Source organism: Thunnus thynnus, chromosome 19, assembly GCF_963924715.1.
Source record: "Thunnus thynnus chromosome 19, fThuThy2.1, whole genome shotgun sequence".
In the NCBI taxonomy this organism is placed as follows: domain Eukaryota; kingdom Metazoa; phylum Chordata; class Actinopteri; order Scombriformes; family Scombridae; genus Thunnus; species Thunnus thynnus.
Window position 1 is genome coordinate 23,422,344 of NC_089535.1, and position 123,231 is coordinate 23,545,574.

The 123,231-nt window shown below is 39.6% G+C and overlaps 5 protein-coding genes across 9 annotated transcripts; 1 reads left to right on the plus strand and 4 right to left on the minus strand.

Moving 5' to 3' along the window:
• Positions 1–422: 422 nt before the first annotated feature.
• On the minus strand, positions 423–32,596 carry dpysl2b (dihydropyrimidinase like 2b). 2 transcript variants are annotated; one of them, XM_067573654.1, is made up of 14 exons: positions 32,177–32,596; positions 18,953–19,041; positions 17,804–17,988; positions 16,409–16,573; positions 15,920–15,981; positions 13,579–13,659; positions 13,070–13,138; positions 11,839–11,959; positions 11,320–11,476; positions 11,033–11,174; positions 10,081–10,251; positions 5,125–5,304; positions 4,511–4,676; positions 423–3,705 (listed from the first exon to the last, which is right to left on the minus strand). In XM_067573654.1, exons 1-14 carry the CDS (start codon positions 32,441–32,443, stop codon positions 3,614–3,616), a joined length of 1,947 nt encoding a protein of 648 aa, XP_067429755.1. In that variant the 5' UTR covers positions 32,444–32,596; the 3' UTR covers positions 423–3,613. The 2 variants fall into 2 exon arrangements, with proteins under 2 accessions (XP_067429755.1, XP_067429756.1); XM_067573655.1 differs by lacking the exon at positions 32,177–32,596 and adding an exon at positions 29,322–29,644.
• Positions 32,597–41,696: 9,100 nt separating this feature from the next.
• On the minus strand, positions 41,697–55,781 carry bnip3lb (BCL2 interacting protein 3 like b). The gene is made up of 6 exons (XM_067574940.1): positions 55,317–55,781; positions 51,679–51,910; positions 48,866–48,944; positions 48,379–48,482; positions 46,207–46,356; positions 41,697–44,238 (listed from the first exon to the last, which is right to left on the minus strand). The coding sequence occupies exons 1-6, from the start codon at positions 55,372–55,374 to the stop codon at positions 44,190–44,192; spliced, it is 672 nt and encodes a 223-aa protein (XP_067431041.1). The 5' UTR covers positions 55,375–55,781; the 3' UTR covers positions 41,697–44,189.
• A 445-nt stretch (positions 55,782–56,226) lies between these two features.
• On the minus strand, positions 56,227–72,588 carry ppp2r2ab (protein phosphatase 2, regulatory subunit B, alpha b). Of its 2 annotated transcripts, none has more exons than XM_067574938.1 (10): positions 72,309–72,588; positions 70,127–70,195; positions 64,524–64,621; positions 64,023–64,188; positions 63,453–63,565; positions 61,745–61,922; positions 60,693–60,857; positions 59,289–59,458; positions 58,405–58,496; positions 56,227–57,891 (listed from the first exon to the last, which is right to left on the minus strand). In XM_067574938.1, the coding sequence occupies exons 1-10, from the start codon at positions 72,313–72,315 to the stop codon at positions 57,612–57,614; spliced, it is 1,338 nt and encodes a 445-aa protein (XP_067431039.1). In that variant the 5' UTR covers positions 72,316–72,588; the 3' UTR covers positions 56,227–57,611. The 2 variants fall into 2 exon arrangements, with proteins under 2 accessions (XP_067431039.1, XP_067431040.1); XM_067574939.1 differs by lacking the exon at positions 72,309–72,588 and adding an exon at positions 72,173–72,193.
• Positions 72,589–80,256: 7,668 nt separating this feature from the next.
• gsna (gelsolin a) lies at positions 80,257–104,358 on the plus strand. 2 transcript variants are annotated; one of them, XM_067574673.1, is made up of 17 exons: positions 80,257–80,416; positions 90,224–90,424; positions 92,355–92,509; positions 93,047–93,208; positions 93,383–93,532; positions 93,632–93,721; positions 94,392–94,524; positions 95,692–95,996; positions 96,096–96,229; positions 96,767–96,857; positions 97,076–97,102; positions 99,352–99,522; positions 100,757–100,931; positions 102,299–102,420; positions 102,561–102,638; positions 102,743–102,803; positions 103,427–104,358. In XM_067574673.1, the coding sequence occupies exons 2-17, from the start codon at positions 90,229–90,231 to the stop codon at positions 103,594–103,596; spliced, it is 2,220 nt and encodes a 739-aa protein (XP_067430774.1). In that variant the 5' UTR covers positions 80,257–80,416; positions 90,224–90,228; the 3' UTR covers positions 103,597–104,358. The 2 variants fall into 2 exon arrangements, with proteins under 2 accessions (XP_067430774.1, XP_067430775.1); XM_067574674.1 differs by lacking the exon at positions 97,076–97,102.
• Positions 104,359–104,426: 68 nt separating this feature from the next.
• Positions 104,427–118,355, minus strand: stom (stomatin). 2 transcript variants are annotated; one of them, XM_067574675.1, is made up of 8 exons: positions 118,180–118,355; positions 116,684–116,716; positions 115,804–115,913; positions 115,389–115,461; positions 112,650–112,732; positions 112,278–112,481; positions 108,505–108,639; positions 104,427–108,112 (listed from the first exon to the last, which is right to left on the minus strand). In XM_067574675.1, the coding sequence occupies exons 1-8, from the start codon at positions 118,238–118,240 to the stop codon at positions 107,924–107,926; spliced, it is 888 nt and encodes a 295-aa protein (XP_067430776.1). In that variant the 5' UTR covers positions 118,241–118,355; the 3' UTR covers positions 104,427–107,923. The 2 variants fall into 2 exon arrangements, with proteins under 2 accessions (XP_067430776.1, XP_067430777.1); XM_067574676.1 differs by lacking the exon at positions 116,684–116,716 and having other exon boundaries at positions 118,180–118,353.
• Between the last annotated feature and the right edge of the window lie 4,876 nt (positions 118,356–123,231).

Sequence of the window (123,231 nt, forward strand, 5' to 3'; positions counted from 1 at the left end):
GCGTACATACATATCACTCATATATCATTAGCATAATATGGCATAGAATAAGCATCCAAGCTGACAGAGCGTTAAAGGAGTATAAGTGTGTGTTTTTAATGTGTGTAAGTGTGTAAATCGAGGAGGCATGGGACACGGTGAGGATGCCAGCATTGACAGCTGGTTTTTAATATCCACGTCAATTCTTCAGGCATGGGTGTTGCATCACAGCAACGGCTGTTTGGTGGGTGTGTGTGTGTGTGTGTGTGTGTGTGTGTATGTGTGTGTGTGTGTGTGTGTGCGCACGCTACCACTACAGCCTGTAGTGTGCTTTCAATTCTAATAGATTCTTTTTAAGTAGCAGCGGATTCTGGATTCCACGCAACTCAGCAACGTATTTTGAAGAAATGGTGCCGCGCTGTCACAGAATAATTATAAAAATATGTGTGCATGTGTGTGTGTGTGTGTACGCAAAGCTGTACTAATAGCACCAGGTCAGGACAGGTTGCTAACGGCAACCTCCAATCTGACAAGCGTTGCCATGACAAACAAAAAGCAGAACCCTATAAGAGTGGAAGGGTCTGTCGCCAAGGCAACAGCCAAAAACAACGAAAGGGCCAGAGAGGGAGTGAAAGAAAGAACAAAGAAAGGAAGAAAGACACACACAAAGACAAGCTGAAAGGAAGGAATGACATGGAAAATACGAAAATACAAGAAGCACACTATTTCTCACAGTTACTCTCTCTGCCAAACTGTATTCATGTTTGAGGACTTCACCCCCCCACCTCATTACCCACTCGCCCACGGTAACAGTGCAGTAATAGTGTAATAGTGAGTAATACGGTGCAGATTGTGTCTATAAGAAGAAAAGTAAAATCCCCCACTTCTGACTTACAGAAACCTTGTTGTGTGATGTGTAAGTTGCCGTGGAGATTGAGTTTCCATTTCCCATTCCTATCTTGTCTCATCTTTGAATGCTTCAGAGACATGCATTTGTTACATTCCCCCTGCTTTGGATTCTTTAAATACATATACCATTCGTAACAGTGACAGACTTTGCCTTCTATAGGCTTCTAGTTAGATCAGAGTAAAGGAAGCCTGGAAAACTGGGGTTGAAAGCACAGACACAGAGCTTGTGTAAGTTTGTATATCTACATCATGTATGTGTTCATGTATGTATGTGAGTGCGTCAGGGGCCAGTAACATAAAGACAGACTTTAGACTTAAATCTAATTTTAAGCCAGACTTGAAAGGTAAGACTGATATACAGTGCTCAATGCATTGTGGACAGGGCTGTAACTAGCACTGAGTATGCCATGGTCAAAATTTGAGGGTTTTAGTACCCTAAAGTGTAGTTTACCTTCTATAACAGACAGTTACACTTCATGCATTGTTAAAAGGTCTTTAAATCTAACCATTTTTACCTTTTATTAGCTTTTCATACTATTCACAAACAGCTGTGGCACTGTTTGATGATTAGTTAACTGAAGCTAACAAAGCTCTCAGTTACCGACTGGCATCTCATTAGACATGTTGCTATAGCAACAAGTAGGTCTTATCCAGTTTCAACCAGATGGCTAACTTTGGTGACTCAAATTAGGGTGGTGTAAACACTTAGTCTAAAGCTGAGTCTGGTCTCAATCTACATTTATGTAACTGGCCTCTGGCTATGTCCATGTCAGAGTGAGCTTGTTGCTCCATGTTGACTCACGGAGAAGAGAAGGCTGCAGAAAGATGGTGACTGGTGGCCAAGACCTCGTTGACATAAGAGTGAACACAGGAAATCAGTTGCTTAGCTTAATGAGAACCAGATCATGCACAAAAAGGAACAAGAACGTATGAGCGCTCAGCAAGGCCCGGGAGCGACGTCACGTCCACAACAGTAAGGAGTGCTGTACAGGTACTTGCTGTGCGTGTCCCATCCCTCACACATCAACACTGCACACTAGTCAGAAGTACATTAGCTCATGTCTACTTTCAAGCGTAAATCAATAGTGCTCAGCCCTTAGGCACCTAGTTACAGAATGACACTAAAAAGCAGTTTGACAACAAGTTAAAAACTCTAAAACATTAGAACATTTCAAGATATCGAGCATTTTTCGTCTTTACAGGGGCTCTACCGGCAGAATAGGCCCAATGAAAGCGCAAAATCTGGCACCTTTGAATCGGTTAATCCTGGCTATTTTACATCTTTTTATCTTACATCCTTCACTTACCTCAATAAGAATAACAAAACAAAAACATAATCTAACTATCAATACAACTTCTGTGGGTTCAGGCACATAAAGAGTAGAAAGGAAAGAGGGATTTTGATGAGTATAAAATAGTCACATTTGGAGGAGGAGCAACATTCTGTACGTAAATGCACTGGTTGGTGACGGACGGTTATGATGCTTCAACAGCTATCAATTGAAAATTTGGACCTTTGTGATACACATGAATGCAAACAAACTAGAAAATATGTAGCTGCTTAGTGAATGGCACCTTCCAAGCACTTCTAAAAGTTCTCTAAAAGGACGGCGTAAGCGACAATAAGGCAAGGAAAGGCTGAGTTCGACGTGACAGCGAGTACAACTTTCTCTTTCCTCACTAAATCTTTCCTTCAATTACCCTTTCTCCTACTTAATGATGGCCTAACACACGGAGATGAGGCATAAAGCTCTATTTACTTACTACCTGCCAAAGCTCCCTCTGCTCCACAGGACTTTCCCGCCGACCCACAAGCTCTAAGGCAGCTGCCAAATATGAAATATGGTTTCTTACTTATGTACCTCAGCAAAGCCACAGGTGGGAAAACATGAGATGAGAGCCAGTGCAGCAAGAGTGTATTACCCTGGGTTGTCAAATATAGATTGCTAAATAAAAGGTTGCTGTGTTGTTCAATTTTTCAAATCATAAGGCCGCCCTCATGGCGAATAATCAATTAGATATTGATTGTAGCAGTGTGTGACAGATGGCAGTACACTGGGAAGCGAAGCGATTGAAATGCAACATAATACACAGATCATCAACAGCTTGAAGGAAGTATTAGATTCTTGTCAGCTGAATAAACTGTAAGACTCAAATTTTAAGCAACCTGCTGTTTGGCCTATTTAAATGCAAGAGAAGATAACAATACTGATTTTGTACCCATGCTCCATTTAAACTAAAGTGAAATAAAAGGAAATAATGAAAAGTACAATGGACATCCTGCATTAAAAGTATCCTCTTTTCTTACTGTATTAATTCAGTTTAGTCTCACTCGACCCCTCAATTAAAACAACAGTAAAACAAACATCAAAAGAATACATGGCAGGGAGAAAGTACAGTATAAAAAAAAACTAAATAATGCAGTAAAAGTGCTCAAATAAGGAGTGTTTTCATTTTTTCTCTTTTTTTCATCATATGAGGCAGACCTTTTTTTTTGTTTGTTTTTAACTGTGTCCTCTAGGATCTGGTTTTGGGAAAAGAGGGGAGTGGGAACGTGAAAAAGCGGCGAAGGAGGAGTTGAAAGATTGAGGCTGACAGATGGCTCGGTCAGTTGCTGTGAAGGGTTCGGGCCCTCGGTGTCAACGTGGTTTCCTGACCCCCTCAGCTCCTGTTGGCCGTCCTTCCTCAAACTTTCGCTTCTTCCTCAGCAGCCAAGGGTGGAGCTCTAACCCAGGCTGGTGATGTTAGCCCTGCCACCTGGTGGCGCCACAATGCGCTGGGTGTTCCGGCGGGGAACGTTGTCATCAATCTGAGCACCTGTGTGATCAAATGGAAAGTCAGGTTTTCAAGGCTATGTTTATTCTCTGGTATAAGTATTAAGGAAACAGCAAAAATATCAGAAGCTAGTTAGCTTGTTTGCAGCAGAGCTAGTTTGCTTGCCTACTAAAAACAAAACACATTTGAAAGAAAAGTTCAACATTTTGGGAAATATGCTTATTCACTGAAGAAGAGAAGTTTAATAACACTTTTGTGTCTGTCAAGTATAAATCTACAGCCAGCAGGTGGTTAGCTTAGCATAAAGACTGGAAGTAGAAGGAAACAGCTAGCCTGGCTCTGTCCAAAGGTTAAAAAAATCTGTCTACCGGCACATCTAAAGCTCACTAATGAACATGTTAAGTAAGTACACCTTCTACAGGGCTGAGGGTTTCATGCTTTGTACTTATAAGCCTAGCATTAGAGTATTTTGGAAAATACTCCACTGTTTTAACAATGCAGTCCTATAACATTATTGAACTCACAATGAACATTGTTTCATGTGCTCTTCCTTGTCAAATCCGCTAGCCTTAAGTGGAGATGAGGAGCAGGCTACACAGGTCTGGTAACCTCACTTCTTTTTAACTCAACACCCGATATTCTGATTGATATTCTCTTATTTCTTTAAATGCTCTAAACGCATAAGTTGCAGAGAAATTGAGGCCTCCATGGGTAAATCTGAATCTGGTTATGGGGAGAAAAGTAAAATTCCCTTAAAGCTTAACCATCCACTCAATGTGTCATTAGAATCAAGAAATAAAAGAGTGGTAACAAGGAATAATGGTCATGGAATAAAGTTGCTACTGACCGGATAGGCTGAAGCCAGACTGGTGCAGGTTACGGACAGGCTGGTTCGGCTGCTTGGCAGGTGAGGTCTTCGCAGATGAGGCGGGAGTCATGGTTTTAGGGGTGACTGACACCTCACAGACTGGACCATCATACAGTCCCCTGGGTACACCCCTCAGCTCAGCCAGCTGCATTTTGGGAAACAGACACATTCAAGACAGCGAAAATTTACTAGGAATTATATCACCCCGCAAGGACACAGGCATGTTTCGGGCCAATTCATAACAAACTGCATCATTCCTCCAGATTTCCACAAAACCATTATAAACATGGGTTATGTCAGACTGATTTGCACTGTGGGAGTGGTGGCTTCAGCGCTGCACATTTTGACCTTTACCAACCCAGTCAGTGTATTGTTCAAAACAATGGACTACAGCAGGAAAAGACTAGACAGTGCTTTGTAGATGCATCATATGTCCATGTTTTCTCTATATCAGACCAATGGTGGCTAAGATATCACCTGAGATACCAGGTTTTAAAAAAAGGTGTCCCTTTTCTCCAACAACAGTCACAACTTCACTATACAATGGATGATCAATATCAAATAAAAATGACAAAAAAGCAGTCATATTGTACCCTGCTGCGAGCTTTTATCCTCTTGTAGACGTAGTCAGGGAAAGGTTTGCGAGCCACATAGCGTCCTGAGCCCTCGGTGGTATGGAGGGTCCCTTCCTCCAAGACAATCTTGCCCTGGCTGATCACCACCAGAGGCCCGCCACGCACCTCTGTGCCTTCAAAGATGTTGTACTCGACAGTCTGTAGAGGAAAGCAATGTCGGATTAATAAAAAATGAAAAGAGAATGAATCAAACCTTAGTTTTCTTTTTTTACAATAGATCATGAAAAGCTTTTTTTATAGTGCATACAGACTACTATTCATTGGTCAATGTCCGATTGCTGGCAAACAACATGGATGACATAAAAACTCAGGCTATCCTCGCAGAAAAGGCTGGATAACTGCTGTTTACTCATGTCATTGCCCTGCAGACATTGAGCTTCTTATGGTTCAGCGTAGGCCTTTTTACCTGCCTAGGGAGTTCAAGACCATTACCATCACCACTGTGTACATCCCCCCACATGCTAATGCTAAGAAAGCACTTAAGCAGCTACAGCGTGCTGGCAGCAAAGAATAGATTTCAACCATACAAACCTCAGGACTGTATTACCTAAATTCAACCAATATTTAAAACCAACATGTCTCCTGCGCCACTAGGAGACAAAACACCCTGGACCATCTTAACACAAATTTTAAGGACTAATACAAGGCCAATCCCTGCCCCTCGGATAGCCTAACCACCTCTGCCCGTTCCTGGCCCCAGCCTACCCTTCATAAAATGGGTCAAGCCAGCAGTAAAGACAGTCACTGTCTGGCCAGAGTGAGCAGTCTCCCTACTCCAGGACAGTTTTGAATACACAGACTGGAGTATATTTGCACAGTCTGCCACCCATGACTCTATTATAGACATAAATGGATACGCATCTTCTATGCTAATCTATATCCACTTCTACACAGTGGCTGTCACAACCAAAACAAACATCAACACCTTTCCCAACCTAAAACCTTTGATGACTAGTGAGGTTCACCAGCTGCTGAAAGCCTGAGATGCAGCTTTTAAATCCAATGACAGCGAGGCCTATAGGATAGCCAGGGCCAACCTCAACAAGGGCATCAAAACTGCCAAGCTCAACTACACCGCAATGATTGAGGACTTCTCTAATAATTCCGACCCCCAACACATGTGGCAAGGTATTCAAAACATAACTGACTATAAAAGCTATAACAGCTGTCCCCCAGTCCACAACCCCTCCCTCCCCAATGAGCTCAACAATTTTTATGCTCAGTTCAACATGGATAACTTGGAGCCAGCTACCAAAACCCTGAGTACTCCAGAAAATCAGGTGTTCACTCTGTCCATTGCTGAGGTCAGAGGGTCACTACACAGAGTGAGCACACGGAGGGCTGCTGGCCCGGATGGCATACCCGGTTAGGTTCTCCAGGAATGTACCGACCAGCTGGCTGAGGTCTTCACCATGCTATTCAACCTGGCACTGTCCCAATCCTTAGTCCCCACATGTTTCAAAACCTCAACCACACACACACACACTCTCTCGACCAACACCAGTTCGCCTATTGACCCAAAAGGTCTACAGAGGGCGCCAGCTCCACTGCCCTACACCCTGCCCTGACCCACCTGGACAATAAAGACACATACATGCTGTTTGTAGACTTTGGTTCAGCATTTTAACACAATTATCCCCCACAAACTAACTATCAAAATCCACTCCCTTGGCCTTAACCCTTCCATCTGCAACTGAACCATGGACTCCCTGACCAGCAGACCACAATCTGCTTGGTTAGGTAACCACACCTACTCCACCCCGACCAAGAGCACAGGCACCCTCCAGGGCTGTGTTCTGAGCCCCCTCCTCTTTCCCTTTTCACCAATGACTGCTTGCCTATCCATTCATCCAACACCATTATTAAATTTGCGGATGACACAACAGTTGTGGGCTGAATCACCAACAATGATGAGACAGCCTACAGGGACGAGGTGGAGCATCTGACATCATGGTGCTCCTCCAACAACCTCATCTTCAGTGTCCAAAAGACCAAAAAACTGATCGTAGACTTCAGGAAGACCAAAAGCTGCAGACTCTCTCCCATCCTGAGAGTCCACATCTCTGAGGATCTCACCTGGACAATTAACACCTGCTTCCTGGTTAAAAAGGCTAAAGAATGCCTCCAATTCTTGAGGAGGCTGATGAGAGCCTGCCTGTCACCAAGATCATCATTTACCAGAGCACCACTGAGAGCATCCTCACAAACTGCATCTCAGTGTGGTTTGGCAACTGTGCAATACCTGACCGGGGTGACCTGCAGCAGGCGGTCAAGACTGCCCAGCACATCACCGGCACCCAGCTCTTGGCCATACAGGACATCTATCACATACACTGCTTACTCACCCCAACCATGGACTGTCCATACATTCATACACACACACACACACACACACACACACACACTCACAGACTCCCCCACCGAGCTATCTCACTCCCCATCACTCACATCCTGCCACCACCTCCCTGTCCCTCTTCCCTGTCATCGCGCTTTTTATGACTCTTTTCTTTTGCACTACTGCCTTTTTTCATTGCTCCTCTCAGCAGGACATTGTAACTCCCCCTCCAAGCCTCATTTCGTTACACATGGCCCTGGCTATGTCTAATGACAGTAAAATTAAATTGAATTTGATTGAATTTCATGATAAAAAGGTGAGGAATACCAGTTTACACATGTGATCAGGTCACAGGATATGAGTAGTATCTTTGATTGAATTCTAGCGCTCACAATTACATCTCAACCTGTGAGCTCACTCTTGTTTGGTGCATTATGAGTGGCCACTCGTTGGCTGCACGCCATAGCTGCTGCAGATTCGGAGGACTGACTACAGGCTCTTTCACACACTCATCATTTGTGAGATCAATTACCTGTGTAAGTTCATAGTTTTGTGTTCAAACAAAGGTCTCAACACAGTTCAAAAAAAACATGGAGAGTCTATTTACACATGACATTACCTTTCCTGATGGATGTTTTATAGTCACCATGGGTGGCAGCACTGCTGGATAACAACAGTGAGTCAGAAAATAGGGACAACACAGAAGGAGAGGAGTATGTGGATGAATTTTAAAACTGTAGTTGAAAAAAATAAAGTTAATAATCTTGGCTGCATTAAGTGGTGCTCGGATTAGGTATATTGCCCCCACTATTTTTGGGCTCATCTCAAAAATGTTGTCATTCATTAAATGAGACAGTGCTATTTTTGGAAGTAACCCCAACCATTATAGTTCAAACAGTAGCTATATGGATGTCAAAGGTTAGTTTTGGGAATTATTTAGATAGAACATGTTTTATCCTGTGTGTGTGTGCGTGTGTGTGTGTGTGTGTGTGTGTGTGTGTGTGTGTTTCTATTTTGTGTTTTAATGATTTGAAACAGGTTGAAGTTCTTGTCCTACAGCCGACAGCTGTGTTTCTGTGATGTTTTATTCCAGCTGCTTGTACTTCCTGAGAAAAATGTTAATATATTAAATCTTCACAAAAATACCTTCAAAGCAGAGATAGAATGATTCATCTCCTCGAGCTGATTTTCCCCCATCGTAAGGATGACGTAATCTCTCTGTAGCACATGCCATAACTGGGAATGTTGCTACTTTAGTTCACAGATTTATGAAAATCTCACTCAGTCTTTATCTGAAAAATTGCCAGAGTGATGTTGATGGACTCCGCTTTGCGTTCACATATGATACCGCCATGTAAAATTGCCAGAACATTTATAGAATAAAATGCAGTTGTGAAAGGAGCTTAACTGATTTAACCCGCACTGAGTTAAAAGTGTTCCTCTTTTCAAAGCTAATCGTTGGGGGGAAACAACTGATGTGGCACAGAGGCCTCAGTTCTCAGGCCAGAAGAAAAAGAAGCAGGGTCGATTGAATGGTTCGGGTGTTGGTGTGTGTGTGTGTGTGTATGTGTATGTGTGTGTGTGTGTGTGTGTGTGGACGGGGAGGGTGGAGAGGTTGCTGTGTGACCAATTTGGAAGCGTATGATTGCTCTTTCCTAAAAGCTACTGAAGCTAAGGCTGAGGTCATGGCAATCTGGTGGACTCTGAGAGCCTGAAATGAGATCACCAGTAGGCTGGGCTACACACATTCACTCCAAATGAGCAGTTTATCCCATGAACATTAGTCCGTCACTTTCTGACCAAGCGGAATAAAAAGAAACATGAAGGGCTTAAACAAACAGCTTCCAAGAACATACATAGCAATGGTCTCTATGTCTCTCTTGCACACACAGACACACACACACACACACACGCATACATACATACATACACACACTGATCTGCCTGCTAACAATCAGAAACTATGTGTTCCAGTTCTCTGGCAGATTTTAGGGATTACATCACTCCCTTGACGCTGTGTGAGGCCCACACCCTGTTCAGCAGTCAAACAGCCATAAAAACAGTCATCTCACTCAACAGAAAAGTGGACCAATAAACCAGCTACTCCAGCTGTCAGCAGTTGCATAAACTGGATAATCATTAATTATTTCTATCACATTGTAGAATCTTTGGTGTTTTCTATAGTTTGTTTAATCTAATTACCTAGTCATATTTCATTTAGAATCACAAGCTCGCTTGGTATTTTTTAAAAGTAAAGTAAAAACCACTCTTTTTAATCTGACTTTAATTTAGAGTAATGTTACCTCAAATTCCATGTTTGCATTACATGACTAAAAGTATGTGTCCTTATACTACTAGGGCTGAGTAGCCTTTAAGAGAGTCGTAAAGCCACTATGTGTAGAATTTAAAACATTTCTGGCTCTGGCACCCCCCCGTGGTGATCAAAAAGTCATTGTGACAGACAGCAATTACATAAACATTATGCACATAGTGGATTTAATATTTGAAGGCAAAGAGGCCTCATTCACATCAAAGTATAAATATTTTTTAAGTTATGAAGTTATAAGTGAATATTATACCGAGTTGTGGCTCTTGGCGGAAATAATCTTTGTGATGTCCGGGTCCCACAGCACCAAGTCAGCATCTGAACCCACAGCAATACGACCCTTGCGGGGGTACAGGTTGAAGATCTTGGCAGCATTGGTACTGGTCACAGCCACAAACTGGTTTTCGTCCATCTTACCCGTCACCTGAAATGAATCAGAGCTGAGAGTGAGAGTAGTACAGGGGCACTGTGTTTCTTTCATTTAGTCTTGCTTGTTTTGATCTTCTCTGCACCATTTCTTTCCTCACGTTTATTCAGTCTTTCTTGCTCAGTGTGGACTATTGTCTGTTTTACTGTTTCATGATTTTGTATATGTGTGTTGTTATATTGGGTACACATTTTTGCTTTTTGTTTGGTGCCATTCCGTTTTTATATACATGTAATTATTTTTGTGACAGATTAAATTATTTTTTACTTATTAGGTTTGCCTTTTAGCAACTGTTTGGGGACACCATATGTGAGTCCATTGTGCGCCCAACGTTATAGGAGTGCAAGCCTTAATTGGTGGAGTACTCTTAAGAAAGTGTACTTTCTTCCCTTTGCTTACTTTATTTTCAGCTAAATGCTAGCATCAGAATGCTAACATGCTCACAGTGACAAGGCTATCATGCTGATCTTAACACATATTTACCAGGTTCACCATCTGAGTTTAGCCTGTTAGCATGCTAACATTTGCTTATTAGCACTGAACTTAAGTACAGCTGAGGATGAAAGGTCGTGGATATCAAACGATAATGAGACACTGATTACTTTATCCAGAAATACTTTCTCAACTGATTTTCAGTAAATTGTATTATATCACAATATATTGTATATAAATAGCATTGTATAAAATTACATATACCATGATAGAGGATTTTATCCATATTGCCCACCCTTGGCTCACTTTATGCATCATTTGATAAATAAAGTACAAATATACGTACCACACACTTGTCCCAGATGATGGACATCCTCTCCTCGGTGCCATTGACGCCTTCAGGAATCAAGCTGAAGTCATCTTTGCCCACAGCACGCTGGGCAGTGTTGAAGGGACAGTGCGCACTTCCTGTCACCTGCAGATCACCACTATACCGAAGGTCAAGGAGTAGAAAGAGGGTAGGAAGGACACCGTGTTAATTGTAATGCTCAGAGAAAATAAGTGTAACACAAAGTTCAACTATTGTCATTATGACATTTTTCTCTGCATTGAATGTTTGGATCATCCTCTTACCAAGAGAGCAGGGAGTTGAGATAGTCCGGTGTGGTTGGGTCAGGGCTCAGGGGAGGGGAGGTGACGTAGGCAGCTGCCTTGGCCCAGTTCTTGCTCCAGTAGTGTGACCCGTCTGTTCCCAAGCTTGCAGTGATTGGCTCTCCATAGACCACAGTGCCTGAAAGTCCAGTCTCATTATAACATCAGATATCACAATACTACGCTCCTGGAGCTTGTTACATGTATGTCATGTGTGCCATTACAATGTCTCCACATACACACACTTTCTCCTGTTTGTGTCTGTTTTCAGTGAAATGTATTATATACATACAGTACATTTGATTGGAACTGAGCATTTCAAGTGATTTTAAGTAAGTGGGAGCTTTCTGGTCCAAAAGTACAATTGTGAAAATTCATTAATGAAATATTTATAAAAGAATATAGCAGCTGATCTGTCTGTTTTTAGTTTTTGGAGACAGTGCAGGAATTGTTGATTTAATTAACCCAAGCTCAGATGAATATTCTGTGTCAGAGTCTCACCTTTCTTCCTGGCTTGAGCAATGACATCAGCAGCACTTTTGCTCATCACCTTGGTGATGTACAGAGGGCAGTTGGTCTGATTTGCCACAGTCACAGAGCGGTTTACAGCCTCAGCCTCCACCTGGGAAAAACAGAAGATTTCTATGAGTAATCAATGTAGGACCAGTGTAAGTGGTGGAATGAAATTACATTACTGACCACTACATATCCATCATGTTCCATCTTCTTCCTAAAAATATTATCTCAGCAGCTCTTCCTGTTCTTGCAGGGCTGTCAAAAATAACTTTTCCCAAATTTCATGTGATCATGTGAAGATTTAAAGGTTTTGCATGATTACATAATACTAATTGTCTCTGAATTTCTTAAATAAAGAAATGTCCTTATCAAAGAAAACAACAATTTTTGGGGGAAATACGTGTATTTGCTTCCTTGCCGAAAGCAAGAAAGCGAGAAAGCGAGAAAGCGAGAAAGCGTAGAAGTTTATTTCCCAAAATGTCTATTACTTTCAGTGTGTCAATGGTTTGATTTTTTTAATGTCTGTTTTCCATCCATAGCAACAATAACACGGTAAGATACTAAGAGCTCCATGGCAACTTACTTTGACAAATGAGATGGCAGGGTTGTGATTTCTCACACTAACACAATGTTCCAAGTAGAGAGAACACTTCTTGCCTGTAATTTCGTTTGGATCATATTTGCCTTTTTTTTCCTTTTGGCATTCTGGGTGTCCTTTTTTCAGATTTCTGCCTGAGGTCTTTAATAACCATTCTATAAAATCACTAAAACTGACAGTTTGGGTTACGATTTCATTAACCTGAACAGGAAGGACAACTTTACTGCTTTCTACCTACTGGGCACTGAAAAATCATTCAATATTTTACCTTACAGTACCTTAGGAATTAGATAAAAATAATAAGAAGAGGAAGAAGAGGGAACATTTTAACAAGAAAAGCAATGCATTTCCAATTAGCAATGGAACACAGTGTGTTTGCAGTCATACCCATGGCAGCTGTCCTGGAGCAAAATCTCATTCTTTACTTTGTTTCCACATCTGCATGTTTACAAGTAACAACACTGATTTATGTAAAGGATGTGCTCTTATCTGTAACGGCTCTGTGGCTCATCATGAGATATTCACATTAAAGATAAGACAGCTGAGTGTGAAAAGGATGTTTTATTTGCAAAGGCAGTGAGACACGCACAGCTTAAATGTGCTAAAACTCTGTCTTACCTCCTCAGGACGGCTCAACACATGTCCCTCAGGGCCAGTGATCCCCTGCTCCAGGATCCGACGCTGCTCCTAAATACACACATTCATGCACACACACACACACACACACACACACACACACACACACACAAACCATGTGGAAATGTGAGATGTTGAGTCATGTGCAGGTGCACGCATGTTCCACATGACCAGCCTTGGCAGTAAAAAGCAAGTATGGCAATGACCTCTATGAATATTCATCCTCATCTGTTGGCTATTAAAAGCTGCGTATTGAACATTTCATCGTGACTCTGGAGAAAATGATGTGTCACAGCTTTTAAAGACTTTTTAAAGCACAGACAGGCTGTCAGCCTTTGTGCTCGATGTGCTGGTGACAGGCAGCGCCTTGAGACACTTGGAGCTTAAGGGTTTATGTTCCACAGATGCCAATTTCAAGAGCAGCACCCAGCAGAAAACCATGAGTCTAATCATCCCCAGGCCTCGGTTCATTATGGAGTGAAGTGTCGTACCTCAGCTACAATGTCTCCATTCTCAGCGTGCACCTGGGCGATGGCTCCCAGATCACGGATCACACTGAACACCTCGTACACCTGCAGCAAAGAGGAGGATACAGTTACAGTACGATCTCAGATGCACAAATGCAACTTCTTTTCTGCCAACAAAAATCTTGAATTCTACTCTTTAGTCTCATACTGCACGCACTGTGACTGATGAGCTGTCTTTTTTCTTTTATCTCTGACATGTACAAAGTACATTTTTTCAAGAACACATGTAGTCAGTGAGTGGTCGCCATGGAGAGAACCATCTAATCCAGACAGGGTTACAGACATTAGTTGAACATTCTTGGCTATTTTATGAGAAAACATTTGAGGTGTGTTTTTTGAAGAAGATTGTTTTCTCCCTTTGTTTTTTCTAACTGACAAAAAACACAAAGTCAGACACCAAATGAAATATAGTCAATGAAAATACTCTTTTAATACTGAAAACCCAGGTTATCAAGTTTCAGCACAACGTGTTTATAAAACATTTTGTCAAATGCTTTGACGAAGACATCACGTCAAAATGCATAAAGCTTGTTGTTTTTTTAAATAATATTTTTTGTAGTTTATTCTGGGAAGTTGCTGCTTTTCTGTTTCTCTGGGTTTTTTAGATTTTAACGTTTTTTTCAACCGTCTCCTGGGAGAAGCTTTTTGTTGTACTGTCATCACTATGCTCATGAAATATTATTGGCTATCTTATTTTTTGCATCTAAAAATATATCTGAAAAAATCACTAAGATTAGTCACCTGTGGACCGACTACTTTCCTTTCCTCCCTTCTATTACAGTACTGTCAGATAGGCTGTTCTAAACAATTCCAAATTTTATCAGCTCTAAGGCTGCAACTAACATTTTTGTTCATTATTAATTGAACATATTTTTGAATAATCAATGTAGTCCATTAAATACTATAAAAACTCCAGGTTAAAATTTTCCCTGAGGCCAAGGTGACACCTTAAAATTGCTAATTTTGTACAAGCAATACTCCAAAATCAAAAGATATTCAATTTAGTACGATTTAAAACAGAGAAAAGCAGCAAATCCTCACATTTGAGATCAACTAATCTTTTTTCAGCACAAATAAGATCTTTCTTCAGTATCAGTGCTGGATAATGGACACTGCAGTCACAATCAGACCTGCTCTATTTAACTAACTCTCTAGTTACATCATGCATCATGTTACGCCCCCAAAAATAATGTAAAATCAACTCAACAATAGTTACTCTGAATAGTTTTGTGCTTGAAATAAAACATGGCCCCTGAATTTCCCACAGTAAGTGAGTCTGCCTCTGATTCACTGTTTAAGCAACACAATGACTTCACGGACTGAAGGAAAACTGACGTGTTGAATGAGTCATCATCTCCCGGCTGCCAAACATGCAACATTAAAGAGCCATCAAAGTTTGACATGGGAGAGAAAATGATAAACTCTGGCTGCACTGGGACGTCAGCATTCTTCACACAGGTGCAAATACCAACACGGATCTGTTTCAAAACAGCTTTCAAGTAGGATTAATTCATTTTTATCATGAGTCAGGGAGAAACTTGGATGGAGATGCTGCTTTCATTACCAGTTCAGTCTCCCAAGAGAAACACACAGACAATCAGTATGAAGTGATGCCTTGCCAAGACAAACACACTCACGCTGTAACTCAAACTGTGGGAGTTCAAGAGCCAAAATCATGGCTGCGTTATGACTTATACCTTATTATAATGTTGATCTTATTGTAGACTACTAATATCTGTCTCTGCTTGTTCCAGTTATCACTTAAATCCACTGAGCTGTGTGTGAACCAGTTTGATGAAAATCTTAGAAAGCTGATAAAATGTATATATAAGAAGTATTTTACTAGCTTACTGTGCTTTTCGCAGCTTAACACAGCTGTGGTTAATTCTGGCTGAGCTCTCAGTATGCATGAAGGCAGCGGCAAACAAATATGATTTTGTTGTTTTTTTGGCTAATCCAATGAATGCCTCTACAGTAAACAGCTTAATCTTTGTCTGTGGATTCATTTGCGTTCTGTCATGTCTCATATCTCACACATCAAAGATTACAATTTGGCTAACTGCAGTTTAAATAGATCACCGGAATAATGTGCAGCAACACGTTTCATTTTAAAAGATAATCCCAGTTCGATTAGATTTGATGTAGGAGAAGCTGCACCTCAGTAAGGTCTATGAGCGTCATGACATCCAAGATATTATATGGGATTATGATTTGATTTTAATTATAAGGATTTTTTTTTTAAAATGCTGCAACACAGCTTGCTCTGTTTGTAAGAAACACACTGCAAGACAGAGAACGAACCAACCTGAGCGTCACTAAGCTGGAAAACATCCTTATAAGCCAGATAGACCAGGAAAGAGTTGACACCTGAAAAACACATAAATCACTGTAAAAACATGAGGAAGTTGATCATTATGTTGGGACTCAAGCTCTTGTAATAATCTTTTAATCTTTTTAATTTCACAGTTTGTTTTCTCTTGGCTCATTGTTACATTAGAGTGATGTGTGGTCTGACGATGTAAAGATTGTGCTGCAAATTCTGTATTACAGCTGCACAAAACTATTTTATCAACAAAATCGCAAAGCTGGGCAACAATAAAGCATTCAGTAACTGAGATTTGGCAAATTGGTCTTTTAATATTGTAGGGTGTAGCACACAGCAGCCTCTAGGGGTCACTAGTGAGGCTTTTAGTCTTTCTTTTTCTCTATTGTCACATTGGGATTCTCTGAAAATAGTTTAGCATTTAGCATAATGTTTGCAGTTTAATGCCATTTAACGCCAGTGTGGTCGTACCGTGATCCTTCACAAGCGCCTCCATCTCCTCCTGGATGCCTCTGTGCCACTCGGTGATGTCGATATGCAGCGAGTAGTCGCAGCAGGACTTGCTGTCGGCCCACTCACGCCACTGCTCGAAGGCAGAGATGAGGCTGAAGCCTGGCTCAGGTACCACATGGTCAACTGAATACACACACACACACACACACATATGGTCAACCACAATAACTCACACCCTGTTATCTCATATTTGATATTATAGTATTCTGATCCGCTGATGATGTGTCTCTGAGACAGATTGTAGTTCACACCCGGCAGCCAAATGTTTTCCCAATTTGTCTAAAGTGAGCAATCGCATATTGTCTTCCGTGAAAAGAAGCAGATACACGACTCCTGTCTGTATACAAACCTGCGCTCAAAACAAAAACCATCATCTATTCATGCTTTCCACCAGACAAAGATGGTCATATGGGCTCAAGATGTTCTTTTTGAAGATGTTACTTCTCAGAGTTTTCAGACACGTACGAGAACATGATGTGAGCATAATGACCCACGTGTACTGATGCAGAAGAGAACACTAATGGTCTCTTCTGCTTCAATGCAAAAAGGGCCATCAACTACTCATTTCAGCACTAATTCATGTCACATAACACGTGTTTCTAACTGCCTTTATGTGTGACTTGAGTAATCAGATCCCTGTTGTTATGTGTAAGACCTGTCCAACCCTGTGCGTGGGTGTGCAGCCGTCAGTGTTCAGTCTTAGGTGAAAACAACACACATGGCGAGTTTGTTTTGCTGTGAAGGAGAGGAGAGTTCAGCTGCTGAGTCAGCAGAGGGAGGGCCAGTGTTAGAGAGGGAGTTTTCATTTAGCTTTGTTATCTTTTTACATTAAATCATCTTGTTATCTTTACAGTCTTGCATCTATTTACAACAACATAAAAATCAAATTAAACCACTGCTAGGGTGGTTGATTAAGTATATCTAAGGACTATTACTCAAAGAGCTAAAACTCAAGAATCTTGGTATTGTGAGTCAAAGAGTGAAGCCAGAGAAATATGTGGTCAACATACAAAAAAGCAGCGACTAATCCACAAGAGAGAAAGTAAATTCCCTTCCTGGCTCAGTCAGCACAGCAGTCAGCCCCCCGTGGTTCTGAGTCCTCAGAGCAGATGGACAGTTTTATATTTTGGCTCTGTCATGAACAGGCCTGGCAACCTTTCTGTTCTCATCAAGATACTTTCAATTAAATCCAATCAGTGAATGAAGAGTCACTGCAGGGAAAGACGCACTGCAAAAACTAAAGTCAGCTTTGATTCACTAACAGAAAGGACTGGAAGGAAACTGAATGAAACTGACATTAAGCCGATGATCCATCAATCACGAACAGCAGGACCTTCGTGGTAAATGACTTACTGATCATCGTGGTGCCTCCTGCCAGCGCTGCCTTGGTGCCCTGGTAGAAATCATCAGCAGACGTCATGCCTCGATCAGGCATCTGGAAACGCGTGTGCACATCGATGCCGCCCGGCATCAACATGCGACCGTGGGCGTCGATGGTTTTTACCCCGCCGGGCACAATGAGGTTTTCCCCAATTTGTCTGAAGAAGACAATGTCATACATTACATGACAGAAAAAAGTGTCTACTGTATATTTAAAGTTGAAAAAGGCATCAAGTGATTATTGAAGAGATTTTTTAGGCGTCAGTGGGCTCTTGCACTTCCTTCATTTTATGATAAATTTCCCCTGAAGAAGAGTCAGCGCTCTGGATTCGAGAGTTTCAAGTCTGGTTCCAGATGTCAGCGTTACCAACATCTCCAATTTTTTCAGTGATTCAAATTCTTGTGCAGTGGTGATTCACAGCTGCTTTGCCAGTTGGGAAAACAATTGAGCAAATCAGGGGCTTTGTACGCAGGAGTAAGCATGTTTTAAGTCAACACAGCTTCCAGGTTGGGAAAAATAATTCTCCTCCCAAACAGAAACAGCTGACATGAACACAATGTCAGACTGAATAATGATGTGAAAACAACATAGCAATTCAGACTGATTGTCAGTCAAGTGGATTTCTTGCCTAGAATGAAATATCTTCCCAGGTTCAATCAACAAACATAAAATAAAATAAATCAAATAAAGAAACAATAAAAAAAACACAGCTGTTTAACATCTGCTTGAAATACTTTGCATGTATTATTTAACAAAACACTGTCATCCAGACATTACAACAATACCAATGATAAATTCAATTTACATTAAATACAACAAACACAAAGCATCAAACTATGAGGCTGTATGGTGTTAAATTACAAGTCAAATAACAAAAGACTGAGCTATAAAACAACTTGATTAACAAAGGCTCCCTGTTTCATATAGAGGCATTTTTCATTTAAATCATTTTTTTTTGGTATCTTATGGGGTTTATGGATGAATAACAGAGGTGTAGTTGGAGATATTACTATTGTCTTTTCACTACTGTCCCTAATTTTGCATATATACTATACGTATATTATAGACATAATAAAGAAGAGCAACTTGATTTAACTGTGTAGAGAAAGCACTAAACTCACTTGATGACTCCATCCTCCATATAGATGTCAGCACAGAAGGACTGGTCATCGTTCACAATCTTCGCTCCTTTGATCAGGAGACGGTCGCTCTGGAAGACAATAAAGATAATAAGTCAGTGCACATTAAGTTTCACCACATGTAAAAACTTTAAATACTTCATCAGGTTAAACTGTGGGAACCAGACACTGCAGATCCGAACACACACAAACTAGTCTGAGATTTTATAGACGTCTATAAAAATACGCTTACAAGGGTGAGTATCCGATTTGGCTCGATTGGATGTGAGATTAAGTGTGTTTGATGAAAGATATTTTGGGAAATGTCACATAAAAGAGTGAATTGGCACTCGCAACAAAACATAAATACTCTGAACCTGCCGAAGCAGCCTCTGCTTGGCCTTTTTAGGATTCATTCTGATAAAGAGCGCACGGCTGTGCAATGTCTTTCAACTGGTATTGGCTTTCTTCCTCTGCACACACACAAACAAATACCCACTAAACACACAGTACACACTGTTAATTCTATAACACATGGATACAGGGAGACACAGGCGACGACACAGAGAACAGAGAGCTGTGATGTTTGGATCAGCACCATGTTTCTGTGTGGATGTTTTAACAATGACACTGTTTATAATGTTGAGAGAGGAATTAGAGGAAGGCTGATTTAAAAAGATGCACAGAGACAGGACGTAGAAGCAGGGAAATGAGGGAATGAGCCAAATACGAACAAAGGAAGGAGATACAGTAGAGTTTGGAATATAAACAGTGTCAGAGTGTATCAGCGCAGTTTAAAAAAACATCTTGCTTCACATTTTTGGCAGTAGTCACACCCTTTGCTTCCCTGTTTAAGTCTATGAAAATACAGACTGTCTAAGGAGGGGTAGTGAGGTCAAACAAAAAAAAACAAAACATGGAAGGGACCTATCGCTTCAAGTGAAGTGGGGTTTTTTCCTCTTCTTGCAATCATAATAAAATTCTACATAGATGAAAATATGATCCCATACAGTTGTATTTATTTATTTATTCATTCATATGTTTTTATTGTACTTCTTTGATGAATGACTACAGTACATATTTTTTGTAATTTACTGCAACCGATTTAAGTACAGATAGGTGCAAAAAATCTCAAGGTCTCAGTTCACCATTTTATTTCTTCAAGAAAGAAAATACATGACATGGTAATAGAAATAAATAATCCTTTTTTGTTGTGAAACCTAGTGACTCATTAAAAATAAAATGATTTATTGACCAGTTTCAAGTGTTTGTCTTCTCGCTTTTATTTTTTCCAGTCGTGTATTTTGGTTAACTTTTTAACTTTTTTTATTTTAGGTAGGGAGTCTTTAACACATGTTAAGTTTAGAGAAAATTGTCACTACTTTACTTAATTGCAGCAGTTTAGTAGTGCAGTTCTGCAGCAGATATAGATTGAAAATGTAAACAACCATGATCTGTATTTGGTCTGCATGGAATATTTTGTCTGTTTAGAGTATTGTATGGAGCCACTCAATGTAGATGCACAACAGTATAATATCAGAAAAGTGATCTCTCCAGCCAGAATTTCCTTATTTCTAACATTTATCTCTAAATCCAAACAAAGAACAAACTTCTAGGTGGTCTTGTCCAGAGGAGTGAGTAGGCTCAGCATGTTTCACAGCAGAAACAGAAAGTGTAAATGTTTATCACAGCTTCTCTTGCTGGTGGTTGCTTCCCGCTCTGCCTGAATAATAAAATTAGAGGAAGAATTCACTGGTGAAACAATGAGGACAGCAGCCAGCCTGCAGACACACCCCTCTGTCCTCCTCATGTGTTCGTGTCGCAGTAACAGACATGAGAGAGAACCAATCAGACTGCGGAGCATGTAATCAATCATCCACGCCTGCCGCTGTGCCACTTGTCTCTGTGCAGGGGAGAGGAGGGGGGGAGGGTGTCTGCCACCTCCACAACCTCCCACCCTGAGCCCCTCACCCCCTCCGTCCCTCACTCGAGTCACCCCGGCGGCTGGGGCCCTCTGTCCAAAAAGGGAGTGGCAGCTCTGGTCACAAGGACTCCAGCATCCCCGGCTAACAAAGGCTGCTCTGTTTGAGCCGCTGCCGCTAGCTACCGCCCGGCCAGCAGCCCAGGCCCCGAGCACAACTGCTGCTCTGCAAAGGCTCCCAGGCAGACCCCGCCCTGCATCTGAACCAGCACATACAGCTCTATTACTTCATGGTATTTTAATATTCAAGACTCATATTGTAATAATCAGAGTTCTCTGCCACAGATGTAGAACAAATAAAACTTAATTGCTGCAGGATCAGGAGCAGGTGGAATTTGCCAAAATATGACATTTTCTATCTGTTTTAGATGTTACTGTTGTTTTATTTGCGAATATTTTCAAAAATTATCAGGTTCCAGATTCTCAAATATGCTGCATTTCCCTGTTTTATATCACTGTAAATTGAATGTCTTTTAGTTTTGGACTGTTGGTCACACACAAGTACAATTTTCTGACATTTTATAGACTAAACAATGAGTCAGAAAAATAATTGACAGATAAATCAATAAATAATTGTAAGTTGCAGCAGTAATCTTAATCTTTTGAAGCCTAGAACTATTTGTCAGGTGATGTAAACAGATATGGAAAGGTCATATCCATCCAAAGCCTATATATACCTATTTTTGAAACAAAACATTATACTTTAGATATATTTTAGCATCCAGTTTGAGTACTTGAGATGTTAAAGGTACACTTCAGCAATTTAGAACAGCACTTCTACAAAGCTGGGGGACTCACAACGAACAGGTTAAAACAAAGAATGGTCAAAATTGAAGCAGCAGAGCCCGAAATATCCTGACTTTTAATCCCTAGTATGGATCAAGCTCGAAAACACTGGATCCTACATTTCTCGTAATTCTGCATATTTCATACCCTCGCTGCCTCCCAAATGCCCAATTATTTCAAGCCCCAAACTTCCAGAGGCTTTCTGTTAAAAAGTCTCAAGCCCAAACTGAGATTTAAAAAATAAATAAATAAAAATAACTCGATTGACATAATCAGGGTTATATTTCAAAGTTTGGAAAGCTCCCTCCAGAGCCATAGAAGGTATTATACAACTGCTTTCACATGTTGAGTGGTGCTCCTCGTGACGAGTTAACTGAACCTCATGTGTAAAATCCATGGAGTGCACCTTTAAAGGAGCAGTGTGTAGAATTTAGTGGCATCTAGTGGAACGGACTTGGCAGAAATGGAATATAATATTCATAAGTATGTTTTAATTAGTGTATAATCCCATGAAAATAAGAATAGTTGTGATTTCATTATCTTAGAGTGAGCCCTTTATATCTACATAGGGAGCGGGTCCTCTTCAACGGAGCCTGCCATGTTGCGCCGCAATGTTTCTACAGTAGCCCAGAACAGACAAACCAAACACTGGCTTTAGAGAGGGACTTTCACGTATCCTACACACTTGGAAGGGGAGGGGAGGGGTATTCAGTTTGTTGCAATCTGCAACCTCACCACTAGATGCCACTAAATCCTACACACTGCACCTTTAAGTTACATTTCATAAAGCTCCGTAAATTGTTTTAATCTTGTTTTGCCAGTTTAAAAGAGAAAGCGTTTCTTGCTTGAAATATAAAACAGTTGCAGCCCTGTCTCAGTCCATGACACATTTTGTTTGAGACAATAAGTGTATCTTATCTTCTTTGATCTATACAGTAACCAGACAAATAAATACACAACATGCAAGATAGCAAATATAGCCATATCCTCCTTGTGTTTTAGAGAAAAACTGTTCTTAAACTGATTATGTTGGCAGCCGTACACTCATAGCTTTTCAGTGAAGAGGAGGGAAGACATACATGCAGTGCACAATCTAACAGTACAAATACACTTGAGGACTTCTGCTGACTGCAGCAGGTCTGGAAAATGCTTTGCAGTTGTCATCTGAAAGGTGTGGCGACGCTCTGACAGCACTGACGAAACTAATGCAAATAGATCATGTGGTAATCTTCGATGTATGTGGAGCAGACTGCTCTGGTGGAGCGACTGGCCTCACTCCAGCCCACTGCTGGCCTGCTCTCATCCCAACAACTGCTTTGAAATATGCCGTTACATCATGTGCCTCATCACGACTGTCATTATCACATTACTTTCTGGAGTTTGCCAAGAGACTACGGTTCTTGATTCAAAGCTCATATTTTTACAAAGACCTGAACCCGCATGAGCCAAGACTAAAAGACAAAATTATCTTTTCTCAGAAAAAAAATCTCTTTTTTGATCCATAAAAAAGGGAATAGTTTTTGGGTTACTCAGTGAGGTAGAGTTAGAATCTGACAAATTAAAAAGTTTTATTGTCTTTTAAAGGTTCAGTTTTTTAGCTGCCATGAATCCAGACTTGTATAATTATGTAATTCTATTGGCCCTCGCGGGGGTTGGAGTGTGTCTGATTGTACTGGAGCTGTGCCAAACATGACAGTGACCTTTCCTTCATGGGAACCTCTTACAGCCTCACGAACAGGATGTGAACACAGCTCAATGGGTTCACTGTGACTAAACTGCTGTGTTTCCATTCCAGACTACAATACTTGCTTATGTATATATCATACCAGATGACATATGCAACTGGACATGCAGTTGCAGTTTGACTAGCAGAAAGGGAAGGCAGCCACAGTTTTGAAACAATTTGTACAATCTGTGATCCCTCATTAATCCTTAACCTGCCATCTTGACCTCCTTCAACTCCATTTCCTCCAAGAAAACATCAAGGTTTATCTAAAACCGGAGGCGTCACTTGGAGCACATAGAAGCATTGCGGTGAGGGGTGGGAGGGTGGGGGTGGGTGTTGTGCAAGGAAAAATGTGGAGCGGAAATAAAGTGGAATGAATCTGCTTTGAACAATAAACAAACAAAAAGAGTCCTCTGATGCTAGCCAGGCTATTAAAATGTTAGTTACATGATTTATTCAGACAGCAAAACAACATGTAAATTACAAAATGGACGAATCATTGACAGTTTTAAAAAAAATTCTTCTTGAGTTCACTATCAACAAAGCAGGAGAGCTTCTAAAAAATCTGGCTTCTTCATTTACATCTTAACAATGTCATTTCAACAAAATCAGTTATGGTTGAGGAAGGTAATTGGGTCACAGGGGGGTTGTGGGCATGAATTTACAGTATTTATTTTTTCAAAAAAGAGCATGACAAAAAATGTTTGAGAACCTCTGCTGCTCATTAAACCTGCATTCATTTATTTTTTGACCACCTGGGGGCAGCAAAACAAGCTATAAACACAGCATTGACACATTAACACCTTATAGTCTTGATGTAGTAAACCCGACCCCTTTCACATTATACACGTCTGACCCATTATACATAAAAATATTCATTACAGCAGCTTTAAACAAACATATTTATATGTTTGTTTAGTTAGTGCTAATGCTAATAGCTGCTGAATATGAGAAACAGATCGACAATGATGCAGTGTGGCAGTATAGATTATTTCTCTTTTACAGCCTGACAGATCAATTCGTTGTTTCATATGACACAGTTGCAGCACCAGGTGAAAACTAAAACACTCTGCAGAAAAAAAAGGTGCGCCTGTTGCCTGAAAGGACTTAGTTTCATGAAATCAGGACAAAATCAGTTCAGGCGCAGTGAAAACGTCTGCTAGTGTTACCCGGCAACGCCATGTGTTGTTGTCCAAATGGAAAATATCCTGGGAACAGTTGTGAAGTCAGGTGGAGAACGTTGCCAGGTCAGACATTCAGCACTATGATTTATGTGTGTCCTGGATTATTCAAAAACCAGCCTGCAAGCGAAATCATCTCCATACACGTTCTGACATGTGCTGTAAAAACAAATGTTGACTGTTATACATTTAAAATATAACGCTTGCCCTTTCAAAAACTGGCAAAACAGGAATTGACTAAATCCCCAAGGGGATAAATGTGCAACTTAACATCTTGGCAAAATACAGCACAAAGTGGTTTGTTTATAAAACAAATATTAGGAGCTTTGGATGGATATGACCCTCTTGTATTGATTAACATCAGAGAAATCCATAGTTTTCAAAGGATGAAGAATTCACTTAAGGTTTCTCTGAAAAATTCACATAAATTCTCTCTTTGACTGAAAGATTTGCCTTAATTGTTTCTTTATCATTGAAAAAATCCCTTAAATTCTCTTTTTTTAAACTTAAAAATCTTAATTATATCTCTCCTTGCCTAAAAGTTTCACACTGAAATTTCTTTGATTGCAAGAAATCACCTTAAACTCTCTGTTTATCTGGAAAACTCCCCTCTTTGACCTCTTTCTGCAGTCGGGGACATAGTACAGCCAGAGGCATTGTGATCCTGTTACAAACTTTACTGAACAATCTTCTTCTTTGTTTAGGGGCTGATTAATGAAAAAGTTCATGTACACACACACAAACAGACACACTGCCTATTTTCTCTGATGTCAGGCTTTATGAATGGAGGGAAATTCGGGATTACATTGAGCGTGAAAAAAAACAAGGTTCGGCTGGTGGGGGGGTGATTGGGAAACCAGCATGCTGTGTGTGATGTGTGAAGAGACAGCGCCCCGCACTGCTGTGTACTGTGAGATAACAGCATGAACAGGCTGAAGCGACCTTAACAGTTACTGCACACACACTGAGATGTCACCTGAGACAACTACTGTACAACAGGTATACTAGCAGACTGCCTGATGATCTCTCATCCACTGAGGATTGTAGCCACACAGACGTTAATCCAGGGCAGTCTTATTATAGCCTGAATCTATTTTTACCTTCCCTTAACATGGACATTAAGGTGGCTTCACTTCACTAAAATGCCTTGTTTGTTCTTGATTTTTGCTTTGCTTTCATCTGTATTTATATCCTTCACTGTGCTGCAAAGCAAACTGCTCTTGTGTGAGGCAAAAATAACTTTGTCTCGACTCTAATGCTGAAACAATCAGCCAATTAATCGAGAGAAAATCTCACATGACTTAAACGAGAAATGACTTAATCGTTAAACTCATTTATTGAGCAAAATCACCAAACTTTTATTTGATCGGCTTCTCAAATGTGAGGATTTTCTCATTTTTTCGCTTTTGTGTCATTTATGGCTGCAACTGACTTTATGATTCATCGCTTGAATGTTTTCTGGATTAAAGAAGTAGTTGTTTCATGTTTGAAATGTCAAATAAAATTGTGAGGAATGCATATCACATGTTCCAAGAGTCCAACATGTTGTCTCCAATTCATTGTTTTGTCCAACCAACGGTCCAAAAGCTAATTCAATAAATGAAATCAAAGAGCAAATCTGCACATCTGAGAAGCCATAGCGAGTAGATGTTTTGCATAAATGGCTTAAACAACTCATTCATGATTAAAATGATTGAATGATTAATTGATTATTTGACTAATCATTTCAGCACTAAAATTGTAAACTACATACATTTGGGTTTTGGGCTGTTTGTCAAAACAAGTGTCATTTTGGGATCTGGGATCATGAGATGGGCATTTTTTGCTATTTTTTCTACATTTTAAAGACTAAACGATGTATTAATCATTAGTTGCGGCCATTTCTGATTCGACGTTCGCTTCTGTCGTACACCTCTCAACTCTGCTCTCGCTGAATTTGAATCTAAAATCACAAATAGGCATGAGTCAAAGAGGAGCTCCAATCCCAGGTGGTGAACTTGCGGAGGTTCATTCATATTTGATGAGAGCTGCCTTAAGTACTTCCCTGCCTGTGCAGCTGACCCAACTCCATCTGGCTAAGACAGACCAGTCAGCTCTACTGTTACATAGACATCAGTGCTCCACCCTGAAGACTGGAGAGCAAGTAAGGTGGGTTAATCATTTAAATTCAGCAATATATACACTAATCTAAACTCCAAATTTGATTGGCTTATGCGGGAAGACATTGAACACACAGTTCCTTTGTCACTGCTGCAGCCTTTCCTGTTTAGTTCTTATTGAATTTAACCTCATTCATTTCCTCTCCAGCCTCTGTTTGGTTTTTAATATGCTCATCCATTACCCGCTCTTCACACTGACGCCTGTTTAGTCGAGCAGCCCAGCAGTTACAGAAATATTTTTGTTACCTGAAGCACACAGGATTGAGACCCAGGACAAGCTAGAAAAGTCAAATCCAGGAAGTCACTGACACACTCTCCTATTCAGCAGCGACAGTCTCATGCAACACATTTATCACGCTCCTCCCTGATATGAAAGTACACAACTGTATGACCGAGATACAGTATTTATAATCATGTATGTCCTCAGCTTTTAAGAAAAATAGACATTTTAAAGGAATAGTTCTGCCTCTGACCCCCTTTTTTCTTTCATGCAAGGTTCAAGAATAGGAAGTCTATCCATTTATGTCTGACCTAATCACTGTTGAAACTACAACCCCGTCTAATCCTCTGATCTCTCCACCAACTGGCTGCTGCGTCTCAAGCGCTCTCAAGAAAGAGGCTTAGGAGGAAAAAGATTCACCTGAGAGGCTGTCTGTTTTCACCAAAGACAGCGTGATATCAACACTGTCCAAAATATGTTTTGATTCATTACCAGAATTTTGTTTCTGACAAACCGTGTCAGTCACAAGTGTCTGACCAATAGTCGAAAACACAAAGATATTCAATTTACAATGAAATAAAACAGAAAAAAGCAGCAAATCCTCACATTTAAGAAGCTGAAAACACAATGTTTGGAATATTTATTTGACCAAACACTTAAAAACAATTAACCAATTATCAAATTTGATATCAACTAATATTCGGTCAATCATTTAATCAATTAATCATCTTATCTTTTCAGCACTAGTGCACAACTGTCACTCAAAGATGTTTTTGTACTGTTTTTTTATACTTGTACAAATTTGTATATCACATGAACATAATTTCATTTTCTGTTTCAGATCTGATTCTCGGCTAAAAGTCTCGGAGCAAACAATCAGCTTGTTTGACACACAAGACACACGAAGTGTTGTTGAGATTTTAGACAGGAAGCCTGGCCGACACTTAGGTCATTTCAGACATGGTTTTCTTTGGCTGTGCTGTCTGCATGATGGCCACGAGGTGCAGAATGGACACAGGTGAAGGCCTCTGCATGTGTTGAATAAATAAATGAGTATGAATGAGAATGACTTTGGGATTTCCTGCCTAGCAGCCGCCACCCCACCCATATCATGCCAGTGTCCTGATGATGGCTTCTTTGTTGTGGCCTCTTCAAATTGAGTTTTTCAGAGGGACTTTTGACTGAGCTGATACACTAGTTAACATCAATCAGGTTCTGCCTTAGGGGCCACCAGACCCTTTGGGCCCCTGGGCCTGTTTCTGGTAAGCCCTTTGAAGTATGAGCCAAATGATATCTAGAGTAGTAATGCATCTTTTTATCTGCACAAAGCATTCCCTCATAACTGTAGTAAAAGCCTGAGACCACACAGCTCCATCCATAGATCTTTTTATCCGCATGTCATTCTTTGACATTTTAACCCAATTATTTCACTTCACCCAATCAGAACGGAAAGACAGTGACCTCCTTACTGATCAGCTCTGCCTATATACATATTCCCGTCATTACACAGCTGAGAGTGAAACATGGAAGGAAATAGGACCCACTGTCCCCTCCCTTCCCCTGACTCCCCTCCCTTCCCCTCCCTATTCTCTACTTTCCATGGAAGCACCACCATCCCTGCAGCTCCGCTGTGATTTCAGGGAAATAATCTGCCTACGGTGACACCATTAATGTGCCCTTAAAGTCTCCCGCGCGCTCTAAAAATACAATTTAAAAAATCGAAGGCTGTTTTTCCAAAGTGAAAAAAACCGTCCGGGCACTGAGCTTTATAGAGCGGATGCGGGGAAGCATTTGCCCCCACCAGTTGGTGTGCAGTGATACCCGGCTACCAGACACACCGTCTATAACAAAGACCACCGGCGTGAAATCTCTACTGTCAGACAAACCACGGACAAAGAATGGGACACTGAATGTCAACCTGAAACAGAAATGAATATTCTAAGACTAAATGTCAGATCTGTTTTATCGGGAGATGAGCACTTGTCGCAAAGATGCTGTAAAAAAATCACATTTTCAGCCTCACCACGCGATCTGTGGCCTCATCGATTGATCGATCCTAACGTGCGTTTAGTCACAGTGAAACAGATTTCACGTTAAATCCGAAATGCATCTGCAAAATGCATTTAAAAAAGCCACGCTGTGCAGTCGTATCCTTCACGTCTGAGCGCAGGTTTTGTGTCGCGGAGCGCAGCGGCGCAGGGACCATGCCGCTCCGGTGACATCCTGCGCCCACACCCGCAGGCCCACACGACCAGACACCGGACACCAGACTGGATTTACTCTCAGCTACTTCAACATCAAAACTGTCCCAACACTCACTGTGATGCGGGGGATGTTCTTCTTGCCCTGATAGCCAGACATCTTCACCGGTGGTTCGTCTCGCGCTGCGCCGTGGACCGCTATCTGTGCAACGGGATGTGCGGATTACTGCTGGTCGCCGGGTCTAAACGAGGAGGAGGATGATGAAGAGGGGGAACGAGCAGCCGGGATGGTCGCAGTTGATCCTTGGGAGGCCACAAATTTGAAGAAAAGAAAAACCCCAAACTATCTCTCAACTCCGGATCGCGTCCTGGCAGCCTCCCGGTCTCCGCCGATGCACCAAACCTTTCCTTCCCAGACGGAGTCAGACAAGAGGGGAGGGAGGGACCACGGCCGAGCCTCTTCCACATAAAAGAACTCCACGGAGCATGCGCAGAGCCTCGCCCTGCTCCATTGACAGGAGAGAGCCAGTAATGCCATCAATTGCTCTCCTTGGATTAGGGAAGGCAGAGAGTGCAGACCGCAAACATCCACCGACCGAACAAATGAACGCTGCAAGGAACACCCAGCAGCCATCTTAACTCAAGTCACTCAGTCTGTTTGTGTCTCAGTCTGAATTCTTCCAAAAAAAATAATAAAATAAAACATGCTAAACTCAGCCACTGCACAGAGTGAGATACTAATTACACCTGTTTCCAGTTTAAATGAACTCCAGTCAGTCTTCTTGTTGAAGATTTCAACTGTCCCAAGATAGTTTCAAGATGTCATTAACAATAAGTGTCACTTGTTGGGACCAGGAAGGACAGGAAGTGTAGAAAAGTGAAACAATATAAGGGGATGATGGGATTTATTTTTTCCACAGTTTGAAGAAAAATAAACTTGCATAGCAGCTGATCTTTGATATCATGTTTGATCATATGTTTGTGTATTGTATAAATATATATGCAGCACGGAGCAATATGATGATTTGGAAGTTGTGTTTTAGGAGTAAATTGTGGTTACAAACTGATGAGTTTATGTATTTTTGTTTCTCTTCTTTTAATAAATGCTAAACATAGATGTGAGTGTATCTGATAGGTGGCTATACATTTATTTATCATGTTAGGGTAGCCTATATACTGTGACCATGTCCTTGCACTTTCATCACTGCAGATAATTTATGTGGGTTTATACTGCAGTGCTGGGCCTGCGCTGCATGTCCACACATCAACATATATAATGGAAATATATGTGAAAACTACAAAATATTTATTAAATCAATTGTTACTATGGAATTAAACATATAAGCTATTTTTTTTATTTATTCAGTTATGTTTATTTCCCAGGGATTGTGTAATGGATATTTTACATGTAGCAATATGTACAGTATATATGTGGTTGTATGTACTGTATATGAGTATATGCATCGTTTTTAAATTTTTTCTTTTCATGCTGCTATTGTTTCTTTGAATTGAGTGTTCACTGTGTGTTTTTGTTTTGTTTTTGTCCATTATAAAAAGCGAAATCATAAAATATTACTTTTTTTCTTAAATGACAGAAATCACAGAAGCCAGATACAGTATATGCACACACCTATCTGATATTTGGTTTATTTTGAAGCCCCAATTGAGGCTTCTCATAAGAGAAGAGCTCTGGATGAAATCCAATAACCTAATGCTCAATAGGCCTGATGTCTCTGCTCCAGAGGCAAAATGCAATAATACTTTGATGTTGAAAAATTAATTTTTAAAATGTTCTATATGAGCCAAGAAGTTATTATCTGAGGTCCATCATTTATCTGAAATGTAGATCTTTGCAGTCTGCTAATGTCTCTCTCTCTCTCTCTCTATCTATCTCTCTCTCTCTCCCTCTTTTTAATCAAGCATGGACCTAAGATGTTGGCTAGCTTTAAATATCCCATCATTTAATGTACTGTCTTTTATTGTTGATATGCAACAACAAATGGATTCCTTCCATGTGCATATTCTTATATCTGGGAAGAGTGGAATAAGCATGTCAGACTTTGATGTAAGAGATAAGAGAGAGTCAGTAATGAGTGGATTGTGTGGCTAATGCTTCCAATCAATATGTAACATGATACCAGGGCTCAACACCACTACCCCAAAGCTTTTAACAGCATCCTGGGTGCTTAAATATTAAGTAAAGGATGTATTGATACTGTTAGTGCCACAGTCACAATAAAACCCCAAGAACAACTTGAGTTTGAACCAGCAGTAATAAAAAAAGTTGACAGATTTTTCCTGCAAGTCATGCAAGTCAGAGCCATCAGCTCCACACCCTCAGTTCTGCTGTTAAAGAGCATGAACGCCCAGGGGACCTTTTGCACAATAATGCTGCAACCATGCATTACATCATGTGCGCATTCACCAGTGTGTCTTCACATGTGTGTGTGTGTATGTGTCGTTTATAACCAGGCAGGGTGGATGATTCATATTCACCTTTTTTGCAGATTTTTCTCCTTCAGACATGCTAGCACTGAGTTAGCAGGGGTTTGCTGTTTTGATCAAGGACACACTTCAGCAGCTCCTGGACACACACTCTGCTGCAGTGTTGCATTATCAGCCAACTAACTGTACTGAGCAGCAGAAGGGAGGAAAAAATCATCACTAATGTCAGCTCTAAATAACAGGAGCCACTCCCTCTGGCAGCTCTTGATGGTGGGTCCTTCATCTATTCTGTTACATCACAGTGCTTTCTGGGAAATGGAGTCAGGGCAAGTTGTCTGGTATACACTGACTGTAAGCAAACTCAATCGAGTGGCAGAGGTTATAATTGAAATACTTTATGATGGAAATGGCGCAGTTTTGTGCAATGTTGTATGACAGATATTACAGCTGGAGAGACAGCAAGACACAAAAAAAGACAGATTGAGACAGACAAAAGAGAAAATGAGCATGCAAAATGAAGAAAATTACCCTTTTATCATCCAGATTCTGTAGAGCTTCTTTCCCCGTGCTCTCCCTTATCTCCACCCTCCTCGGCTGGGAGATGTCGGTCTGCCGGTCAATGACTCGCCCGTCACTCTTGCCTCTGCACGCCGAGAGAGCATCAAAGTCCAGGGTCTTGCTGTCCGAGGAGCCTTCCACCGGGCAGAAAACGCCACAGAATTTCTGCCGGGGCCTGGCAGGGCTGTCAGAGCCCATGCTCTTGAAGAAGGCTGGCACTTCCCCGGCGGTCGACATGCCTTGCAGGCGGGGGGCTTTGAGGTTTCAGGCGGTGTAGCTGCACAGATGCTCCGAGTCTCCGCGTCTTGTATTCTTGTTGTTTTTTTTTCTTCAGCTCCGCACGCCTGGACAGCCACCGCCTTTACCAGTATTCAAGCGCAGGTGGTCGCACTGTGACAAAAGCGGAAAAAATATGTAAGGCTAATGCTGCATGAAAACACTCCCACTGTAGAAAGAGCAAATGCACCATAAACCTATGTAGGCTGTTGTCTGATACTGAAGGGAGATATAATAAAATGAACGTCTGCCACTGTTCCTCCTGTAACAGATCAGCAAACAGTTTTGAATTGCTTACTCATGAGTCTAAATGAGCTTCTAGCCTGCTGCCAATATCCTTGTGCGACTTCACCAGCATATAAGAGAGAGACCTACAGTCTAGCTGATAAAATAAAGATCCAATAGGCAGCAGGAGGAGGATATTTCCTGATGAAGGATTACCTGTAGCCTGTGTGAACCCGTCCAGAGACTGGCGGTGCCAGGAGCGCATCAGATGTGACTGTCCGGAAGTGATCCGTTCTTTCTTGTCCAAAGTAAAGACTTGTTCTACAGAGCTCTATCTAATCCATCAGGGTACAGTGACCTGCCTGCCAGTGACTCCGAAAGCTGTTTGATCTAATAAGTAAAACATGGGATGGAATTATATATCTGTAGCGTATACAGTGAGTCTCTGCAGGGCGTTTCTGACAGAAGTTTGAGGTCAACAGGCGATCAGCACCATGGATAGTTCCTCCAAGTCACACCCAGTCCAACAATGAAGGGCGCTGTCCCTTCAGCACCACACCCCGCGCTCCCACACACAGATAACTACCATTTACTTTATATTTACTTGGTGAAAGTTTTAGCTGCATTATATCACAAGACACATCAGACTGTAGGGCATAAAATCACAAGGTTCAGTTTTTCACATAGTGGGAGATTGCTTTCTAATATAACCTTGCAACCCCAAAGTAGTTCTTATTAATCTACAAAGCATTAGTAAACAATTTATTAAACATTAATAAGGCGATTAAACACAAATTATGAAGCCGTCATAAAGGATGCCTTGTTAGAAAGTGGAAGTATTTTATTTTATTTCAAAACATGCCTGCTGCAATCAACTCAAAATGCACACGGTAAGCTGATATGTGCAATGCTATGTTGATCCCCACTGGGAAATTCAGATGTCTCAGTAGCCATATAGCACACAGAGGACAGACAAAAAATGCTGAATCATAAACAAATTATACACAAGTAGTAATGACATATAGAGTATAATGGAGGGAGAGCAATTTGCAAAATGGCAGTTATGACTAAATATGCTCAAAAGAGTACTGTAGTAGCTTAGAGTAACATTAAACCAATAGTAACGTGTTGTCTAAGTGTGAATGGATTGGTGAAGTTTCTCATCACTGAAAGACAAACTGAGACTGTGGAACCATTTCGATCAAAATAACCCTGATGATGTCTTCAGGGTTATCTCTGGGCTTGGAGACTGAAAAACAGAACGTTTGAGGTGCAAGCTGGGGGTAGGGAGTTCTATCAAATGCGTGCATTTACCAAGCAGCATTCTGTGAGTTGCATTATGGGAAATGTACTATCCAGTGTTTTTGAAGTGAATAAAAGTCATAACATCTCAGCTACTGCTGGTTTGATTTTGACCATTTTTTTAAAAATTGTCCTTAACTTTATGGAAATGCAACAAAAAATCTGTTGTCTATAAGTCTTAATATTAGCATATCAACCACCCTAGTCAAGCTATTTGTAGGCACCAGGTCAGATAATCTGTATAGAAACCTCTGTTCCCTAGAACTTTACTGTAATAGGGATACAGTACTAATCCAGTGGGGTCAGGACATGACTGTCCATCACTTCAATATTATGATTTCATGTTGTTAGTTCTGAAAGCACCACTGAACACAACTAGAATCTCTCACTATCCAGTGAAAACTCACTACACGTTCTGTTATCCTGATATTGATTGTTACCCCTGCAAACCCTGCACAGCAAACTTCTGCTTAGGCCAGTGTTTTCACACTTTGCAAACTTGACACTTTTTAGCCTCAGATTGACTTTTCCCACAAGGTTATAATTCATTTGATGCATTTTACTTTCCACTATTGTATAACATATATGAAGTAATATAATGCCTGTCACTCACTGCACTTAATAAATATAAATCTGTAATCACACTGCTTGAGTTCACAGTTACTGAATACTAAATGCCAAATGTATATTAAGGATGTGCAATTATACACTGTATATATTTCCCTGCCCTTGTATGTCTTTTCATCATTTTTCCAGTGTCCATAATGTGACCTTTTACCATTTGAAAAAAACACATTAAACTCAGATTAAGACTGATTTTTGAACATTTATGTACGTAGTTCTGCAATATTTAGTTGATTGATTGATTAGTTGATCAGCAGAAAATTAATCAGCAATTATTCTGATAATCAATTGATCGTTTCAGTATTTTTTTTAAGCAAAAATGATATTTTTTTTAAAGAACAGAACATATTCAAAAATTATGGCAGCTCTATAGATTGATATATTTGCACCAAATTGAAATATCTATAACTGGAGCACAAAATTGATGTGCTTACCAAATTTTGTAACACTTTACTGATGGATTTCTGCAAAAAAAAGATTTGTTACAGTGCCACCTATAGGTGGATTTGCACCAAACTTGGTTAGATTGTGATTACCTCTGGTGTGCCAAGTATGAAAATGTGAATGATATTTTTTCACTATTTTTTAATATTTCATCAACTAGATGATTAATTAAGAAAGTAATCTGCAAATTAATCGATAATTACAACAATTGTTTGTTGCAACACTAATTGTACATTACGGTTAGTGTACTGTAAGTTTATTAATCTTGTTGTCTAATCAGCTCTTGTTCTGAATCCAAGAAGGTAAAAGGTAAGATTACTGATTTACTGATATGGTTTGATAGAGAGACACAAGCTGGCTAAAGAAAATCAGCATTGTCACAAACAGTTATACCTTTCATGTTAGTGTGCGTGTGGTTTGTCCCTCCACACAAGTGTTTAAAGTTCTTAAAAACACATACTTGTACGCTTCTTGAATTATTGTATTTTGAATTATTGTTATTGTTTTTCAATGCCCTTAGAGTCATTATAAGCCCATTATCCATGACTCATAGCTCGAACAGAAAATATTATAATACATAAACATGCATCATGAGCCTGGTGTGAAAATGGTACATGACTGTTACTGGAGTCTTCTTGCATTTATTGATATTTTAATATCCTCATAAGTATAATAAAATTGTTCTAATAAGCTCTAATTTAGTTTTTTCCCACCATGTAACATTTAACCAAGAAAAAGTTGCTGAGATTAAAATATCACAAAAATTGAGCATGAATATCATCATACACAGCACACAAGAGCATGAATCAGGTGTGATGAGGTTATCAACATGTTATAAGCCTCGTATTAACCACAGGCACCTGAACACATGACATTATCTCATTCATAACTTTAAGGGCAACAATTTATTTTAAATACCCCTATTTAGCATTTATAGTAAGAATATAAACATTTTATAAATTATTTATAAACCATTATAATGCAGTTAATAGCAGATATAAGTGTTAATTAATGTACTTATCAACAGCTATAACTCCTCCTGTGGGTGTATGAACAGATAATGAATGACAATATAAAACACAGTTGTTATAATATGAAATATGTCTTCATAGGAGAAGTTATAATAAATAATATTAGTTAGAAGTTATAATAAATAAGGATATAATATCTTAAGTATTCAGATTTCCCTTCATAAATTTATCATGTTGCTCAAAGTACAGTTAAGCAATATGCATCTACATTTATTATGCTTTGTACTGGACATGTTTAGTTGATCTTTACAGGGAATACATGGCAGTGAGGTATAAATAAATCAGTACTGCACAGTGATCAATAAAAACATGCAGTAGCAGCTTTCACTAACACACACTGTTAATTCCTGACTCACATTATAACAGACAAAACCTCTCCTGCACAAGTGGCCATGGAAAACATTTTAGCACTGAGTCCATGTCAGCCCAGTTTCCATAACAACGTGGTGGGCAGCAAATGGCTTTGCTGCTACTATTTCCTTTCACAGAGGGCTGTGAGGGCCGCTGTGTGTGTGTGTGTGGCTGGGTGGGTGGTCATCAGACTCTGCAGGAGAGGACGGCAAAGTCTGATGTCTGAATGTCAGAGGTGGATTCTGAAAAGTGAAAATGTCGGGAGGTGCAGCCACGCCCAAAGGCCGAGATAGTGCACTGACACATCCCCCCTTCTTTCTGAAGTGTCGCTCCATGAAACAAAACAAAGCCCCCCCCACCCTCGACCCCCCCGCTGAGAACAGAGACAGGGGGGAGTGTTAGATAATTAGAGGGGAAAGTTGGCAGCATGCCCAATAAACAGTTGGAAGAGGCGGAGGGCGAGTCTGGTCTCTGGACAGGAAGGGCACGGTCCTGGCATCCAGGAACAGATGTAGGACAAGTAGTGAGATCAGCAGTATGACTGGGTTCTATAATCGGCTGCTTCTCATGAACACATACTGCTCGTTAGATTAGCTCTGCTCAGTTCAGCTTACGCAGCGGGCTGTCAGTCTGAAGGAACTCATTTTGATAATGGATTGAGGAGGTGAAGAGATCCAAACATGTAAAAAGCTGAAATCAGTCAGCATGCATCAAAAAGCTTGTGCTTAGTTGGGTTTTTTTTACTATTGGTGTGCCCACCACAAAATTTTGTTTTGCTTTTTATGCTACCATCTTGACCAGGTCTCCCTCATAAAAGTGGTTTCCTACTTCAGTGGGACTTACCAGGTTGAATTTTAAAAGAAAATAATGAAAAAAATTACCAAACACACAGAGAGGATGGGGTTTTTAGCCTGAGGCAGCTAATCCAGACTTGTCACTTTAAATCCAACTGAAATTAAACCCATTGTTTTTTTGTTGTTGTTTTTCTGCTACAGCATAAAAATCTGCTCTGCAAATCACATGTCCTGTGCTTTCCTACAGAAAAGGAACCAATGGATAGACATACAAATTATAGGGGACATATTATGCACATTTATAGGTCTATATTTTTAATATGGGGCTCTACTGGAATATCTCTGCATGGTTTACAGCCCCTCAGTTCAGCCTCTGTCTGAAACAGTTTTAGCTCCTGTCTCTTTAAGGCCCCCTTCCTGATGAGACCACTCTGTTCTGGTTGTTGGCAAGATAGAAAAAAACATTGCAAATGAATTGTTCAGGGCAGCCTTGGCTTTTGACTCACAGGGAGCATTTTTACATATGAATTAACCAAGTTTTGGAACTTTGATCATGTTTACCATAGATGTCCGACACTATGACGGTATATAAATAACAAAAAAAACAGAAGTGTTGGTCAGTGGGTCAGATTTGGTCCAGATGAAAATTTCTCAACAACTTTAAATTAGATTTTAATGAAAGTTTGTACAGATGTTCATGGTCCCAAGAGGATGAATCCCACTGACTTTGGTGATCCCCTGACTTTTCCTTCAGTGCTACCATGAGGTTTACATTTTTGTTTTTTAGTGAAATGTCTCAAAAACGGATGGATTGCCATGAAATTTGGCGCAGACCTTCATGTTCCTTTGGTGACACTTTGACTTTTATCCAATACCGGTTTTTGACCAAATATCCGCAAAGTTAATGACATTCCCATCAGACTGAGCCGTACTTTTACTTTTACTACCAGTTAGCAAATGTTAGCATGCTAACAAGCTGAACTAAGATGTTGAATATGCTAAATATTACCTGCTAACCATCGAAACATCAGCATGGTCATAATTTGCATCATAATTTGCATTGTCATTGTGAACATGTTAGCCCATTCTTTAGTCTATTCTTGACCAGTGTTACAGTATGTTTGTTTACATTGTGTCTCAGGTGTCAATCAAACATGCACACAGCCCGCCCACTCAGAGTTTTTGAGACTAAAGGAACGTTTCTGATGTTTGTTCTGACGTTTTCTTTCTTTCAACAATGACAAAATATTAATATTAAATTTGGAAAGCACTTTGAATTTCTTTTTTTGTTTGTTTTGCTTTTATTGCAAAAGGTTGAAAAGTTATTTGACACCCACTTTAATTCAAGTTTCTTCCTGGTAGCAGACAAGTGGAGATGGGTGAGGAGAAGAAATTAACAAGAGGAAAGACAAATTCGTCTGCTGATAATATACATTTATATCACATGTTGTATGTCACTGACTTTGTTTTATGAATAAATATGAATTGCTAGAAATTTTTTGCCATATTGTATGGCTATATGTGCCTGAAATGTGTTAATTACACTATATATATGTTGGTTGTTTGATGAGTTGTTATGTGATTTTAAAAATAAAGCATAAACACAAACAACAGCTGTCTTGATTTGCAGACAGTATCAAAAGAGGCAAATCTTTACACATCGAATTATCACCAATGGATGGTCAAGATTCAGATTTCCTCCTCTCACTTCATCATGAAGCTTATCTGGCAGTCAAAGCTGCTGCAGTGTAGTACTGCTGGATCCTGAGGGGAAGAGGAGGAAAGTCTCCTCAACAGAGAGATGGAGACAGAACTGGCCACCACCCTGTAACCCATGGTAACGCCATCAGCTGCAGTGGGAGGAGCCACGTGTCTCACTGTGTCTGGATTGGTCAGGAACAGGTGTTCTGAGGTTCCATATAGGGAGGACGGAGGAGGACTGGAGGAGGCATTGTTGAAGAGGAAGCAGTGATAGGGGGGTTTACCTTCAGATTACTTACTGTTTACCTAATTAAAACTGTACACAGTGACATCATTCTGATTCCTGACTTTTTCTGTTTTCTGTCTTATCTTTTTAAATTTAGATTACATTCATTTGTGACATTTACAGCTTTGTGTATTAGGTTAACTGGAATGTCCATGTGGCTCATGTATACAGCCACATCAACATGAATTTCAATCAGCTGAACATGAAGTTAGGTTTTGACATTTTCTAAAAGTGTTGTACTTTTTTCGTTTCCTTTATTATTCATTTATTTGACTCAACATACTGCTATAAATGTCTCATTATCCTTGATTTACACAGCTGCATCAGTTTACTCATGAGGCACAAGAAGCTTAACCTGCCTCATTCACCTCCTGTTTTTTACAATAACATCTTTTCATCCTCTTACTTAACTTAAAAATGTAACTCAAACTCTTGAAGGAATTGTTCAACATTCTGGGAAATTTATTGATATGTTTTCTTTCTGAGAGATTTTATTCCTCTTATTTTGTATCTATATTGATGCGTTAGAGCATCAGCAGCCAAAAAGAACTTCTGTAACAGATGTTTTATCTCCACAGCGGTTAACGATTCGAACAAAATCATGTGAATCTGGACAACTACATTTGTGTGTATGTATATGTTGTGTTTATGTGATGCTATAGGTTAAACTATGTTATATAATTTTGCATGTTTAAAAAAAATAAGTTTTGTACTCAAAATCTCTGGAGCCATCAGAGAGATGCTGCATTACACAATGTCAAGGAGCAGAGGTATACTGTAGTTCAATCAAGAATGACAACACAAGTGGATATAAGGTATTTCATTTTAATAAACGAAGAGATGTTGGTGTGGACCACATATGTTAAATAAATGTATTTGTTCACAGACACAGGTGACAGTAGGGTGCATTCATATGGTTGCACCCAAGTGAGTTTCCGGGTCACAAAGGAAAGGAAGATGCAGTGCTAATGCTAATTAGTACATTGGCATGTGGCAACATTAAAAGAAAAAATATTGGAAAAACTTTAATACTTATTGGCTTAAGGCTTATTGTAGAAAATATTGCATGGTTGTAAACGAGAACATGGAAACGAGAACAAAACAAAGTTCACGGTAAACATGGGTTCTGATGAAGAGTTTTCACTTTGGTTCTTTTATAGTTAAGCTTTGTGATAAGTACACCTGTCTCAGGGTTATATTCACTAATGGAAGTGCCCTCACCTCATTGAAACTAGATGTGAAGGAGAAAGCAGAAACACTTCAGTAGACTATTATTTTTCTCTAGCTACACATTATGATGCTCTATTTGGTGTAAAAAATAAATAAATTTTAAAGTATTGAAGTTGGCTTGGCTTCTGCTTTTTTGTATGAATATGACACTTGGCTTAAAGTGTCTTTAAACTCCATTGAGACCCTCTACATGGCCTTAGAGTGAAGATCTCCACACCCAACATGAGCTGTTAGTAGTCGAGGCAGTGCTTCCATCAGCACAGACTATAGCAAAGAAGGTTGGAAATATTTTAAAGGAAATAACAAAGCTACCCAGTGACAGTCCGCACTGCAGAGTGTCTGCCACTGGAGTGCAGTGCTTCCCCACTCAGCTCTGTGCAGCAGACTGGAAGACTGTTGTTTTCTCAGTGAGAGAGACATGATGGGGGGTGGGGGTGGGGGTTGTTGTTCAGGGGCCTCATTGAGCAGTTTCAAGTAGCTAAAATCAGTGCTGACAACTTCACACCTCTAGGAATGTTATATTTGACAAGGGCTTTAAACAGGTCTGTTACAACAGGGCAACTATGGCTGATTCAAAACAAGATAATCTCCAACCCAATAAGGGCTGTTCTTTGGACAATGTAGCTCTTTATAGGAGCCCTTAACATGCATCACTTGTCAACTTTAAAATTATATAACTAAAATGTAACTATTTGTAGCTCTCCGGTAAGACATAAATATGTTTTTACAAAAGACCTACCCTCAGCTGCTTTTTTAAGAGTCAGTCAATAGTCAGTTTTAGGAGTATCTTCCTGTTGTAACTGTCAAGATGAGCTCCTAGGAATTTTCAGCAGTCAGGAAACGTCTGGGATTTCCTGAGATGCCTCAGGCCTCAGCTATGTGTGCTAACTCACAAGGCATGCATGAAGCTTCTGCCGCTGTGGACTTGAATTACGTCCAAAACAGCGGTTATGGACTGTGAGAGTGTGGAGCCATGTGGACGGAAAAAACAAAAACGCTTTCTTCTTCTCAAAACAATCTCATCATAAGGTCTAGTAGTAACTGTTCTGGAGCTTTCCATCACATCACACCATTTTCCTCGGCAGATGGAGTTGCTCAGTTGTCATGGAAGTGTACATGTTCAAATTTCCCTTTTTTTCTCACTACTTTGAGGACGTCTCGAATAGAGTTAGAGAATAAACTTGCGGTCTTAACTTGCAAAATTAAAAAGGCACACTCAGAGTAGCTTCATTCAGGTAATCTTTAATGACAAAATGTTTATCATTTTTCCAATGTAGTGGGAAAAAAAAAATTAAAGCAAATGCATCATTACAACAACTACTGTTAGACCATCGCAGTCTGAGGGAAATCTCTTTCAACACCTGCCGCTTCCTATTCACATCAGGCCCTGCCATCAACAATAGGGGGTTTGATTTTCACACCTTTAATTCATTTTAAGTAAGAACATGATCTGTGTCAAACTTCAGACTCCTGCTCTGTGCATTCACAATCATTCTCCAACATCAGGAAAAATAAAACAACTCAAAACAAACCAGACGGGAAAGAACAATCCAACGTATTGCTTTTCAAAGCTGCATGTACAAACAAAGGCAGAGACATGGATGTCACACAAAATAACAGTGCAGTATCTCTGTGGCTGAAATGAAAACAGTGAAGTCAATGCTCTAAGCCAGTCACTGTTAATAAGAAGTTAAAAAGAAGACAGCATGTCATGAGTAGACCTGCGGGGTCAAATCGTATTTGCTGCAAATGATTTCATGGACAGGCATATTGTACTTTACTGCATCCTCTGGCCGCTTGAGAAAGCATCAGGTAGCTGTCAATAACAGAAAAACTGCACTAAACTCAGAGTTTCAGATACTCTCCCATCCGTGCCTTCAAGTCAGGGTGACAAACAACCCATAGATGAAGTCCTCACGTTAAAGTCGTGACATACACTGAAGATGTGTACATAACTTCTAGAGATCTACTGTGCTGTGAGATCCGAACTTCTAAATTGTAAATACAACTGACCCAGGTCTGGCAAACTGATAACAGTCCAACCTCCGAAATACTGCAGTGAAGCCGATGTCTGATATCGAGCTTTTCATTCACGACCTTACTGAGCATTCTAGCCAAATGCCTGTGTTTACACATAAAGTAGATCCTTGTTAGGTAAAAACAAACCTCCCTTCAGTTGATTAGAAGTCGCTGCAGCTCAGCAGTGTCACTCAGAGGAGACAGACAATTAGAAAACTGAGGATCGAGTATGTTCTGCTTGTCCAAACTCGGGCCGACTGATCTGCAGCCTGATGAAGTTTTTCTGCTTGCTTTGTGTATTTGGGCCAACGTGTTGGGGAGTGTTAGGATGTGGGGCTGGCTACTACTGGACATTTTTTATTCAATAATAACTAAAAACAATCCTAATCAACCAATATCTTGAGAGCAAGTTTCCTTGTATGAAAGTAAACGTTTAATATTCCGCTTTTATTTTCATGAAATACCTCTTACTTTTTAAAAATAAAAATCACTCAAACATCCTCAAAACAAATGTCACATTCTCCATCCTAAATCTCAAGTTTTAAAGCTGTTTGGTACCAAATTACTTTCGATAACTTCAAACTCACATATATGTAACAATCAGTGTTGTACCATGTAATATCCAGCCCAATCTGGAGAAAAAGTAAGCAGGAAGTGACCGGTTAGGACCACTACGATATGTTGCAGACAAACCAGGAGACACTGGAACGACAACATGGATACAAGACGGTTTGGACAGACGATTGAACCTTTCTGGACCCCGCAACTCTGTTACGACCCAACCACACAATACTGTTAGTGTACACACTGAGAGGGACACACTGCCTGTCTGCACCACACACACATCTACACCCTGCTTTCCAGTTATTGTCACTTTGCAAAATATTCATTCAATAGATTTTAAGTTTCTACTTTCTGTCACAGAAAAAAGGTAAAATAATGTAATTCTCTCTAATCTGACAGACAGCCAGAGACTCCCCCAGTGCAATTCATGAGCGCTTGTGGTTTGGGATGGTCACTATGGTAACCCCCTTTCTTTAATACGACTTCTCAATAAACTATCACTGTTGTAAAATAAATTAAAAAAAGACGATCTTATCTAAAGATAGCAAAATGGCTACTTTCAAAAGGCATGATCACATTTTCAGTTTGTGTAGCCGACTCTGAATTTGGTCAAACCCATCGAGATCGAGTTGGGCTACTCACGGTGGTGGCACAATCTGTGGTCAGTTCTAGAACTGGAAAGTCCTCTTTTGTTGTCAGATGATCAAAGGGCACTGGGACATCATGTGTAGTAGAAGAGTTTGGTTTAATGCTGCGACTCTCCCTGAAAACCCACCCGTTATAAACATTTAAACCAAATCGCTTGGGAGAGGGAAATATGACCTTATTCATTCTTTAAAAAGCTTCTACAAATGAGTGAAGGGTATAAGAAGGGACAGAGAGAGGGATATCTACAGACAGTCAGGAACAGATCAAGGAAAAAAAAAGAAAAAAAAAGAGGGGAGGGTGGGGAAGGAGGAGAGAAAGGGGAAGAGGCAGATGCATTACTCCTGAGAACATGTCATATCTCAGGGATGAGGAGGGGAAGCGGGAGCAGGCGGGACAAAGGGAGGAGAGATGGGCGTTCTTCTCACAACAGCAAAACTTTCTCCAACATCTCATGGCCACTTCTCAGGCACTTTTCTTCAGATTCAGATTCAGAAAGAGCTGGCTGGTGGCGTGGTCAACCTCTTTCCAATGTAGACACTGTTGAGGAGAAGGTCCACAGACAAGGAGCAGGTTACGAACCTCATCTGAGGTCAGGAATCACCCAGAAAACAGGCCAACTACTACTTCTTTTTTTTCCATTTTACACACACTGATTGAAGAGAAGTATAGATTCTGCATAGAACCGGAGTTCATCACAATGACATCCAGCTACCTCTTGGGTGCCTTACCTTCATTAAAATATAGCCATCTATACTCTACACATTGTGTTGTTTTAAATTACACCATATTGCAGCTGGACATGCAGACAGGTATACATAAGATTCAGTTTTTGAAGTTGAAGCCAATAGATAATACCAGCAGTCTGCCCCAAAATACTGGTTTTATCCAGTATGGATTTGTATTGATACCCCCATTAATTGCTTAAAAGGTCCAATAAATGACATAGAGCCTCACTAGATGTCAGCAAACAACTATTTGCCATGTAAAGATATAGTGAAGTAATGGCAACCTGAGCAGTGAATTAAGTCACACTCCCTCTGTTTGTGTTGTTATCCGGGCTTCTATGTTCTTTGTTTTGGTAGCCGCACTGGCCACACGTGCATCTAAGTGCATGTGCACGTGCATGTTACCTGCATGTGTGTGTGCATGTTAGTGCGTGTGAGTCCCTCTGCGTCCTCCACATCCATTACCAAGATGGAGTCCACGTCAAACTTTCTCAAATTACAGCTAAACAGTACACTAAAATATGTTTTTGAAAACATTTGAGGTGAGAAATAGGCTATGCAGTAATAGAATCTTGATCCATATTTGATCAGCACTGCCTGGTTTGACAGTTTGATCTCAGTTTTGTGAGTTGTAGGCCCCCCCAACTTTATTGAGTAAACGACACACGCTTGTTTTGGTCTGAGATGTTGGTGCTATAGTGCGACATCTAGTGGCTGAATGTCATGTATTGTAACTTTAACAAGTCTTTGCACAAATGGGTGTGCAAAATAAGCTTTTTGTTTTGTTTGTTTTTTGGCAATGTCTAAGATACTTTTCTATGGCTTTTGGATGTTTTTGTAATATAACCATAGTATCAGGGGACTTACTATTAGGAAAAAAGCAGATATTGGCCAAAATGGATGCCAATATATCAGTACATACATACATATACAAACTAACTATACTATAATCATCATTAAAACAAGGGACTATCAACTACCAAGTAACTAATTTTGTATATGAAGAAGATTATGAACGATTTAAATCAACAGACACTCCAATAATACAAAATGTCCAGCCCTTTTTAATAAAGACTGACATTTACAGTAGTGTCACAGTGTAAAAGGCACAGAGGAGTTCAGTTCAGACCACAGTGACTGTGTCACTGTATAAACCCCAAAATGGCCAAAAGGGATGTTGTGGTTACACAGTTTGTTAATGACACTCATTACATACCACATCATGTGTGTGTGTCCTCATCAGAGAGGACTGCTTGGATATCGTTGCACTGACATTCTGTAACATGTGTTATCACAAACAGAAAGTGCTCCTGGGAGTGTCGTAGCTCACTATGAGACAGCAGGTGTGCAGCCTTTCAGTCAGCAGCTGCTCTGCTAATTTGTTAGCCAGATATGAAGGAAAGGACCCAGCTGACTGTGTTCGTGGCCGAGCAGCTCCCCCTGCTGGGGTTAATGTACAACTGGGAAATATGAAACACTACTACTAAAATTAAATACAAATTATGTTTAATAAAAAATGTTTTAAATTATAAAAAATGTGAAGAACCTCTAACAGGGGAAAGAGAAACCCAAGCACAAACTGCTTTCACACTAATATCAATAACCAAACATTTAACAACATGAATACTGGGTTACCTGCACTCTACAAGAATTTCTTTTGTTTTGGTTTCAGTGGACAGTTTTAATGTTCTGTGATACTGGTTTTCAACCCTGACAAGAATACATTTCTTGGAGCAACAAAGAATATGTACAGGTCATATGGTGTTTGTTTGTTTCTTACCCCAGCCCAAGAGCGAGGATGTGTGATAGTAGCAGCGATGGGATGAAGACTTTGAGGAACTCAGCGGAGAAGATGCCTCCTTTCTTCATGGCCCCGGTCTTCCTCATGCTGAGCGTTACTGAGCGTCGAGGGTGACGGAAATGAAACTCCCTGCAAAAATCACAGTGAATTTAGACACAGCGCGCAGTGACGGTGCAGGATTTGTCCTGTTTGTGTTGGTGCAGAGACAACACAGTAACTCACACAGTAACAGAGTTTACTGACACATATGGAACAGAAACAACAGAGCTGTATATTCTGTACAGTTTAAGGGAGGAGAAGGGGGAAAGTGCAAGATGTATAGCATTTTCTGACAATCTAATTGCTGCTACTGCAGAACTGGGAAAAACAAAAAAGAAAAAAATCATTCCAAGACATTCAATAATGTTACAGTTTTATAACCTCAACTTGACCGTGAGAGTAGCTGAGTACACCAAGAGGTTAAATGCACAGCTAAATAAGTTGAGAGGATTTGGAAATTAAGCTACAAAGAAACCACTGTGATGAATTTATCATTCCACTGATATATTGCATAATGTATTGTATGTATGTCTTGTACATTTTCTTTCATAACCCGTTGTATTACAACTTAAATAAAAGCCAAACACTGTTATGGCATTATGCACAATGTTCAAGAGTCATTTTCAGACGTTTTCCAGACTCAAATGACTGAGGTGGAGCTGATGAAGAAGCAGCAACCACTACAGCTGAGTATGACAATCTTACACCTGTCAGCAAAGGTAAAGATGGCCCCAGACATCTCATTGTTAGTCAATGATCATGCAAAAATGCATCGCAAACTAGAATTAGAATTAAAGAGAATTTTCACTTTTTCTCTGTTTTGTATCATTGTACACTGAATACCTTTGTGTTTTTGGCAATAGTTTGTCTGATAAAACAAGCACTGGATCAATAACGTAAATGATCATAAGTTGTAGCCCTACAGAAGTTTCCAAACCCCTGACCAAAAAACAAAACACAAGAGCTGAAATTAACTATAAAATCTCACCTTTTTGGGGTTTCTAGAGAGACATTTGACTGGGTAACATTTGTTGTGACTTTTTGTCAATTTTGGTAAAAAATGAAACAAAAGTACTTTGTTGGCATATATTTATGACATACCAGTATTTAAAGCTGGAGTGTGGGATGTTTGTCTCCCCCCTCTGGCAGTGAGAGTAAAGGGAGGCGCTCAGCTGTGATTGTCTCACACAGACATGCAGCACGTTCTCATGCACACCCCAAATGACAGGACACAGAGAGGGCTGGTAAAAACGCATAGCTATGTTTTGACAGTCCACTGGCCCAAAAATGTATTTTTGGATGATCCACCGGCCCACTGGGATTTGTCCCAGTATGCCAGCACACCACTGGCTGTAACCTACTGTTGCGGCTGTAAAACGGTGGATGCATTTTTCTGAGCGTCACACAACCCCCACGAAGTGACTCGTTTCACTATCAGAATTCGATCCTTTCAGTCCGATAACATTTGGAAAGTCTAGAAAAGCCGCACGATTAACAGCCAAACAGCCAGCGCAGAAATGTCACCTTTGACATGAGATTTAAAAACTCTGTATACTATGAAACACAGAGAGATTTATCTGGTGGTGTTAGGCTTAATTAGCATTGTGTGAACTCATTTCAAGGGCTTGAATGTAATGGACATTCATTTCTATATAAAGTATATGCAAGTTCTGCACTGCAGGTTTAAAAAAAAATAATTAAAAAAAAGACTATGGTAATAACATGTAATATAATGATTAGAAAGACTTGTAATCTGTTAACTGGGTTAACTCATGCACCTTCTTGCATGAGCTGAGCTCGTGGCTGCTGAGGTTTCACAGAAACTGATTCTGTCAGCAATAAAAAGGTTTGAAAACCTGAAATGTTCTACAAGACACAAAAAATATGGAAAAAGCTGTTAATTTCTTCAAATAAAAAAATTAACTTTCAACTCTTAAAAATTACATCAGCATGAGAGTTTTATAGAAAATTTCTGGCAGCTGGCTTTATATTTGTGCTTTAGACCAACTTTATTGCCTTAATGACTAACCACTTTCTCTGGACAAACAAGTAGCTGTGTGTGTTCAGTTGCCACGGAAACATTACCTTGATGTTTACTGAGTTGAGACTTACTTGGGGGGAATGTTTTCCGGTCGACTAGACCAGTCAGCAACCCAGTCTGAGTCCTTCATCAGGATGTCCATGTCCCTCTCCTTGTCCAAGATGTCTTCTTCTGACTAAACACGAAGAGACACACAGACTTATCAACCTCATTCTATCAGGATCATAAAAAGATTTGTGCTGTATATTTGTGCATGTGTGTGCCATTGACACAGAGACTTGTTCTCACATCAGTTTTTGACTACAGACGAGATTCCCCTGACAGAGATGAAAACTGCAATTGCAATGAAAAGTAAACAGAAATATGAGAGTGATGGTGACAACACATGCTGTGAAAAAAGACACAGAAATCCACACTGGGTGGGGCAGCCATCTCCTTGGAAACTAAAAGGCAGACAGCAGTTGTCATTTACATGTAGACACACCACTTCAGGGCCAGTGGTCGGGGTTGCCATGGCAACAGACTGATGGAGAAGCTGGGAGGCACACAGGCTCTTACTTGGCTGTCTCTCCTGCTGGTCACGTCCACGTCGAAGATGATCTGTCCGTCATCCTGGGGACTGTGGGGCCGCGGGGGGCTGCGGGTCAAAAAACGACAAATCAGAGGCCTCGTTATCAGCGGGGTCATCAATTCAAGAGTCCTTATGAACTTCTCATCTCATCATAACGCTGGAAAAGTCCCATTAGTGAGTTCATGGGCTTTATACCATAGAAGATATTTCAATACAGTCAGGTGACAGGACACCTCAAGCATCAATGTTCAAGTCAAAAGTTTAACAACCATTCTAAATCAGTGCACAAAAAGATATTTAACTACAGGTTACCATAGCAACAGTGCTTCAAGTACATTCTCCATTACCATTTAAAGTTTAATGGACTATTACAAAACCTTAAAAATGTATCACAACTTGAACAGAGCTTCTTTTTCTGCCCTTGGTACATGGCCATGGTAACAGAGCTATAAAGTGCCTGATAGAGGAAGATGACATCTGCCAACTGATGATTGCACTGGGTAATTTGCTCTTATGTTCTGAAATGTTATAGACTAAGCGATTCATCACTTGATAGAAAAAAAAGGCAACAAAATTAAATAAACTACAATGAAAATAATCATGGGTAACGTCCAGCCCAAATATTAGTACTGCTTGTCATGTATTACTGCTTACAAATCTCATCTTGAGTTGAATGTTTTACCAGTCCTTTACCATGACAGTAAAGTCCTGCTGCTCCTGTACTCTGACCTCTCTGTTGAAATGTGTACTTTATTGTGTGTCTTAGAAGGATTTCTAAAGAAAACATTGTCCTAACTGACTCACCCGAATTGTTCTACAAGTGCTACGTACGACAGTGTCGTTTTGCTGTTTGTGTTACTGTTCATTTCAGAGCAGCCTGTTGATACAGTGTTCTTGGCTCAGATATTCATAAACATCTTCAGGTGACTCACTGACAGCTGACTGCTGGGTTCTCTGATAAGCTCTGTTTTATCAAAGCCTTGAGGATTACACACAAGCACATGATGTGGCCGGGAGGGGAGTTGAAGGGTCAGGATTTTTCTAACGTGCTTAATAAAACAAGAGGCGCAATGTGAAAGACGACGTCATTTTATTTTAAGAAGCCAACTCAACTCCTGAGCAGCTGTCCAGACAGAGTTGCAGCTGATGCAACATGCTGAGACTGCAGTTATGAAAGAAAAGACACTCCTGATTGAAGCGTTTTCTACTGAAACATAGGAGGAAAGTTGAGGGTTTTTAGAAGTGACCAATATTAAAACACCTCTCATAAAAAAGGTTTTAAAAGTTAGTTTTCTTCAGGGAGTTTTTACTGAGTGATAAGCAGATGAACAGACATCTGGGCTGAAAAGTTATATCTCAGTCAAGCTACTCAAGAGTGTGTTTTCTTCAGCATTTTGAAAAAGAAAAGGATCACCATTTTCATTTTTTACAAATAGTTCTCAAAATGGGTGTCATTTTTGTATTGTGTAAACCTGTGATGGTAGGCTGCTAATAACAGCTTTACATCAAAGCCATGGTTATAGTTAAGTGATTTTGTTTTAGTTTTAAAATCAACCGTGTGCTGAAACTGTGTCTGCTCCAAACCGAGTGAAAGTTCAGTTAGGAACCTCAGACGTGAACCAACTTCACCACCAAGTCTAAATCTTCCACAACTATAAACACGGGCTGGTATGAACCCAAGAACTCATGCCTTCCTTTGAACTTTCCAATCGTGGTGGAAACTCTTGTGCTCTAATCTGTATTTAATTTTAAGCAGATTAGGAAATATAGCGGCAATTTGACCATAGCCTGTTGAGTTTCACATAAAGGTTCTTTTTTATTATTTATTTTTTTATTTGGAACAAGGGTTTTGTATTTTTGTATATATCTATTATACAGCATGACCAGCTTTCCATCACGCTCCAGTTTTTAATGTTAAGAGCTAAGGCAATGGAAAAGAAGAGTAAAAGAAAATAATAATAATAGTTAGAAAAAAAAAGCAAAACAACAAAAGCAGTATATTCCCTTTAAAAGTCACATATCTATGTGTGTAGATTTAAATCTGCTTATATCCCTCTGCTCATCTAAATATGGCCCTGCACGTATATGGATCAATTCAGGGAAAAAGGAAAAAGAGAAATAATATTAAAGCTAAAGAGAGAAAGAGAACAAAACAAAAAAAGATTCATAAGATAATAAATATGTGTAAATATGTATATGTATATATGGGCTTGCTGCATAAATACAATAAATAAATAAAGAGAAACAAATCTGAACAAGTAATAACAGTAGTTTAAGAAGGGAGTAAATGCCGTTCTGTTAGTTTACCTGAAGTCTGAACTACATGCTGATATAAACTCAATCCAGGATTCCCAGCAGCTTTCAAACTTTTCTTGTTTAAGTCAAGTTAATGTTAATGTTAATTTTTCCATTACAAAGATATCCTGAACCACATTAAACCAACCCTGAACTGTAGGAATTTCTGTTTTCTAAACATATATTTGTTTTCAAAACTGCTAATGGTGTCCGGTTTCTTACACAAATACAGTGTCTCAAAATAGAATGGAAATCGATATTTTCAGGAGAAAAAGGTTCTTTTTTTATCTACTTATAGTTTGTTGTATTTTAAATAGATGTTCTCAACTGTGTTATACATGCAGTCTAATTATAGTTATTGCAGTTAAATTATTTTTCCATTAATAGGTAGAATTAAAAGGAGGTCTGGGGTTAATGGGGTTTAAGTGTTTTCTATGTTCTCTTCAGCAGGGCAGGTCCTGCTATATTATGAGCAACTGAATCAAATCAGGACTCTTAACACTACCTGTCGCAGGAAGAGTTGCTGCGGCTCGACTCGTGCTGGGCGTCCAACAGGATCTTCTCCATGTCTCCGTTATGGATTGAGGATGAGGACGGGACGTGTTCCAGCCCCCCTACCATGGCCTCCTCTTCCTCCACCTGAGGAAGGGGCAGCAGGCCTGGGGCTGGGCCAACTGTGGAAGATGACTGGGCCGATCCGGCCGTGCCTCTGTTCATCTCCAACTCCACCCAGGACCCTGTGAGAAGAAACAAAACACACAACCTTCATTAACTCACTTGTGTCACTGCTGCAAAACAAATGGCATCATGGAAGTTAAATGTACAATTTTTAAATCAAAAAAATGACTGACCATCGTAGTTTATTACACAATGTGCTCATGCAACAAGTGAATACGCATTTGGAGAGAAATACGTATGGGCTTATGATAACTGGTTTTTTTTTCCAACTCGACTTTTAGCTTCTTTTTGTTGCAGTGTTAGAAAATCATTATTAGGTGACGTAAAATTAAACACTTTTCTCACTTTTGTTCATCCTTAAAAGTTTGACACAGCAGCCTAGTTCTCTACAAAGTAGCGCTTCAACTGAATTTATGTAAAACAGCTGCATGAGTACGTTTAGGTAATATATAACAAAAAGATTAGATATCATAAAATTTTGCACTGCTTTTTAAAGAATTTCTAAACATGTCTGGATACAACTGTCAGTATCAGCTGGTAAGACGGAGCCAGTCTTAAGTCATGTCAATAAACCAATAAGCCAATATCCTGCTCAGATCAGGACCGGATATGCCTCAAGGGGCAAATGTTAGCCGCTAAGATCATTGTTGTGCAAATGGGAAGCATTATGTTACTGTCCTTTTTTATTTTGGTGCATATTTCCACTCTTTTTGGTTATATTCCCAGAATGATAAACGGCTTGTTTTGGTCACATCAGAAGCTTTGATAAATCATTTTATTTGATGTAAGCAAGGAGCTTCCAATTGTCGTTTTCTTGATTCATTACAATGAATTCTGACTTCTTTCCTGTTCCAGAGTGACAGATATTGTTTAAGAAGACAGCAGACATTTGACTTGTAATAGCAGGACAGGCACAAGTGTATTAATCATGGCTCATTTCAATTTTCTGTCACTGTGAACCAGCATGCACAATACAGAGGGCTGGGTATTGGCACAACTAAATGGATTCATAGCAATCATTAATGTTATTAACTGCACCTGTGCTTTTCCTGCTATGACATGCCAAAATATCTGCTTCTTGTCTTTGACTAGTCACACAAAGTGCAACAGAAATATTTTCACTCAACACCAAAGAAAAATAGAGGGGTGAGAGACGCCAAAATGATTTCCTGACCCGGAGCTGGAGAGGGGACAACAAGACAAACAGCCTGAGACTGTCAATCAAAGAGGTTCAAGAGTAAAGCTCTATTTACTGCTGTGTGTTGAAAGGGCAGTAAATGCCTGCCTGTGTATGAGCTGTGGTTTCTTCTAGACCTTGAATGTGATATATGACGCTCTCGCTGTTTGTACGTGAGCACTGGCATGGACTGGCAGCTGAGGCACAGCACATCAGAGCTGGGTTACCAATATAGAGGAGGGGCACATTAGCCAGGACAAGAATTTGGAGAACGGGGTCAAAGAATCTCTACTATCCATTGCTGTTAAACTTTAAAAACACTTTCTCAGTCTGTACTCAAAAGAACATAAAACAGGGAGACCTCCCAAACAGGTCACACGACCCCATAACACTGAGTAAACAACACCATGTTCACATGAGCATTCAGGGGACTAAATTTCACAATTCAGGCACAAGGCCAGTGATACCCACTACCCAACCGGTGCCCCCTCCCACCCCACCCTACCCCTCCCTCTGAGCAGGCCTCGACTCAGCACTCGCTCTCATCCTGTGGATTACACAGCGAACTACGAGCCAAGCCGCTGTCGACAGCCCATTGTCTCCGCTTCGTGGGCTAAAACCACGTTGCCATGGCGCTGACGCTTCCGAACATTCTGGCCACAGAGTTGTTATCAGCTGTTGGGTCGGTTTAGAGGAGGCAGACACGATGTGATCTCTCTGATCTACTGATGCTGAGGCTCAGACGGGAGGGGGAGGAAGGTCGCGGCTACCTCTCGCCTGAAGAACCAAGGTATCAGATAAATGTTTATGACTCTGGCGTGAGAGCTCCAGGAAACGCCAAAAATAACATAACATCTCATATAGCAAAGGACACTGCTGGCCTCTCTAGCTGTCCCTACAGCGGTGTCTCAGTATGTACGGAGACCACATAAGTGAAGTTACTCTGAATCAGTCAGGTGTAATGATAACCACTACGTTTATCAGCCAAATGAAAAAGAAAGTTTATCAAAAATGGTGTTAAGTAACTGTTGTGACGGCAAAGAACTATGGGGCCTCTATGAAAAAAGTTTTAAAATTATAGTATTTATACAAAAAACAGGACTACCAGACTCAGCAATAATGACAGATAACCGTCTCTGATAGAAGCAACACTTGTTGCTTTCCAGCTCATAGGGGAAGATGTAGCCAAACATGCTGTTGGATGTACAAATGACAGTCATAAACCAGGATATAACTTATTACCATCCACCAGCCAAATGCTGGCAACTTACTTGCTCCACAGGCCATTTTAAAAGGCAACTATTCATTTACTGGCTCTTCTATCCTGTTCGGAAAAAAAAAAAAAAAAAAAGTGTCTCTGGTGGTGTCTGGAAAGTTTGATTCCAGCCCAGATTGTGGCTTTGAAATAGACCAGCATTCATGTTCCTACACTGCTGTGTGGTGAAACACTTTCTCACCATTCTCACGTCCAAAACGTCTGCCCCCTTGTCACTGTGGCCATAAATAGCATGCCAAGTCACAGCCCCCCATAGTGTGGTATAACTTAAAGCTCTCTGGGCAGGCCCCTGAGTCAGTGCAGCTGTGTCAAACATGCCTTTGTTTACGTCAATCTGCAAGCAGAGGTCTCATAAGATATCCCATTTCAACAACCTGAATCTATGTGTTCAGATGAAAAATTACCTCACACACATGAAATGATGCAGTGAAGGCACTATGTAAAAAAAAGATCTGCCATATATGCCATGTATACACGGGGATTGTTTTTTTTATTATAAATCCTAGTATTCTTATAAAGACTGACATATGAAAATACCTAAAAGTATAAACAAAATGTATACACTCTTGATAACTAAGTTGGTTTCATTTGTTTACAAGCATTGCTTTGACTGTACAATCCAGCAAAGGTGGAAATTGTCAAAAAAAACATCTTCCCTTTTTTGCGAATTCTGACTTCTTCCATCTCGCCTTGTTGACAACGCTTAAACCCACCTCCGCACCACCGCGTGAATCGCTGATTGGCTTACTTGCCCGTCAATCAACACATTCGAAACGCCATTGGTCAAGTCACTGTCCATAAACATACGGAACATAGCGTTCTCACTCCTCCCCCTATGTAGCTTCACTGGGGGGAAAAGATAAACGAGCGTTTTTAAAACTACCTTTAATCATTGTAAAATCCTCAATAAACTTATTATAAACACACAGCCGCGTACCCCGAAAAGTTCCGCACTGAGAAAACACACTGACAGGTTGTCACAATTCAGCAATTCGGTGACAATTATGCTTACCATTTAGCCCAGAGTCTCCGTTGTTGTCTGTAGAAGTAGCTTTAGCAGCTTCGGACATCGTCGTTCCTGGTAAGCAAGGGCGGGTTGCATAAAAAGCTAGTCAGTGCAAAACGCGCAATACCTTATCTGCACACATTCAGACTGGCCCGAGTCGCCTTCTGCCCCGTTTTAGCGCTGCTACGGTTTGTTTTTGTCCCGTTAGCTGGTCTGGAAGCAGCAGCCGTGAGCCGCTCAGACCTTGCCGGAGCTGGTGACGTCACGCCGTTCCGTTGATAACAAAAGAGATAGAGAGAGAGAGAGAGGGAGCGGAATTACATAACGAACTGAAAAACACACACAGGGCTACGGCACGCATGCGCTGTGGGCAGCGAGTTTCGATAAAGAGTAGGAATTACAAAAATATGTCATCTGCTGGGTGGTGCGAGCTCAATTTGCCCATGCAGGCGGAGAGGCGTGCGTGCACTCACGTACACAGCACACGTCGCCAGTCGAGACACGAGGTACCTGTGTGACTCAAGTCTAGTCTAGTTTTAAACAACCAGACACCACACCAGCTGATTTCAATTAACCCCCAGTGGTTTCTCAAGCTCCGGAGAGCGGCAGGTTTTCATTGCGTCTATCGAGTTGGATCTACACCTGAGGTGCAACTATTTTTACTGATTGAAAACCTGCAAGTGGAATGGAGAATCACGACTACAGGCTTTACTCATGCTTCTAACTGAAAGTGTCCTAATCAGTGAAATCAGCTGGTCCTGTGTTTGTTTATAGTGTAAACTTGGATCTAGGAGGTCTGTTGATTTAGCATCTGATGTACAACCATGAGACATATAAACACTGATAAGTAACTCAACATAAAATGAGACAGTAGTACTCATGAGATCCCACCAACGATCAGGCAATCACAAGGATGCAAAAAGTAGTTCCTTTATTATCTTCACTGTCATAGATTAAAATTGTAGTTACACATTACTAGAGGCATCAATATAGTTTGAACTGTCCACATTTTAAATAAGGTGTGGAGACATCAACTGCTGCAAATCCTTGTGCAGCTTATTGTACCATCACATACAGTAGCAGTAATAATGTCTGTAGTAGTTTAAACAAACACTTTAAGTGACTTAATGCCTCAAATAATGTTTCATTTTAAACTGCAGTCTTACAACACAGACATCCAAGTACTTTAGTTGGTGCAAAGAGTCCAGTGTCAAATCAAAAGGTTTTCCCTGTTGTGAAGTACTGCTTCAGAGCTGTGGTACACCATGGGAAGACAATACTTATGATCACTCAAAATGATATTTTAAGGTCCAGCTTCATTTCACAAAATGGGACGGAACAAATCAGGTGACATTTTAACCTTTTTTAATATAAATATGACAATCATAATAATTATCTTTGAATAGGCTAACTCTTATACCTGACTATTGTTGAACACAAAACAAAAAACAGAAGAGGAACCAATACACAAAAGATATGAAGACACAGGGCCACTCCAAAAAAAAAAAAAAAAATCTCTTCTGGACTCTGCACCTATGTGGCCATCCAGAGCCTGAGGTACAGTGACAGTGAGCAGGAGGACTCCTCACTGAACCGCGCTTTGAATCTGAAAACACACTGTACCTCTGGACCTCCAGGAGGCAATCACCAAGGTGCTGCTGTCCAGTAAAACTGTGAGCATACTTTTGTGACTGTTGCATGGTTTAATGACAGAGGGGAGATATGTGAAGAGACTCAAAGAAATACTATGACAGTATAACAGATGAATAAAAAAAGGTGTATACACACAACGAAACAAAACAAAAAAAAAAAAAACAGACTGGCAATTCTCTCTTAGAAAAATAAACACTACCATGGCACAGAACAATAAGGGGACATACTAAATAAGTGTTTTTCATCTTTCTACCACAGAGCCATTGGAGGGGGGGAAAGTTATAAAAATAAGTGTGTTTGTATTCAGAATTTTGAGGAAATTAAACAGTTTTACCCATGTTACCCCTGGAGAAGAAGGTGGGCTGGCAAAAAAAAAAAACATACCCCCCCCCCAAAAAAAAAAATTGGCACAACATCACTTAAACAACAAGGCAGGTGTCACTCTGCCACAGAGGCTGATGATGGGCAAGAGTGAGGCTTCCTCTGTCCACATCTGGAACAAAGTGGCAAAGTCTGGTCACCCAGTAGCGGCGGACAGGGATGCTGGTTGTCGGCGTTACCACAGATCACCCTGAGTGAGGCTGCGAGGCGGCAGGTGGTACGACATGACATCACCCACGCCAGATCTCACACAAGCTCACCCTGCAGTTAGTTCACTTTATCCTGGAATATGTAGAGGTTGTTGGTCGTCGCCACTGCAATGATGTTGTCCTGGGGATGCCAGGCAGTGTGAAGGATCTTCTTGTTGAAGTCCAAACTGTCCACGCTGATTTCATCCTTCTTGCGCTTGCCACCTGCGCACACCTTGCGGGGCTTTAGGACCTGCATGGGCTTGCTGTTTTCTCGGGACGCCTCCAAGGTTACATCCCGCCTGTGGCCGCGGTCGAACATCCGGAAGAAGTTGTTGTATGAGCCAGTCATCACCACACTGACGGGGACATGGGAAAGGTGTGTGAGCCTTTATCTAAAGCTATGTTGAATTAATGTCCATGACAAAACATTTTTGTGTTTCCATTAAAAAACAAACAAAAACAAAACAACTAATCCTTAAACTAAATGCACCATTGGTATGCAGGTCAATAACTGAACCACTAATATTATCAAAATTAATTTAACTTCATCATGATTAACTAACACTTGATGATTCATATTAGATTGAATGCCAAAAAACAGAATTTATCAACTATAAAATAGGCCTTGCCATCAGCACTTTGGAAACTCACATATTTCTTTATAATAATATTACAAGACTAACAAGAGTTTTGGAGGTCAAATGATCTTTGCCCTGATTTTCAGATGTATCAAAAACCTGCCCTCTAATATAAGGACCTCGGTCTTGGAAATCATATTATAATAGATGAGTGGCATAAACAAGGACATTCCTACCTAGAAAGTTAGTTGTCTTTATGAGGTGTTTTGTTTACCTCCTGCATGCCCTCACCTGTCATTGCCATTCCAGCAGCATTCAAACTTGTCAAAGATGCAGTCATTCTCGTAGAGCGAGCACAGCTTGCTCCTCAGGTACTCATGAACCTGTAACGATAAGAGGCAGGTGTAAAAGGAATACTACTATTAGTAGTGGTGGTACTTATAGTAAAGACTCACACATCCACTGTGAAAGAGCTTCACTACCACAGCAGATTTGTTTTTTCTTATGAAATGAGATTTAAACCTACACGTAACCTTATCATATGTACAAGCTTATTACAATGGAACAAACTTGTTTCTATACAGAAAACAGATACACAGCAGAGTCACATGTTTAAGGTGCCGCCTAGTGGCCATGATTTGAAACTACAAGAATGGTTCAAAAAAGGTGTGGTCACTGCTACAAATCTGTCTTTGTATTGAAATTCAAAGGAAATTTAGTGTTTTGTTTACAGGAGTGGACACGTTATCACCTGAACAATAAAATAACAGGTCTGAAATTAATACTCTTAGTTTTATTTTTGTTGAGACTGTCAGAAAACAATAAATCATGTTAACTAGGAAACAGTTTTCCCATATGAATTTAGCCAGTTTAATTCAAGTGGTTCACACTTACGAATTGTCTGTGGTGTGGAGTACTAAAATGACAGTAAATGCCCTGTATCTAATGCTAATATAATATTACCAACAGGAGATTCTCAGAGCACAAAGTTACTGAATAGAGGAGGACTGTCATTCACACTGTTGGACCATACCTGCTGCTCTACACTACAGTAGTGCTATAAAACAGTGTTAATTCAAAGCTCATGAGGTCACTCAGAATTTGATTGCAATAGTGTAACAAACTTGACACCACAAATTGTTTCTGTGCACGGTGCATCTGTTGGTCAGTCTCACCTGATAGGTCTCCACTGGCCTGCTCTCCATGTTCAGGTCCCAGATCTTTACAGACAAGTAGTCTCTGGTCATCATGTAGCGTCCGTTGTGGCTAAACTTAACATCTGAGATTGAGGATATGATCTCAGAGAAGAAGGAGCGATTACTGGGGTCTTCTGGCTCCTCAAACACTGGACAAGTAAAAGAAGGTTGATACAAACTTAATTAAAAAGCCAAAGTCAAACTGCAGTACTCTCCAAATGTCTAGTAGGAGATTAAGTGTAGTTCAGTTAGAGCTGCCACAGTATTGATTTTTTTTCTTACTGCACAAATTAGTGAAGCCATTCAAACGGTTGCGGTAACCACCATAAAAAAATATATTTTAAAACCTCAGATGTTATAAAATAATTGCTTCTTAAATCCTGTATTGGCCCGAATATAAGTCGACCCTGATTATAAGATGACCACCCCCTTTTCCAACTCCTGTTTTTGGAAAAATACTTTTTGAATATAACTTATATCACAGTATAGTCACATACTCAAACTCTCCTACCAGGGTCTTGGAAGTGGCCAAAAATTATTTTCTCTAGTAGTTAGCATTTATAAGACTGCCTGTTTATCTTTTTGAGCTCCTTATCATCTGTGACAGTGGTATTGGGCGGCTTGACATGTTCCGTTTCTGCAGTAAAGACATTGGAAGATGCTTTGGACTCATTGTCACTCATGAATTTATTTCCTGCCGTGGCAGAAAAACACATGACACAAGCCTTCAGAAACTTAACTGGACTAATGAAACACTTTTAGGGCTGACTGACTAACACACTCAATATAAATAGACTTTCAGACACTCGCTAGCCTGGCAACATTAAGGCTACAAACAACCCCTAATGCAACACTCCGTGTAGGAGTCAGTTTTACATTGGTACTTTATCCATTCAAAAAGAATATCTGATGTTGTGAACACATAATTGTCTAGACCCCGAATTTAAGATGACCCCACTTTTTCAGGCAAATTTCCAGGGAAAAAAACAGTCTCATATTTGGGCCATAATGTTAACTTTTGGAATGCATTAATTCCTGTAGTGGTCTATCCTTTCTAGCCTCTATAGTCTAAATGTCTATCTTTATTTCAGTGTTGTGATTAAGAGGCCGAATTTGCAGCAGGAATATTCGTCAGCATTCGGCAGGCACGTCATTCTTTATGTCAAGCCTGATAGAATAACTAATGTCCCATCACGTGAGCCGCTCACTCAGCAGCCTCACTCTGCGGTGGGCATGATGTGATTGCGTTACCGCGGTAATACAGTATCCGCGGCAGCTCGCTGTTCAGTGATAATCTGGTGGCTTAGCATAATAAATTCAGTACTCAAGCTACCTGTTGAGGTAGAGATATGTTGATTAAAAGTGACCAAAGTAGGTTCTCACATTTGGAGTGCTTGTCACATAGCGCTGAGGCCCTCATGTCACACAGACGGATAGTTCCTTTGCTGCTGCTGTAGACAAAGGTGTTACACTGATGAGGGTGGAACTCAGCTGCTGTGATCACCTCCGTTAGCTCCTCCATGTTGGCTGGTTTAATGTCAACAATATCTGAAGAGCACAGGGTTAAGAGGAATATACAGTCTTTTCGAGTGATCAACATGGGTGATGATGATACACAGAGATGTGCACAGAGCATTTTTGTGGGACCAAAATATTTCACAAATTAAAAGGAAAACAATAACTGTCAGACTGATATTGGACTCAAGAGAAAGTAAGGTAGTAAGATCTACTCCTGCTTCATTGAAAAATCCAGAATCTATGAATATGCAAATAGTGTCCATATCAAAAGTTCAACTGCGGGGTGCAAGATGTCTCCTACTGAAAAGTCCATTCTCAGTATATGTGCACTGGAGGCTTTGAGTTTCCACATCACTCCTGTGATGTCACAAATCATGCTCATAGATACATATGCATTATCAAACGTGTGTTGTGTAGTCCAATTGAATCAGACTTTCAGACCTTTTTCCCCTTGGTACACTTAGTTTGCGTAGATCTGAACACTGTAATCGTGCTAAGGTGCAGACCAAAACAACCATACCAAGACCCCTTGAGGAAGTGGTCTCAGTCTGGTACCATGCTAATTCTGAAGTGGTTTGTTTGCGGTGGGAATGTGATCTGACCTCAAACAGACACGCATACAAGGCCTACTCTGCAACGGCTTCTGTAGCTTTTAGTGATGCATTTTGGTTCGCTTGGATTTTTTTGTGTGAAAATGAAACAAAAGGAAAATGCAGCAACTAATCCCCTGATTCAGACCATAAAACTCAGAATTAGAGCGAGCACAGAGAAATATCTTCCTTTCAGCAGGTGAATGTGAAAACAGCCTTCTAGAGTCAAACTCTGCACATACAGTATTCTACACAGTGAAGGCAAAACATCCACGTGGGGTAACAATAAGAAAAATACATTTGAGTGGTGGTGGACTTTAAGGATACTGAAGCTGCGGTCAGTAATCTCGAGGTGCCAAAGGTTGATGCGAAGGTCGTCTGCAGACAGGTAAGTCTCATTGTCACTGTTGACTGAGATAGAGTTGATATGGTAGGTGTGAGCATTGGCAAACACCCTCCGTGGACTGGCTTCCACCATGAGGTCCATGGGTATTAAAACTGGTACCTGAGAAATGAACAAACAGGACATAATCTGAAACTGTTAACATTTCTCGTCTGTCACAAAGCTCTTCATAGACTTTTATTACCAGAGCATGCAGCCAGTGTACCACACAGTATTGTATGTATTTAGGTAGCTGTGTGTCTTATGCGCATCTGATGAAACAAATATGCTCCCTTTTAATCAATACAACCCTCTACACTGGTCGTAAGATCATAACAGATGAAGTGAAACAGTCTGTGCAGCATTTGTTAGGTGCATTTAAAAGGAGCTGTTAAATCCACAGTGAACACCACCCAGGAGGGAAATCGTTTTAAGATTACAATGCCTTTATTTAAACCTGAATTCCTGTCTTTGAATTTTGTGCCAACAAAGTGTGAAATATGAGCTTATTGGCTGAATGCCTTGATAACTATGCACCCTGAAGGTGCATGGTAGTGACAGGAGTCTAAACGGATCTTAAAGAACTACTGTGGTAGCTTAGATTGGGAGGTGCAGTTTTATTTGCCGTTAGCAACAGAACAGGAAACCAAACCGGTAGCCCCTCCTGACTTCTAACACACCCATGTTTCATACTTTTGAATCAAAGGTCGTCATAAGATTTGGAATTAATAGAGTTTAGCTCTAAAACCTGAAATAATGGGCATTAGCTTCTCTTACAAGGTAGAGGCATAACTATTTATATCCTCCTGTCAAGATGTACTTTGATAGGTCAACTGTTCCCACAGATGCAACTTTTAAATGCAAAAAGGCATTTAAAAGTTGATCTGAAGCTTATATGAAGCTTCAGAAGTCTGAGTTAGTCATATCAAGTGGATATCTGCCACATTTGCAGTCTTTTTAGCATCAAATTCCCTCTTTGTGTTTCCTCGGACAGTGTTTCCCTGTTGAGCTGCAGTGGAAGTATAGTAACAAAAAGACTGTAACATTGAAAGATATCTACTTGATTTGACTAGTTTGGACGCTGAAACTTCATATTAGCGTCAGATAAACTTCTAAATAGATTTTTGCACAGAAGGAGGACTGCGGATTTTGGCTCCCATCACTTACATTGTAAGTGCATTATGAAGGGATCTTCTAATGGCCAGTATGAACGGGAGGAATGATAAAAGAGGAAACATGTTTCAATGTTCATTTGGGCTCCTGACTGTTGCTTTAAGACAGACTTGAAAAATTGTGAACCTGTTTTTTAACATGTACCAACAGTGTTTGACTAACGTTTAACTCACCCTGTTGGTTAACTGTTAATTTTTTAAAGGTTTTAAATAAAGTGTAATCAGCCAGAATGACTGAAAACATCTGTGTGGGTATTTAAAGTGATTCATTCAACATTTAATACACTGTAAAACTTTCAACCATCAGTATCTGAGCAGCCTGCATTATCTAAGGAAGTAAAACTACTGGGCTGGGCAGCACTGCTCTTATATTAGACCAAGTATAAGTGCAGGGATTATTTTACAGTTCCGCATAGGAACTCTGGTCTGTCTGAGTATTCTCGTGAAATACTCTCAGGTTGTGTATGATTCAAGGACAGACCTGCAGTGACGTGATAGTGTTGGGATCTTTGTAGCGTCCATCCTCCTCTTTGAGGTTATAGCCCTCTGGTCTCTTGTCTCGTTCACTGATTTTCCACAACTTAATTGTCTTATCTGTCAAAGAAAAAAAAAAAACAATGTTAATAGCAGCACCAACATCTTTTTTTCTATGCTTTGTAACATATTTTTGATCACTTTATATTTCCAGTGATAATCGGTGCGTTTACATTTCATTAGTGCCATTTGGCATTCATTTAAAAAATAATAGTAACTTCAAGTAGTCAAATTTCTAGCGCAGATTTTATTAAGCTGTTTGAGTTCTCCATAAGTCCTTATCACACACACCATCTGTAAGATTTGTGTAATAACTTTTTGTGGAGAATGGGCAGTCACCTAGGAAATGTCTGTGTGTAGATTGCCTTCACACAATATGATGGTCCCAGAAAGGAGGAGGTACTTTATTGTGGTTAGGGGATCGAGTCTTCCACCTTTCAACCCACAGAGACCAGTGCAGCAATGTTTTTTACACCTTGAAAAATCTAGTGTGGACTTCTTGAATAATTAAATTTACCATTAGTTGACAACAGGAACTGAGCAGCATTCTTCTGAGGAAGCCAGCGAATCTTGTTGATCTTCTCTTCTATTTCCAAACTCTTCAAGTAGTCAAACTCGGGCTCATGGCTCTGGAAAGTGCTGTAAACATTGTACTCGCTCCGGAACTGAGGCTGATTCTTATTCTGCCGGGAGCCGGGTGAAATATCAGACAAAGATGAAAAGAACTGACGTTAGACAAGAACAAGCCAGTGTGGTGATTTTTGTTCTATATTTGATAAGTTTCATTTCAAAAAGCCACATTCATCTTTTGAATAAGAAGTGACAGCTACTTTTACAAAGAAATATAACTGGCATGGATGTAAAGCACATCACTTGTTAAACTTTAAATCTCTGCTTACAAAATAGCTACCAGAATAAAATCATCTCTTTTTGAGTATTTGAGTTCAAGTGTTGACTTTCTCGAAAATGTCTTGTGTGTGGGGAATAAAACTCAACAGAAGACAGACGACAGCTGTACCTCTATTTCCTGCTGGAAAATGACGACACGCCCACCCTTGTCTCCTGTAGCCAGCAGCTCCCCTGTGTGGTTAAACTCAACTGTAGATATGATGTCCGCTGAAAAACAAAAACACAAACATGACAGACATTTAAGATGGCATTTGCAATAAGGTTATTCTTGAACTGATGTACAGAAATAGACCGGCCTCTTTCCGATATTAAAGACAATGAGGAGGCGCTAAATTAATCCCAACTAACCCTGGATTTATCAGTCCGGGAATCAGAGCGCACTAGATGGACAAGTGTAGGCCGGAGACGCAGAAGGATGTCAGAGCATGTAGAGCAGACGGAAAAGAGTAACCTAGTTTTTTTCCCTTTTCTCTCCCCCCTCAATTAGACAGCATTACCCAGCAGCAGTATGTTGCTTTATAAACCGAAGCTCGCTCACGCACGCATGCATACATGCTTAACCCTTTCCTGCCCACTGAAGCAGAAACACAATGCTGCAAAAGGTTGCAGTAGGAGGTCTTTGTGAACACTGTATTCCCTGAGGCCCAAGGTAGGGGGTAAGACATCGGAGTACCAGGAGCTAGGCTAGCTAGGCTACTTGAGTGACCACAAACTGTTCTATTAGGACAGCAACTAACAAATTATTTTTCCATTATCCAGTAGTTATCATTTAATTTTTCCAAAAAAAATCATTTTTGGAAAAGAAAATTCAAATTTTTGATTTGATAATGAGATTATGAAAATGCATTTGTTAGCAATAGCTAATGGAAGTAAGTAAATGGCTGGAAACTGCATAAATCAAGAACAATGAAAATGTTAGCAAGTAGGCATGTACAAATATTCTGTCACTCCATTGTAGGAATGTGTTTAAGAGCTGAAACATACCAGAACATAATGAAGTCGACAACTTTACAGCCTTACAGTAAAGCATGCTGCCAGTCTTTAGATTCTGTGTTCCAGTAGGACTTTACCTTTGTTTTGCTTATTTGGGGATAGAAAACTAGAAGACACAAAATAATAAGCTGCACCTTCCTGAAGATTTCTATCCTTAGCGCCAAAAACATCTGATCTGCTCAATAGAAATGGCTCTATCTTATAGGCTGAAATAAAATGAAGAAAAACTATACATTCTTAAGTACATATTCATTCAAAAAAGGTACATCATGTTGGAAATGACTCCCTCATTTCAATAAGCCCATTGTGTTGGGTCAGTAGGTGTGCCTACATAGAGGGCCATTTCTATTGTTTACCTTGCAGTGATTGAGACAGAGCGGGAAATTACTGCTGATGTGATGACTTCCTAGAACTCCTGTTTAATAGGAGTATACTGTAAATTAGTTCACAGTTCATACTGTGCCTTGCATAAGTAGACTGTGAACAGCAATTTTCAAGTCTCGCCACGGATTCTCAACTGGATTCAGGTCTGACTGGGCCATTCTAAGACTACCTCCACACTAATACGTTTTCATTTTAAAACAAAAACGATCTCCGTCCACACAAGCATTTTAGCACCATTTCAGAAATACTCCCCGTCCATACTAACACGCCTGAAAACACATATCACATATCCATTCATGTACACTCGGCATGCGTGTCCCAGTGTAAACAGGAAGCAGATTGGCGCGTGTCGTCCAAATAATAGCTTGCCTCCTACGCGTGTAGGTAGTAGTAGCATTATGAAAATGCAGAATTTAACTGCACAACAGCTGCAACCATAGACAACGTCATCATCGTTATACATGTTGAATTAACCACTGGTAGTCAAGGCTGATGTCGTTTGTTTTCTTCCAGAAAAGGGTCACGTGACAGGTACTTGACAAATCAGGGAAGGGCACATCGTGACTGATAAGACCCAATTAGGAAGCAAACGTGGGTGTCTGCATTATTGTTTTCAAAAGTCTCTGTTTCCGTCCATCCAGATTAAAACGTAGTCTTGCTGGAATAGTGTGGACACTAGGCATAAATGTAGCAAAAGTTATGCATTTTAAAATGAAAAAGTAGTAGTGTGGATGTAGCCTAAGACATAGACATTCTTCGCCTGTATAGCTCTGGCTGTATGCTTAGGGTCACTGTCCTGCTGGAAGGTGAACCTCCGTCCCAGTCTCAAGTCTCTTGCAGACTGAAACAGGTTTTCTTCAAGAATTACTCTTTATTTGGCAACATCCATCTTGCCCTCAATCCTGGCCAGTTTCCCAGTACCTGCTGATGAAAAGCTTCCCTACAGCATGATGCTGCCATCACACAGTTTCACTGTGGGGATGGTGTGCTCAGCGTTCTGCACCAGGGCCAAAAAGTTCAATTTTGGTCTCATCTGACCAGTGTACCTTCTTCCATATGTTTGCTGTGTCTCCCATTTGGCTTGTGGCAAACTCCCAACGGGATTTCTTATGGCTTTTTTTCCCCCAGCAACAGCGTTCTTCTCATCACTCTTCCATAAAGGCCAGATTTGTGGAGTGCACGACCTATAGTTGTCCTGTGGACAGATTCTATCACCTGAGCTGTGGATCTTTCCAGCTCCTCCACTGACTACGTTAACATGCACAAAATATTCCAGTTTTTACCCTTATTCCAAAAAAGACAATCTTGCTACTAAGCTGTTTACATAGCTAATGAAAATGATTATTCCACTAATATTCCCATTTACATGCAGAGGGTTTTCAGGGTTTCCTTCTGCTCCGGTGGGAACGGGAATCACAAGATCTCCACAGGCAGTGAAGTAAACCACCGAGGTGAAAAACATTAGTGAGCTGCTGCCTGATATTTATAAGTGATATTGATATGACTGATGTTATAAATTTATAGTTACAGCCACATCCAGTACCTAGGTTGGCCCATGATGTTCACTACACCGCTAAGTGCTTTTGGTGCATCACACCGAGTCGTCACTGTCGGTCCATGGCTGCATGTCAGGATAATAACCAATCCCCTCCGTCCCCGTCTTGGAGAAGGTGCGCTCTTGTTTTTCCAGCCCACCCTGAACAGCTCTCCACTCTCCTCTTATTCCTCTCCTCTAACTGCCTTCCTGCTCCAGCATATGTCGTTTTGCCTGAGCAGGGATGCGTTACACGACCAGCCCATCATGCATTTCTATCCCAGCCTTGCAAACTGTTGGCTAATTGGTTTGGTTACAACGCTGATCATAAACAGGCAAGAGGTCGTGTGTCGCAAACTGCGGTAAACACCCCAATTGAGATGCATAGTCTGAATGCTCTGTCACGTCCCAAGAATGCTCTTAAAATCGGAATAATATTGGCATATCTCATGTCTTAATCGGAAAACGCTACATTTAGAAAAAGGCTTGACTCGGAATATCCAAACATTATATGCTGTTTACATGACCATGATCAAATTCAAAATATTGTCATATTCGGAATAATGGTGGAATATTAGTGTGCATGTAAACATAGTCAATGGTCTCTTAGTTAGCTTCTCTGATTAATGCTATCCTTGCCCTGTCCGTCAGTTTAGGTGGACGGCCTTTTCTTGGTAGATTTGCTGTTATGCCATATTCTTTTCATTTTCTAATGATGAATTTAATGATATGCAAAACTTGGGATAATTTTTATAACCTAATCCTGCTTTGTACTTCTCCACAATTTTACCCCTGACCTGTTTGGTGAGCTCCTTGGTTGTCATGATGCTGTTTGTTTATTAATGTTCTCTAAGAGAACATTAGGCCTCTCTGAGGCCTTCATGGTACAGGTGTATTTATATTGAGAGTAAATTGCACACAGGTGAACTCTATTTAACTAATTCTGTGACTTCTGAAGGTAAGTGGTTGCAACTGATCTTAGTTAGGGGTTTCACAGAAAGTGGGTGAATACATATGCACTCAACACTTTTTAGATTTAGATTATGGACTATACTGTGTTGGTCCATTACATACAACCCCAATAAAATCCATTTTAATTTGTGGGTGTAACATGACAAAACATGGAAAAGTCCAGGGGGTGCAAGGCACTGTATCATTCAGCATCTCTGAAACTCTGTCTGTCACCAGTCATCTGGCCTGTACAAGACTCTATTGCCTCACCGCAACCGAGATCAGAGCCCATGATGCAGGCACAGCACAAGTGGTGCCTGTCTGCAGCTCTTCATTTAAACCAGCGCACTGCGATCGCTTCTTCTTTTACCATTCCTCTCTGAAATACTGAAACTGCTCTGCCAAGAAAAAGTGCTGAACAAAGTCCATATTTTGCTGTGTAGATCAATTTTGAATCAAACAAGGACTCAACCATGCACTGTGCATGGTTGAGTCACGGCGTTCAGTTACTAACCTCAGTGACACTCACGTCTGCACTTCCTGTAACAATACAAGCCTTCCAGTAGCTCGCCAGTGGAAAGCTTTTAATGGGAAGCAGCAACAGCAGGAAGTCTTTAGCAGTACCTTAACACAGCGATTACAGCTCCAATACAGAAAGAGGTTCAGAAAACAGCCTGTAGTCTGACTACCTATGAACGTAACATAGAAGCAGAACCACAGAGACATGCTACACAACATGCAACCCCTGCAACATTTCTAGGGGTTTCTTTCAGTAATCCAAACAGACATTATGACTCTCTAAATGACATTATGACTCTCTCAATGAACTACAGTCAGTCATGTCAATATGTATGATTAATTCCTTCATACAGGCTGCCTACCCTTGTAATGCACCTGAAAGGAAAACAACGAATCCAACTCTAAAGTCATAGAACACAGCCAGTCAGAGTTTCATATGAGGGTTCATTTCATAAGTCGAGTCTGCATCATTCCACTAATAGTTTTAAGTAATGTAATTAATTATGCATGTTCAGTCTAACTCAGACAGACAAAAACCGGAGCTGTACTCTCCAACAACCGCCTGGAAGATGAAGCAGGTTGTTTCTGACGCAGCAGTCTATTAATGTTTGCTAAAATAATGTCACTCTGTACCCTACAACACCCCACTGATGGAATAATGAGATAACAGAAGGCATGAAGGTGTCATTTAAGTCTATTTATAAGATTTCTTATTTTTATAATCACAATAGATGTTAAAGAGAGCCTTCTGACTTTTCCTGTTTCAACAAATACCTTAAAATGTTCTCCATTACCAAATATGCTTAATATTACACCATAATCCATGATTTTCAGTTTATTGTTCAGCACGGTGAATTATTAAGAGGTACACTGTAAGGACAGGGATTCTTGTGCAGGTGTGTTTAATAAGGTATTGTTTCATTAATCATTACAGAGGTAATTGGAACAGGACTTGTGATATTCGCCCAGCCCTGCTTTATCTCTGGTCATCTGCATGATGAGCATACATGGTGAGCCAGACAGTTTAGTGCAACTATACGGCATGATCAAGGACACAGACAGTCACAGTTTGTGTTAAGACGTATTATATTACTGTCCTGCAGCAGGGAGTGCATAGGTAAAAGGTGTGGCATCATGGTTTGTCACACCATGGCACAGCTAAATTGTGCTCTCTCTAGTCAGTGAAAATGGAACACATAAGGAAGATGTTGAGATACTATCTGCTCACTCACTGCAAGCTGCTGTGTATTACCTGTAATACCGCCCCCCCTCCCACACTTTCCCATCCTTGCTTTACACTTAGAAATACAAATTCTTGGCAGAGCTCATACCTTCAGCTACGTCGTCATCGATGGCTCCTTTCACCTGAGAGAAGCACCACTGCATGTCACCTCCAGGTCCTGCAGAGATAAAAAAATAAACATTCAAGCAAATTTCTCGCTGGTTTAATGTCAATCTTCCTGATGTTTTCCAGAGCTTAACTGTATAGCTGTTGGCATTTACTATGACGTACAAATGGGTTGACATTTTTGGCTAATAATGAAACCGAGAGCTTTAGCAACAATATATTATATGATGTGACCCTTACACATGCCTGTGAGCAGCATATTTCTGCATGGTGTGACCTTCTGCAGTGAGAGATTATTGAAATAATGTTGGGGCTTAAGAAACACGGCAGACCTGTTGCAAAAATTTGTGCGGTCATACATGTGCACATATCCTCTCACAACTTCTGCAAGTCTAGAGAGACTGAGATCGAAATTTATCTCACGCAAGACCTTTCAAATCTCTCCTGAAACAAATCAAGATATAGCCAACCTCGAACTGCTCCGCACACGATACCTGCACAACCAGTTGTACATTAAATGGCCAACAAGTTTAAACCGTTTTGAAATACAGGCCATTCAAAGATCTTTAACATTTGATGAGTGTATGAATCTGATTTGAGACTTAGTTGCTACTGTGTTTTTTTCTCCTGTAGAGAAAAAAAGAGTCAACTGTGAATCATGTTCACATATACAGACTAAACTCCAGATCAGACTAACAGGAGGTGAATTCAGTCTTGAAACATTTTTTTTATTTTAAGCCAGACCAACTGTTACACAAACAGGAGTTGCTCTCATGCCAGACTCCTATGTTAGATATACATTTAGAAAAAACATGCTGCCTTGTTTGATGTTATGACCATCATCACTCGCCTCAATGAGTTCTCCATCAACATGGCTCATTGCACAACAAAGGTAGATGAATTCCGCATATTTTTTATACACGTGATCATTTCTGTTATTACACAATGAAGACTGGTCTGCTTTGTCAATAAAAATGTCCAACTCATGGTGGAACATCTCTGCAGTGAAATCAAGGACATTTATGAGTCACCATGGTTTCATCAAACGTGTATTCTGAAATGAATCATGATTTAAAACAAGAAGCCAAGACAGGGTTGGTACTGCTCAGGACAAAATGCACACTCTTCTTGACTGCCGGCATTTTTTTTTTTTTTTTTACAAAAGAAAAAAATGCAAAATGCATACAGGTGTTTTAATGTGCAAATCATCTCATCAATCAGTTTCAACAAGAGGATAGTGTGCAATGCCTCTGTCTGGGGACCAGTGTCATTTCCCCGCCCAAATGGACCAAATACATGTACTAAATATATTACTAGTGACCTATTTTTGCTAAATGAGTAAATAGCCATCAATCTAATTTGACTACAAAGGACTGAAGACGCATATAATCTTTAGTCTACACCCACTACACAAGTATCAGCTGATGAATGAAACATGAAATGCTACGTTAGGCTAAATAAATCCTTGACTATCTTGAGTTTTGATTGAGGTGGAGATTTTACAGCTCCAGGTTTATTTATGACCCCCACCAACTAGCTCTCTAATTCTTCGGTCCTTTTAGTCAGAAATTGCAAAAAATATTTAACAGCTAGTCAAATCTTGCAGCAGGCCTGTACTGCTAGCCTGCATGTGGGCAATGTCAAAGTTTGAGCTAACGTTAGCTCGCCAGTCATGGCATGTTTGAGAAATGTGTGCACGGGAGTAGAAACCAGCCAGTTACGCCACTATGTGCTTCTCTTTCAGCAATAACAGCAGACCAGGTATCTTACAAATCAGTGGTTTGTAACAAAGCTGACAAGCAGCCGTTAACGTTACAGCTACGAGAAGTCACAGCGATACTTGGCTAACAGAAATTAGCTTGCAAGACCGGTCCCAGGCCGGTGAAAATAATGGTAAACAGCTATCGTCTGCTAGCAGCAGCTGGCTAGCTTAGCTTTAGCCGGCTCGGTGATGACACCGGAGTTTGCTGGTTAGCTACCGTTAGCACTAGCACAGTTTTGTTAGCTTGCTGCCGTTAGCTTAACTGACACTCGGCTGTTGGTGAAATCTTGCAACCGTCGAGGCGGCGAGCTCGTCGGAACAAAGTCGTGTCGTAAAAACGCCGGCTTGTCTGTGGTTGTTAATATATATGAGTGTGTGTGTATAATGGTTTAACTGAATTTACCTGCCATGACGAGACAGACAGTCACGATCCTGCTTCCCACTCCCACGCGCTGGGTTCGTGGGATCTGAACTTTTTTCTTCCGGGCGCTAAATTAACCGTAACACCGGTTATAATATTGCTCGCCTTCCCTTTTCTTTCCTGCTCCTCACTCTGTTTCTCTTTCTGTGTATGTTTGTCAGTCATAGACTGTATTCTATGGTGTCAGTCAGTCACTGTCCCCCGCCGGCTACTCCGCATCATCCCACAAGTCACTTCTCCCCCACCCCTCTCTAGTCTCTTTCCGTACGTGAACCCAGAGGGTTTTTATGATGCGCGCACACACACAGCAAGGCAATGCACATGCACGCGTGTGCACGTAGATGAATAGATACATATAATAGTGATTATGAGAATCAGACTGTCCTACTCAAGCAGCAGCCTAATACTGGTACTTCATACAAACATTACTGAAGTATTATTATTGTCTTGTGTTGAAAAGCACTAAAGTACAATGTTACTCAGTTTAACATCCATTTCAATATGACTACATACCCAACCACCCTTCTCCAATTCAAGGATGCTTTCCAAAATTGTGGTTATATTATTTTGATTTGAAAGCTTTCTCAATTTGTATGAGTACATATAGTCTAAGCAGACTGTATATACTGTACATATATGTCCATAGCACAGTCCATATTTCCTTTGTACAGTCAATATTTCATTTCAAGTTTTATATCCCATTTCAAAACTATTCCATTCTGTAAATACATTTTAAATTTGAAATTTTTCATTTAATACTGGTACTAGATTGTTTATTTTATTATTTCAATATTATTATTACCTTACTCTTGTTATATTTTTATTCTTCTATGTTGTGTTTGTGGGGGCAAACACCAAGACAAATTCTTTGTCTGCTTGCAAACTTGGCTAATAAATAGATTCTGGTTCTGATCCTGATACTCTATCCGCCAATATGCACATAAATCACCTCTGTATATACAGTGACTCATTATCCATGCATTATTTATTCCACTATTCTTTGCACTGCTATGCACTCTTGCACTACCACAACCTTGTATATAATGTAGTATACAATAACAATCTGACCTGTATACAGATACTGTTTACCAAACTCTTGCCTGCTAGCCATGTCATATGTTTATGTTTGCTTATTTTAGTTGTGCTTGTTCTTTGTTTAGCTATTTGTATGTATTTGAATGCTCTTGCACTGTGAATCAGTAATATTGAAGGGTATAGAGAACTAACATAAATTACTTGTATGTGTCAACATACTTGGTCAATAAAGTTGATTCTGAAATATTTTCTCATGAGGTAAAAGCATACAAGATTCAAAGCAAATTTACAATAATTGATTGATCAATACTTGATTGATTGAAGAACAGTAAGGATACTCTGTAATTCTTGACTTTCCAGAGGCAGTTAAAAAGTACTTCATAAAAAATGATTTTAGAACATTCTCAAAAAGTACAAATTCAGGAAAATCTCCTCAGTAGCTGTCAGTTACTTTTTTAAATCATTGATACATAAACATAAGCACAATCAGAATCAGATTTGTTTGTCATTGTTGTACTGTTAACATCTTTTAAAGTGGCAAACCTAGAATAAAAAAACTTACAGCTGCTGAGCTATTCTGACCTATAAATGAGGCCTCACAAGAAGATAACCTTTCAAGGTCTTGGGAAAATGTCAGAAACTCTCTTAAGCATAAATGGATTCATATCAGTGAAACATAGACAACATGCAATGTGTTAAACGTAAAATATGGACTGTTGTGGCGATATATGAGACAAAAAATAGTTTGGTTGTAAAATGCTTACCTGTTTCTATTCATATAAAATATATAAGTTTTTGTTTAAAAAATAGATCCAAGTTAGTGATTCGCAACTAGACAGTAACAACTGTCAGTGTTGCAGACTGTAAGTAGAAGACAATCACAATAATTATGGAAATTATGTTTTTGGATCATCTGGGTTTACTTTGGTGAACTGACATAGAAAGCTAGAAAAAGAGGAAAAAATAGAAGAGACACTGATAGACTTGAATCTGCTTATTTCAAAAATGCTGTTAGTTTACATACTTGATTAGTGAGCTTAAATCTGATAATAAAGTTATGATAATACAGCACTGATTATGTTCTGTGTGGACACTTATGTGCACAGATATGAAAAACAAAACTACAATGAGCTATAAGCACCACCTGTCTAGCATTATTAAAATACATGCATGTTTTCACTCATGACTTAAGCAATCCAAAATGTACCTCTACCATCTTTTAATTCCCCATCAGAATTTCAGAAGAAGACGTTTCTCTTCTCCTCACATTATTTTCAGTAAGTCATGTATACTGCAAAGGAACTATTGTCAGTTGGTGGACTCTGGAGGGGACTGAGGAGCTTGTAAGATGCCTTAGCACCACAAACACAGAGGCCTTCAGATGTGTATGTGATAGTTTCACAACCCACATAGACACTTCAGATCCTTTATCTCTTTCAGAGGAAGTATGCCCACTGAAGAAAAAGAGAAATACAGCATTCCTGAGCCACGGCATCCTAAGAAATGCAGTAATGTGAAGAATATCATCAAATGGCAACCCACGAGAAAAGAAAGTGAGATGACTATTTCTTTGCTGGGAGGTTGTTCAGTCGGAGTAGAGCTGTTAAAACTGCCAACTGCAATATCTTTTTAGATTCAGTGAAGCTGTCAATTCAGTAGGAGGCACTGCTTTCTGACCCACTTCACCTGTCAATGATTTCAGACCCTTTAATTGACGTTTCCAAAGACAAGGTCCTCCTCAATCTTCCTCAGACAGCCGGTAGCAGTGCACTCCTCTGCCAGCCCAGCACCTGCCCCTCATCATGGAAACAGACAGCACAAAAAAAACTTTTTTCAGCAAAGAAATACAAGAAAAGCAGAGGGCAGTAATGGGCATCCCTGTTGAAAGCCTCAAATTTTGCAGGGACCAGTTGGCAGCCTGAGGTTCATGCATATCCGTCTTTAAAGATCCACAGACCTTACTGTGGATAAACATTTTCACTGGGACTATTTCTTTAGTAGTTTCTAATTTAACTTTTTAATGCTTTGATCAACACAAACAAGGTTTAATTTAGTAGATCAGCCAGTTGTAAGTAAAATGACCAGAAAAAGATCAAGAAATGAAATTAATTGTCATTGTAATGATTCTTTTTCCCACCTAACGTAAATTCTTTTGGATAACAGATCATTTCATTTCAGTTTAGTTCATTCTTATTTCACTCTTAATTTTTATTCCACATGGGACTTTTGGCTAGCAGCATGACAAAAACAGACTCATTAATACAGACTCATCCCGACAAAGAACAGAGTAAACCCAGTAAAAAATTTCTCTACAAAAAGAAAAACTCAGTTATAGGCTTGCAGCAAACATCAACGTGGAAGACATCTTACAATTTTGACCAAAAACATCTCCATGGTTACCACTGGGAGTACGTGGGAAAATATGTGTTTTTGTGATTTGGTTGAGCTGACCCTTCCAGTTCAACTCAAGTCAAAGTCTCAAGTGTACAACTCTGCCTATTGAGGGTTGCTGGACTTCCTGAAGGCAGCATGTGTTGCTGTCTGAAACAGTGAGGCACAAAAACAAGACTTTCTTGTTGGGATGTTTTCATCCATGACTGGAGCCCTTGAATGTATGCATAAATTACTGCTCTTAAATTTAGAAACAAGGCGATGTACAGTAGACAATGTATGAGACAGTGAGAGTGTTTCAATACAGTATCAGTTTGAGGCAACATGTGATCTCCATAAAACTGTCATTAACATTTTGTCCCTAAGGGGAGTAAAGATATTTTTCTTCACTGTACCTCCTCCACAGCTGTTCATTATCACAGCATACATTTATACAGTATTCAATGGTATATACATAACATAAAAGAAGTAAGAGAGGGAAAGGGAGATAGATACATTCTGTAATTGACAGTTAATTGTTAATTTTTCACATCAGTCAAAATCAAATTGTCCTGTTAAGTCAGGTCAGAAACCAGCTTATAATGCAACCTTGTTATTACCTGTCCTATTCAGTCAACTGAACAGATTTAAACGGAATCATTTGTCTAATAAGTATGAATGCAGATTGCCCTGCTTTTCACTCTTTTGTCCACTAGAGGGCAACCAAGACTCGAAAATGTGGTTTAATATGAGGTAAATGGCCACCAGGTTGATGCCAGAGGTAACTTTTTCTCCATCTCATACTCTTAATGTTAGCATGTTATTTTAAACACAAACAAAAAACCATACACTAAACTGCCTGGATTTGTGCCCATAAGTAACCATTAATGCAATTTAGAAATTTTTGTCTTTTCACATTGCAATGATGAATTAAATTAAATATATATATGGGTTTATTGGTTTGTTTCTGTTATTAATAATAATAACAATGTAAAACAGTAAAATTAAACAGTTAAAACATGTAAAACATTGTGGAACTGACAAAAAAGGTAAGTATTAAGAAGTGATTTAAAGCCTGGTCACCTTTCGTCTTGAGCCAGGGCTCAGGAACAGCCAGAAAGGCCCTGGCCTGAATAACTGAGGCTGCGCTCTGGATCATGGGGGAGCAATAATTCAGTAATACAACTAGGAGTCAGTCTTTAAGTGCTTTAAGTGTGATCAATAAAATCTTAAATTCTGAAACTGACTGGTAACCAGTGAAAAGAGGCTAAAACAGGAGTGATATGATCTCTTATCAGTTATATAAACAATGCACGTAGTGTCAGCTAAGGTTTCATAGATATTATAATGAACTTAAAAATATTTGAACATGGCTGTGTAAATATACTCATGCTCCTGTATGTGTGTTACATAATACTGCAACAGACCTTTATTGCTGTTTTGTTTTTGTTTTTTTAAATCCATAACTTTTATAATCAAAGTGTTGAATTTGGATTATAAAGTGCAATCTAGCTCACTCTGTCAGACTATAACTGATTGATGATGGAAAACTACAATCAGGAGCATGTATATCCTCAATGTCTCAATGATTTGTGGGCATCAATTCAATAAACTCATCAGACCCTCAGCCACAGATCATCACACACCTCAGAGAACTGATCTCACAGTAAGCTTTCACAAGCTTTCAGGATAAATGTGTGTGATATTTGCTTTATTTCTGCTTGTTTGTGAGTGTGTTTGTTTGTGTATTACATCAGTTTCCTCATCCACAGACAAACTATCCCCAAATTAATGTTTTTGTACAAACAGTGGTGGAATCTGTCAGCTGGTACTGTCTAATCTGGGGGATGTTCTGTATTTGTTGGGTGCATTCACAGATAATCCAACTATTTAAGTCTTGTGTCCACAAAATTACTTCTTAAGATGCACATATCAAATTCAGTTTGATATTTTTTGGTCTTTTGGATACCCTAACCCCAATTATGTTTAAGTTTTAGTGGTCTCACATCTCTGCAGAGATGGCCAGGAGCCCCTCTACAACATTGAAAATGAAATTTACCAGTTTCACAGCTTCACTTTAATTTCAAATATTTCGCAAATCCTCAGTGGTAATAACTCAGTACGGAACAGTTATAGCACTTAGTGAAGACTTTTAGGTGTTTTTGTTATCAGGATCAGGGAAGGCAAGCTTTCAGAAAATGTACCACCATGAAAATCAAATCTATAAATTTCTCCTAGAAATGACATATAATTAAAAATATAATTAGTAGTATTATTATTAGTAGTAGCAGTGTCAGAATATTTCTGAGAAGACAGAATGAAATATATGTTAAACAATGTAAAAACCCAGTTTGGATGGCAGTTAATTCCTATCAAAAGGTGTGGACAACTGTACTCTGTTTTCTCTCTTATCCTCCATGTGTATTTGCAGGATTGTTCAGTGTAAACAATGAAAGTATTATAAGCAGATCTGCTTTCAGTCTGCAGCAGTTTAGCATGACCAGCACCATGCCGGCTTGTGTGTTTTTTTCTTATATTCGATGGATTTCAGACAAATAAAAGAGGTGATTGCTGCAGATACTGTATGTCTCTAAGTCAGTGTCAGTCAAAGCCTCTGTGATTTCAGTCAGTGGGTGTTTGCTCCATGATCAGGAAAAGTTGATATAAAGCTAATAAAATTTAAAAAATACAACAGTACAATGGAATAGATGAGGCTTTTAAAAGAATGGTCTAGACCTGCTCCATGTGAAAAGTGCCCTGAGATGACTTTTGTTGTGATTTGGAGCTATACCAATAAAATTGAATTGAATTGAATTTTAAAACAACATAAAACCATAACTGGGTGCAGTTTTTGTGATAATGGAGCTCTCTGTGGTGGTGGAGCAGCTTCTTCTCCTTAACAGTTCCGACCACATCTAAGACATTCTTACCTTTGCTCTCATAAGTCAACCGGATATCTGCAGCAGTGTACGTGTGTCTTGCACATGTATTAAAGCCACAATAACTAAATATGTCATGTTTAGAGGCCTGCCTCTACACCCTCTGCATTCAAAAATATCTGCAGGGACTGATCACTGACTTGCTAGTATAAGCAGCTACAGATGGCTCTATGTCCTTCTTATCAGTTTTTCACAATGCTCATGTAAAAGCAACAAAAACAAATACAGTACTAGTCAAAAGTTTGGACACAACTTCCTATTCACTTGAATGAGAAAGTGTGTCCAAACTTTTGACTAGTACTATGCGTCTTGTCCATGTCTCACCACCCAGTGCTGAGTTCCCATAATGCTCATAAACCCCTGAATGGCAGGTGTGCAAAAAGTAACCCCCTACTTTTCCTCCTATAACTTTGGTAATTATTGGACAGTGTTTCAAAAAGCCCAAAAAGCAGTGTGTTGCAAGACAAGAAATATGCTCTCAGACTACCTGTATATATATATGTGTGTGTGTGTGTGTGTGTTTAAGTGCAATCATGATTGAAATAAATAAATAAATAAAATAAATTTCTTTGCACAGAAACATGAAACCAAGATGCCACCTTGGCTGTGTTTTTTATATCTCAGGTGAATAAAATGAAGCATATAATAAAGCATATACTCTGCATATACATCTACTAACAATTTGATTTTCTTGCTTCCAGACACATTGTTAAATAGATTATCAGAATAGGAACCAGATTACTTGCTAAGAGGGCTTAATATCTCCAAGAAAGGTACACAGTGTGGTGCAATGGAAAGATTAAATGAATGTACTGTTAATCAATAAATGGCTTAATTGCAAGAACAGTGTACAGTAATCTCCTTTCTTCAAAACAAATTGAGTTTATCAGTTTGGATCTCACTGGGCTTCACTTTGCCCAGTGACAAGACTGCCAACCTTCAGTGAGCACATGAAAAACCATTCATTCATACAGCAGATAGCATCATAGAAAACATAAAGTTATGAATCACTGTTGTTTGATGGTGGGCTCACATCATATGCGTGTATCATGCACAGTTTGCATTACAGTGGTGCATAGTTTTGCCTTGTTAGCATTTAGTGGTACACCGGGACCAGACAGGGGCAGTGTTGTTCAAGTTGCACGTTCTACTGGAGGCCGGAAGTGACCAAGTGCTGGCTGAGGTTACATTTACAGCCCCAGCAAATAAAAAACACCTTTGCATTCATACAATATTTTATTGAGATCAAGTCAGACAGAGTTTAACTGAATTTTGATTTAATTCATTCCTATACAAAAACACCACAGCTTTTAGCTTTGCATTAGAGCAAAATGCACATCTTTATGACACTATTTTAAAAAAGAACATTACACTAAAGGCTTCACAGAAGTAGCTCTAGGTCTAATTGTTGAGATACTGTAGATATCGTAGGCTATTATAGATAGATGGATAGATAGATAGATAGATAGATAGATAGATAGATAGATAGATAGATAGATAGATGTAAAACAGATTGATAAAGGTATCAGTGTGCATGTGCGCGCCCTCTGCAGGCGGTGCTGCAGGCCGGTCAGGGGAGTGTCGTAACGGGGAGTGTCCCGGGCCAGAAGCATAAACAGCGGCTCTGCTCTCTGCTGCTCTGCCGACTCGACGCATCTCTGCTCCGGCTGCAGCTAGAAGCGCTCACCGCGGCTCAGGTCCACACCCGTCCGTCCGACCCACCGACAACAACTTTCGCACCTTCAGGTACGTTAAACCCCGCTTTGTTCAGTCAAACAATACAGCACTGATTGCCCAACGGTGATTTAATTAGGCTCCTTTAATTAACGCTACAATGAAATGAGCCGTTACTTTCCATGCAGACTGGAATAAATGTCTGCTCTGCTGAAGGAAAGAGAGAGTGTTGAATGAAGTATTTGGCTGATTTCTGCATGAAGTTTACTTACACTGAAGCTCTTTTTTCTCTAGTCTATTCAAAAAGGTGTAAACACAGATTTTATTGTGCTTAGTGCAGCAGCTGCTGCCTTATATGGACAGGCAGTGGAACCCCTGCATAATGACTAAAACTGTTGTGTGGTTCCACTTAGGCGGACCACAGTCACATTTTTTCTTAACATTAAAATGAGTTCAGGCTGCTATGATGTGATACTAAACCCCAACACAACTTAACACGCTGTGTTTTCTTTCAGAATATAGAAAAAGTCTATTCGTTAAACACTGTGATGTCCTCTGGACAGCTGTACGTGCTATATAGGGACATCAGTGGTTACCATAGAAACACACAACCAAATAGAGGAGAACTATTCAGTTAGTCCCAACATCCTGTATGTGGCTTTTCAGTGCAGCAACCGTGAGGTGAGTGCGTCAGACTGTGTATGTGTGCGTGTGAGTGTGTGAGGAAGAGGTGTAGACAGACATTTGTTAGCCATTCAGAAAGTGCTGTGTCAGATCCACACTCAGAGTCAGATGGCCAAAGATTACGTGATGCCTGAATCCACAGACTGTACTACACCCCACTTCAGATTTAGATATAAGCCTCTAACAACTGTGTGCCTGCTCTCTGTGCATGTGTGGCAGGACAGATGAACTACCACATGTCTAAATATAAGAAAAGAGAAAGAAAGGACATAGACATAGCATCTGTGATGTCCCCAAAATGTTTCTATGGGGACATTTCCAGCTTGCTGTCAGCTGCTGGAGCCAGAAAATCCAAATTTGAGAGACTGTCCTCAAACCAAACAATGACAGCATTGTTTTTGTTATTTAAACGTAAATATAGGTTACATTAATGTTTCCTGACAAGTGACGTCTTGCGGTCATGCAGTCATCCAATGACTGTCCTCCATGTCCTCTCTCATTAGCAAAAAGTGGCGTGACATTGTTATACTGATGCAAAAAGTGAGGGGGGAGGAGGCCAGATCTGTTATTCAAATCCAGTAAACACTGATTTGGTGATTTGCAGATAAGAAGATGTCTAGATTAAAACTGAGCTAAACTAAACTTTTACAGATGTTTTGGTTACATTGAACCGTTGTTTTAGCAGTTAAATAACTGTATTTCACTCTGAAGCATTTCTTAACTACACATTGAAACATAGTTACTGAAGTGCTGTTGAAACAATGATTATGTGTAACCTAGACATCTAGGAGACCTTAAACTTTCCAGCAAACGTTAGCCCAGTTGTATCAGAAAATGTCAAGATGTCAGCTTTGCAAATCACCAAATCAGTGCTTACGTAAGAAATGCGTGATTTTGACAATGTTGGCTTCTTTTAACCATGAAAGTGATCTTTCTCCAACCTTAACCAAGCAGTTTTAGTTGCTTAAACTTAACCAAATCTTATCCACAGAGATGGTGGATCAGTCATGTTTGGTAGTTGTTGGGTGGGGCACTGACAAAAGACCTATTTTGCCATTTAGCTATTGAAATCTGGGGAATGGCGTGGAGCGGAGGTGTAGGATGAGCAAGTTGGCAGACATGCGGAGACTCTTGTAAACGAGGCAAACATGCTTCCAACATACCCCTCATTAAGCCTTAATATCTTCTTCATAAAACAAAAACTTTCAAAATCTCTACCAAAACACACATTACAAGAAGTGGACTTAGCACCCGAAACCAAGTTGTTGGAGAAAATATTTACTGACACTGTTTTGCTGGAGAAAGTTTTCCCATTGACTTCAGTTTAGTCACTGTTTTTCCAGAGGGTTTTTCCAGTTGAGGAAAAAATAAATCACGCCCTACTCTCAAAACACAAATCGTGTCATTTAGCTGCTTTGCATTTAGGGCAAGATGATATTTTAGAAACTCCATATCAATTTCATTATGACACATTGTGCACGATATTGCTATATCGCCATTGGCTGTTTCATAGCAGTGTTCAAGTGTTATCAGGTGAATTGCACCTCCCATATCCTTTAATAACCATCCATATATCAAGTTGGTTATTTACAAAGTCATAAACAGTCATTTTGATTCTTTGTTCAATACTGTGTAAACACATAAAAGTGAAGCAGAGCGGCTATTTATGAGTGTAAAACCTCCAGAGTGTTATCTGGTGTGTCCTGAATGAGCTGGAGGGCAGCTGAACAGCTCTGGACAGCCTGAGAGCGGCATCCATGGAGAAAATGAGTCATCAAGAATCCCCCTTTCCGAAGGAGGAATCTCTTTTTGGGGGGAGAAACTCAGCACAGACATGCTGTTACTACACAGAAATCCAGATTTCACAGATAAAACTATAATGCGCTTGTTTTTGAAGTGGGACACCAGGCGACAAATCACAAGGGCTCAATAAAATACTTCGTTTCTTGTCATATGAATCCACTGTTGCTATCTGCGCGGTGGATCAAGTTTGGAGTTTTTCAACTCAGACCTCAAGCGAAGGCAGACACAAAAGAGAGGCTGGTAAAAAGTGGGGGAGGGGGATCAAATAACTGAGTTTGGAATGACAGACTCACTCCATGTTTGTTTGGAGGCGAAGGGGGGGACAGAGAGCCCGCAGATGAGTGGGTAGAAACTCAACGAATACCTCCGGCTTCATAGAGGTGTGGAGTGGCACGCAGACACCATCTGCTTCTTCCAACATGTCTGTGAAGACGTACTAACCAGTAGTCACGTGATTTGTTCTATTTACGCTCGTAGCTGTGCGTGTCTTGAGTCAAACCAACTACCCCTCAATGAGTCACTTTATGCAAGCCCGAGGAGGCTGGAATAGCCAGAAACATTTAATGGTTAATTATTGTTCAAGTCAGCTGATGCCCTTCATTCAACAAAAATATAATAATTAATAAAAAAACTACTAAAACTACTTTCTCTAACCTTTTCCCTCATTCTGTTAGAGTTTTTGTTATCATCCAGCTTTTGCCAGAGTTGTTAATACATTTTTTAATACGGGCTTTGATTTATTCAAAGTGTGAGGTTATTCAGATCCCCTCTGATGTTTGCTTTATTAAGTCACAGACAGTGCGAGTATCTAACTCTGGGATAAAACTGCTTTAATGTGCAGAGACAGACAGAGCATTTCCCTCCATCAGGGGGGAAGATCATAGTCAAACGCAGTCGAATTTATTTAGTGCCATGGAGACTTTATCCTCAGAATAAAAAAAAAAAAAGTTGCACAAAAGTGATATTTTTCATGAGTGAGTAAAGGTATGCAGCTGCTTTTGAAATGAAAAGACTGATTTTTTGAACAAGCCAACTTTTCAGGGTTTAAAAAAGAAAGGCAGCTCTGTTTTCAGACAGACAGCTAAATATGCAGTATATATTTGAGCATTTATCATGGGGATTTAATGGGTTACATGAGTACTTTTGTCATGAAACTTGCATGACATAGCAGCAACTGTGTAAAACTTCACTTTAAGTGTAAGTTTGTGTAAGTCTAAGTTTGTTTTCTGGTTGCTCCCTACAACGACACACTGTATGTTTGCATCATGACCACAGATTTATCTGTTGATATGCCTGGTGTTACCTTCAGGGACTTGGATTGAAATGAAAGTTGGTTTCTCTGCTGTCGCCCACATCCGTCTCCGTGTCAATGTGGATCCTCTTGCTGGGTGTGTCAGTTTCAGTTAATAAATGGCTTTATAACAGCTCAGGCAGAAGTTACTGATTTATTAGCCTACCAAACTGCTTGGGAATATAAAGTTATTGTATTCTCTCACCACAACCGCTTTAGATTGTTCCCCATGATATTTAGGAAGTAGAAGTTTAGAGAATGTGGTTACTATCTCATTGTTGTGGTCTACATACAGTAGTGATGATCATGGCATGTTAGCCAGCCTCACTTATATATCAATAAACTCATTATTATCATTTAAATGAATAATTAAATGATTAATAATTTAAAAGAATTGTTCAACATTTTGGGAGATACGCTCATTTGCTTTCTTTTGTGTAAGTATGGAGCTGTAGCAATGAGGTGGTTAGCCTAGCGTAGCGTAAAGACTAATCCGCGCATCCCCCAGCAAAATACAGCGGAATCAGGTGCTTCTCAGGTCCAGGACAGATAGCCTTTAATTGTGCAAACAGACTAACATTTTGACACTCTCTCTGACTTCCAGAAAGTCAGAGTCTCTTTGACTCTGATGAAGACACAGTAGTGTTGAAACATTACTCTGTTTGCACAATTAAAGATCAAAATCAGTGTGCCTTTTGTTCTCTGTTTTGTGCCTGCCAGCTACTCTGAAGCCCACAAATTAACACATTGTATCTCTGTTTAATTTGTACACAAACATTAATTTACAAACAACAATTTGTGGTTTTAGAGGGAGTTGTGTAGTAGGCTAACTACTGTATTCCATGACAAATTGCCAACCTCACTGTGACAACAAGACTTAGGTAAACTGCTTTCCCCCTATTTTCAGTCTCTATGCTAAGCTAAGCTAATCACCTCCTGGCTCCAGCCCTGTACATAGGTATGAGAGTGGTATCAATCTCCTCATATAACTCTTGGAAAGAAAACAAATAAATATATTTTTCAAAATGTTGAGTTATTTCTTTAAATCATAAATCAGAAGTATGATAGCTGGGCACCTTTTCTCTTTCTAAAATGTGTGTAGTGATAAAATGGATAAATTCCACAGTATTATAGATAATATATATCAGTCTCCCTACAGTATATACATTGAACATCTTATGATGACATGCTTTCATGCAACATTGCATACTTTACTGTTAAACACACAGATAGTTTTTTTTTGGTTTACCTAAAGGACTTAAACTATCTATCCTGTTCTCTAAGTCCAATCACTGGCCTGAATAGAGATACAACTGGAACTTTTGCAGATTGTTCTTCGATAAACACAGCTCATAGGAAAACAGAAGGACTGAGGCTTACCCAAACATTGGATTGGTATCAACGCTGGACAATCCACATTAAAAAGGTTTCTTTCTCGCTTTTGTCATAAAAATATAATAAATATCTCTACAGTTTATAGCATCCTCTACCCTTAGACACTTGATAACTATTACGTGTGCCAAAATCCAACGTTTCCACATGTGATTATTTCCATGTTCCAACATATGAGTGTTTCCCTGTGGAAAATCTTATGAGTCACCACATGCACTGTGATGAGACACCAATATCATCTCCTAAAATCAAAAGCAGAGACGGAGAAGACATGAAAGCTGATATTCAGTGAGACCAAAATGAGTTGATGACTAAACATACCTACGCTGCTGTGTTTTGTGGCACTCAAGCTTCTCAGACTTTAGAGTTGCTGTTGGAAGAAAAAATCAGCTTTCCACATCCTCCATCAAGCTATAATGACCCCTGTGGAATTACCCAGCAGCCTCAGTTTCTCTTTGTCTGGCCAAACCTGGATACAGCTGCTGCAGCATCGTGGAAGTTCAGACAATGCATGACCTGGTTTGACTCCAGGGCACCCAGATGTTTTGGCTTCATCTTCCTTTTGACTATGTAAACTGCATACTGTCAACTGAACATGTGTGTTTCCTTTTCTTATAACGTCATATATCTATCCTAATAATTTAAGGTAGAGAAATCTACCAGCCAGCGTGTCCCATTCAAAAATCAAGGAAGTTGACTGAAAATGGTTGTTTCCACTTACCTCTTTTCCATGTTGAAACATCCCATGGCTACAAAATATTGTGCCATGAGTCCGGCTGTTACATAAGAGGGGAGCAAATATGGGGAAGAAGGAACCCCCACATTTGTTGGCCTGGCTGTGTGACTCATGAGCTACTTCCCTCCTCCAGGATCAGGAACAGATTCCTGCCATGTTTGTGGGCAGACAGCCGTGTGGAAGAATGGGCGATTCTTGCTCCCATGTGGTTAGTCATGCAAATTTGGAGGCAGCAGGTCCAAGCAGCATTCCTGTGGAAAACTAGATTCTGTGTTCAGTTTGAACTACATGACCCCATCTTATAAAATGTTTGCAATAGCTGAAGCGGAGCTTTATAGAGAGCTCATAATTGTTAATAAGAAGTGATGGTTTGAATGTCTTATAAGCACATCATTATATCAATAAATTAGTAAAGGTTTCCAAAACATTACTGGCAAGAGAGCAGAAGCCCTTTTCAGAGAGGTTAGATTCTAATTTGAGAACACTGCTTCACTTCAGAGAACTTTACTCTCTGTGCAGTGTTTACTGTGCAGGCCACCAATTATTACAGGGTGTGGAGTCAGTGGGGGTCAGAGTCTGCTGCAAGAACTCAGAGATACTTCTGACCACTTTTGAATATTTTATGAAAATGATTGCTTCACGGTCTGAACTGTGTAATCTGCCATTGTAAATATTTAGATGTAACCACAAAAAGTTGCCAGAGGTGAAAGAAATAATAAGATGTGTATTACAACTCGGATCTCATGTTTATAGCCATGATTTCTCTCAGTGGTGATAACATTAAGTTAAAGGTACCCAATTTGTAAACTAACAAAGATATATTTACATTTCCTGTTTTTCACCAAAAGTCACTGTGTATCGTTGAGGCCTTATAAATGTGTTAAATGCATTTCCTTCCTTGTTAAAGACACACACATACACCACCACCACCATTATCACTCTAAATATAGAGGAAAGCTTACTGTTTACAGTGTATCTGTGCTGTGACGTTATCAAGATCTCAAAATGCTACGGAAACATGAGAGACTGGTAAATTACAGATGAGCTAGAAAGTAGATTAGAAAGTAGTTGCATCACGGAGATAAGTTACAACATAACTCTAAGTAACAACTAAATAATTACACACTTGCCCCTAGGGTAGATGGAAATCATAAAATGTCACAGAACTCACTGATTGTAAAACAGCAGTTTTTCTGCCAAACAGCATCAGTTTTTCATTAATTGCTGCCATTTTACAACACGGAAATCCAGTAAAGACCTAATTTATTGATATATTTCAATATCGATCCAGCTTACTATGATATGCAACCATGCCAAATGGCCAGCTTTCACATAGCTGGTGCAACGCAGTGCAGTTCATCGGATCAGCTGACATGAACAGTTGCTGTTTCCCCAGCCAGCATCTATAGCCGTAGTCAGCTGCTCCGGCAACATTGGTGCAACTTTCCAAATAGGCATTATTTGGATAAACTGACCACATATTGGGAATCTACATGGTTACTTTCATGCCTGAAAAAATGTTAAAACTTAATAAATGGACAGTCCTACAGCGAAAATTTCAACAGCATTCACCCTGCTTCCGCCATCACTGCGTAGCGCGACTTCTTCCTCTCATGTTGGACTGAGGGCAGACTGGAAGCTACAGTGATTCACTATCACCCCTGTAGTACAAAGTGGTATCACGAGACACTACGGGCCAAAGCTAGCTGGTTAGCATACTAACTTCAGTAGATATCTCTGCAACACAATACATATAGGTCTTTGACATAACGTCCAAACTGTTATTTCTTCACACTCTGTTGATAATTTTAATTAATTTGTGAATGTTTTAAATTAAAATTCTGGCCAAATCTTACACATTATACCTTTTAACATTTGCAGAGCTGATTTTTGGAAGAATTAGATTATTAAACCTAGCTACATTGTTTAAATCCATGTTTGCTTGCTAGCAGTCCTCTTCTTCCTTGCCTTTGTTGGTGCATCGCTATTCTTGGCACATCACCATCACCAACTGTCAGTCAGTGAAATCACTTGCAAGATTGTGTATCACGTCACTCTTGGGTGCATGAGACACTAACAAAATGGGAACCTGCTTAAAAAACATTGCTACATAGGGTTGCGTGGAATCTTGAGATGTGGAAATGCAGCAATATTGCTACAAGGACGAAGTCCAATGGGGCAAGAAACACAAGCAATCAGGTGAACGAACAGGTTGTCAGCAAACCTCCGGGTTAGCCAAACATTTGAAACAGGAAGGAACAGCCAACTTATTATCCAGTCGCTCTGTTACAAACATCCATCCATCAGTTTACAGAGAGACTATTTCAACTTTGACTTCGACTGTACTTAGCATAGATATGTGTGCACAGTTTTCCGTACGTGTTTCATATCCATAGATCTCAGTAATCACTCTGGTGAATACAATTATCATAACTGACAGAAAACTACAAAATAAGACCTAAGTGGTAATAAACTGCAATTATCCTTTAAGTATCAAAAGTAAAAGTACTAATAATGAACAATGACCACTTTCAGAGTGTTGAATGTAATGTAATGTACAACAGTAATGGTGTAGGTGGTCAGGTGGAGCTGATCTTAACTACAGTTGGGTAGTTTAATCTATAATGCATCGAATTTTATAAGATGGTTTTAAATTTTGTTTCCTAATTTGAAAGGTAATAGATATAGTGGAGTCAGAAGTACAATATTTGCCCCTTAGATGTAGTGGAGTTAAAGTATAATGTAGCAAGAAAAGTGAAATTGTAAAATTTCAAAAATTTACATCATGATTACATATACAAGTGCACTAAATTCCTTTGCATCACCAAAACTTTCTTTATGGTGTCATTGAAGCTGAGCGAATACGAAGTGTTTCAAAATTAGTGTTACACTCTCATGTTTATGTTGGCAAGACTCCGGATAATCAGTTCTTTGAAACTCACTTCTCTGAGATAGGCATCTGATACACGTCCCAACAAAGAGTATCAGCTGATTTCCTCACTGGTAATTCATAAACTGTTCTACAAACAGTTGACAGGCAGCCATAACAAAAACTTTAACAGGATGCTCAACTCCCATCTTAAAAATCTCAAACATCCACACACATGCCACTGAGAGGCCAGTGGGTTGTAATCCAATGCAGCATGGACACCTACTTCAAACTCTTGATTAGGCGCCATGTGTCTTCCATGCTTTCAGATATAGCTTAAGTGTATGGTATGTGTGTGCATGAATGTGTCTGAGTGTTTTTGAATATGCACACTGTTGGACAGATGGCAGACCACTCATGTCCATTAGGGTTGGGCATTATGATGCTGTACACTATGAGAACTGGTAGAAATTTTGCTGTATTGCTATTTTTCTAGGTTTTCACCAAGGCATCTATATTTGATTTGTTACTGGTCTGTATTTCTCTGTTTTTATGTAAGCTTACAAATACTGTGATGGAAGATTTTCTCTGTATCTCTCAACCTTAGTGTGCAGATTTGTGTTGGCGTGCATACAGTTAGGATACATGGAAGAACGAAAATGTGGTTCTGTTCCTATATATAATTATACACAGTGTTTCCTCTGCCAACAACACTTGTAGTTATGACTACGCCTGAGTCATAACTGCCTGGACTTCCTGGACTTCCTGCTCACTGGAGAAAACACCCAGAGCACAGGGCACCAGTGACTCACCTTACTTGTGCATTAATATCTAACTATTGCCCTTAACTTAAACTGTGTATCCATGGCAACATCTCAGCCTTAAGGGGAGTGGCTTAATGTAATTCAAAGCAAACGTCTCACAAACAGGGAGTCCCAGTCTCACTTTTAAAAGGTTATGCCAGAGTGACGATTCTTATCTCTGCAGTGTTTGACCACCGACTCAAAGCTTAAAATCACAGCTTGTTGCCACAGGAACGCACCTGTATACTCAAACCTGCAGAGTAGAAAAGCACTAAATCTCAGGTGTTTGATTTCCCTGCAGACAGGATGGCAGCACACCACCCAGAGTTCGAGCGGGCTGGACAGAAGCCAGGCCTCCAGGTGTGGAGGGTGGAGAACTTTGACCTAGTGCCCGTTCCAGAGAACTTGTATGGGGGATTTTACACCGGAGACTCTTATCTCATCCTCAACACCATCAAACAACGCTCCGGGAACCTGCAGTATGATCTCCACTTCTGGTTGGGTGAGTGCAGTGAGCCAGACACTATCCTAGAGTTAAATACAGAAGCAGAAATAAAGGGAAAATCCACTCTAAAGTCCACTCTAAAGTGTTTAAATGATTTAAGAATACAGGTGCATGGAGTAAATAATAGATGGAATAGTGTGAACTTTTAAACTTGAATCACAGCTGCCAACGCTGCTGCAAAAGAAGGGTAATTATATTTAAGGCCAGTCAGGAGCATTGACACAACATGATTAGTTTGTGGATCTCTTTTGCTTTTTTGTTGGAGTATTTTTCCTGTTTCCATGGACTTGTGCCCAAACATGGAATCTCAGTTTTCCAGTGAAGCTATGATCCTGTTTAACTTGCAAATTACATCAGGATATGTCTGTTTTCCTGAGAAGTAATTTCACTTGACATTGTTGCTGCTTGGCTGTATTTACTGTTGATGCTGAGAGAAGTCAGAACAGTGACTCATGTATTGAAGGGGCAGTGCGGAGTAAGCAACATCTTTATCTTGAAGATTAAAAGATGAAGTGGTAAACACTGATACCTGTTTTACACCCTGTCTCCTAGAAATTATGTTTATATTGAAGCGATTTTTGGAGATAAGGTGGAAACACCAATTTGACCCATTACATTAATGTCATTAAAACCACGTATTTACATATATTAGAATTATTTTTACATTAAAAAAACTAAATCTAAAAAGCTTAAAACAAGATTTTGAGGTATTTTATCTGACAGCTGGTTACTTTGCAGGTTCAGATTTTACATACAAAACATAAAATTAGTTAATATAGTTTGTAAATTGTACCTATATCTGATTCTCTATTTTTCATGCTTCATATTATATATAGTAAATAATCATACTGTATATAATATTCTACTTTTTAGGTTACTTTTCTATACTATGCATCTATTTTCACTACCTTATACTGCTGGGACATATCAGTTTCCCTGTGCGGGATCAGTATTTTATCTGTGATACATTCTTACAGTTTTTTAAGTTTTGAATGCGGAACTTTTAACTTGAATGAATATTTGAACAATGTTGTATTGTTCTTCAAGGATCTGAATACTTCAACCACCACTGACAATATATTTGTTTATAATTGATGTGTTTGATCAATGTTGGTTCAAAATGGTATAGACAAAATCCCTTGGTCTCAAACTAAAACCTTATATTTACCTTATGAGCTTTTAGATCATTGAAAAACGTCTGCCATGAAGTTCCACTGAATGTGTAGCTGATAATAAATCACAAAGCATATCTGTCCCTTCCTCCTGAAAAGAGGAAATGCCTATCACAAATGTAAAGGCTGTCCCATGTAAACAGGATGAGACATTGCAGAAACATAAAACACAACTGCAGTAAATGTAGTGTTGGCTGTTACTTTAAAATTTAATGACAGAAATGCTTTAAAACATCCTTCCTCATCCTCCCAGATTCAATATGTCACACACAAATGATCATGTGCTAAAGCCGCAACCCTGTTCAGCCACCTAAAGACTAGCCCTGTAAATGAGTATTGACAGATGGAGGGGTATCTGACTGACTGGGTCATTTTTTAGGATTTAGCTTAAAGCAAAATACAAAAACAAAACAAAACAAACAAAAAAAAACAAGAAGCTGAGTCGGGTCTTTTTTCCATATTGATTTCATGTGCTTTTAGTTGGCTAAATTGATCATGGAAACAGCATTTACCAATAAACAGGATCTGATGTAACCCTCCCACATGCTGCTGAACTAGACAGAAATAGAAACAGAATAATGGTGCATGTATTAATGTGTCTGCTGCTGACACATATTGATCTCCTGACTCACTGAGTCCTCAGTGAGTGAATTCCTCAAACATACAATGTAGCTTTCACGGTTAGATGCATGACTGCTGAGATAAAATATGCACCTGGATTAATATGGAGTCCATCTGTGGTTCCTCTGGTGCAGGTGATTTCTGCACCCAGGATGAGAGCGGCTCAGCGGCCATCTTTACAGTCCAAATGGACGACTTCCTGGGGGGAAAACCCATCCAGTATCGCGAGGTCCAGGGACACGAGTCCAAAACATTTCTGGGCTACTTCAAGTCTGGAATCAAATACATGGTAAGATTTCAACTGAGTGCATGTTTGTAGCCTCAAAATCATCTGTCCGCATGTTTTATTTTGCTTTTTTTGGTGAATTTTAAACCTTGGATTGTGTATCGTGAGTGTTGTGTTTAAAGTGTGATTTCTGCCTGTTTATTGGTTGAATTTCTGTGGTTATATTTCAACTTATTTCAAAAGCCTTTTCTCATTAAGTATCTTTAAAAAGAAGATTGAATAATGTATAACACAATTATTATATGAACCAAGTATCTGAATGTCCAATATTTATTAAAAATATGTTTCTGTAATGTTTACTACTGCAGAAACAATGCAACTATTAACAATAATAATACGTAACCTGAACTTTGTCATTCATTATCTATACAATAGAAGATCTGCTGGGTTATGACCTCATCATTTTGTCAATCAAGTGTCAAATTTCCCAATATCCATTACCATTATTTACCACGTTTACTTTTTTCTTTTTTTTGGAGGAAGGAGCAACTTTACTTGGAAAGCAGGTATTTTATTTAAAATGCATTTCTTATCTTCCAGAAAGGCGGCGTGGCATCTGGGTTCAAGCATGTCGTCACCAACGAGGTGGTTATGCAGCGGCTGCTGCAGGTCAAAGGTCGTCGTGTTGTCCGGGCAACAGAGGTGCCGGTCAGCTGGGATAGCTTCAACACAGGAGACTGCTTCATCCTGGACATGGGTGATGTGAGTGAGACTGAGGCGATCCAGCAAATTAATATTACATTTACAAGATATTATTACGTAATTGTTACTTACAGGAAGCAATTTTTTTTGTAAAAACAAAATGCAAAATTCCACCTTCAGTAAAGATTTTATTCATCTACTTTTCAATTTGCTCTTCTTGTTCCTGCTGTACAGGAGATTTTTCAGTGGTGTGGCTCCCAGAGCAACCGCTTTGAGAAGCTGAAGGCTACACAGGTCGCCAAGGGTATCCGTGACAACGAGCGCAGCGGGAGGGCCCGAGTTTACGTCTGTGACGAGGGGATGGAGAGAGAGAAGATGCTAGAGGTGAGATCAGTGAATTATGAGAAGAAATTAAATCTCACATTATGCTGCAGTGGACATCCATGTTAGAATCTGCTGACACAACCCTCCTTCTGTCCTCAGGTTTTAGGTCCTAAACCAGATCTGCCTGAAGGAGGTCCTGATGACATCAAGGCTGATGCTTCCAACAGGAAGAGAGCCAAACTCTACAAGGTGAGATAAACAGGAACACTGTAGGCACTCATGCTGTCATATTGTATTAGACTGATAGTGTCTTGTAATGTAGGCTCACTATGATCAGTTTGTATTTGAAATAAAAATCTTTGAATTCATCAGTGTTTATTTTGAATATTGGATTAAATAATACATTAAAATCCAGGCAAAAATCTGACTTTAAAGTACTATTCGCAGCACAAAGTTTCATCACCAGCCCTCCACCTTTCACCATCTAGACTGTTTTTACTAAAGTAGAGGGACTCATAATCAGCAGGTTTGAACTTTCTCCCAGTGTTTCTCTTCACTTATAATAATCATATATATATATAATAACTGGAAGATTATCTCAGCTGTGTTTGCTGCAAGAGAATATCATATACTGTAAACTGCAGTGATCAGTGCCTTCCTGGAGCAGACAACGTTAAAATTACCAATCTCCTTTGGAAAAATAGTGAATATTTGTGAATATCTAAGACTAAAAGGTTTATGTTTGTAAAAGGTTTCCTGTGGTCATCAGTGAAGAGTTACAGTACTGTAGTTTTTCATGACAGATGTGTTAACTCTTTAGTTCTGCCTCTTGATCTACTTCTTTACATAGTAATTCTTACAAAAGTGACACCTCTTGCCCCTGCTTGACAGCTCTCTCTTCCTTTGTCCCTTCCTGCAGGTTTCCAATGCCAGTGGAGGAATGACCATCACGCTGGTGGCAGCAGAGAACCCGTTCGCTCAGAGCGCCCTGGAGTCCGGTGATTGCTTCATTCTGGACCACGGCTCTGATGGCAGGATCTTTGTCTGGAAAGGTCAGTGCAGTGGAGTCCCCATATGTTCATTTAACAGTGGTTCACTTTCACAGATGAAACATTTTTACCACTGCAGAATAGATGCTGTGTGGTCGATTCTGAACAGTCAAACCTCAGATCAGTCCTCAGCTGATCATGAGAGGGATGTTGCTCAGGCAGGCTGTAATTTACTTTGAGCTATTAATCACATGTAGTGCTTTTGACATACAAAGAACCAAAGTTATTTTGTGTAAAGTGTGGACCAATTCCAAATCTGAAATTCTCTTTACACTTGCTAAACCCGCTTCTAATACAGTGATATAGACCTGAAGGTGAATTAAAGGAATGTTTTGCCATTTAGGGAAATAAGCTTATTTGCATTCTTGCTGAGAGTCAGGCAAGAAGATACGTGTGATATTTCAGTTATACTTCTCTGTACAAAAACAGAAGTGTGACAATGACATAGTGTGGTTTTACGGGGAACTTTGTGCGAGCTATTTTTTGATTGGGTGCAGTGTTATCTTGTTGTCACTGTGAGGTTGCCAGGCAACTTGTTTCTTTTTTCTTTGTTTGGTAGGGATTAAACACCTTTTTTATCTGTGAGTCAAGCTAGCTGTTTCCTCCTGTTCCCAGTGTTTATGCTAAGCCAAGCTAACAGTCTGCTGACTATAACTTCAAACTTAATGTACAAAGACGATATCAATCAATATGGAATCTATCTTTTTATCGCATTCTTGGCAGTGTATTTCCAAAAATCTTGAACTACTCCTTTAAATGCATAACAACAACGTTGTTTTTTATGCATCTAATCCAAGTCATGCTAACTCAACTTCAATTAGAATTAATAATAAATCATAATCCTAGAACCCAAGTAATAACAAAATCCTATAAATTATGCATTTTTCATTATTATGTTATTTGTAATCTTTCCTTTTGATAAAATGTTACAACAATTGGAATTTATAACTTTTGTTTTACAGAAAGTTACCAAATCTAAAAGTCACTGCATTGTAGGAATGATCTCTTTCAGTCAGCTTTGCCTCATGAAAAGAATTAAAAACTATTCTTGTTAACAGTTTCTAAATTAAAATACTCATAAGACTACTTAATATATTCCTTTCATAGAGTTGAAATATATTCTCACTTGACTTAATAATCCTTACCTCAGAGCTTTTTTCTTGCTTGTAGGCAAAGACGCCAACATGGATGAGCGAAAGGCAGCAATGAAGGCAGCAGATGAGTTCATCAAGAAGATGGGTTACCCCAAACACACGCAGGTCCAGATCCTGCCAGAGATGGGTGAGACGCCGCTCTTCAAGCAGTTCTTCAAAAACTGGCGGGACAAAGATCAGACAGAGGGCCTGGGCGTGGCCTACATCGCTAACAGCATCGCCAAGATCGAGAAGGTGCCCTTCGACGCCGCCAGCCTGCACGACTCCCCTGCCATGGCCGCCCAGCACGGCATGGTGGATGACGGCAGCGGAGAGAAACAGGTGGACAACCATTTTTGTATTTTTGCAGATCCTAGTGGTAGTATGTAAGGGTAAGGGTCTTAAATTTGTTTTTCCCTAAATTTCTTTCTTTCTTGTCAGATCTGGCGCATTGAGGCAGCCGACAAGGTGCCAGTGGATCCGTCCACATACGGACAGTTCTACGGAGGAGACAGCTACATCATCCTGTACAACTACAGTCACGGAGGACGCCAGGGACACATTATCTACATGTGGTGAGAATACGAGAGACTGACAGTTTGACATCAGTTAAAGCTAAATTCGGCAAGATTTTGTTGTAAAAAGTTTTACCGTCTAAACTGCCTAAATCAAAAAGTCATTGAGATATCGGAGCAAAATACAAACTGCCTGAACATCTATAAAGGTTAAACTCACCTGTGTGAGTAAGTGTGTAGGATATTAACACTTATGGCGTTTGATTTGAAAGTTAAGAAGTACATAATGTGCAGAGATGAAAAGTCAAATACATTTCATCATCTGCTGTATATATATACTATATGTATATTTTGTAGAACAATGTTTCAGCTACAAAACACAATAATCTCTTAAAAAATATGTTATACACTGTTAGAAATAAATTATCCAACGTTAAGATGCTTGTTACAAGTTTAAGCATCAATGATATAAAGGACCGGTCTTTATAAAGAGAACTTTTCCTTTGGTTGTGGTATATGGAGTTGTTTTGTGAGCACATACCTTACCTCAGTTTGTGCCTCTGATTTGAACGTAATGATAATGATAAATGGTTGCAGGCAGGGAATGGACTCCAGTCAGGATGAAATCGGGGCGTCCGCTATCCTCTGTGCCCAGCTGGATGAGGAGCTTGGCGGTGGTCCTGTGCAGGTAAAAACACATCATTCCTTTAGTGACTTTGTGTTTGTCTGCTTTTTTTTCCATGAGCTTATATTCATTTTTTTGTCGTTTATTGAATTTATTTTACCACTCTTCTCTGGCTCACTAAGTACAACTACCTTCTCTCTGACCTCTACATCCTTTTTCGCTGTCTCCTCTCCCTCCTGGTTTCCCTGTCACTGCATCTTTCCTCCTTCGTTTCTCTTCAGGTTGTTGGTGCTCCTATAACCACTCAGGTATTTTCCCTCCCCTTCCCTGCTCCTCATCCTCCCAAAATGACTCACATGATTTTATCCGGAACCAGCGAAAAAAAAAGGAAGCAAAACAAAAATGATTTTCGTCGTCAGTTTGTATTTCGTGCCTTTTGTCACTTGCCAGATAAATATGAGCATCTGATTTTTGAAATAGCAGTTAACTTAATTTATCTGGCTATTTTAAGACTTAATTAATGTGATAAGGAGTTCAGTCTAATTTACCAAGAAACCATCTTGGTCAGAAACAAACAGGACATTCCACTGGGGATGTTTATCTCCTCTGCCGCCGACCCTGTCTGCTCACATATATAACAGCCGTGTTTCCGGACCTGATGTTACAACAACACAATAATGACATAACCTGTCAGTTGATGCAAATATGTGTTAAATATGCATGAACACAGAGTTTGGGAATAACTGTGGAAAACAAGATCAGCCTTTTTTTCGAGCGAATCCTTGCTCTGTTTTTATGTGAGTCATTCAATCATTTCTGTGTTCTCCATTCACACTTCACTCCTTCCGTGTGTCATTTGCATGTACAACCTTCATGTTTGCGTTGTGTCTGTGCTGTCACATCACACATTTTCTGTCTGCATATGTGCGTGTGTCATGTGTTAAGTAGAAATGTTTGAATCCATCCCGTTTGGAAACATCTGCACAACGCCAAGTTTATTCTTCCAGATGTTCAGCCTACCTGCTCTCACTTTCAAAATGTAGAACAGTTGTCTTGCTAATGTCACTTTTGTATTCACAGTTTGTCAAATTAACCTAGAGTTTTATGAATTAATCACTTAGAAGATTGATAGAAAAATAATCCTCAACAATTGTAGATAATAGATTAATCTTTAAAGTCATTTCTTTCAAGCAAAAATGCCGAACATTTCCTGAAAAACAGCTTTATAATGTAGGAGGATTTGCTGCTTTTCTTTGCATTATTGATGGTAAACTGAATATTCTTTGTGTTTTGGGTTGTTAATTGAGTACAACGTGATATTTAATGGCATTATCTTGGGCTTAAGGACGTTGTGATTGGCATTTTTCCCCATTTTCCGACATTTTACCCAACAGATACAAAAACAATACTTTGAGGATTATAAAAGTTTTCTACAAAACTCCTCAAATGTTTAATGTTGTCTTCACACAAACACCTGTACAGGAACTTTGCCTATTATGAAATTGACAAAATTATGCTCAAAAGCAGTAAATATCTGAGAATAAGTACTTTGAATCTGAGCAAGCTTTCACTGTCAACTTTTGGAATATGATATGTTGTTATACTTTGTGCTTCAGGCACATTGTTGGCATCAAAAAGGTTTTGAGGTTTGATACCCAGAGAGAGATCCCAACGACACAATAATGCACAGAAGCAACAATGGTCTAACTTTTGAAAAACTGCACAACAGAGGCAAACAACAAAACATATCAGATTTGTGTGTATTATACTTCTAATTTTTACTCAGTGCTCTAGTTTTGAGTTATAAGCTGAAGTGAGACTTTGTGGAGGCCTGTGATTAGCAGCCGAGTGGAAAATATGCAAACATTTTCACAACCACAACAAGGAATCTGACACTTACTTAACAAGACATCTGGTGTAAGATGACAAAACTAAAGTACAACTTTCGTGCAGTTTATGCAGGTAAAGTGCCGTCATTCACCGTGTGACAGACAGATAGTTTCATATCATGCCAGAGAAAGAGTTACATGTGCTGGGAAATGTTTGTAGCTCTGCTTGTAGTTTGGATTTGCACTACTGTGGACTAAAATGTGTAAAGTTATCAATGAATATTCACCAGTTCTCCATCTCAACTTAGAATTAGTATAATTTTCTCTGCTGCTAAAGTACTGGATGCATCACCTCAAGACTACAAATGTTTCAAATGTTTATGAGAAAAGCTGCAGACCAAAGAGACTTAGAATAATTTTTCAGACATAACCTGCGTCATAGTTAGTGTCCTGATTTCACAAACTGTGACACCCACCACCTTGTTGAACAGTCAGCGACCACGTGGCTCAGCTCGATGCTGCCATCTTGTGTCAGTAGCAGATATATTATTGATTCATATTTCAAAGGGTACAGCTAGGGGAGAATCTGCCTGCTGGGGTTTTTGGATTTGTTGCACCACCTTGTGATACCTCACAACATCAAAATGCATGAGATATTTTGCTGTGTGAATTAATATAACGACCTTCTACTCAGTTGTGGAGTATTAATTTTGGATTTTGTGCATCAGGTGAGGGTGGTGCAGGGTAAAGAGCCGGCCCATCTCATGAGTCTGTTTGGAGGACAGCCCATGGTGGTGTACAAGGGAGGTACGTCCAGAGAAGGAGGTCAGTCCGCTCCTGCAGAGACTCGACTCTTCCAGGTGCGCTCCAACTCCACAGGACACACCAGAGCTGTGGAGGTAAGAGAACATACATCAGTAACATTGTAGAAGGTGATTTTAAAGGATAAGTCTGGTGATATTCTGTATTTTTCTTATTGTCAAGAAATCCCAATAACAGACCAAAAGCAACAATGAATTGATCTACTTACAAGTATTTTCTGTGGATCCAAAGCCTGATATATCTTATTTCTCTTTGGCATTGTTATCCAAAAACTATAAAGCACCAAATGTGTACTAATCCACAGCTGAAAATAGTCCCAAACAAATGCACTATTTACTCCTGTTTGAGTAACATTTGCTAAAAACTACAGTGCCCAGCTGTTTAAGGAAATTACTATGATGTAAAAAAAAAAAAAAAAAAAGGATTATGAAACTATACAGTGTATGTGTGGCCCATTTTTAAAGTGCTATGTAGGAATGAACAGGCTTGGGACTGAGTGCCACAGACATGCCAGAGAAGTCAGGAAGTGTTGAGAGATGGACTAACATGTTTTAATGGGTTTGGTCTTTGCATGTAATGCTTTAGCAATAATAAAAATATAGAATAAAGCCAGACTTATGCACAAATATCATCAGACAAAAAAAACTTTACTTGCTAGTTCATTTTCCAAAACTGTTGAACTTGTGATTTTTACTGCAAAAAGGATGAATAACATATTGTCTCTTGAGCATCAAGGTTTACTTGTTTTAAAACATAACAATGTTTCCCAGTTGGGTGAGAATATTCTGCTTGTTTTCAGTGCAGTTTCCCTTGTTTGAGAATGTTTCTGACTTCGTATGGATGTCTGAAACAAAACAAAGCACAGTAAGGAAGATCACTGCAGTGGAATAGAGAAAATTACAGTTGATTCAAAATAATCTTTCTGTATTGGTACTTTACTTTGTTTACTTTAACTTTCTAGGACTCATTAATAGACTAAACGGCTTGTTAAGTTATTGATTTTTAGTTGCAGTGTAGCCAAATTCAATCACAGTTCACAGAGTCACACAGTTTTCACTGTCACCAATCTCAAATAAATCTTTTTCCATGAATGAAGGAAGACAACCATTTTCATTTTTTATTGTATGGCCATACAACACAATGAAGTCTGGTTGCTGCCTGAAACACGGTAAACACAGTATTTATTTGTGGACATTGGTTAAAGTTGACTGAAAATGCTTTGCCAAACCCTAACAGCTCACACTGTGACAAACATACTGTCGGGTAGCAGAGCTGCACATATTAATCAACAGTATTTCTGTGCTCATCCAGGTTGACACAGTGGCATCCAACTTGAACTCCAATGATGCGTTTATTCTGGTGACCCCCGGAGACTCCTTCATGTGGGTGGGAGTGGGCGCCAGTGACACAGAGAAGCAGGGAGCTCAGCAGCTGTGTGACATCCTGGGAGTGTCGACCTCCGAGCTGTCTGAGGGAGGGGAGACAGGTGAGGAAACAGGATGAAAATGTTAACTTCAAATAACATTTTCTCACAGTGGTTTTGGCATTTGTGAATTGAACTGAACACCAATAGCAATGAATGATCTGAGTTGTTTCTGCATCAGCTACAAACTGTGGTCAAGCTGTTAGCTGAAATAGCACTTTAAATTCAAATTAAATAGTTTTCTCTTTTTGCCTTTCAACTAAGGCCTCCAGTTTCTAATATAAAACCTCAGGCTAAAACATAACAGATTCCATTTTTATAAGCACCCTGCTTTTAAGGATCGGCCTCAGTTGATAGCTGCTACAGACTGAAATTCAACATTTTATTTTTGAGATGTTAAGCCAATGATTTCTTACCTTTTCTACTCAGAATTCATGCAGTTGTGTATGAGAAATGAGTTGAAATTGTCTAATGAAACTACTAATGTCTGTAACAGTTACTGTAGTTAACTCTAACACACATTTTTTTGTTTTTACATTCCCTGTTGTTTCCCACTTCTTAAATCTATCACTTAGATTCTTATTAGAGTCTTATTCTTATCTTGCCTTTTAGCCTCTTTTAGCTCATAGTTTTCTTTTTATGGCACATTTGCTGTTTGCTACAGTCTCACCACTCTCATCAAACTCATTTCCATATATTTTTCTCAAGAGTTGGTGGAGACAAAACTTACAGAGCTAAAAGGAGAATGAATATATTGGACTTTACATTCAGCAGACACAAAGGTGACTAACTTGCTCTGAGTCTGCTGGATGTGCAATAAGTAATTTTTTGCTAATGAGTTAGCCATAACAACTTTGTGAGGTGATACATTGTCAAATATGTATTTTTTGTCGCCAAAAAAGCTATTAATAAACTTTAAAGGAATAGTTCTACATTTTGGTAAATTCACTTAGATGCTTGCTTGCTGAGAATGAGTTACGAAGATTCAAACCAATCTCCTATCCGTTAATATAAGCAGCTGGTTAGCTTAGCTTTTGTACAGTCTTGTAAGACTGGGAAAGGGGAAACAAGTAGCCTGTTGGTCTGAAGGTGACAAAATCCACTTACCAGCACCTCTAAAGCTCACTAATGAACATGTTATATCCTGTTTGTCCAATGTGTTAAACAAACGGGATATAATATGTTTTGGACAGAGTCAGCAAGCTGTTTCCCTGTTTCCAGTCTTTTTGCTAAGTTAAGCTAACGGTCTCCTTGCTCCAGCTTCATATGAAACAGACATGAGTGCATCAATCTTCTTGCCATCTGCAAGAAAGAGAATCAGCTTGTTTTCCAAAAACTATTCTTTTAAACCCTTCTGGTGTTTATGTTCTTATTTTCTGTTGAAATGTGTAAAACTATAATAACTTGAAGTGTGTCTGTGGTCTTCACAGATCAGTTCTGGGAGTCTCTGGGAGGAAAGACAGAATACCGCACTTCTACCAGACTCAAGGACAAGATGGATGCTCATCCACCCAGACTCTTCGCCTGCTCCAATAAGACTGGAAACTTCATCGTAAGTCTTTTGTTTAAGCTTCTTCTTCTGCTGCTCAATAAAATGCGCATGTAAATGTGTTTCTGAATGCTCCACAGCTGTATGTGCACACAGTACATCCTACACCAACACCAATGAATCCTTTTCCTTATTCCCCTCAGATCGAGGAGGTACCCGGGGAGCTGACCCAAGATGATCTCGCCACTGATGATGTCATGATCCTCGACACCTGGGAGCAGGTAGAGAAACCAAAGCTGAAACTGTTTTAGACATATAATATGGATTCAGAGCAGAGTCATTGCCATGAACACAACAACAATGTATTAATCTCTCCCATTTTCAGGTGTTTGTCTGGATCGGCAACGAGGCCCAAGAGGAAGAGAAGACTGAAGCGATGACATCTGGTAAGGACATCTGCGGGAAAAACTCATATTATTAAGATATGATCTCAATTAGCTCAAGAACTGAAATCATTTAGACCTGTGAAATTGTGGGAACGAATAAGGGTGATGTTACTATTATTTCCCTCCAGTTTTTAATTTTAACACAATTCTTTGGGTTTCTGAACCGCCTTCTCTGAGATCAAAAGAAAATTCAGAATTTTTATCATCCATCAAATTTATTTAATGCTATTTTAAGAATCACCATTGCTTTGTGCACTCGTGGTGCAGGGGCCACAAACTCAATAGTTTCAAGAGATTTTATGAAGCCATTTTGTGCAGATTGTTTGTTTTGAACAAGCAAATTTCTCTGTATTACAGAATTTTTTTGTGTTTTTAGATGATTTTTTTTACAATTTCACTGGCAGAATTTATTTTAACATTTAATTTATAGATGTTTGGCTGTTAATAGCACCTTCTCTGGATATCTTATCAGTTTGCAAGTTGTAAAATTTTGATGCAATCTAGTTTTGATTCCCTTTCTGGTTGTTAAACTCAAAGCAAATACACATCATTCTGCTGTGCATCTGTGATTCTAGTTTACTCTATGACCAGTGCCAATTCAAGCTTTTCCTCATCTTCCTCAGCGGCCCGTTACATCGAGACAGATCCAGCCAACAGAGACCGCAGGACGCCCATCGTGAGGATCAAGCAGGGCTTCGAGCCACCCACCTTCACCGGCTGGTTCCTGGGCTGGGACCACGACTACTGGACCAGCGACCCCCTGGAGCGTGCTATGGCTGAACTGGCCCTGTGAGCTCCCACCTAACCCTCCCTTGTCAGCCCTGGCCTTTGACCCCGCTGCTCCGCTACAAGCACTGAGCTCCAATCAATAGACTTTTTTTTAGCTGCCAGTACGCCCTGAACCAAGAGGAGTTTCTCTTTTTTTACTTTTTGGTGTGTTTTTAAGGGATACAGGTCGATGAAGCAGTGTTTTTAGTCATTTTGTCCCTCATGCCAGTGATTCCTTTATACCTGTTATAAAACCAACCAATAGTAATAGAGCTTTAACAGATACACTGACTTCCTGTAGAGTTTTGCACTAAATACAGTCTGCTACCATGATGTTTACTAAAGCCAATTTTCTCACCTATTTTATATCTTTTAAAAACAAAACCTTTTCACTAGTGACAGCAAATGTGGCAAAAAATCCTCAATGTGGTGCAACATCTGAACTCACTGCCAAGAGAACACCACCTATAAAAAGCAATACAAGTGATGCCTTAAATATTCTTTCCTTTAGTTTACATTAAACCTGCTTTTTTTTAAAATAAGGTACTGTACCGGTTATTAAAGATGCCTTTATAGATAAGTTGTTTGTACCTTCAGGTCAGATGACTGTTATATTTATTTGAGAATAAAACGCCACAGATTCATGCCACGTTAGCTTTTGTGACGCTGCAACTTCTCGTGGGAAACCTGACGCTTTGCTGCTTTTCAAACCAGTCACGTCTTCTGTGACACTTTCTGAGGTTTCCCTAAGCCTTGCTATCACTTCAATAAAACCAAATTAAACCTATCAAGTGTTATGTGTCTGCTTTAAATAAAACTTTGTCACAATACTGTTCTGAAAAAAATCCAGACAAAGAAGCTGTCTGATAGCATCTTTATTTAAAGTCTTCATGTATATACACAATGTCAAGATAAAACCATATCAAATATTAGTAAACAGTACAAAAAAAACCCCATTAAAAAACAAAACTAACATAACCACAAATTCTGAGTAAAATTTCATAAAGTAATATTGATGAGTGTAACATTTTCTTACATCTTCCATGTGAATTTTTCATCCGGCATTAATGAATTCTTATCTCACAAATGAGTTTCTAAAACAAACATTTGTACTCATTTTGAAAGAACATCAACCTTATCTATTATGACAGGCTTTCATAACAAGATAAGGCTGGTGTTAATCTTAAGTGTTCTTGTCAGCAAATCTCATAAAAAGACCAAAACCTACAATGTATTAGTTCTTTTCTCAATACTTTTCGACTTCTCTACCCCAGAAGCAGGTCACTGATTCTCAATGAAGTCTGATTAATACGTGTTTGGGGCCATTTACAGCAGCAGGATGGTGTGCGTGGGATTGTCTCTAAATTAATTGCAGTGGCCATGTTGACTGTAATGACGGGACATGTCAGCCAGTACAGCAATGTGGCATGGTGACATGTTTTAAATCATTTTAGCACAACAATGAAGCTCTATGGCACAGAGGAATAATATCCATCAGGCTTTGGCTACACAGACAATACTTGTTAGTAGATTAATTCATTGTTGGTTTTGGTCTTTTCATGGAATTTGTTGACATTAAAGATAAGAATTCACATCACTTACTGTCTGAGTGAATGCCGAATGATCACATAAGTGATCTCAAGGCAGAGTTCTATAAATACAAACTCTGCCTGACAAAATGGACGAGACGCAACCACCAGGAATATCTGGTGAAACATTAGAGAGTAGCCGCTCAGTGATGGTGCTGTGAGCGTATGTATGTAACCACCTCTCTTCTATCTGGAACAGACTTACTGTAAAACAGTCAAAACTCAACTTGGCAGGTTAGAAGAAAACTTCCAAAGTCTAAGTTTACACAACATCTGACAGTGAGAGCTACAGCACATTAACACATTTATCTGTTATAGCAACACATAAAATATTCAGGAGTAACAGTAATGGTTTTTTGTATACCATAAAGAAAAATAAAAGAAATGAATCTCTCTCTCTCTCTCTCTCTCTATATATATATATATATTTCTGAATATATGAATATATAGGTACACTACGAAGTCACACAATAGATACTGATGCTCACATTACATTTACCAACACTCCTGGGCCGTGTTTCAGAAAGCGGGATTAGTGAAAACTCTTGACTTTGTTAACCCTGAGATGAGGAAAACTCTGGGTTTTCATTTCCAAAAAGAGAGCCAACTTAAATTCGAGGTCAGTTACCATGGTAACTGACTCTGTGAACCTAACCTGCTCGCTGGCAGGTTTTCTTCAACAAACCCTGAGTTTCATATCAAAGCGCATTCACTAGTGGAGGTTTACTGCATGTCCGAATCTAAATCTTACTGACACACGACGCATGCATTAATATCTCTATGTCTACTGAATTAAAATGGAGGCTCTGCCCTTTTATTCACCTGTTGCCATGGTGAATTGTAGTATCGGAGCTCCATTGATGATGGCTTTTTTCATTTATCACGCACGTGCTTAACTCAGAGTGACCATACTCAGAGTTGATTGAACTGACTCTAATCAGCTGTGCTGGAACTGAAAACGGAGGTTCAACTCAGAGTTCAGGGTTTGACTCAGAGTTTGTTGAACCCGCTTTCTGAAACAAGCCCCTGGCCTTTATGTGCCAAAAGGAGAAAACAAAACAAACAAACAACTACATGTCAGTTCTAGATAGATAAATGCAAAGATGTCAACTTTTTGGCTTGTTTACACCCAAAAAGAGCGCATGTCATAAAATACTAGAGGTAAATAAAGACTGCTATTTGAGGTTTCATTTGGAAATGCATAGAAACGTATTAGACTGTAAAATGAAGCCACGGCAGTACGTTAAGGCTTTTGGCTGAAAGGTTTGCGATAAGTTTCCTCCTAACAGTCTCTACTTCCTGCCTGCCTCTACTAAGCAGTGAAGCCAGACAAGGGGTGGACAAAATAACAAGTACACTGACAGTCCTACAGTACACATTGTTGTACCAGTAAAGCTGATTATGTTCACATTTTGTCCACCCTTCTAAATATTACATGTACTATGTGTGAATAGAAAGCATACTGTAAACATGTACAAGCAACATTGAGCCAATAAAAAAAAAACAAAAAAAACAAACAAAACTGTGGCTATCTCCTCCCAGCCACATTTTAGCTTGTAATCTGAGACAACAGCTTTGGCAACTGGAAAAAGGGTGTTTGTGTGTGTGTGTGTGTGTGTTTATGTTATTTACACGTCACTCTGGGCAATCCCTAGACTCTAAACAGGCTATTTAAAGACCACTGCATACCTCTCATGCTGGTTAGTATAGGCTAAAGTGTACCAAATGCAATCCTCCCTGATTACCATCTCATCCATCTCACGTCTCTCTGTATAAACAGTTCAGTCTGTTTACGCACCATTTCTACTGTATTTACAACTCATAACGTTGTAAAAAAGGCAAAGTGAGGATCTTCATACAAGTGTGTCAGTGTTTCTTTCTTGCACATTCATGAATAACACCAATAATTCAGTGAATACATGACATGGCACTGCGTAGATCTAAAAAGAACTATTTGTCAGGTTTTGAGGATTGCGAGCCTCAAAGTCCTTGTATGGATTTCATTTAAATATCTGTAAAATAATCACAGCACTACGATGCTGGCAGTGAATGCAGGAGTGCAACAATATCAGGAGATATTACATACTTAAGCACAAGGACGTACCTGTGTGAGTGTGAGTGTGTGTGTGTGTGAGTGTGTGTTTAGGTGTAAGGCCACATATCCAGCAGGCACTTTCCTTTAAAATGTTTGTAAAACCACTAATGAGAACTTTTAGGCTTCTACTGTAACAGTCAGGGAAATTTGCCTGATTTCCACATTTGTTGCATAAATAGAGGAAAAAAACTAAAATTGCAGTTACAACAGTTAAACCACCTGCTGCACTGTGGCCGTTTTGATTTAACTCTAAGTCACAATACCGAATCTAACAACAGTGAGCACCTGCTTTGGTCAGTTCTCAGTGGACACACCAAGCGGACTGCTATAGATTGTACAAGTCAGTTGCATTTCATTTTTTAACTTCTGCTCATCTGCTAAATCTCTCTAATTAATCTAAGATCATTTTTGCAATTAAATGACAATTTGGAACAAAGTAACCAAAGACCTGCTGGTGAGTAAATTTTGGTAATTTCGTTTTTTTCCTTTTTTTAGATGATAAATGTACTCGCAAGTGGAGAGCATACATGCATGTCAGCTGGCTGATTAGTCTTTACTGTGTGTTCAAGTGCAACTTCAAACAGAGGACTGAGGCTATAGTAAGAGCTTAATGGACAAAGGGGCAGCATATGTGTGTGTTAAGTGATACGTGTGAACGATGAGTCTCCTCAGTGTTTGATGAAGCCCTGCATCATCTCCAGTGGCAGCGGGAAAATGATGGTGGAGTTCTTCTCAGCTGCGATGGTGTTGAGGGTCTGAAGGTAGCGCAGCTGCAGGGCCGACGGAGACTCGGCAATCACCAGGGAGGCCTCCTTCAGCGCCCGCGATGCGTTCATCTCTCCCTCCGCAGCGATCACCTAGAGAAGAAAACGACAAAAAGAAAGAAAAGAAAAGGACAAGACAGAGGGTGAGAGATGTCTGTCAATCAACAACCTGAATGTGAGAAAGATCTATTGTTATGTACATGTTTGGTTACTAATTATGTTATAATACTTATGGAATGAGTACAGCCTGCAATACAATGTTTTTTTTATTATACATTTGTATTAATTTGTTGTGCATGTTTTTGTGTGTTGCTTGCAGCCACTTGTGTTGTTCTGCAGAAAGCTGAGAAGAAATTTCACTGTTTGTTATGTGGACTCACAAACTGAACCACAGTTTCAGCTCACATTAAAAGAAACTGGCATCTTCCTCTGAGGATCTGACATTCCCCTTTAAACAGAACGACGGGGCGGGTGAACCACCTTACCTTGGCTCTGGCCTCACGGGTGGCTTCGGCCTCGGCTGCCATGGCTCTCTGGAGCTGAAGGGGCAGCTTAACGTCTTTGATCTCCACCCGCTCCACCTTGATGCCCCAGTCATCTGTGGCGTCGTCCAGGGTGGACTGAGGAGAGAGAGACAAGTGGTCAACAATGTGTTTTCTGGAGACTCAGAGGAAATCACCTAATTTTATCTGTTTGACAGAAACTGACAACAAGCCAGTTTCAATTAACATGGTGATAATTTGCGGAGGTTAGAGTTCATTTCTATTTAAGTGCAGATTTTCCCAATAAGATTTGAATCAAAAAAAGTACATCTGTAACTGAATAACTCCAATAAGGCTGCAACTAATGATTATTTTCATTACTGATTAATCTGTTGATTATTTTCTCGATTCATTGATTAGTTGTTTGGTCTATGAAAATGGTGAAAAATGTCGATCACTTCTTCCCAAAGCCCAAGCTGACGTCCTCAAATTTCTTCTTTTGTCTTGACCAACAGTCCGCAACCCAAAGATATTCAGTTTACTGTCATAGAAGACAAGAGAAACCAGAAAATATTCACATTTGAGAAGCAGGAATCAAATTTGGACATTTTTTTCTTAAAATATTTATTTTTTAATCAGGCAATTAATTTAATGGTTGACAACTAATTCATTAATGGACTATTTATTCCTCGTTTGTAAAATCAAGATGAACCTGAACCCCCTCCTCTCCTTCTCTTTAAAAGCTGGACTGTCTTGCATTTTTCAAGTCTGTCCAGCAGATGGAGCTCAACAAGGCTTCATGCTTCTCTCATAAGGAAAGTGATGACAGTTAGATGGTGTAAAGGTGCGAAAGAAACCTTAATCAAATATGGCTGATGGCAGGTGCATGTAAAGCATACATCACACCACAACACACAACCCTAAAATTTCATGACACTGTGGCACAATACAACCAGTAACAGCATCATAGTGCTGCATTCATTTTATATTATTAATGCACAAATTTCAGCATTCAATCTACATTTATATTTCACATTAAGTTGCGGAAAACAAGCACTAAATGATGAGCAAGTGACAAATTACATCACTCATATTACCTTTTATACACTCTAAGTTCTATGAAGGATGTTTTCTGATCACCTTCTACATATTAAAGCCTTATCAGCAGAGAACAGACTGGTCGTGTTAAACTGACGAGCTTTGTTCTTGTTGTGTTTAATCAAATCAGACAAAGCCTCCTACTGTGAAAACAGAAATGAAACGTACGGGGGTATGCTTTGTGCTGCATGCGTTTGTAAATTCCACCGGCTTTATGTTTCTGCTGTGAGTAATCAAGGCTCTGAATGCAGCAGCAGTAGACTCGGTTGCTAACAGGTGCTGGAATTTAAGCAATTGAATCGCTATATTATATTTGTGCAGTAGCACCAGAGATATATCGCCTGTGTTATAACCTATATTTAAATGTACAGTATGTTGATGTCCTCGGTCTGTCAGTTCGAGCCCACTCTGAGCCAGATGATGGCGGTAATGCACAGTTTTGATGTTTGCAAACCTTCCGGAAAACCATATGAGAGGAGGAAGAGGTTTGACCATTTTTCCATTGTGTTTCAGTGGCGATAGTGAACTTTAGTGTTAAATATTGAACACATACAGCACATTTTACCATTAATGAATATCTACTGATCACTGACAAACCATCTGAATGTATGTATGTGCATCTAAAATAAATATTTAATCATCTACAGTAGCTAATTCTAATATTTGAATTCAAAGCAGCTGATAGACTTTCTATTGCAGTCTGTTATTTGATGCATTATGCAGCTGGCGAGGTGGCACTTTAATCCTCCATTCTGTTTTCTGTATGAGTCAGTCTGTGATATTAAAGTATCATATTATTGCCTACATTCGTTTTTACTGACGCTTCATTGTGCATTATTCAAGGGTTCAGCCCCCAAAACAAGCTCTACATCTAACAATCACAGGAGCATCAACATATTGACATAATGACTCAGAACTGTAGAAGGATTAGCATCAGTATTCAGGCTTTTATGCTCAGTCATATACAAGATCAAATTTTAGCAAAACAGATCATCAACAGTCTAATAGCCACAAAAATCAAATAAAGGGAGATCATCCATTAAAGTGATCTATATAGAATAAGACTGTAGAGATCTGCTGCTTGGTTCTGGGCAGGTAGTGTAAAGTGGACTGGACCACAACATCAGTCAGCCGGGTGCCACCACTTCCTGTATCTGTTGTTTCAAATTAAAAGCCCTCTAGTGTTTCATACACAGTCCAGCCATATACTAGGTTTTGACCTAGTCTTGTGTAGCAGAGTTTGTCATTGGTGCAGCTTTAACTTAAAGTCCCATCAACTCAAGTTTATTGTTCCTTCAGCTTCACTGTGCAGAATGATGTATGTGCAGAGTTTGACACTAGAAAGCTGTTTTCACATTCATCTGCTGAAAGGGGAAAGTTTCTCTGTGCTCATCGAAAGTCTCACTTTAAGGCAAACCTATAAACATGATTTCTGACATTGCAACCAGCTTGGAGGCAATCCTGGTCCAGTATTTAACTTACTTAAGTGTGATGTGGAAACATGAAACCTCCAGTGCACAAACACTGAAAACAGACTTATCAGTGAATTAGGAGACATCTTTGTCCAGCAGTTAAAGTTGAAATTAAAAATATTTGTATGTTCATTGATTGTGGATTTTTCAATGAAGGAGAAAGTGTGGATGCCATTTAAAGGATTATTAAAATATTACTGAAATTTTATGTCTTAAAACTAGGGTTGCCGTGGTGGTCGATGTTACCAGTGTTACACAGTGTTGGGACCTACACCAATTACATTACTTGCCCACCACCAATACCGTAGTTTTACTTTTTTCTATAGAAACAAACCCATTTATTTCATTTTCGCATATCAGCGTCCACGTTCATCAAATAAAAAAACTCCAATTTGTAAAGTATCAAGCGTGTTATATATACTTAGTTGGACAACAGACGCTACAATTATAACCTGACAGTGTCTGCTCCAGGAGCAGCAAAAAGTAGCAGAGTGAGATGTCTGTTCTCCGTCCTGCTGCTGTAAACAAACGGAACGCTAGCAGAAAGCGGGCAGCTGCCTTCATGTCTCTCCAGGTCTCAGTGCTTGTTTTCAGCAGCAACTCTGCCGCTCTCTGCCTGCTTAACCTGCTCTCGGTGTGTCTCTCCGGATGGCAGGCGAGTTGCTCTGGTTCTGGTTCTAAGCGGCGGGCATCCTCTGGCCACAGCCGCTGACCGCAGCAGCCTGAAGCCCGCCATCACTAACTCTTAAATAAGGGGAAGATCGAAACTAAAAATCAATCAAGATCAAAGTAAGCGCTCTACAGATGAGCGTCATTGACGGATATCTTTTTTTGTAAAATGTCCTGTGTAACCAGTAATACCGGTGTTGTCACGAGTTTATTAGTCGGTGGGAAGATTTCCTCACCATGGCATCCCTACTTAAAACATGTCTGATCTCGGGGATCTTCTAGCACAGCTAATTGATTTTAAATGTTAAATGTCTCCTCACTCTAAACACAAGAGCATGACGACTGTGGTAACAGGAAGTCCTATATGGAATATTAGACAAACTACTCTTACCAACATATTAACATTTCAAAATGTAAACCAACCACAGAAAGTATTCACAGACTAATCAATCCAGGAAGCATATTATTACTACCATATGTTTGACTAGAACACAATACCCGCTAACTCTGAATATAATCAATGAAGTAATACTCTACCTGCATGCTGTGTGCAATTTCTTCACGGTCAGACAGGATCTCTGCCAGGTTTTTGGTACCCAGGACGTTCCTCAGGGTGGTCTGGGCCAACAGCCGGGTAGCAGCATCCGCGTTAGTGATGTTAGCCACAGCCAGAGTAGCATTCTGGACCCGGTAGTACACCACGCCATCGACACTCACTGTCACAGAGTCTTTGGTCAAAACCTGCAAGTATGTCAGGAAATAAAAGGTAAAACTTGTTGGATGTCATGTATAGAGTGAATTACTGGTGTGCTGAACCAAGATTTTGCACAGTTATTTAGATGTTATTTGAATTTTGATGTTATGTGACATTAAACGTGTTTAATTAATCAGTAATTGTGCACGTCATACCTCTTGCGGTGGGATGTCGAAGGTGATGGTGCGCATGTCCACGTTAATAAAGCTGTCAGTGCACGGCAAGATGAAGAACAACCCTGCGGAATCACAAGAACGCAAATAGATTTAACAAAGACTAAAGCCAGTGTAAACACAATAATGAGGAAGCTTCTCCACAAATGTTTGAAAACACCGGGATGAATGAAATACTGGCGGCGGGCCAAGTCGAGCTCTCTTTATAAGACTGCAGCTGTGCTGACAGCCACGCAAAGCTGTGGATATCTACAGCTTTCATAAGCTTGTTTCAAGTCACAATGATTGAATTAGTGCATTAAACAATATTTGGCATTTGCCTGAGTGGAACAGACATGTGCTAGGTGTGCCATCATTTAGCAAACATGCATGCTACACCAGTTAGACACTGGTGGGATGCACTTCCTGTCAGTAAAATGTGCGTTTTAATGGTGAGACCACAATCTTCTGTGCAGGAAGACGACAGCAGTCTATCTGCAAGACGTTTCCAGCATTCTCAACAGTTATCTTTCCAACAAGTCAACAGTCCTCAGTCGCTCTCACGCAGACTCTGTAAGCAATCTTGTGATGCAGTGGAAAATTCCACTAACAAGAATCATAAAAAAAAAAGCTTCATGCACAAACATGTATCTTCAAGGCAGCAGAAAAGTGTATATAGATCAAAAACGTTCCACAAACACACCCTTTTCATTTTATGACCAATTTTTATCATACAAGCCTGTTTCTAAACTAAATATATGGGGAAACGGAGTTGCACTGAGGCTGGGGTTAAGGGGCATTACGGGAAACTAAATGCTGGATTCGACTTTGGCATTGGCTCCTCAGGAATGTGACTTTTGTTGGCAGAGAGCTATTATTACCCCACGCTGTCATAAACGGCTCCCCCCGGCACTCTGAGCAGTCACATTTTAGCATTTTGAGAGGACACTGCCTGGTTTTTAGATCCAGTTAAATCAAAGATAAAGAGACAGTGAGGTATGAGATGTATGCAAATGATACCTCGTGGGAGTCATGTGTTTGTTTTTAAACAAATACATTGCCTTTAAAAACACAAGTCGCACCACCAATAATAGGCTGATTAAGGAATTCAGACCTCCAACAGACATGTGCAGTAGCGTTAACATACATGTGCTTCTGGCTGTGTAGCATGCAACTTGGTTGACCTGGTTACGTGCTACATGGGGAAGCTGGGAACTGGAGCTGGGACATCCTGTTGTTGTCGTTATTATTATTGGGCTCACATATTTTCCCATTTTTAATTTGTACTAATGATTTGCTTTTTGTGTTCCTCGCCACCGGCAGGAAACGGATGGGAGGGAAAGTACTGACTGGGTGCTCACTTTCAGTTTTTAGGAGTGTGTAAGAGTCTGTGTATTCATACTGGGAGACGGGATAGAACCCTTTTTATACATAGTCCCCCAATTTTACCATACATACACATGACTACAAGACAACCACAGGAATTTTTATAGCCAAACACTAGAAGGATCCTGACTGGCTGAGTCAGTCACATGACCTCAATCTGACTAATTATGTGTTTCATAATTAAGACCAGACTGAAGACAAAAAGCTCCTGAAACAAACAAGCTCTAGGTTTTTATCGCTTGTCTAATATTTATGTTCTCCTAAAATTGAGGGGCCAGATTTTCTTTCATTGTGGATGTTAACAACCCTAAATTTACGTTGTAAGTCAGCACTTTAACCTCACAGTCACTGTTTCATGTCAAACTGAGTGTACTGGAGTACAGAGCCCAAAACAACAAACAACTAAATTTGTCACTGTAAATATCTCTGGTGACATCCCTGCATGCTGTATTTTGGCTGTTCTCTGTGAAGAAAACTGAAAAGCATTCAAGTAGTCATGTGATTCTACGTCATCATGGCTGCTGGGAAAATGAGTCATCAATCAGGAGTCTGACTGGCATTAAAGACCAAGGACCAGCAACATGAACGGAAGAGCTAGCGAGGTGGCCTTTTACTGTTGTTTGCAGCTGAGACATCAAACCCCACAATCTGTCTGACTTGTTTTATTTTGGTTTACAATATAAAATGCGAGTGAAAACCTTTTAGGAGAGCATACAACGCACCTTTATATTTAATGAGATATAAACCTAAACATGTGAAACAACTGGTCCTGACTGAGATATTTTAGTTTTAGAAGGTTCTTTCACTATGAAGCAGATATTACAGAGTTAAAAGTTAGATGCTTAAGTCCTGTTATCACATGATTTACTGGCTTTTCTGGGCTCTGCACCAAATTGTGTCTTGGTTTGTTTAGTGGCTTGGTTTATTGCCTAAACTGGTAAACAAAGTCCAGACAACAAACATGTTCCCAAACACGTACCTGCTTCAAACCAATGAAAATATCAAATGCTGAAGGAACTGAAGTAAATAATACACAATCAGCAGCAAAATGCCTCAGGAGCTGGCTAAAAAGTTATCCAGTGTATCACAGCCCATGTTTAAAGACATCATTTTCTGAAATTATTATTTATTTTAGTCCCATTTATTAAAAAATAAAAATATCAAATCTAACTGCAACCAAATCTAATCATATAAAATTGACTTTGAATGTATTCTATTGTTACAAATGTAAAGTATCTGTATATTTTAAGGAACTTAAATAAAACACGTTTGAAGTACATTTCAATGAAAGAACTGAGCATGTGGACGGAGTAGAGAAATATGCTGCTGTGTGGAATATTACAGATGGTTTCTGACCTGGTCCTTTGGCTCCTCCTCGCAAAATGCGTCCCAGGCGAAAGATAATGGCTCGCTCATACTCCTTCACAATCTGTGTGCAGAGACAAACCACGTAAAAGGCTTGTATAGGAGACTTCTCTTTCTCTTATCTGACAGTCCACATATATCCTGTAATTGGATATTGGGATGTGACTGTGGATGCTCGTTTTGAAAAGGCACTGAGCAATTAATCTGCTCAATGCAACGCATGCAAAACTATGGTTCACCAGCTTCTAAAGGCTGTTAAATAAATATACCTGATATAGTGGATGAGTTTCAAATTCCCAAAACACTGAATATAGAAAGTAGATCATCCTTAGTAATTTACTCTACTATACCAGGGAGTTTGGCTCGTAACGTGGTGGATAAACACTGAAATTGACCAGCAGCTGACCTTAATGCACATCCATATGGAGATGGGCAGGGTAACCAGCATGAGAAGGATGGAGAACCCCACCAACAGCCAGCCACACATGCCAATGTCCGTGTCTGCATTCTCCAAGGCTGGAGAAAAAGAAGACAAACACATGCACTGAAATCATTTCAACTGGTTCAAAGTGGTGGGAAATCGTTAATATGTACTGAATTCAGGACATTTTTCTTCCAATCCAGTCATGCGTCAGAGCAGCTTTATCTCTGAACATCCACCCTTTTGTAAATAAATATGGTTAGTAAGGTTTAATATCATCTCCACCCACATGTACACAGCAGTCTGTACACACCCCCACGCTTTTAGACATTTGTTAGGCTGAACACTATGGGATGAATATCATGTTTTGACACTGGTGTTTGGTGAAAACTCTGTGTTTGAAAGCTTAAAACCTAATAAAAAAGATTTTGCAAGATTGAAACAAAGTTTTGAATGCTTGCATAATGTTTTGATAGGCTGATAAAAAATTTTCAACTCTCTGCATACATTATTTTGTATTTCTTCACAGCTGCAGCTCTCTTTTTACAATGTTTCTCCAACACATTTTTCAGAGTTTCAAATTCGTCACTGTTCTCCCGGTGTATTTGTTTTTTTTTTTTAACCAGGCTTTCAAACACTGAGTATCAACCTTTCAAAGCTTTCTGTTTCAGTATCGAAACATGGCATGATGTTCATCCCCTAAAACGCTGGCAGCCCTGAATGCTACGTTCACTTCAGTCAGAACTTCATAATGTATTATTAATTCTGTATTATTTGCAAAGCTCTATGTAACACTGTTTTGAAAGGTTATTCTTTTATTATTATTATTAATGACGTGCAACCATTCAGTGGATGAGATATGTACCTTCAACATCACGTAAAGCATACCTGCTTGAACCTACAGACAAAGTTAGAGGTCAACACGCCTTTGAATGACTTTCAGTAACGTTACAATAACTAAATAAAAATCATACAAGGTTTACGTTTACTAATTGATGTTTAGCTTTACCCAGCTTCCATTATGTCAGTGGACTTAATGCCAATTCCACATAACAGCAACATCCCTACGTCACAAACATAATCAATACTGATTATCACTAAAAGAGATTAGTAGGTTATCAAACTATCTTAGGGTTTAACTCAGGTTTTGAAGTATCATGAAGCTGGCCCATTTCAAACTGGGATGAATCACCATGGCAACTTAAGCCGAACAGCTAACCTGCTAAGGAGCAGGTTAACTTCAGAAGATCAGATCATAACCTGTCAACACCCCGACTACTGACCAATCAGATCACTGGGGGGAGGGGGGGAGTCATCATTCCCACAGGATCCCGAAATTTCCACTCTGGTTTTAAAACAGAGCTTCTAAGAAACAGAGAGATCGTTGACAACACTAAACACATAATGATGATTTTAGCTGCAATTAACTTTATTTTATCCCCAGAGTGCCAGCTGACAGTGTGGATGATTTTACACTCTGATTCCATCACTGCAGCTCAGAATAACATGAGACAACTGTGTGATGATAACTGGAAATAAACACAAAGGATTGTCTTTTATTAGAACAATAATCCATACACTGTTAATTGACTCCCATGATTATAAATGCAACATTTGGGTCAGATAGACCTCATCAGTCAGGTAAATGTCCTCGACAATAGTCAGCTTCGTGATACTGGTTATCCAGGTCGGTAAATGTTAGGCTCAGTGAAGCGAGCTCACCCAAAGTGAATTTGCTTCATGATACACGCCTCTGGTCACACCCTGTGATTAGCGGTAATTGCGATTGATTTCAGCACTTGCTAGTTAGATTAGCTAGTTAGTCCTAAAGACAAGCAACGACCTGTTAACGTTACCTTGGTAAGTTGCAGGACAGGATTCCAGTGTTGTCTTCACTGAACAGATTTATAAGTAACCTCAAAGAAAGCCTACGGCTGCACAACCGTTAGCGTTAACCTAACCTAAGGGTTTAAGAACCAGCATTATTCTGCTCTGTCAATGGGAATATTTGATCTGCATAAGCACATTTACCGTCAAGACGACGTTTACGTTAACTAACGTTACGTTATCGATCGTTAGCCAACATTAACTTGTGAAGCGAACATGCTAATATTAGCAATAATTTAGCTCGCTTGCAGACATGAGTTAACCCTAACGTTTACTAGGACTGTTGCATCAAATTAAGTTACAAATCGAAGCTCATACTAGCTTTTGTGTTATCGTTAATGTAAAAGTCTAATAACTTAACATTCATGTCCCCTCTTTGCTAACGTTACAGTTATTAACTTAACTTATGATGCCCTGAGTGCCAGAAATAACGCTAAGCTAACACATTAATGAAGGTAGCAGACATTACGTTACCTGATTGACGTTCTCGTCTTTTACTTTCTCTCATTTTAAGATCTTCGTTGTATGGATCCATATTTAACGCTGTATGGAATATCTGGCGGTAGTAAAGAGAACCGTGTTGAACTTACAAAACCGAATGTCTGTATACTGCTGCTGAGGGGTGCTGTGGTGAGTTTACCCCGAACCTGGACTTGTAGGCGCTGTGACGCAGCACATAGTAGTTTTCAAGACTGTGGGTTAGCTCAGCATGTCAAGACAAACGACCAATTTTGCAGTGCTAAATCCAACGTTTGTCTTTTTTTAAATGCAGTCTTAAACTATCCTCGAATGTATATTTCCTAAACATCACACGAACTAATAAGCAAACATGTAGCTAGGGAGTAAGATGTACTATGATCTTATAGTGTTTTTGGATCATATTATATTATATACATGTAAGAAAACGTGCGGATTTTTTTTTATTTTTTTTTGGTAGCCTATCTAAAAAGTCATTAAGATAGACAAAACTGAAATTTGTCCATACTTAAGTGATGACAACTGAGCAAATTCCCTATTCAATTCAATTCAAATCAAAAATATTTTATCCATTTACACACATAATAAAAAGCAAGAATACAAATATGACAACGCTAGAAAGAGTTTAAATACACAAAAATTAATGGCAGTGGCTGATCTGTAGCTGGCCAACAATATCCAACACCACAGAGACACATATTACGTCAGAAGTGTCAAAGTGCAAGTGCATTTATCAGTCTATACACAGGGTATGCTGATGTAGATGTGTTGGAACACATTGGGAAAAGATGGTCAGTGGACTCTCACTAAAGATTATTTCTCAAGAAGTTTCCCAATATTAATGAGGGTGATGAAACCATCACCAGAAACGTCAAGCTCAGTGGATGGAGCTTTAGCATGTGTTTAAAAGGTTGAGATACTGAGATATTGAAAATAGCCTTCACTACACCAGTCACTAACATGATGGTCTAGGGTGAGGTCAGGGCCTCAGAGGTCATTTTTAAAGGCTTCCTCAGATATCATTGGTGCAGTGGGAAGAAAGCAGTCTTCTCAGTGTGACAGCTGGTATCTAAACTAGCAAGCACTTAAAACTAGCTAATCTTAGCTGGCTATTTATAAGCTACAGAGCCAAATTAGTTAACAGCTGAAAGCAGATTCCACTCTTATCTTCCATATTAACTTTATGTTATTCTTTCCATAAGTGCAAACCATACAAGTTCATGTTCAGCATTCAGCTGCATGACACCTGAACATGAGGTTGTTTATTGAGTCAATTCACAGGGCAATTTCTGACCACATTGTGCCTGCAACCTGGAGCCTGTTTCCATATAGTTGTTGAGAAAGTTGGGGAAAATTTAGAAATGTCAGCAAATATAGCAAATTATGAGCCTTTTAGTTTGTCACTTGACTTGTGGTGAGTACATAAAGAGCTTGGAATATTTGAAGTGGCTAAAATAAAAACATGTACAAGGAAGACGGTTTTTCCAAGACATCGGACAGCATTACACATACAGTATTTCAGGAAAGTGAAAGCAAAAAAGCAAAACAATGGGTATCTAAGTCATTATGGCGAGCATGGCATTTCTGGGAGGTAGTGGTGGAAAGTGTCACGGATTGTTGCTGTCATTATTCATTTCAAACTTAGAATTAATTAATTAATTTGAAATTTCTATGATTTTCCATTATTTATTCCATCTTATTTATTGTGTATATATATATATACACATATATATGTTGACTGAAAAAAAAATGAGTCCAAATATATTTAGCAACTTTGCAATCTTTTAACAAAATATGCATGTTCCTTTCAGTATTTTTTGAATTAATCAGATCAAGAAATCATAGTCAGATTAAAACACAAAAAAGTATTTGAATGAAAATCAAGCAATTTATGGCCACTGGTTAAAGTTATCGAAACAGTGGTCTGCACATATCTGTCTGGAAGACTGCTCCAAATCAAGCTGCCTACAAGCCAAATTCCAGGGCAGATTTTGCCCACCAAATACCAGTCACGCCTTTTTTTATCTGCTGAGAGTTATCATGCATTCTAGTTCATTTACTGTATCTCTTTATTCAGTTAATCCTTGTTATTTGGTTCACTTTGTCCTTTGTTTTCTTTCATGTCCTTTCTCTTTCAATGTAACTTGACATGTAGAACATGTTGAATAATTTGTATATACAGTGAAGTTGGAGTGTAAAGGAAGGTAAAGGCACCTAACTCAGTTTTGCTACTTTTCTATTGCTCTAAATTAAAATAGATTGTTATCAGACTAGAGCAAATTTGATGAATTAGGTATTTTCAAGAAAATAAACAGGCCAAGTGTCATTTAAATCACTAGACATCCCCACAGCACATGCAGCAAATGATGGAGATAAAAACGTTATCAAATACAACATTAGAAATTAAACAGGTTTGTAGTGTATTTATCAGTTGGGGTATTGCTACAGTGCCTTTTTTTGGACCTTGGTTGGTTGAGTTCAGGTGGTGGCCTGCACAGAAAATCCAGGCAATTCCAGTAAGTGATTATCCTGGGAAAGGGACGGTGGCTATGCATGTTGGAGTGGTCTAGAGCTCCATCCCATCTAATCCTCTTTTAATTAGGTTGAGGGAAAATGCGGGACCTCTCCTGGATTATTCACAGCACATTGACAAAGCACTAAGCTGGGACCAGTGTACAGGATTGGTGACCAGTGTGGCCAGTTAGGCACAGCGAGGACCCTCTCAAACGTGAAAAAATGCTCTCCCATCTCACTGCTGCTACCTGGACTTTGGCCTCCCTGGCTTTAAATCCAAAGTGCCTTTGGTCTCTGGTGAGCTGGGAGGATAAGTTACAGCATATGATTTGCTCATTTACAATCCTTCCCCCATTTTCCACTCTCACTTGATAGGCTACTGTATCTGCGGTCACACTTGCTCCCTATTATCCACCCTTTTTGCTAATCCTACAGGGTACTTTGCCCTCCTCGTTATCTCTCTCTGTCTCTAACTATCTCTCTTCACGCTCTGTCTGTCCATTTCTCTATCCCTCCTTCTTTCTTTGGACAATAATGGAGGTTCAGCCTCATGCTGATGGGGATTGAGGTGAACAAAAGAATCAATTAAGAGCCAAATAGTCTGTGTTGCCCACTCAGATCTTTGAAAATGTACAGGCGCGGCATAAGCCAGTTTATTGTATCACAGTACAAAGAAAAACAATAAATACCAGATTACATGTTATGTTATTACGGTGCTTCATGTCTACATGCAGAGGAATTTAAATGCGAGTGGCACATGTAAAGATACATTCATTCCTAGTTCAGTGCTATGTAAATGGTTGACTGTAATTGTTCTTAAAAAAGACAATTTTGGGTTCACAGATTTGCTCAAAGAACATCCACTGAGCATATAGAATCAAATCTCTGGTGCTAATCCTAGAATAAATAACATCAGTCTGTAAATGTGAAATCTGTCTTTTTTCTGTTGATTGGAGCAGTTGATGTCTGGTGACCACTAGAGGTCATTGAGGTGGTTCCAGTGAGCTCTCTGCTTGTGCTGTAACTATCTGCAGACAACAGCACTGAGTGATGAGTAAATAGAACTGATCTGGTATAATTAAACAAGTCTAATGACTCATTGCTCATTTGTTCATATTTTTATAACTGTATTGCATAATAGAAAGCATTTACAAACAGAAGCAGTGGCGTCATATTTATCTTACAGTCTGAGGAGTGTGACTCCTGTTCTTTGGAAAAACTAACAGCAATAGACTGACAGCAGGGATATGATGTTTGTTTGATATAAAATATATATGAGTGCTGTTCATTCTACCTAATGTGGTTATCACTCTATTTATTTGTAGTGTTTGTTTACTACAAATGGTGTGAGATGCATCGGTTCAGCTGATGCTGTGAAAATGTTTGTGGATTGATAACATGACTAGACAACAGTCAACATGTGAATTCATCATTTCTTCATGAATAATAAAATCACTGTCTAAGCCAGTCAGTAACAAATACAGCATACAGTATGACCTTGCACCACCCAGCTGTCTATTTCCCTACCAAGGCATCAGTTGTCATTTCGAGTGTTTGAATGCAGCAGCAATATGCTGCATTTGTCAATATCTCACCAGTCTTACCTCAGATTTTATGAATGGCACATAAATGAGTCAATAATAATTAGTGTTACTTTGACAACATGAGATCTAGATGTTGTGATGCATCATTTAACCAAGTTTTAGCAAAATCAAGCATTTCTCATCAAACAGAGACTGAAAATTGAAAATGTCATAATGGATGTATCAGAATGATCTCGACTAACAGATGGATGGTTGCCCCTGAGCTAAGCAGGCCTCACTGGAGACATTTAGCATCTGTGACACATCCACACTGAAACATCAAGATTTGATTGTGGTAATTTTACTGGCTGATCAGTCTGTGAGCAAATTATGTTTGTTGTGACTGACTGAAATTTACTAGGCTGACACTCCCCTATCATCCATCAGGGCATACTGCATGTCTTACTGACATGAGCCCATATAAACAATGAGATTAACGCCGAATTAGCACACAATTAGCATACAACTTTTTAAAGTCACCATTATATTGCTCATCTCATACTTTCATAAATAATATTTCTGATATTATAAGTCATACTCCTGAGAAACACATAAATCTGACTTATAGCACTTTCCCACAATAATGAGATAATCAGTTTAATGTATAATGGCATCTCATATATAAATAAGTCATATTATTTCTAGAAAAGTTCCATGTATAAATCGAGCTTAGTATCTCATTTAGTAAGAAATCTTACATAATGAAATTGGCAACTCTGTTATACTTGCCTTACTATCTCATAAATATGATATACTTAAGCTATTTAAGTGATGGCTAATCATGCATAACTACAACTTTAGTATATCATAATTAAATAATGTCATGGAAATGGATACCTACTTATTTATTTATTGTTTATTTTAACAGAGACAAGTGCATAGTGTGGACCGCTGCCACATACCACAGCAGTTATAGCCTCAGTTAGTTTGCAGCACCTGTCTCTAGTTGGGC

Coding starts and splice junctions, on each gene's coding strand:
- bnip3lb (XM_067574940.1), bottom strand. CDS start 55,374: ATGTCCGAAGCTGCTAAAGCTACTTCTACAGACAACAACGGAGACTCT. Junction 51,911..55,316: donor CGGAGACTCTGGGCTAAATG/GTAAGCATAATT, acceptor TTCTTCTCACAG/GGTCCTGGGTGGAGTTGGAG. Junction 48,483..48,865: donor CCAGCAGGAGAGACAGCCAA/GTAAGAGCCTGT, acceptor CTTCGTGTTTAG/TCAGAAGAAGACATCTTGGA.
- ppp2r2ab (XM_067574938.1), bottom strand. Junction 63,566..64,022: donor GTTCCTGTTGTCAACTAATG/GTAAATTTAATT, acceptor TTTCTTTGACAG/ATAAGACAATTAAGTTGTGG. Junction 60,858..61,744: donor GATTACTGACCGCAGCTTCA/GTATCCTTAAAG, acceptor TGTGCTCTTCAG/ATATTGTTGACATTAAACCA.
- gsna (XM_067574673.1), top strand. CDS start 90,229: ATGGCAGCACACCACCCAGAGTTCGAGCGGGCTGGACAGAAGCCAGGC. Junction 90,425..92,354: donor TGATCTCCACTTCTGGTTGG/GTGAGTGCAGTG, acceptor CCTCTGGTGCAG/GTGATTTCTGCACCCAGGAT. Junction 93,722..94,391: donor AGAGAGCCAAACTCTACAAG/GTGAGATAAACA, acceptor CCCTTCCTGCAG/GTTTCCAATGCCAGTGGAGG.
- dpysl2b (XM_067573654.1), bottom strand. CDS start 32,443: ATGTCGACCGCCGGGGAAGTGCCAGCCTTCTTCAAGAGCATGGGCTCT. Junction 16,574..17,803: donor AGGAGGCACCACGATGATCA/GTAAGTCATTTA, acceptor GTGTGTATTCAG/TTGACCATGTGGTACCTGAG. Junction 3,706..4,510: donor GTCTGGCTTCAGCCTATCCG/GTCAGTAGCAAC, acceptor TTGATCACACAG/GTGCTCAGATTGATGACAAC.
- stom (XM_067574675.1), bottom strand. CDS start 118,240: ATGGATCCATACAACGAAGATCTTAAAATGAGAGAAAGTAAAAGACGA. Junction 112,482..112,649: donor TCGACATCCCACCGCAAGAG/GTATGACGTGCA, acceptor ACATACTTGCAG/GTTTTGACCAAAGACTCTGT. Junction 108,113..108,504: donor CCCGTGAGGCCAGAGCCAAG/GTAAGGTGGTTC, acceptor TTTCTTCTCTAG/GTGATCGCTGCGGAGGGAGA.